Below are 140269 nucleotides of genomic sequence, written 5' to 3' on the forward strand. Positions count from 1 at the left end.
GGTTTGTAGTAAAGATAATGAGCTCAAAGTAAATGCAAACCAGAGAGCAGCGCAATTTAGAGTGGTTCGGTCAATCTTGACCTACATCCACTTCTGGCTTCCTCCACCGATGAGGTTGCCGACGTCCACTGGAGGCCTTTCTTCAATAGGCGAAGGCCAACCACCTTTTTACAGATTCACTCCTTTTGACGGGCTTAGGAGACAACCCTTACAAACTTTTCTCTCCTCTCTTAAAAGATCTGAACTTGGAAGAAGAGAAGGAGAAGAACTTTTAACTCATACAACACTTTTGAGCTCTAAAAATCATAGAGTAAGATTAGGATTTCGGTGGTTTTCATTGCTCTTTCATTGCTGAAAGAGTGGGGTTTATATAGGCCCCAAACCAGTTTGAAATTGGAGCTCAAAACTGTCAATTCCCGAAATTCCGGGGTATGGCGATTGCACCGCCTGACTGGGGCAGTTGCACCGCCTGGCAGAGCTCGGAGACCGAGCTCAGGCGGTGCCACCGCCCAGCCAGAACTCGGAGACCGAGCCTTGGGCGGTGCCACCGGCGACCCAGGCGGTGCCACCTCTGGCCAAGTCATCTGGGTCCGAATGGACTGATCCATTCGGCCCCAATTGGGTCTTTCAAGGGCCCAATTGCCCCAAGATTAAGTTAGTGGGATCACCTCCCATTTCTAACTTAATCAACGTGCTAACTACGACAATTCGAAGGACAGCTTACTCCGGTGCGTCAATCGTTTCTTCCAGCGAGCTTCCGGTGAACTTACGTCGATCATCCGATGAACCCTCGGTGATGCTCCTGCGTACTTCCGGCAAACTCCTGGACTTGCGACGATCCACTTGGCGAGATCGGACGAGCTTCTTTTGGCAAGCTCCTGGAGTTCTCAGATATGTTCCCGTAGAACCTCCGACGACCGTCCGAACTTCCGTCGAGCTCTCGAACTCCCAACGTGATCATAGTCCTGACTCCGGCGCAACTCCTGTTGCATGTCTTACTTCCATCATAGTTAATCCTGCACACTTAAACAAAACTTCGATCGAGACAATTAATCCTAAGCAATTAACCAAGTTGTCCGGCATGTCATTGGTCCCTCGACGCTTCGTCCGATTCTTCGGCGCATCGTCCTCTTCTACGGCCTATTGTCCAATCGGCCAGTTGACTCCGCAACTCTGATATCCTTGGCACAATACCCGCTCTTCTTGGCCCGATGCCCGAGTCCATGGCTTGAAGCCTTCGGTCGATACGTCGACCGATCCACCAACCCGACGTCCAATCTTCAGACATGTTCCTTCGGCACAACATGATTTTTCCTGCTTTAATTATCTCATCCTGATCGAAGTATCCTGCATTACTCAAAACACAGATTAAAACATAAACACATATCAAGTGGTTTCATCATCAAAATATGAGATTCAACAAACAGCACCACCGTCCACAACTTCTCCATCTACCACTCCATTAACTCACTTTATAATGCCAATCACCTATGTGTTTGATCCTCAACCCCTATAACGCTTAAAGACAATTTGAGATAATCGCTTTATTAGTGGATCTGTTATATTATCTCCAAATGAAACTCTTTTCATTGCTACATCTCCTCGAGTCACGATCTCTCTAGTCCGGTGGAACCTCCTCAGAATGTGCTTAGATTTCTGATGAGACCTGGATTCCTTTGTTTAAGCAATCACCTTATTATTGTCATAATATAAGGGAATCAACTCCTCGCTGCCTCTACTACCTCTGCTGCAGCAATGTACTCCGTCTTTATGGTCGAGTCAGTAGTAGTATCTTGCTTGGAACTCTTCCAGCATACTGCTTCTCTATTCAAAGTATACATATACCCCGAATTTGACTTATTATCATCGACATCGAACTAAAAACTTGAGTCTTTATAGCCTTCAACCCTAAGGCTACTATTTTCATATACCAGTAAAAGATCCTTAGTCCTTCACAAGTACTTAAAGATATACTTTACTATTTTCCAATACTCTAAGCCTGGATCTGCCTAATACTTGCTTGTGACACTCGGAGCATGCATTATATCAGGCTTGTTACATAGCATGACATACATGATAGACCCTATCGCCGAGGTATAGAGTATCATTTCTATGTTTACCCTTTTTCAAGAGTATTTGGGGATATACTCTTAAAAAGTGATATTTTAGATCTCATAAATATGAGATCTCTCTTGAAATTTTTTATGCTAAACCTTTTGACAATAGTGTGTATATACCTAGATTGGAACAAGCCAAGCATCCTCTTAGATATATCTGTATAGATCTGAATCCTCATAATATAAGATACTTCCTCTAAGTCATTCATAGAGGAGTGTCTAGATAACTAAGATTTACTGTGGATAACATTCCTACATCATTCCCAATGATCAGGATATCATCCACATATAACAATAAGAAGGTGATAGTGCTCCCACTTACCTTCCTGTACACACAAGGCTCATTTTCGTCTTAACGAAATTATAAGATTTGATCGTCTTATCAAATCTTATGTTTTAATTTTAAAAAGTTTACTTCAGTTCAGAAATGGACCTAAGGAACCTACACACCCTATCTAGATAATCCTTAGACACGTATCCCTCGAGCTATATCATATATACCTTCTCTTCGATGTTGCTATTGAGGAACGTAATATTCACATTCATCTGTCAGATCTCAAAATCACAGTATGCGACAATAGCTAATAGAATTTGGATGGATTTTAGCATGGCTATGAGTGAGAAAGTTTCGTCATAGTCAATATATTATCTTTGACGATACCCCTTATCCACTAGGCTTGCTTTATATGTCTCTACCTTTCTATATAATCCAATTTTTTTCTTGAAGATCCACTTGCAATCGATGGGTACAATATCTTTGAGTGCATCAATTAGGTTCTAAATCTTGTTGGAGTACATGGATCCAACCCAATTGGGTATTTGATCTCCATCTAACTACCCAAGTATTTTAGATTAGTGGATCTTTATCTAATAATCTCTTATGGGCTCTTATTGGATCTCATTCATAAGATCTAATAATTTAGGGGCATATTGGATATCCAATAAGATAGGGGGCTCCGATAGATATCTAATATCCGAACCTCTACTCATCGCAACACCTACCATATATGTATGACCCTCTAGGCCCAATATCGAGCTAGTCGTGAGTCATACATGTCAAAACTCTTTTTGGCTCAATGAATTATTATCTCCATAATAATTCACTCAACTCATCGACTATGGACCTATTGGGCCACTACGTTGTAATCCCCAGACGATACAGGGGAATCCAATCCATTGGACTTGTTTGTCTTTAGTTACCGTATACCTAGAGTCTCTCATCTATCTAATATCCAAGAGATCGTATACCGGGCATGATGCTATCATACCCATATGGTTTCTACTCGAGTCTCGCTCTAATCGGATTCTCCCAGAAAACTCTTTCTCTCTCAATTCGAATGACCCTAGCTAGGGATTTATTTGAGCAAGGATATATGAGACATTTCTCTTATGACACCGAGAGTAGATGATCCTCTATCGATACTAAATAGCCCTCGTAAGGTTGACTATCACTCCCAATGATCGGCTATGCTAGATCTAGGACATCTAAACTAAGTTCAGTATCAAAGAGTGGAGCACTCATGCAGGATATTCTTGGTGTCTCAAGTCTAAGGACTAGATATACCACTAGAATTACAGAATTGATGTTTGACAATAAGGCATCATCAACCATTCAGCATTTCGTAAGCGGATCAATAAGTAAACCCATTCCCCATTGAGCACTTGTATTGTATCCCTAATGTCTCCACATGAGCAACTATGAGACTAATTGCATCCATCATATAGATGGGTATACAACACACCAGTATATCCAATTATCTCGATGTCTTTCTTGAGTAACATATGATCGAAATTATTTAGAATCTATGTTTAAAGGTGAATCAGTCTCATTATCGTGATCTCATCATGATATGATTCTCATTACACATATCCAAATACATCACTATATATATATATATATATATATATATATATATATATATATATATATATATATATATATATATATATATATATATATATATATATATATATATATATATATATATATATATATATATATATGCAACAAGCAATATAAAGTGATAAAAGCTAAAATATAATAAGCAAAAAGACTGTGTCAAGTCACACATGTCATCACTCACGTGATTGACTTGCATGGTACCTATGACTACCAATAAGCACTACCGGTATCCAATACCCATGTGTCTGATAAATAAAAACTAATCGTGAATGTACTTAAAGTTTCTCAAAACTTCTGTTTCGCCCTCTCTACAATGTACTCTTTGTAGTTTCTTTTCTAGTGTCGATCTTTGCCATAATGGAAGCACTGGCCTTTATCCTTTGTCGGGTCTTTTTAAGCAACCTTTGCTATACCTGGTCTGCCCTTGCCCTTCTTAAGGGACTTTTCTACTTTCCATTTCTTTTTGGTCTCACCAGTATTAAAAACCAACTTCTCTTTCTTAACAGTGATCTCTACCTTACTCAACATATTGATGAGCTCAAGGAGAGTCACCTTAAGTTTGTTCATATTAAAATTTATTATTAATTATAAAAAGGAATCTGATATGGACTGAAGTATAAGATCTATACATAAGTTATCCACTATGACCATTTATAGACCTGTGAGTTTTTTTATTCATTCAATCATCTTTATGACACTGTTCTGAAACGGTGTCCTCTTAGTCATCATAGCATGGAAGAGACTCTTGAATATCTCATATCATTGAGTCTTTCTATATTTCTCAAATAGTTTATTGACATGTAGGAGAATGAATCTAACATCCATCTTTCATGTTGTCTTTGTAACTTAGGAGTCATGTAGCCTAATATGTAACACTGAGCAAGAGTAGAGTTATCTATGTACTTCACATAGCGAGTGATCTCATCCTCGCTTGCCGCTTTCTCGGGCACATGCATTACTGTATCAAGGACGTACGCGATTTTCTCCACCGTGAGAATAATTCTCAAGTTGCAGAGTCAATCCGTATAATTCGGACTAATGAGGCAGTTGACATCAATTATGTCATGTAAGGGATTTGAAAGTGATATATTCTAAAAATAAAGATGTAACAGAAATAAATAACATACAAATTTCATAGAAAAATAAATAAGATATGAACTTGTATCTTAATATACTCCCACTATCTTTCTAGCAAGTCACGCGATACCCTCAGCATATGAAACGAAAGTCTCTAGCAAACTTCTAATGGAGATCGTAACCTCGAGGAACTCGACCAATCACACTAAACCCAAAAGGTAGGCAACTCTTACCGATTATAACTCTTTATGATTCTCGTTCTTTTCGACCTACGAACCACCATGGTCTCAAGGGACTCGACCAATCATGATGTTTGATTAAGTCAACACCATTGTTACAAGATGAGTTTGATTCAATGATATACCCTTGAGGGACTCAACCAATAATATCATGTCCTCAAGTCACCGGTGACATCTTTATATCATTGGCAAGATAGTTATTCATGATATAGATGAGCTTCGAGAGACTCGACCAACTCAATCTACGTTGAGAATCGATCCCTACCTATAACGATGGGAGGTCATATGGGTCAATCTAATTGCCTCACATTTACCGACTTAATATTATCGAAAGAGGGGATTTTAATTTGGTCTTCTAATATGATATATCACACACATATATATTTAATATATATCTACACCTCATATAAATATATATACATATCTAATAGGTGTATAAGCAATTACACATCACATAAGCAATCACACCATATGATCATAGACCACAGCCTAATGTGATGAAGCCCAAGCCAGTGGGCCTAATCACTCACATCAAGATCTATATGTGCAACGACGCATCTCTATGCCTTATGATCGTTCATCTCGTCCTCGTTAGTTCTGTTGGCATCTAGACGCATTTTCATGTGTCGTGATCGTTCGTCTCGGTCTCGTGGGTCTCGCTATCGCTTCCACGCTCCCGTTGCATCTCCTCGTATGATTACAACTTCATCATAAGCACGTAAGCCCGAGAGAAGTAAAATGGTGGCTCGCATGCCTCAATAATAATAATAATCACATCACATGGTTCATAATCATTCGTCTGTTAGGATCAAGAGCACTAAGAGGGGGGGGGGGTGAATTAGTGTAGCGGAAAAGTTTCTGCGATTAAAATCGAAAGCTACGTTCGAACGACAAAAACGATTTTGATGTAAAATCCGATTCTAAGACTACTTTAGCTTAAGATTAAGCGAGATGAAGTTAAAGTAGATCTACAGAGGCAGTTTGCAGTTTATGATAAAAATCAGAATGCAAGCGCAAACTGAAATCCGATGTTCGTACGATAGAACCGGTTTACGTCTAAACGTCAACTTTGAAGATACTGAACTTTGAGATATGTTTTGTAAATGCACAGAAGGCAGTTTGCAATTATAATTAGAGTCAAAACGTAAACGTAAACTGAAATGTAATGATCGTATGAAAACATCGATTTACATCTAAACGCAGATTCGGAAAGTTCTGAACTTAGAAACTCGTTCGTAAAAGCGCAGAAGACAGTAGCTATTTAGGAGGTTTGCAGTAAAGATAAAATGCTCAAAAGTAAATGCAAACCGAGATTTAGAGTGGTTCGGTCAATCTTGACCTACTCCACTTTTGGCTTCCTCCACCGACGAGGTCACCGACGTCAACTAGAGGCCTTCCTTCAATAGGCGAAGGCCAACTGCCCTTTTACAGTTTCACTCTTTTATACGGGCTCAGGAGACAACCCTTACAGGACTTTTCTCTCCTCTCTTTACAACTCAAAACTTGAAGAACAGAAAGAGGAGAACTTTTGGCCTTTACAACAATTTTGAGCTCTAAGAATCACAGAAAAGATCAAGATTTCGGTGTGTGTCTCTTTACTTTCTGTGCTGAATGGGTGGGGTATTTATAGGCCCCAACCCAGTTCAAATTTGGAGCTCAAAACCATCAAATCCCAGAATTCCGGGATCAAGCGGTTGCACCTCCTGACTGGAGCGGTTGCACCGCCTGGCAGAGCTCGAAGACTGAGCCCAGGCGGTTGCACCTCTCTGTCATGGGAGGTTGCACCGCCTCAGTCTGGCTCAGAGACTGAGCCCAGGCGGTTGCACCTCTTGACTGAGGCGGTTGCACCGCTTGCCAGAGCTCGAAGACCGAGCTCAGGCGGTGCTACCTCTCTGTCAGTGGAGGTTGCACCGCCCAGTCTCGCTCTGAGACTGAGCCCAAGCGGTGCCACCTCCTGGCTGGGGCGGTTGCACCGCCCAGTCTCCCTGGGAGACTTAGCCCAGGCGGTGCTACCTCCTGGCTTGGGCGGTTGCACCGCCCAGTGCAATCAGGGTCCGAATGGGTAGATCCATTCGGCCCAACTTGGGTTTTTCAGGGGCCCAATTGCCCCAAGACTAAGTTAATGGGATCACCTCCCATTTCCAACTTAATCAATGTGCTAACTATGATTAATCCTAAGATAATCTCTGTAGCTTGCTCTGGTAAGTCAATCGCTTCTTCCGGCGAGTTTCCGTCGATCATCCGATGAACCCTCGGTGATACTCCTGCGGACTTCCAGCATACTCTTGGACTTGCGATGATCCACTTAGCAAGTTCCGACGAGCTTCTTTTGGCAAGCTCCTGGACTTCTCGGATTTGTTCCCGCAAAACCTCCGACGACTGTCCGAACTTCCGTCGAACTCTCGAACTCCCAACGTGATCATTGTCTTGACTCCGGCGCAACTCCTGCTGCATGTCTAACTTCCATCGTAGTTAATCCTGCACACTTAAAACAAAACTTCGATCGAGACAATTAATCCTAAGTAATTAACCAAGTTGTCCGGCATGTCATTGGTCCCTCGACGCTTCATCCGATTCTTTGGCACATCGTCCTCTCCTGCAGCCTATTGCCCAATCGGCCAGTTGACTCCGCAACTCCGATATCCTTGGCACAATACCCGCTCTTCTTGGCCCGATGCCTGAGTCCTCGGCCCGAAGCCTTCTGTCGTTACGTCGATCGATCCACCGGCCCGACGTCCAATCTTCTGACATGTTCCTTCGGCACAACATGATTTTCCTCCTTTAATTGTCTCATCCTGACCGAAGCATCCTGCGTCACTCAAAACGCAGATTAAATCATAAACATATATCAAGTAGTTTCATCATCAAAATACGAGATTCAACAATCTCCCCCTTTTTGATGATGACAACCACTTGACGACGGAGTTAAACTTAACTCCCGGAGTTTAAACAAACTCCCCCTATCAATATGCCATATTGATAGAATCTTGAATTTAAACTGAATTCAAGTCATTGCAATATTAATCATGAATACTTGCAACACGTCATCATGAACTTATGCATTAACTTATGCATAACATGTCATGTCATCAACATACTTCTCCCCCTTTGTCATCAACAAAAAGGAGAAGTACCGCAATCAAGTGTTTGTGATATTGGTTCAACTCATTGCATGAAAAACATAATATCAAGTTTTATCATCATGCAAGTTTGCTATTATCAAATGTCAACATGAAAAATTGTGACGTAAGCTTTTGATATCATAACGCAAACATTTCAAGTGTTTATCAATTATAGCATTTCATCACATGGTAAGATATCAATGCGTAAAATTACGATGCAAGTTCTTGATATCTTAACGTATGATGCAAACATGGCATAATGCAAGTTTGGCACTATCTCTTAATGATGCAAGCATTGCAAATATGGCAATCATATCAATTCATATATCTCTTGATGATGCAAGCATAGCATCAATGTTCATAGCATCAATTCATATATTTCTCCCCCTTTGTTATCAACAAAACAGAGAACGATATAAGCAAATTTTAAGCATAAGTGCTTGTTATTATTCATGTCATAAATAGGTTCATGTCATTTTCCAACGGTGAGTGATAGGATATCGATTATACAAACATCTCAAGGAAAGCATGACATGGAGATAGCTTTGAAAACTTCTTCCTTTTTTATCTATTATTATCTTTTTGCATGAAGGAGGAAGACTATTTGTGATACATGCTATTTGTGAGTTTACTTCGAGTGAAGTTAGAATCGATGAGAGATTAAATCATGCTTCATTTTTACAAGGACCAAGATATGTTTGTGAAACAAATCCTTGCAAGTAAAAACACTTTCATCCATATTCATCAAATCTATTTCTCAAAAAATAATTTTCACATGATATGTGTATGAGAGATGTATTTGCTAGTTGATTACATATGTCAAAAATCAATGATATGAACTAAACTTGATATGGCATATGCTTGTTAAGTTTGGAAGAGAGTAAACTTGATATGTTAGGATCAAGAGAATCCGAAAATGAAATTTGACTCTTTCTTGCATTCGGACAAGGTTTTGCTATAGATATTCAATTACAATCATGAAGGTAAAGCATGCTTGTTATCATGGAAGTTTTGTATTCAAGCACATAATTTTCCAACGTGTATTTGTGTAAATCATTATGCCAATCAAGTGATTTGATCATTCAATCAAGAAAGTCCGAAAATTAATTTTAACAAGTTCAATCATTCGGACATATTTGTGCCATAGTTTTTCAAATACAATTATGAAGATAAGACATGCTCATCATCATGATAGTACGATAGCAAGTTTACAATATACAAGCTAGCAAAAATTTTTAACATTTTAAGACACGAAAGCTAGCAATTTTCTTTTTGAGATATGCACATTAGCAACTCTTTCTCCCCCTATGTCATTGGGAAAGAGAAGGGAAGACCCTTTACATTAATTTCTAAATCATGATAAGGGAAGGTTTCAATCTTATTTGTGCATCATTATATTTTCAAATTCGAACATGCACAATTTCAAAAACCTTATATTTCATTCATGCATGATACTGAATAAATCAATCAATATTATGAGCATATCATACATGATACTTAAATTTTTAACTATTTATCAACATTTTAATCATGATACCAAACATTCATCATTTAGAGTATTCATGACATTAAATCAACATACATCATTTTAGTAACAACTCATAGAATTTTAAATCATGATTTACATCATATACAATACATCACATCATAATTAAATAGCTCAAGTATTGCATGCATCATTGCAAATCATAAATGCTTCATATCATGATGGTATCAATTTTGTCAAATTATATCTTACCATGCATGATCATAACTTTTCATTTGTATACATCAAAACAAATTAATGAATATCTCATGTATTCATATCATCACATAAGGAATATCAAGAAGAGTTGGTAATGAGATTTACGAATCATGTAGACAAATTATGAATATTAAGAGACATATTATGATTCTTTTTAGATAACTCAAATAGCAAAAAGAAAGAATCACAGTAAGTTATTTTGATTTATAAAAAGAATTCTCAAGTTATAATTCCAAGAAATCACAATTCATTTCAATAAATTTCAATAAGAGCACATCATCAAAATCTCAACATTACTTTCAAGAGATTCAAAATGGCATAGATAATTTTATTGATCTCTTAGTGAAAAAGTCAATACGGTAGAGAAAAATAAATTTTTAAGAAACATACTTTTCTCTTTTTAGTTGTTTTAGTTCATATGATTTTATTTCATCTATGCCAAACATGTAGCATGTTTTAAAATTGAAAGTGCAAGTTTTATTACGACAAAGATCAATAAGGCACTTTCATTACCGTGAAAATCGAAAATCGCAAGATTCATCATCCATAATTATAAAACCAATAAACATGATTTTTTAAAATCTTATGCATAGAATAAAATCATGGGTATCAAAACATCATTATATCATCAAGCATGATTTCATATTTTCAATCAAAATCATTTTGTTTGTTTATCATAAAATATGTATTTTTCATGATTATTTTCAAAATTACTAGCATGATCATAAAATTTTCATTTTCATCATATATATATATATATTATTTTTTTTAACATGTAATTTTTAAGAAAATTAATTCTATATTAAAAAGAAAATGTATTATGAAGAGTATCATGTAATTTCGAAATAATTCAAGAGAGTTGAGTTACTTACCTTGTAGTCGAAGCCCGTCAAAGCCCAATTCGCCATTTCATCTTTGGAAGTTCTTGATTCATCCTTGGTTGTCTTCCTCTTCTTTGGCCTCTTCCTTCGTTCAAGTTCATTGTCTATTTTAGATTTTTGTTTAATAAACTATTAAGATTTAGTGTTCGAAGTTCAAGTTCATCATTGTCCTCATCACTTGAGTCATCGCTCAAGTGGCATTCATTTGTCTGGAGTTCCAAATCCTTCCTGTTCTTTGTAAGATGATTGTGTTCAACATGTTCATCATGTGCATCGTGCACTATTTCATATGTCATCAACGAACCAATTAGTTCTTCAAGTGGTAAGTTGTTTAGGTTTTTAGCTTCTTGTATTGCAGTTACTTTTGAATCCCACTTCTTATAAAGAGAACGCAAAATTTTGTTTACGAGTTCAAAATCCGAATAACATTTTCCAAGAGCTCTTAAACTATTGACGACATCCGTGAAACGGGTGTACATGTCGCCTATAGTCTCGCTTGGTTGCATTCGAAAAAGCTCAAAATCATGCAATAAAAAGTGAACTTTCGAGTCTTTGACTCTACTAGTTCCCTCGTGCGTGATTTCAAGTGTTCGCCAAATGTCAAAAGCCGTTTCGCACGTAGAAATCCGATTGAACTCATTTTTGTCCAAAGCGCAAAATAAGGCATTCATAGCCTTTGCGTTTAAAGAAAAATACTTCTTCTCCAAATCCGACCATTCGTTCATCGGTTTAGAGGGAAGTTGAAAACCGTTTTCAATGATATTCCATAAATCTAAATTCGTAGAAATCAAGAAAACTCTCATTCGAGTTTTCCAATAAGTGTAGTCCAATCCGTTAAACAACGGTGGACGAAAGACCGAAAAGCCCTCTTGAAGGCCATGAAGAGCCATTTCTCTCGGGTGTAAATCCGAAATGAGAAAAACCGGGCTCTGATACCAATTGTTAGGATCAAGAGCACTAAGAGGGGGGGGTGAATTAGTGCAGCGGAAAAGTTTCTACGATTAAAATCGAAAGCTGCGTTCGAACGACAAAAACGATTTTGATGTAAAATCCGATTCTAAGACTACTTTAGCTTAAGATTAAGCGAGATGAAGTTAAAGTAGATCTACAGAGGCAATTTGCAGTTTATGATAAAAATCAGAATGCAAGCGCAAACTGAAATCCGATGTTCGTACGATAAAACCGGTTTACGTCTAAACGTCAACTTTGAAGATACTGAACTTTGAGATATGTTTTGTAAATGCACAGAAGGCAGTTTGCAGTTATAATTGGAGTCAAAACGTAAACGTAAACTGAAATGTAATGATCGTATGAAAACGTCGATTTACATCTAAACGCAGATTCGGAAAGTTCTGAACTTAGAAACTCGTTCGTAAAAGCGCAGAAGGCAGTAGCTATTTACGAGGTTTGCAGTAAAGATAAAATGCTCAAAAGTAAATGCAAACCGAGATTTAGAGTGGTTCGGTCAATCTTGACCTACTCCACTTTTGGCTTCCTCCACCGACGAGGTCACCGACGTCAACTAGAGGTCTTCCTTCAATAGGCGAAGGCCAACTGCCCTTTTACAATTTCACTCTTTTTGACGGGCTCAGGAGACAACCCTTACAGGAGTTTTCTCTCCTCTCTTTACAACTCAAAACTTGAAGAACAGAAAGAGGAGAACTTTTGGCATTTACAACAATTTTGAGCTCTAAGAATCACATAAAAGATCAAGATTTCGGTGTGTGTCTCTTTACTTTCTGTGATGAATGGGTGGGGTATTTATAGGCCCCAACCCAGTTCAAATTTGGAGCTCAAAACCATCAAATCCCGGAATTTCGGGATCAGGCGGTTGCACCTCCTGACTGGAGCGGTTGCACCGCCTGGCAGAGCTCGAAGATTAAGCCCAGGCGGTTGCACCTCTCTGTCAGGGGCGGTTGCACTGCCTCAGTCTGGCTCGGAGACTGAGCCCAGGCGGTTGCACCTCCTGACTGAGGTGGTTGCACCGCCTGCCAGAGCTCGAAGACCGAGCTCAGGCGGTGCTACCTCTCTGTCAGTGGAGGTTGCACCGCCCAGTCTCGCTCGGAGACTGAGCCCAGGCGGTGCCACCTCCTGGCTGGGGCGGTTGCACCGCCCAGTCTCCCTGGGAGACTTAGCCCAGGCGGTGCTACCTCCTGGCTTGGGCGGTTGCACCGCCCAGTGCAATCAGGGTCCGAATGGGTAGATCCATTCGGCCCAACTTGGGTTTTTCAGGGGCCCAATTGCCCCAAGACTAAGTTAATGGGATCACCTCCCATTTCCAACTTAATCAATGTGCTAACTACGATTAATCCTAAGACAATCTCTGCAGCTTGCTCCGGTGTGTCAATCGCTTCTTCCGACGAGTTTCCGGCGAACTTTCGTCGATCATCCGATGAACCCTCGGTGATACTCCTGCGGACTTCCAGCATACTCCTGGACTTACGACGATCCACTTGGCGAGTTCCGACGAGCTTCTTTTGGCAAGCTCCTGGACTTCTCGGATTCGTTCCCGCAGAACCTCCGACGATTGTCCAAACTTCCGTCGAACTCTCGAACTCCCAACGTGATCATTGTCTTGACTCCGGCGCAACTCCTGCTGCATGTCTAACTTCCATCGTAGTTAATCCTACACACTTAAAACAAAACTTCGATCGAGACAATTAATCCTAAGCAATTAACCAAGTTGTCCGGCATGTCATTGGTCCCTCGACGCTTCGTCCGATTCTTCGACGCATCGTCCTCTCCTACAGCCTATTGCCCAATCGGCCAGTTGACTCCGCAACTCCGATATCCTTGGCACAATACCCGCTCTTCTTGGCTCGATGCCCGAGTCCTCGGCCCGAAGCCTTCTGTCGATACGTCGACCGATCCACCGGCCCGACGTCAAATCTTCTGACATGTTCCTTTGGCACAACATGATTTTCCTGCTTTAATTGTCTCATCCTGACCGAAGCATCCTGCGTCACTCAAAACGCAGATTAAATCATAAATATATATCAAGTAGTTTCATCATCAAAATACGAGATTCAACATCGTCTACATCATATATCACATGTACACATTATCAGTACGTAGAACTACTAGATAATAATAATAATAATAATAATAATAATAATAATAATAATAATAATAGTTAATGAAACTATTTATTTAATTAATTTTTTTTAAAAAATTAAGGATATATAGAAAATTTTCTAAATTATAAGGGGTATTTTTATAATTTGAATAAAAGGACAAAACATGAGATTTCTCATATTCCGACGGGTAAAATTATTCTTTTACCCAAAATGCTCTAACCCCATCCCTACTGCTGCGTTGTGGCCACCACCACCTTACCGATAGTGGCCACAACGCCAAGGGAGGGGGCGCCCTTATAGGTGGGCGCCCCCGCGGACGGGCGGCTTTGCTCGCATGGACAGTGCTCGCAAGCATCATTGCCCCCGCGGCTTTATGCCTGCGGCTCGCATACTACTGGCTACAAGTGGCCAGGCCTCGGCCAAGGCTGCAAGCAGCCATTGGTCAACCTACGAGAGCAACAACAATTGTTGCCCTCTCTTACCTTTTGTGTCAACGATTTTGATGATAAAAGTCTTCATAAAACACAATATATATAGTTCAAAACCAATCTTTCATATGAACAACCTGGCTCTGATACCACTGTAGGAAAATCTAGGGGCAACATCACATGCGCAGCGGAAAAACAGAAAACAAAAAACAAAAATCCCTAAATTTCCTATAAATTGTGTTTATCGTCATGCGAAGATTAGTGTGCAAATTCTTCAAAACCGAAAATTACATATATGAAAGATTATGTTTTACCCTAGGGAGATCATATATCCCTAAATCCCTGTGTATCTGTAGGAGAGGGTAAAGGAGGTTAAGCGTCATCCTCTCTAGTGGTAATTCACTTAGCAGGGCTACGATGATACTCCTCAAATCTTCATACCTGTTATCTTAGAAGGAGAAGGGGAGAGGAGAATAGGATGTGGCAACCAACAGAAGCTCTAGCCCATAAACCTTTAGTCCCCTTATATATATATATATATATATATATATATATATATATATATATATATATATATATATATATATATATATATATATATATATATATATAATACCTATTAGAACTCCTAGCACAATAAATTATTATCTTCATTATAATTCACTCGACTCATCGATTGCGGACGTACTAGGCCACTACTCCGCAGTCCTCATGCTATATAGGAGAATCCAATCTAATAGATATATTTATCCTTAAATACCGTGTATTTATAGTTCCTTATCTATCTGATACCCCAGAGACCATATACCGCGCATGGTACTGTCATGCCCATATAGTTTCTATTCGAGTCTCGCTCTAATTGGATTCTCTCGAAGAACCCTTTCTCTCTCTCAATCCGAACAACCATGGTTAGGGATTTGTTTGAGTAAGAAAACATATGATATTTTTCTTTTGACATCGAGAGTGGATGATTCTCTATCGACACTCAATAGCCCTAATAAGGTTGGCTACCACTCTTGATAACCGGTTGTGCTAGATCTGAAACTTTCAAGCCTGTAAGTCCGGTATCAAAGAGTGGAGTATTCATACAAGACATCCTTTGTGGCTTAAGTCTAATGACCAGATACACAACTGATACAACGAAATCGTTGTCTAACAATAAGGTTATCATTAACCATCTATAATTCTGTGAACGGAACAATCAGTAAACGCATTCTCCAATTGAGAGGAACAATCAGTGAACTCATCCTCCAATAAGCACATGCACTATAGTCCTATTATCCCCACACGAGCAGTTACATGACCAAATGCATCCATTATATGTATAGATGTATAGTACACCAATCTATCCGATTATCTTGATGTCTCTCCCGAGTAACTTATGACCAAGATTATTTAGGATCTATGACATCAGTATATATATATATATATATATATATATATATATATATATATATATATATATATATAAAGTGATAAAATACCAAATAATATAATGAGCAAAAATAATACGTATAATATCACACGTGATATCACTCATATGATTGACTAGAATTATGGAGATAATAATTAACTTGTAGGGCATTTGTAACTAGTATTATGTAGATAATAATTAACTAAGCTAGAAGGTGTTCTAATAAGTATAACTCACGGTTAGCTCGATATTAGGCCTAGAGGGTCACACGCATATGGTATATGTTACAACGAGTAGAGATTCGGATATGAGATATCCGTTGGAGCTCATATCTTATTGGATATCTAGTAAACCCATGAGTTATTGGATTTTATGGATAATATCCAATAAAAGCTAACGAGAGATTATTGAGTAGAGATCCACTAATCCAAGTGACTTAGGTAATTGGATATAGATCAAGTACACAATAGGACAGAATCTATTATGGTTAAGTTGACAATGAACCTATATAAATAGGAAAGAACCAAAAGGGCCATAGGCTAGACCCCTTTTGGCTGCCATCTCATCTCCTATACTCCTCTCCTCTCCTCAGCTAGCAGCCCCTAGTTGGGGTGTGTAGATAACAAGAAGGGCTAGCCCCTTCTTGATCCCGTGGTGCGTGTAGAAAGGAAGATCATGTGGTGATTTAAGGAGCGTCTTCGTAGTTCCTACCATGTGGATCACCACTAAAGAGGAGGATAATTAACCTTCTTCATCCTCTCCCACAGATCTGTAGGATTCTAGGAATATATGATTTCCCTAGGTGACATATATCTCTTCACACGTGTAGTTTTTCGGTTTTGTGGGCTTTTAGACACCAATCTTCGCACGACGACAAGAAACTATTTTTTTGTGAAAATATAATATTTTTGTTTTCTGTCTTTTCGTTGTACATATGATGCTACCCCAGATTTCCCAACACCGCCTACCTATGCTCCAACATGATATTTCACTCTCACATGAAACATATTATCAACTTTTATTTTGTTAGAGATGAAGATATAAGATGTAAACTACGTGTTTCTTATGTCTATATTTCTGACTAATTAACTAACTCGCTCTTATAGTTTCTTGCATCGTTAATAGAATTTCAATCTTACCATAGCATGATAAAAGATCATGATATAGATAAATATGAAATATCAATTTTATATTCCTCATATATTTTAATCCTTAATCAATTTATAAATTAAAAGATCAATCACTATAAAATATATGAAAAGATCTCTTTCCTAAAATTTATATAAATATATATTATCTCAAATGATATCATCATCTTTTTCACGGCTAATAGTTGGAAACGAGAAAGCAACGGAAAGCACTGTTTAGGAGAACGTTAGCCGGCATTACCGACATCATGACATAATGTGGGCCAATCCCTAACCAACGTGGCTACACCTTATCGATACATTAATACCGAATAACGAATCTACAGCGAGTTCATGCAAAACAAGTGATCATATCGGCCTCAAATATAGACAGCACAAAAATAATGCGGTCTTAACATGTATTGAAGTATGCTTACCGACGAAATAGTTCTGCTGTTCTAATTTGTGACGCACATGCGCAAAGTGACAAGCTGTTCATTCACTGTGGCATTACGTCGAACAGGCATGATCGGTGTGCCTTGTCTTTTCCTCTAGTCAATGGTGTGATTGGTGTGGAGAACGAACTCTTTTTTCCCCGGTCTCTCTTTTTGTGCCTTCCATACGACGCAATTCCTCTTCCTCTTGAGAAGAAAAGATGATGGGAAGTTAGGCTTCGATCACTTGCCCTTCCATCCATGAGAGTAACATGAAGCTCTGAAACGTGGCATAGTAAGGAATCAAGTGCAACCTTGAGCTGCTTGGTACCAACTTGCATGGTGAACATTACTTGGCAAGTCTTGGATCCAGACAAAGCCTACAGGGCATGGAGAAAACGAGGAGTGGGATGAGGCAACCTCGCTCCAAATGTCAAAGCGACCGAACTTGGAAGAAGCAAGAGAAGTCAAAGTTCAACAAAAGGAACATGAGAAGCATAAGGGTTTCCTTCACTTCGCACAGTACCCCCATCACCATCAGTTTCTCTCACAGTGTTGCATGCCGATAGCCAAGAATCGTGAAACGAGAGAGGAACCGGTGGAATGGTCCTTCGAATGCTTCATGGCTCTCGTCTCTCCACGTGAACGGCCTCCTGCCTTCTTTCTGACCTACGGAAGCACCAGAGCCATGTCTCCTTCCTCATAATCCCACCTGCAAAAGAGGAGCATTTGGAGTTACAAGCAGCAGCTGTAATAATAACAGTGACCCATTTCTCTCTCTCTCTCTCTCTCTCTCTCTCTCTCATGTAGACGTCACTACTGCTTTCGTCTCTCTTATATAGCCATCACTACTGCTTTCATCTCTTTCACTCCACACTTCCCTGAGTCCAAAACAAACCACAGAGAAGAAAGTTGGGAGAAACGGCAGAGGCCGGAGGCTTACTTCTACTTCTGAGTGACCTCTTCTTTATCCTCTCTTTCTCTCTCTAGAAGTCAGTTGATGAGAAGAGGATGAACTGGTCCAGCTCCGGTGAGGCCTACGTCCTTTCCACGTCGTCCTTTGCTGGGCTGGAAGGCAGCAGCCGAAAGCGTCATCTTTGGGACTGCGAGGCCAGCTCCCACCACCATGACACCAACCACACCTTCTTCCCCAACACTCCCATTCCGGATTGCCCACCTCCTCTCCTCCCCATGAACAACCTCCTCTTCTGTTGGCCACCACCCACCGTGCCGAAGAACGCGGTGGAACCGGTCCCCGGAGGCCAAATCGGACTAAATCTGTGGGGCCACAGGACCTACTTTCCTCCCGGCTACGGCCTCGAGACAGCCCACCTCTTCGCATTAAGGTCGGTAGGTGCGCACTCGCCGAGCCACACGCCGCCTCGCTGCCAGGCTGACGGGTGCAGTGCCAACCTCTCCGGTGCAAAGTACTACCACCGCCGCCACAAGGTGTGCGAGTTCCACTTCAAGGCCGCCGCCGTCGTCGCCCATGGATTGCACCAGAGGTTCTGCCAGCAATGCAGCAGGTAATATCCGCTTGGTTGCTCTTGTCGGAACAAGAAATCCCACATGACAGCTCGGCATTTATTCCATTCATTGTTTTCCGTCCAAAAGATCTCATCTTTCTTCATCTTCTGTTCCCTTTTATTATTTTGTGTTGCTCTATCTTCTTCTGCTTTCCTTCCTTGTGAATCATAGGAATGTAAGCTAGTAAATCACATTTCTTTTCTGGAGTAAGTGCTGCTCTCTCTCTCTCTCTCTCTTTCTTCTTTGTTGATTGCATTTGATGCTTCTTTTCCTCATGTTAGAGAGAGAGAGAGAGAGAGAGAGAGAGAGAGAGAGAGAGAGCGAGAGAGAGAGACCGTAGATGGAAACTGAGTTCAAGTTTTGGTCGTTTGCTGCTCGATCTTATCCAAAATGGTGGACAGGTTTCATGTGCTAGCTGAGTTTGACGAGGCCAAAAGAAGCTGCAGGAAGAAGCTGGCCGACCACAACCGCAGGAGGAGGAGGAGGAAGTCTCAACTCCCAACAACAATACCCAAAAGTTCCACAGTCAACTCCATCGAAGAGCTTAGTCATCATGCAGACGTCTAAAGAATCTTGCTCGCTTGCTTTGCGCACGATATCCTCTTCTCGTGCTTCGAATCACCTCCATTAACAGCGACGCCGCGGCTACGTCCCAGTTGAAGGTTGGACAAGCTTTATCTCTTCCAGCAGCTGTCTCTTACTCTGTGTACCGAAGTCAAGAACACTTTGGTGCAGCATCGGAGGAGAAGCCGTGACAGCAGCAACAGACCATCTTCTCCCAACAGAACCTTATTCCACCTTCTCTCACTACTCTCTCTCTCTCTCTCTGTGACTTTTGGCGAAAGGTGACCGATGGTGTTAATGATTTCTTCCATTCTTGATTTCGAGTTTCACGAACGACGTTGTAAGGATCCTTCACAGCATGATTTGTTGACCATCACGTAGCTGATATAATGGACTCACATGCATCACCTCTTCGAAAGCCTCAATCCATGGCACTACTTGTGTATTTTGAAACATATTGAATCCATGAAAACAAAATTCCAAATGACATTTCTTGTCTTCTGAATAAAAGCATAAATTATCATTAAGTAGATTCGATTAAAACAAAAAGATAATCGAAATGTAGCGTGAATATCCTTTTCTCCATGAGTTACACCTTTTTGATTGAGCCATGCAAAGTGCAGAAGACATTAAGTCGACATATATATATATATATATAGTATTCCCGAGAGGAGCTTCTGCTCCTACGTGCCTCTCGTTGGCGGGGGAGGCTGCGCAGCAGCTCTATTAAGGTGGAATCCCTCTCTGTCTCACTCATTTCGATCTCATTGCCTTGTCCTGCTTCTTTGGTTGGGTTTGGAATGCTTTCGTGCCGAATCGCGTTGGTCAACTCGTCAACTCAGTGAAAATGAGATTCGAATTTATTCTTGTTGAAAAGAATAAAAGAAAATTTTTTATCGAAGAAACTTTATTGAAGTAGCTTTAGCTTAAATATAGTAAAATATACATCTCCTATTTATACAGATTATGAGGGAGGATTAAAGATTTCCTTATATAGTTGGAGAAATCTTGCCCGTAAGATGGTACTCCTGTCAAGGATAACAATCTTGGTTTGATGAAAAGCAAACAATTTACGAGTTAGAGACTTTGTGAGTAGGGCAAGAGTAGATCGCTACTGTTGTTATTGCTGCGGCTGCGACGACAACGGCTGCAGCAGAGGAGAAAGCTACATCAATGGGAAAAACTATAGCAATGCTGTAACAGAGGAAGAATCTATAGTAGAGGAGGAAGTTACAGTGATGTTATAGCAGAGGAGGAAGTTACAGTGATGCTATAGCAGAAAAGGAAGCTACGGCAAAGGTACAACAGAGGAGAAAGTTGCAAAGGTGCAGCAGAGGAAATCTTATCTGCTATCGGTTCTAAGTTAATCTGATGTCATCTTAGAAAGCTTGGTAGGTTGAGTTAGAGTAGATAACGTAATACATCGGGTTATCATCGTAGTAGATATATATATAAATAAATAAATAAATAAATATATATATATATATATATATATATATATATATATATATTGATGATTTCCCTAGAAAATATCTACATTTTGAATATTTTTCAATCGATATCCTCATTATATTTTTTTAATTTTAAAAATATTTAAATTGACCTTCAAATTTTGTTTGTTTGTTTATTATAGTGTTTTAGTCTCCTACAATATTTTGGTCACTATAATAAAAATATCATAAAGTTTACTTGAAATCATTGTAAATGATTTAAATAGAGTCATAATCTTAATCAAACTAACTGTAAACCTAAAAATATGACATTATAATAGTCTTTGAGTAATAATAGTCACACGATATTATATCATTTATTATATTTTTCAATAATATTTTTAGTATATTAATAATATATTTTAAATGTTATTGAAAAATATTATAAATGAGCCAAATGAAAATATGAAAAATGGTAAAATAATGAGTAGAAAATTTTGGCAAGGCTTTTGGGAGGTACTATAACACCTTACTCCTAGTTCACTCATATTTTATATGCTTGACTAAAATAGGATGTCACGTTTCAATTGTCATTACTATTATCGATAGATAGAAGTGCAACAAAAAATAGATAATCTTAAAATTAAAACATTCAAATATATTAGATAAAATGATAGAGTTTCTCCCATGAATATTGTTTTTGATACTTTTACATGATTATAACGTCTAATCAAAGAAAAACACTAATATAACATGTCTAAAATTTATATATACAAAATGCCTACATGTCATCGTTCATATCTACGTTGTCATGGGCTTATACATGCTCACTTTCCTATCTAATCACTTGGGTGGAGTACTAGTATCCTTACTTGCAAAAATATGATTTATAGTGAGTAATCACTTAGTAAAAACCTTTTTTATAGTTTTATTTAGTTAAGCATACATCAAGTTATGTATATAATATTTCAAAATCATTTGCATAAGATATTAATTGTAAACCACTCATCCTATAATTTCTTTAGCAAGCACAACCCTACAACATAATATATGCAAAATAAAGAGGTAAAATTCTATATAGAAAAATTCAAAATGCTTATATATATATACGTAAGATGCATAGCAAATTCATGAATTTTATGTCTCATATTATAATCTATACGTGCACTCTTACATAGTATGTTATAAATACATATGTACAGTCTCACACCGTACGTTATAATCATATAATGTGTATTATATGTTATAACATATTTGTGTACTCTCACACTATATGTTATCATATATGCACGCATACAAGATATTTTTATTATAATTCATATATTTTTATACTTACAAAATATATACATTTACATTCAACTATTGTCTAACTAATGATATTCATATTATTCGAAGTATACTTTTAAAAATTTATTATGGATACGATAATGTATACGATCACTATTTTATAGTGAATTAGACTTATACTTACATGATTTAACTCAAAATAAAGATGCTAGTGAAAGATCATATTTCTTAATTATCGAGTGTGCTAGAGGGTAATATACCTATCAAATTGGGAGTATAGAGTCATGAGATATCTTAATTAAGAATCATATATCTTAAATTATTATTTTTAATAATTCATGATGATAATTATAGAAAAAATTCGATAAAATTTCTCATAAAATAAACTATACTTAACCTAAAAATTTATCTAGATTTCACCATAAATATTTTAATAATTCATATTATAATCAAACAAACTAGTTAGTATCAATTAAACCATCATATAATTATGCAAAGAATTTTATTTTCTTATTCTAGCTAACTAAAAAATTTTGAATTATCATGTAACTTCATAAAATTATGAGACATATAAAACTAAATACACACCAAATTTTATCTTAGAACAAAATTATTTGGAGGTTAAACTATTCTCCTAATTCAACTATCAACACCTATTCTAATTCTAAATCTCACTAAACTTTGAAAATCTTTTAAAATATATCAAAAGAACATAGCTTAATTATATCCCTAGGGCCCAATTTAGTTTAAATAGAACCCCTTCTCAAAAAATAAAAAAAATTAAGTACCTTAGATTAGGATAGGAATAACTTTATGTACTAATCTCATATTAAAGTAGGATTTAGAATCATAAAAAATTCATATAAAGCATATCCAAAAAACAAAAATAAATTCAAAATTTAGGTTAATCAAAAGTTACTAAAAACAATCAGCCAATAATGTATAAAACTAAAACTCAAGTTATAGCAAGAGAAGAATTGATTTTTTTTTACCTCAATCTTTCTTTGAGCTTAGGTTTCCTTACTCCATGAGAAAACCTAATAAAATAACTAAAAATAAAGTTGGTAAAGAGAATGATTTTAAAATAAAATATAGGTGTTCAAGAGGTTAAATGTTCAATCTCATGAGGCCTAATTTTAAGTTTTCTTTTTCTTTTAAATTTTTTTCTTCTTTTAATAATATAATTTTAATATTATGAGTTTAATTAAATTTAACAAAAACAATATTTTTAGTCCCATATATCTTAATGTTTAGTATAACACTTTTTTTAATTTATATTTTAATTAGGTTTTTTATTACACCATCCATGCCTAGTTAGTTTATGATCCTTCACATATATAATATTTAAAATTCATAGTTTCTTATGTTAATCATGGATTCACTTATGGTTAATTAAAATTTAAACTGTCATTTACAGTTAGTATATATATACTTATTACCATAACTAAAGTTGATATATAATCTACTTTAGTTTGTTATGTTGAAGAACCATGTTATTTATGTATGCTCAACCAACATTTTATAAAACACTAATAATGGTTTTTTTTGAAAAGTACATTTTTTAATCTTAAAAGCTAAAAATATAAGTATATAATTTATCATATTTATGATGCATAGATATCATAAATCATATCAAGTGAGGATAACATATACATATTATTTGTGTTTCTAGTTTCGACATACTAGTTATAGTTTAAAGTATTTGAGAGTATTTTATAAATTAGAGATATTGTTTAGAGAAAGAAAAAAAAAAAGATGTCTTTTCAAAAATAACTAAAATGTAAATAAGAAAATTATCTTAAAAAAATTACTGAGATGTCATGTCATGCTTTTTGAACCATATATCCAAAATGTTAGTGTGGAGAGATGATTATTTTGAGATAGATGGTGACCACTAAAGGAAAATTTAGTATAACATTCACATTGATTGATGTATAAGAGGTAAGTTTGAGAACATCACAAGGAAAAATCCAGACATTTAATCTCAATCCAATAGTGAGAGAAGAAAAGTCAATTCAGAAGAAGATTCATCGGAAGAACAAAAACAAGTAATCATACATAGGATTTGATGAAATCAATCCTTATAATATGATTCTTATAGCTAATCCATGCCATGTTTGTTTGTGTACTCATGTCATGTCACAAGATAGATCATAGTGACTTCCGTGGCCACATTCTGACTCACCACTCTATGGTTTGAGACATTATTATCACAAGCGCACAGCATTTACATAAAATAAGAAATAATTTTTAGGAAAAATTATATTTCATTTAAGAATCAAATTAAAGTAATTATCAAAAGACGAAGAGGAAGAAGAGAGAGAGAGAGAGAGAGAGAGGAGAGCGGAAGTGTTCTATTTTTTCTGTTCGCTTCCCTTTTTTTTCCTTTTGCTTTGCCTCCGCCGCGATCGAAAGGAGTCATTCGAACAATCCAATTCTACACCGTCGCGCGAGAGAAGGGAGACAAATTCGTCAAGAGCCAACGGAGCGAAGAAGAAGAAGAAGAAGAAGAAGAAAGACGAGGATTTCAGGGGAAGACAAAAGGAAGAGGAGGAGGAGGAGGGAGAATTCGAGCACGCTTTGCGCTCGGAATCGCCACGCTCTCTTTCGCAGCTTGGAGGTCCCGAAGACCGGCTTCGGCGCCTGCCCTTCCTCGCATTCGCGCCCCCAAGGTTCGGTCTTTTCTTCGTCCCTCTGCTTCCCTCTCCCCCGTCCAGCCCGCCGGCTGCAACCCGTGATCCGCCGCGCATGCGTTGGCCCTCAGATCGCAGAGCACGGCGTCAATCTTCGGAGTATCTATAGCGAGCAATTCGTATGCAAAAAAATGTGATCTTTCTTGAGCTTCCGGCCGCGGAATTGGTTGTTCCTCTGGTTGGGTTCAGTTCTTCTAGGGTTTTACTCCAGTATGATCGCGAGTCTCTTCCGGTGCGAACCCTTTTGAGTTGGTTCGAGCTTGGGATCTTTGCTCGCGAAGTGGATGTTTGTCGTCCATCCTCGCTCTAGGGTTTTGTGCTCCAGAATTGAGAATTTCGTTTGATCGTTCGAAGATGAGGAGGAGGAGATTGGTTATATCTCTCGCAATCCGCTGGAAGTGGATCAAGATTTAGGTTCTTTTTGGTTGAGAGAAGAGAGTGAAGAAACGAACGGGAACAGTAATTTTATATTGGTCTGGTGAATTATATGGCTACGGTGCACTGAGAATGCCGACGCCACAGCCTCCCCGGATCAACCTCGGTGACCTGAAGTTGCAGATAGATAAAAAGCTCGGCCCCGAACGGTCCCAGCGATATTTTGCTTATTTGACTCTGTTATTGTCACAGAGGCTGAGCAAACCAGATTTCAACAGGTACTGCCTACCGATCCTCGGGCACGAGAACATCCATTTGCACAACCAGCTTATTCGCTCGATCCTCAAGAATGCCTTTCAGGCAAAAACTCCACCTCCACTTGGCCCTGAGAAGGCTACTTTCAAGCCCATTGAAGCTGTTGGAAAGAAATCGTCTCAAGATGAAAGCATGGTTAATCATTTGGCAGCACCGACACCGATGCACAGTGTATGGTCCAATGGGAGTATCTTGTCACCATCTTCTCACAAGGTCAGATCGTGCATTCAAGACCGGAGGATCAAAGACCGGCCTATTCCTCTTGGACAGAATGGAACAGAGGATGCGACTTACCATGAATCCTCGGTGCCCTTGGACAAGAATGTTGCCACAGAGAATGGCACTCTTGGTCCTCGGAATCGCAAGAGACCGATGCAGCATCATCAAGGTGTTACTTCAGAACAGCCTGCAAAGCGACCACGAGCAGGAGATTTGACACCTCATGCTCAAGCTTTTCTAGAGAGCAAGGATTTGGTTGAGGTTGAAGCCATGAAAGATGCGGAAGAGTTGCGACAAGCTGTTGATTTGTACTCCGGGAGAGGTCCTCTTGAGGCTCCACTTGGCGTTCCTTTCTGTCCTGCAAGTTTGGGTGGGGCACAAAGATCTTTGCCTTTAGGAACTACTTCTAGTAGTGGTAGTCTTACAAGTAACTATTACCATGGAGAATTATGTCATAGTGAGATATTGAAGAAAAGGATGGAGAAAATAGCAGAAGCACATGGCTTGGAGGGAGTCGCATTGGACTGCTCTAACCTATTAAATAATGGCCTAGATGCTTATTTGAAGCGTCTAATTAGGTCATGTGTTGAGTTATTAGGATCAAAGTCAGGTCATGATCATATGAAGCATCCATTCTTCCAGCAGCAAGCTCAGATGACACCAATTAACGGAGTTTGGCCTGGAAATCACATGCATGCACAGAATAGTTCTGGATCTTTAAACCACATGCAATGGCTGAAAACACACCCAGTATCTGTTCAGGATTTTAGGATTGCAATGGAGCTGAACCCACAGCAACTCGGTGAAGATTGGCCATTGCTACTCGAGAAAATATGCCTCCATTCATATGAAGATTAAGATAGGACAATTTTGGGGTTTTTTGATCCGTCAAATTCTTGTGTGGTGAATCTTTAAGTACCTCAAGGGTTGGTTTTATTTTCCCTTCTTGGCTTCATTCATGGAGCATTATCATGGACCAAGGCAAAATTATTTTTCTAATATTCCTGATGTGTTCAAGTGAACCAAATGTCAGTGCTGGAAGGAAGTTTAGTTTTTCCCTCTCTGGCTCATTGCTGTATGCTTTTAATAAGAAAGGGGTTGTTCCACCAGAACCAGAGAGGTCAAGCTTTTCTATGGTTTTCAGCATGCTCAGAGAAAATCAATTTTGCAAAATACTGATGTGTAACTTTTGATATAGGTATATGTAGGTTCTTAGAGGGATTGCTGTGTATGTAACATTACTTTCAGAAGTTGCTTGGGTAGTTGTAGTTAGTGGCAGCCTCTTACTGTTTCATGATTGTTCGGAAGAAAACTTTGTGCCATCCAAATATGATACACATCTAAGAAATCGAGTATCTGGAGACGTCCTATATGTTTTTTCTTACAGAGTTTAATCTAGATATGTTCGAAGCATTACGAGGGATTGCAGAGTTGGTCATTTCCCACTCGGTGATGCTCTTTATGTTAAGGTGATCTGGAGGGTTGACGCTTGGTTGAATTTCAAGGAATAAGGTACATCCTCCTAGCGGTCTTCTGGGTCTTACTAAAATTCTGTTCCCTAAATTTTCTTTTGCTGTCTTATGAAAATTCTCTTTTCTAAATTTGCTTTGGCTAAGATGTTAGCACCAACTCCTGTAGTATTGGCATCGAGTTGGCATCTTCTTGTCTCGAAGATTTTGTTGCACAATATAACCATTTTAATGGGGAAGGATTTCAACGATTAATGGTAGCATTACTGACCTTGCCATCACTGGAGCTATTAATTTGTATAAAGCAAGAGATCTTTTTTGAAGATTGTGTAAATCTACCAGGCTTATAGATTGAGAATTCAAAATTTCATTCACCATGGTGAACCTCATGTTTTGTTAGAACTGTGATTAAATGATACATGCTGCAGACTGTTTAGGAAGAATCACTGGTGATTCTTTTTTAGTTCAAGATTGAGCTTATATCGTAGAACCACTAAGACCAGGAAGGAAAGTTGCAGACTCTGCTGGTCAGCACAACTTATACGCCAAAATAAATTTATATGCGTATAGCAAGATTTTATGTTGATTGAGCATGACATCTTGTTATAACAATTTATATCTTCTATAACAGACCTCTTCTTATCTAAGAAGCAGGGAGATATTTTCTGATCAATTCAATAGATTATGCTGCAGCATCACATCGTGACACTCATGCAGTCCAAGGTACCAAAAAGTGTAAGGATTTTGCTACTTGAACCCCAACAGTAGTCACAATTTTGATTGGATTAGCTCTGTACCTTAATGCTTCATAACACCAAAAATCATGTACGAAATGTTGCAATTGTTGATATGCTACACTTCTAGAGTTCAGTATTTAATTCAGTTAAATGTGCCTTTTTTTATGATCTTTATTCAGTATCTGATGCTAAGTTTGAGTTTAATCTGGAACTACACATGATAGTACTTTCTTATCTAAATACAAAATAAAAATTAACAGAAATTTTCTTCTAAATAATAATTAATGCCAGTGCAGCATTTGCAAGAAATAACACACTAAATTACTTTGTGAAATAAATATTGTTTCTGAATAAGAAAATTACCTCTGTATGTTTCATTTTTTATCAAAAAAAGAAAAAAAAAAACTCTGTGTTCATTCTATCTTTTTTACTACCAAATAAGATGCCAACAATTCTACCTTACAATTCTCCTGCAATTCTGATAACTGCAGAAAGCATCAAATATGCAACACTCTGAAATGTCTTTATCTTCCCTGGCAAAGATGCATTGAAATTGCTAAACCATACGGCTTAAGTTTTGGTCTTTGTGCTCATGTGTTTTTACATTGAAAATATGTTGCCATTAAATTTCAATTTTTTGTTTCTGTGACAAAGCTAGTCCTCAGACAATTACATAGAGGACAAGGCTTAGGAAAATTGGAAAATTGCTGGCTGACATATTTCACATCTGAAATCTCCATACTTTGATCTTCCTTAGATTCCACATTAGCAGATGCCTCATGCATTGACCCGTTCCTTTTCAGCTATGCTACTAGATAAATCTACTGTTATGAATGGATTCAGAGAACTTTCTGAGGAAATTATAAACTTTTCTCCAAGAAGCTTTACTAGTCTTTAATTTTAGGAATATCTCCACTTTTATCTGCAATTGTTTCCTCCCTCTTCCTCTTCTTCCTTTTTTTGTTATATCCCTGAATGCCAAGTGTTTTATTAGCAAATGCTATATCCGAAAGTAGAAAATCCTTCATAGAATTTTCTTTTCTGATTGTCATTGATTTATAGAGGAAGCATAGTCGATGTGTATGAGCTTTCGTTGATTTATATTGTGGCTATAACAACTTAGAAATATGAAGAGAGGCCTAAAATAAGTAATAATTACTACCTGATGAAATATTGGTGTGGAGGATGTGGAGAATCCGTATCCTCTTTCGCACTAGAGGTTGTTGCTTGTGAGGGATCTACATCCGTCAAAATCATGGATGATTGAGATTGGCATGTGGTCTCAATGGGCTCTGTTGAGATTCATGCAACAACCTAATGAGTGGCTTGATTGCTCCTTCTGCCTACGCTTTACGAGTGAATCTGAACTAATAGTTAGAAGGTTGAAGAAACAAATGGAGGACAAGTGATATTTTTTTTATCACTCTTTTCAGTAACATTTCTGAATCTTTGTTGATCATCAAGGCAGCTGCTTTTATATTGTATTATGTACATTTCACACTGCTTGGTGAATGATTGTAAGAAATACTTATACACCCTGTCTGTCTATGTATTGTTCCTCCACAGTGCCTCACTGTTCTGATTGACTTTAAGCTGCGATTTTTTTTCTCTTTTTTCCTGCTATGAACTAACAAGCAACAATAGATAAGATGCTCCATATTTCTACCTGAAATGAGTTATCACCTTGAAAAGGATGCAATTATGTGTACTGAATTTTGATATTATGCATAACACTGAATGCAGCTTTTAATTGGGACTTGACTTTTTAACATTATGCATGACACAGAATTCATAACATGATATTTTAGTGACCGACTTGAGTGTAGGGATGTTTTTTTCTATCCATGTGTTTTCCTCTTTTCTCTTTTTCTTTGGTGGCTAGGATTTGTGAGGTATGTACTGCATTGGCATTTTTGGGTGTTTTTTGTGTTTGGAATAACTTTCTACTTTACTTTTTCTCTCATTGGCTTTTGGTTGGTGGGATTTGAGTTTATTCATTTGAATTGTAGAATCTGGCAGATGTGGCCAACAGATAACTACACCTAATTTCACTGGCCAAATATCAAGGTATTTGTCAATATTTTATTGTCGGTAGGACAGGATATTATTATATGGGACTTCGAAGTCATGTAAGTACTTGATTATATTCTTAGTCATGGGTCAGAAAAACTCAAGGTTTAAGCAAAAGGCAAGGCCATAAATCATGCTGTAACATAGTTTAAAAGTTGTTGCATATATTGTAGAATATTTTGGTGATGCTCATCATAATTAGTCCCACAGGGTTATGTATATTCACTGTCTAGGAGTGATGCCATCAGATAGTTTGTGCCTGTAGAGATGTAGAGCTTTTTATGCAGGAGTTTCCAAAAGGAGGAAATTGGCATAGTCCCAGAAAGCTCTAGGCTTGTGAATTAGACCTCAGAAGTGATGAGGATGAGGATGTATCAATTTTGGTCACTGAATGGAAGTGGAAGAGTGTCACTGTCTGTGCAGTGGGCTCAAATAGATAATGGATGTAAGATGGTGACTTGACCAATGTTAGTGCTCTGATGCATTTAGACAATGGCATCTTTTTTGGCTCAAATCCTAAACAAATACATAGTGCATACAATGTTTATGTAGATTATAGCATGAGCATCATTGTGTCAAATCATCAGAACCAAGTGGATCTGATGATGGTTGCAGTGGCAAAGCATGGCTCCAAGGCATTGTATTTTTTCTTTTTTTAATCTTTTTGTGACTGGAATTGATTTGGTTAGCTAATGTTTGTTATTTCTGTCCAAGTCAAGTAGGATCCAGTTGGAATCCTAACATGCATAGATTCAAAACCTAAAGTTGACTCAGTGGTTCCTTTGTAGGTCTAAATCTAATAATGTCAATTAAGAACTGACAATAAAGCTATCAAGCTTCGGTACTGGATCTACTTGAGATCCATTTTTTCCATGGTGCTGGTTTAGATTAGTATATCCTCTTTTATGAGCATGAAGGAAGCAGAGTTTAGTTGTGATGTAACAGTTAATAAGATAGATGAGGAATAACAAAGGCTTGAAGAGATACAATTGACAACAGCTTAAAACCCTTCTTCCACCTCAGTTGATGGAGAGGTTTGTGATAGATATCATATGTACAGGTACACCTGAGTCTTGCAAGACTCTACAGTAATCTCTACTTGTTATGATCTCATGACATAGCCAAGCTTTGTTTACCTTTCTCATCTACTGTTTCACTGATAGGTTTCCATTGCATCAGGGAGAATCTTGTTCTTCTGCAGCAGGATGACAGTCGCCATATCGATCCCTTCCTCTGCTTCAGCCTCTTTGGTGTCTCCATCTCAGGTTTGGTCAGAATCTCCCACATAACCTGCACATCTTGGTAGCCACACATTTGCACATCATCATAGAGCTTAAGAATCCCTTTCCCTGTGCAAGAGTAAGAACACGGTCACCATCTGTCCATTTGTAGGGATACATGGTTTTTACATGATGAATCTGCTGTGTTCATGTTTTACATAGCTTGAGAGAATCGGGAGAAAGAGTTCATAATCTCATTCACTCGTTGTGTCTTCTCTTTGCTTTGGTGGTAATTACAGAAGCAGAGAGAGAGAGAGAGGGAGAGAGAGAGAGGAGATGAGCTTATGGTTACCGTGCTTCCGAGTCTCCACGCGGGAGGAGACGGCGAGCCAAGCTCGCTTGACGGGGAAGACCACCCCCCTCCGCCACCAGGACACCACGGTCTTCGCCTTCATCCTCTGCCGCCGGTTCGCGCAGTCCGACGCCCGCCTCCTTGCTCCCGCCAGTCCTCCTTCCCCGGTGTACCGTTCCGACGAAGAGCACCACCCCCTCCTTCTACGTCCGGTGACGCAAACGGTTGTCGGTGCACAGTTTCTCGTGTCTGCATCCCTCTCTGTTCTGGTCCTCCTCTTTATTCTCTTCTTTTTCCTTCTTGGCTTCCGCGGTTGATATTGTCACCCTCTGATCCATGAGAAGTTGCCTTACAAAGAGGGCTTGTTTGTTCTACATTAAATTATTCGGGATTAAATCCCGACCCTTCGAGGGGTGAAAATATCAAACTGACGACGTGAACGCATCCAACCATCTCCGCACCCACTCTTCCAACTCTGCTTCGACACGTGTCGGACACACCCTCTCGTCCCGCGTGACGGACAAAAGCAGCCAAAGGTAATTTTACACGTCATCATAGTATGCTGTGCGCTGCTCTGGATCCTGCAGCAAAGCGGTAATAAAAAGTGGAACAGTTTCAGCGCCGCAGGGAGACGCTGGTCGGGTGCTGATTAGCTAACGTGTCGACTTCCAATTGGATGATTCGTTGGAAGTGTAGAAGGCCAGTGGAACGTCACGAGATACACTACCACCCACACGTGCCTGTCGTATTCTCTCCAGAAATTAGATACACGCGTGGAAAACTTACTCCTAGGTGGCGAGCTCCTATTGGACCGAGGGATCGTGAACCATCACACCGCTATATATATTGAGGCAGAAGCCGCGGAAGAACCCTAATCTCCGGTCGCCTCTTCCATGGCTGCGGCGCTTTCTCTCTCTCTCTCTCCCTCTCCCTCTCCGTCTCTAAGATCTCTCCGGTGAGGTTTTCGTGTTTCTCTCTCACTCTCTCTGTTGCTTTTTCGCTTACCAAACTTTAGACCTGCTTTATCTGAAGAAGGATTCGGCTCTTGACAAAGAGTCAAACAGCAGGCGCCTTGTGATCCATGGCGATATACCTGTCTGCCGCATGGAGCCGATATTACGTCGCCGGACGAAGATTGCTTGGATTTCTTATTCCTTCAATCCAACGCCACAATACCCGGCCACATATCCACACCAAAAACTTAGATCCTCTTCTCCCCCTTTGTGTTCTTTACTCGTTTTTCATGTAGCTTATAGTTCTTCTAATGCTAGTTTTATATTGCATGTTACTGATTTTGATCGATGGATGAATGGCATTTAATTCAGACAACGGGTGCTTTGTTCTCAGATAACAAGCCACCTTTTGCACGGTGCCTACAGAGAGATCAAACACCGTGAGGCTGCCACACGATTGTGGGGTGTGCTTACTCTTGTTAGCCCCCTGCAAATTTAAAGCTGCCACATTTCTCTATCTCAAATATCATCCTTGTTTCTCTTTAACTCCGGTTTTAGATTAATTTTCAGCATCATTGTTATTGTTGTTTCGATCTTCATCATCATCCTCATAGAGTTCGATCATCGTTTCTAAAAATCTTGTTATCAGGATTTCACAGTTAGGAATTGAATTGTGCAAACCAGAACTGGTGGTCTTAATGGTCTTATTGATTAAAGAATACTAGTGGACATTCGAACAGAGTTTTGGACACAACAAATTATGGAATATTGGTGAAGATGTTTAAAATTGCTGGCTTTGAGTATATTTATGAATGATTTATTTTTGATCTTCCATCTCAAATCTTTTTTTAAGATAATTCAATTGCATCTCTTTTATTTATAAAGATATCTTAAAAAGTTTGATTTAATCTTTTTTTAATTTTTTTGACTCATCAACTTTACCTTTTTTTAAGATGTTCAATTGTAAAATAAATTCAATACATGTCTTTTACCATGTGACTCTCCTATTTGAATATTTGAAATATTCATCTTGCATATAAATATTTTTATGAGTTCTGTGCTAAGGAGAAAAATAGGCACATAAAATGTCACAGGGAAATCATCAATCTCTTTAAACGAGTCCAAATGTCTCCACCATTCATGCTAGTGGAGATCAACAATGCTTAGTTATTGCTACAGTATGGTCATTTTTTTGGATTTATAGTTTTGAGGAAGCAACAATTAAAGCAGCAGCAAAATGGCAGAGAAGGCTGGAGATTCTCATTCAGGTGGAATTTGATGTTGTCATCCTGTCTCAATGAAACCTCCTCTTTGATACATTTTTAGTGTACTGAGAGACAAAAAGATTGTTTAATTGGTATGTTAATTTTGTGATTAAAGGGGCTTATTTCTGAGGAAAAAAATGGCTTTTGTTATGCAGATTGCAAGTATATTGCCTGTTGTTAGAACAATTAAGCTAAGCTGATGAACTCGTGAAATCAGAACATTATTATTATGATCAGGTAAATTTTTAGTAGCATCATTAACAGAAATAGCAAGTGTAAAGCATCATTAACGTAAATGTTAAATTTAACAAAATATTTCATTTTCATATTCGATCATCCTACTGTTTGACCCGTTTGAACATTCTTTGACTCATTCCCGAGTTGACTCGGTCAATTGGCTCCCTCGTTCCCACCCTTCCTCCCTTCCTCCGTCGGTTGCTGGGTTGATTGAGCAGCTCTGCCGCGGCCCCTACTGACGCTCCTCACCGTCATCGCCGCCTGCTCCTGTGAACTCAGTTCCGGCATCTGCAACGAGATGACGGACTCGAAGGCCCCCGCGAGTGCCAACACCTTGTTCCGCCGCGCCGCCAGCTTGGTGGCCTTCTCCTCTATCACAGCATTGTAAGCCGGCAGCGGCTGGTTCCTCCCGTTCGCTGGCCCCTTTGGCGCCACCCCTTCTTCCTCACCCTTTTCCTTCTCTTGTGCCACTGTCTTGTCTCCTCCCACCTCGCTCTCCGGCTGCAGTTCCATCTTTCCTTCCGTCTCGTGTGAGACCTCGTCGTCGTCCGTCTTGGCTGCTTTTGGCTCTTCGCTCTCTACCTTGGCCTTGCTCTCGTGTGGCTGTTCTACCTCCACTCGTGTGCCCTTTGCCTGGTCTTGTGTTTGGGTTTCATCGTCGACACGTATCACCTTGTCGTCCTCCGATTTGGCCGCAGTGGTGGAGGTCGTGGCAGCGACGTTGGCCTTCCTGACCGGAACTGCTTTCCCGCTTGTTGGAGTCTTGAATGCCTTCCCCAAGCTTGGTTTCGGAGAGATCGCAGCCATGGAAGATCTCCCATCAGTTCTTCTGGTTCTCTCTTTTAAGCTGATTGCTGTCGTCACTGGAGATTTCTCGATTCCTGTCGTTCTCTTCTTTGAGCTGATTGCTGCTGTCATTGGAGACTTGCCAGCTCTGGTCCTTGCTCTCTCTTTGGATCTGATCGATGCAGGAGTTCTTTCGGGCACAGAGGACAGCAAGCGAGCTTTGTTGATGGAGCTTCCAGGCTTGGCAGAGGAGGTAGCCATGGAAGAGGCCTCGGAAGCTTGTTTCTGGCTCCTGGGATACCTGCAGCTGCCGACATGGCAGGAGCTTATGGTGGGCTTCAGATAGTTCGCTATCGTCTTCCCCGGCAGCTTTGAAACGTCCCCTTGGTGGGAGGCTCTGATGCCATTTCCTCCATTGTTGTCCCTCTCTTTCTGATGCACTCCTCTCTTGGCCATCGCCATGAGCTACTCGATACCTGCACGGAAACCACAGACGGTGGAAGAATGATGAAACAGTTCAAGCTGATCTCGATCAATCAACATCAGACAACAAGTTTCAAGTTAGTGTTACCCGTGCCGGAAGGGGATCAAAGAATTGCTCTCAGGAGATCCACCGAGAGAGAGATGAAGGCTTCTCTTGCTTGCGAGGAAACAGTGGGGAAATAATAGAGAGGGATGAATTGGGTGGTTGGACCGAGTGGCAGTTCGTGGGATAGTTATTGGTCGGTTAACACAGCTACCATGTTCTAATACTGGGGTTGACCGGGTCAAAATCCGGTGTCTGCTTGCTGGAACATGCCATGACAAGCCCAATTTTGGGAAAGAATTAACAGCCAACTTATATGTATATGATATGATTAATTAAAAATACAGGGTTGAAATCTCGGCTTAGCGCGTGCACGCACGAACGCACACACGCACACACATATATATATATTCTATTTATTATATTAATATATAGTGAATATTCCCTGCCGATCGATTATCTAAAAATAAATATTTTGGAAAGATTTATTAATTGGAAGAATATTAATCGGAACTTGTGAAGCCTCTTCGATGATGGGCCTAAAAATCCGAAGCCCAAACTTGGTCCGATTTTGTTAATGGACATCGGTTTAAAACTACGTCACGGCCCAACCCAAAAATAAATAAATAAATATATATATATATAGAGAGAGAGAGAAAGAGGAGAGATGGGGATCGAACGGCTGTCGATCTCCCCTGCAAACCCTAACGCCGAGACCGAACTCCCCACCGACCCTATCGATAAAGCTCGCAACCGTCACGCTTTCGTCTCCTCGCTCCCCGAATCCATCGTGAGAGATCCCAAGGAAAGCCCTCTGATGCCAGTGGTGGTTTACTGGATGATTTCGGTCTAGGGTTTAGGGAGCGATTGACGTTTGGTTTGATCTGTGTTCTTGGCAGGGGAGGGAGATGGCGGCGGAGGGGCCGAAGGCGGTGGTCCCGGAGTCCGTGCTGAAGAAGAGGAAGAGGGAAGAGCAGTGGGCGCTGGCGAAGAAGCAGGAGCTCGACGCCAAGAAGAAGAAGGCGCGCGAGAACCGGAAGTTAATCTTCGGCAGAGCCCAGCAGTACGCCAAGGAGTACGGATCGCAGGTGGTTACCGCTAGTATGATTCTTGGTGTTAAAAATTTGATTTTTATCTCATTATTGTATCTGGCTCTAATGGTAGGAGAAGGAGTTGATCCGTTTGAAGAGAGAGGCCAGGTTGAAGGGCGGATTCTATGTCAGCCCAGAAGCCAAGCTTCTGTTCATCATCCGCATACGAGGGTACGCCTGCTTTCTCTACTCATCTAAATGTATAGTCTATATGTAATGGATGGGTTTGCTTTGATATTTTAGATGACTATTGCGTCTTATATTCCTTCTTTGCTATTGATTGTGGTAGTATAAATGCCATGCACCCGAAAACCCGAAAGATCTTGCAGCTCCTACGTCTGCGTCAGGTACAGATGTTAAAATTCATCATCACATGTGTAAATTATTGTAGTGTTTCTTTGTGTTATATTAAAGAAACACAAATTATTGTAGTGTAAATTACATGATGTTAAAATTCATCATCACATGTCTCCTTGCAAACTGCTGTAGATATTCAATGGCGTGTTTCTGAAGGTGAACAAGGCTACGATGAACATGTTGCAGCGTGTTGAGCCATACGTGACATATGGGTACCCAGTGATGTCATTTTTAGACTATTATTGGAGTCTTTGCTAAGGCTTGTTGAGAGTCTGGTGTGGTTGTTATGCTAATTCTGAATTTGATGGCTTAGGTATCCTAATCTCAAGAGTGTTAGGGAGTTAATTTACAAGCGAGGGTATGGGAAGTTGAACAAGCAGAGAATTCCTTTTACCGACAACTCGATCATCGAGCAGGTATGTATTACGATGCAGGGCCGGTGTGTGTTTCGTGTTCTTCCAACCTTTTATTCTTAAGTTTACATGGGGTTGTTCTTTGGTTGCAGGGCTTGGGGAAACATGGTATCATCTGCATTGAAGATCTTGTTCACGAGGTTATGACCGTTGGACCACACTTTAAGGAGGCAAATAACTTTTTGTGGCCTTTCAAGTTGAAGGCACCATTGGGTGGCCTGAAGAAAAAGAGGAATCACTATGTCGAGGGAGGTGATGCTGGAAACCGTGAGGATTACATCAATGAGCTTATCAGAAGGATGAATTAGTTATCTGAGGTTCACTTTTATCTCTTTTATTATGAGAGGAAAAAAGCAGTTGAACTTAGCTTTTTATTTTAGTGGGAATCAAGAGAATTAAAATTGTGCAATTTTGTTGTTTCAAGTCTAGTTTTGGTGTGTTTAGTTCTCCTTGATGATGGTAGTATTCATATTTGTTCTAGTATTTTCGTTACTTCAAATATGATGTCTATGCCTCGTGTGGTGAATTCTGATGTTTGTCTTTCTCAAATGCTTACAAGTTTGTGGTTTCATTGTATTATTGCATTGATAACAAAGTTGAGCGAACATCTTACAACGTATTCATATTGTTGCGCGTAGAATATCTTGTTTTCTGGTTAATTTCTTTTTATGATCCTTCAACTCTGACATTTTCAGACGTGAGCACATTTTATATATCCATGCTTATTTAGTCACACGGTAAACTTTCTCTACAATGAGACTATGATTAGTGATGAATGATGAATGATGATACACAACTTGTGAAGGATAGATAGCCTGCACTTGTGGACATTGCTACAATTAAATTGATGTGAATTTGTTCCTAAGACCCGCCATACTTTTTGCGTGTGGCTCTTAGTGGTCTAACGCAATCTTTCACTCTGGGCTTTGGATCGACATTAACAATGTAAAATTTCTTGTAGCTGAGTCCAAATAGTGTTTGAGTTGTCGTCGTTGAATTTTTATCGGCTATTGATATTGGAATGCAGACCTCCCTGTACCTCAAGCAATTGTGGACTGTTGCATAAATATGGTTAATTTCGGTCCTATTCAGGACAGGATGATTGCAGGACAAGTTAATACAGATTCTGATACCTTCTACCTTGTTTCAGTCAGCCCGATCCTTCAGCTGGCTAATGGATCAGGTGGGACTTGTTGCTTTCTCCATGACTAGCTAGCAAGCATCTGTGAGTGCTGTTTCTGATCGGTGCTGGTGGTATATCTTCTGCCTTTCTTGATGTGGTTTTTAGTTTATATCTGATGGGGCTATGTTGCCTCTGAAACGTAATGTATTGTGTGTTTTGTGCTAGTTTGACTCATCTTCTTGTATTATACATTTAATATTGTGTAGCGATATTTGATGCTAAATGATCCATCAAAAACATTATGCTTGCTTGCTTGTTCGGTTTGCATCGGAGTGATTTATGAAGCTATGATGCACATTTATTAGGAAGATAAATCAGAAAGACATTACAGTTTTAAAATATTACAACAGAATAATTTAAGGGTTAGGAATTAAACGATGAAGGCATTAATTTGATCGTGGTATATCAGACTTGGTGCATCGTAAATGATTTTGATGATATAAACTAAATTTGGATTATTGATGGCAAAGTCCTAACATCAAATATTTTGTCTTCATCGTTTTAACTTCAAAAAAAAAAAAATCTATCAATCTTGTAAATTATCACAAACACCATCATGCAAAATATCCATCATCGTTTTAACTTCAAAAAAACAATCTATCGATCTTGTAAATTATCACAAACATTATCATGCAAAATATTCATCATAATTCCAAGCTCATCATGTAGTTGTTACATGATGGTCGAAGTCGAACACCACATCAACATCTCTACCCCCAAAAACCTAGAAAGGTAAGTGGAGACACAACATCGGGAACTTACTGCATCTCGAGATTTGGATCAAGTCGGGTTGATCAACTCCCATGAAGACGACCACTGACGTTTGGGCCACAACGAGTACAACCGACGAAAGAAAGCTTAAACAGCCAATACGAACGCCAGTTATTCTTCTGCACAAAGAATCGTTCATACACATTCAACTGGAACAAAGTTGCAGTCGTTTGAAAATAAACCCTAGATGCCAGAAAGACTACGTTCTAAATTCTAAAACTATAGTACATGCACGTCGGATAAACAGCATCACACGTTATCGGAAAAGCCATGCGGGAGCGAGTCTCCCTGTTAGATCACTCGATCTCTTGCACTCCGTGCTTATGGAATAAGCACAGCACTTCTCATGATGTATCATGGCCATTAACACCCACTGCAATCGGCTGTGATCCGACTGCTTCCGCAGAGTTGTCCTAGAGAAAATGGAATAGTGTGTACGTCAATGGGGGAATCAAAGTTAATTCTAATGTAAATGTAAATTCCATGATTCCACAAAAGAAATGCCAACAACAAGCTTACCCCTTCTTTTGGTTCTGACAAGGCATTCGGAGTAGTCGGAGCTGGATTTTTCGAAAGATCCCTCATTGTTCCCTGCAGATCCGGCAACATGAATCAACATTAATCAAAAAGAGAAGTCGAGTTTATTTCACATGTATAAATAAGCAGAAAAACAATATGAATTTGAACTTTTTTTCTTATCTATTTAACTCTTTTTTTTCAATGTCTGTAGAAAATGGCCAAACAAACCATCATGTTACCTTTATTGGAAAGAAATAGGGCTTATTAGTCATCCTAATATCTTGCAAAGGTATACTGATCTGTTATGTAATTACATACTCGACAAAACCAGCAAAATAAGGAATGCCATATAAAAAGAGGATGGTGCACTTGATATTTTATCATATGTAACTCAATATGTATTGAACATGCATACTAGACAGAACATAAGAATTGACTAGGTTGGGATCAATCTTTTCAAAAGTTCAGTACAGTGATCTAAATTAAGGAATAGGTCAGAATGAATTAGATTTGAAATTAAAAAGAATATAAAATAATCATGAAATCATCTAAATCACTTTTCCAGCCAAGGACCCCCCTGCAATATTCTTGAGAAACAAACAGCACTAGTTCATACTATTAAGACAATTAAAGTATCTACCTTGTTTGCCCACACAAGTCCACATGCATTACATAAGGTCCTTGGTCCATCAGGCCCACGGCGCATCATCGGTGTAGACTTTGCACTGATGCCACAGTGATGGCACCTGTTCAAATTCAAAAGACATCTACATCAGGTCTTGAAGCTTCAGAAAATTTCCAATATTGCATGCATCATATATTGTATATAAATGGACTAATTGAGAAACACTGACAATTCATGATGACTGCTGATTACCATTTTCTCTGATGCTAATCATCAAATAGATATTACAAAGGCACCAAATTAAAGATATTCAACTGATAATTTGACATAATTAACATTTAATGTACAGAAATACACCTAGCCTGTCGCCTGAACCAAACATATCCAGCTGATGTTTGTATTAAGAACGAGTAATTGCTGATTGGAGTTCTCGAAAAGTGATTTGTATTAGCATCTGGGTTTTCGTGTTAAGTAATTTTCTTCACTTTCAAATTCGACCAACATTTGGACATTTTGACTCTTCTAATTTAAAAATTGGATTCAAAGTACTAAAAACAATTATCTAATTAGAAAATTTCCAGCATATTCTTCTCTCTCTATAACAAAGCTTTTCTTTTAAATAAACTAATTCCACAACTAGCTACCTCCTATATTGTCTCAACTACCAAAATTTCAAACTTGTGAAAAATTCAAGAAAATTGAAATCACTTAAAATAACAAAACAAAATCAATTTGAACTATGAGTATTTAACTAAATGATGTTATAGTGAAACTGCTAGTTGAGTCCAAAACTTACGCAGATGCTCCCGGGGTCTTGTTCTCTGGTGAACCCCAATTTTGGTTTGCATCAGTAGTGGTAGCACCACCAGTGGAATCTTCAGCTTTCGATTTAGATGATGTAAATTGACCCCTGTTTCTTTGCATCCTGTAAGACGTTCAAAGAGAAATTAAAAATCATGGCAAAACTAACAGCAAGGAACAGAGAGAGAGATACAATTGTCTATAATTGTAAACCACAATCTTGGCAAAACTAATAAGTCACAACAACTGGTACACATCAGTGGTATATGATTGCAACCTACACTACTAGGCAAATAGCTTAACATGCAACACTTGTATATGTCACATTCTTACAGTTATATGCAGCCATTACATACATGTAACAATGGTCATGCACCCAATATGTTTCCCCTTACCTATTGCAGGAAGCCAAAGAGCACGTGGCAGCAAAACCTGACTATCATTCAACCTGGTACTTTTAAACAATATTTGTCTTACACCAAAATAAAAACTACTGTATCCAAAATAATTCATCAAGATTCACTGTGTATATCAACCATTCTCAGATCCTTTAGGCTTTATCACCAGTAGTCTCATGCGCTGCCACCCTTTCTTTTCTCTGAAGTTTAAAATAATTGAATAAATAAATTACCATATCTGACTTTGTTGTCACTTCTGTTTACTTTTTCCAACTGAAAACGGCTGATTTAGATACAATACTTTATAGTCTGGTGTAAGTCAATTAATGTCTAAAAGTTCTAGGTTGAACGACACAAGCAGGTTTGTTCCTTCACCATGCCCAAAGGCTTCAGGCAATAGGCAGGGGGGCATACTAGAGGGTACCTTTAAGTTTCTGAGCTACCTACTTCAAAATTCTTTTTCTATTTTAATAATATGGTTGAAGACATAGTCTATTTTGTTTAACACACAGACCAACACAATAACATTGGTGCATTTGAGTTAACTAGATTAACATCAACAAACCTATATATTTCACTTTACTAAAAGTACAGGGCAAGTTTGGTACTGTTAAACTTTTTTTTTTCCATTTATGAGAATAAAAAAACAATATTTATATTTTGCCTGTCATTTTGTTTAATTTTAAAAAAGTTTTTTCTATGATCATCAGTAGATAGTTAGTTACTTTTACAATAACAATCAAAAGATATGTTTCTATCAAAAACAAAGTCAAATCTTTTAGTATTATTAACAGAAAAGTGAAAAAACATATCAACTCTTCTAAATACTATAAAAAACAACGTCACCTCTGTTATTATTATTATCAGAAAATTAAAAGCATATCCACTCTCATTATCATTTTTATATTGGGTAGTGAGTAACATAATACATTTGTATAAGAGGGATTTTTATGGTATCCTGTTGATAATTCAAACAAAAAGTTCACAAACAACCGTCATCTCTCTTGGACAGGACACCACAAACTAATGGAATCCAATTATCATCCTTTATATCCAAGACATAAACAGGGACTTAGATCAAACTTCCTGATTTTTCGTCAGCTCCATTAATTACTTCCCTGACCGGGAAGGTTAGATGGAACTGTTCTTTGCTTCATTAGGTATCAAATTAAAAGCAAAACCATCCATAGTAAGTACATAATCAGCAAACCTTTGCAAAATCTACTTTCATGTTACTCATGGTTGATTTTTCTGCAAATGAAATTTTCAACAAAGAGTACACTGGCAAAACATGTGAACTTGCCTCAGGCTATTAAGAGACACTTGTAAAACAAAAGCAGTAATGATTTAAGATAATGCAACCTCCTACCTCAGTGCGACCTCCTTCCGAACAGTGTACCGTATTTTCTTTTCAAAATTTCTCTCTTTCCGCTTCTCCCGAAAGCGCATCAAGGATGCAACTCTATGGGGAATATTCACACGCTGTCATGTCGCAAAGCAACTCAACTATTAGACACTAAAAATGCCCGCGTCATGAACTAATTGACATGCTGGGAGTCGTAAAAGATACCCTGTTTTGTACAGAAGTTGACGGAAAAGGATTCAGGCCAGTATGCATCTCACGGCCTCCAAGCAACAAGAGCACGGCTTGAACCTACGAAGTTAAACAGACAAGAAACAAAGAGAAACACGAATTTATTCAGCAAGATTCTATCTTTGAGACTGAAGGTAGTCAATCACATACGAGGTAGAAAAAACGTCACCTTTTCTGGGGAGACGGAATCGAAAACATAAACATCGCCTTGGAACGACAGCGTGAGCTGATTCCCGCCCACTTGCGGCGAGATCAGGGTTTGGGCATCACCCAAATGGTTCGGATCAGACGGCCCTTCCGTCTCCATCCCCTCGTGATCCATGGCCCCAACCCCGTCCTCCTCCATACCGTGGCCGACGCTGCCACTGCTGTGATCCGCATCGTGGTACTGCTGCAAGGCCTGCGCGTCGGCGGCAGCGATCAACTCTCCGTTACGGCCACTGGCACCATCGATGTGGGCCGTGAGGGCCGCGGACGGCAGGGCCTGGTGGTCGGCCGCCGTTATATGGATGTGGTGGCCCGGGTGCTCGCTCATCCCTGGATCTCTCTCGCGGGCTCGAATCCTCCCCAGCCTTCCAAATTTTGGTGAAAGAGATCAAGAAGACAACCAAAGGACAAGATTTACTGACAACAAAACCACGGATCCCTCAGTAGATTTGGGATCGATCGACCAGTTGGAGCATCGGGCCAGCAACCCACTACCTCCGGAAATGCCAACCATTCAAAAGCTTTCGGAAGGATAAAGGAAGAATCGATCGAAGAAGAACCCTAACTTGCTTCAACCAATCTGAGACCGAGGAAGCCCTAGAACGAGAGGGAGACGACAAAGTTATGTGCGCATACTAACATAGAATCATATGCGGACGGCAGATCCGACGACTCCAGTCCTTCAATAAATCACACTCGTCCGTTAAGCTGAGGCATCTTGATTCCACCATCCCACAGAATTTGTATGCGGACAATAAATCCGTCCGTTCATCTCTAAAAATATCAGTTTCAGATCATTATGGACGGTCAATAGCACCCGCGTAGAGATTTATTTGTACCAGCTTGCATACGTCAGTCCGCACGCTAAGGAAATCGACGCCGCTCGTACCATACTCCTAGCGTACGTGGCGAACCCCACCGCGGAGATTCCTGTGCGGCGCGAGTTACGTGGACGGAGGGGATGCTTTCGAGGCGAGAACCAACGGTAGATCGAAGCTTTTTATGAGGCTATTTATGCGGAATTGTGACGTCCGTAATACGTCAGTGCCAGCGAGTTGATCTAGTCTGAGATAGCGGCCACGTCATGCATTATGATTACCGCGGTAAACTTAAGTCGTTGGATTGCTGATCGAGGAGGATCCGGTTATTCAATAAATATTTTAGGGGTAATTCTGTCAAAACGAGGGATCAGATCTGCTGTTTGGATCCGATCCAAAGGATTGTTGGTTCTGGTTTCCCTCTTGCCCTTTGACTTCTTTTCTGCAAATCATTCGTCGGCAAGTCTCCTATTGGCAGAGAGTGCTGGTCCCACTGACATGGGCCACAGTCTGCTCCAACGGTAAGGAAGGTGGGTGTGCGGGTGTTCATAAGATTTGCCCTTAGACGGCCGCCCACGCTGTGTGCAGTCCAACGCCGCTCCCGCGATTTCTTCTGGGGAAGGACGAGAAGGGTTAGGGTTAGGTCTGCGATGGTGGAGGGAGAAAGGTCGGCGGTGACCGACGAGGCGTCAGCGGCAGAGGGGAGGGTGGAGGTGGGGCGGCCCGCGGTGTTGCTCGTGTGCGGGAGCCTGGTGTACTACCACTGCGCGTTCCGCGGGTCGAGTCTTCTATCCCTCGTCTCCGACGTCCTCATCGTTCTCCTCTGCTCCCTCGCCATCCTCGGCATGCTGTTACGCCAGATGAACATCTCGTAATGCGCCGTCCCCCTCCATCTTTATATCATTTAGTAATTTATAGTCAGTTTATGATCGAAGTTGATTCCATCGATGAAGATTTAGTTTCTCCAAACGTAAAGTTACCAAAAATTAGTTTTTGCGATATACACAGTTAAATTTGAGATTTTATTGGAAACAATTGCAAATAGGAGTTATTGCATATTTGTGCTGGTAAGTAATGATTATGTTAGAGCTTCTTGTTTAGCATCTTCCACTGATTTTTTCAATGAAGAATGATTGGTGGAGCAACTCATAACTGTCTAAATCATTTTCTAAGACGGGAAGGAGTTTCCTTATAATCTTAAATTAGAGTTCTGCTATGATCAAAAGGTGGAGAATTGAAGAAAATTTAATCCTCAGTTGTGTTTTTTATTGGTAGTGTGACTTTGGCATGGATGCCAATGTATTGTTCCTGGGCGTTGAAAACCCTTGCAGTTGATAGACTTGTGATTTAAAAAGGGACATTTCGAGGTTTCTTAATAATTCTCAAATATGTTTATTGAAAAGAATAATGGCTCTAAGTGTCACACTGATACTTTCTTGCTTGAGTTTTGTCTTCTGATACTGAATGGTTATATCTTATTTCTGAACTTTATGATAAGAGGTTTTTCTTTGCTAATGCATCCATATCTTTCATGAATCTTCTTAGGGTACCTGTGGATCCTCTTGAATGGCAGATATCACAGGACATGGCCAACACCATTGTTGCTTGCTTGGCCAATACAGTTGGAGCAGCAGAGTCTGTGTTAAGGGTTGCCGCAACAGGGCATGACAAGAGGCTGTTCCTTAAGGTAATTATCTCAGAACTGCATGACATTGTGTTGTGGCAATTACTTGTGATTTCTTTATTTTATCATCATGCTAATTTGATGGACGCTACTATTTGGTTATTGAAATTCTTTGACCAGTTTTTTCCTCTAAAATATTAGCACATTTTTTCTGGTCAGGATTTAAAGATAGGCTGCCTTTTATTCCTCTTAAATGAAGATTCTGTCATTGTTTGAAGATGTTAAATATGTTTTCCATACTTCTCCTTCAGCATGTAATTTTGAAGGTAGATTTTTCACACCATATGTGCATGACTAAAGTAGGATGCTACTTTTTAGTTTAGTTATTGCTATCAATAGGAGTGTAGCGAAAAAGTAGATAATCTTAAAAATACAATTTACTAAACAAAATAATAAGGTTTCTCTTATACATAGTGATTTTGACGTCTATACATAATTATAATATCTAACCAAAAGAATAACACACACGCATAAAATGTCCAAAATTTATACATATAAAATTGTCGACAAGTCATAGTCTATATGTGCACTAGCATGGGCTCGCACATTCTCACTTCCCTGTCCAATCGCTTGGTTGGAGTACTAGTATCCTTATCTGCAAAATAAGAACTATAGTGAGTAATCACTCAGTGATTATATGTCTTTATAGCTTTATTTAGGTGAGCATGTATTCTATCATGTATACAACATTTTAAAATCATAGGCATAAGATATTTAATAGTAAACACATCATCCTATGGCTTCTTTAGCAAGCATAACCATACAACATAGTATATGCACAATGAAAAGATAAAATTTTACATCGAAATAACTCAAAATGCTTATATGCACATGTAAGAATCATGGCACATTCATGGACTCCTACACCCCATATCATAACCTATACGTGCATTCTCACACTACACATCATCATAATATATACGTGCAATCTCATACCACATATCATCGTAATATATACGTGCACTCTCATATCACACATCATAATACATATGTGCACTCTCACATTGCATGTCATAGCATATATATGCATCAGACATCATAACACATTCGTGTATTTTCACATTGCACGTTATAGAAAATATGTGCACTCCCACACCACACATCATCATATATATACATTCATACAATAAATTTTCATCGTAATTCATATATTTCTATACTTACATAATTTGTATATTAACATTGAGCTCATGCCTAGCTCATGACAATCATATTATTCAAAACATGCTTTCCAAAATGCATTATGAATATAATAATTTATACGATCTCTATTTTACAGTGAATTAAACTTATACTTACCTGATTTAACCCCAAATGAAGATGACAGTGAAAGACCACATTCCTTAATGACCACGTGTACTAAGAAGCGGTACACCTATCAAATTAGGAGCATTGGGTCATGAGATACCTTAATTAAAAACCCTACATCTTGAATTGTTGATTTGGAATAATCCATAGCAATAACTCAAATTTTTTTTGATAAAATCCCTTCTTAAATATACTATACTCAACTTGAAGATTTATCTAAATTTGACCATTAATTTTTCAACAATTCACTCTATAATAAATTGAACTAGTTAGTATCAATTAAATCATCGCATAATTCTGTGAAGTTATTTTACTTCACTATTCTAACTGACCAAGTGATCTTAATTTCCATAAAATTTTGCAGAAAACTCATATAAAACAAAATACACATCAAATTTCAGCTTAAAACATAATTATTTGGAGGCTAAACTATTCTCCCAATTCAACTATCAATACTTATTTTGTTATGCTAAAATTGGGTTGGGATTATTTGAACTTATATCTTGGTGCACAGAGATGGTATTCATTAAATTCCAAACCCACATAACCCTAAGGGAATCTTTTAAAACATATCAAAAGAATAAAGCCTAATCATATCCCTAAGGGGGTTCATTCAGCTCAAAAAGGACCCCTTCTCAATAAACAAGAGATTCTGAATGTCTCAGATTGAGACACTCATAAGTCTATGCACTAATCTTAGATTAAAGTTATACCAGAGACCTTAGAACCATAAGAGATTTATACAAAACATATCAAAAAATCAAAGATTAATTTGAAGCCTAGGTTACTCAAAAGCAACTGAAAAGATCAGTTTATAATTTGTAAAATTAAAATCCTAGGTATAGCAAGGGAAGAATTGAGATTTTTTTACCTCGGTCTTCCTTAGAGTTGGAGTTTCTTTTCCTCCATTAAAACATAGTGAAAGCTGAGAGAATGGCTAAAGAAAGAGAGAAATGATCATAGGTTATTAGGTGGGTAAGAAGGATGAGGCCAAAATAGGGTAAAGGTGTTTAAGAGGCTACCTTGAGGTCTAGGGTTCAATCTTATTAAATCTCATTTCAAGTTTTCTTTTTTCTTTTCTTCTTTTGATAATATAATTTTAATATTGCAGCAATTTCAATTGAGTCTTATTTGGTTTGACGAGAATGACATGTTTCGATCTAAATTCATCCTTCAATTACACTTATGGATCTCAACATTTTTAGTGTCACACATTTTTAATTTTCATTTTCATTTAATTTTTCATTACTCCATCCATGCCTAAGTAACCTATTATTCTCTACATATATGATGTTTAAAACTCAAAACTTTTTATTTTAATTATGGTCAAATTCATCCAAGCCTTAAGATTCAATTAAGGTCGATTATAATTCAATAACCACTTCTAATCACTATATGCATGTTTATTATCATAACTTAACCTCATACTTAAGTCCACTAGCATACTTAGGCTTGTTGCGCCGAACGACCGTGCCTTTTTGCTACAAAATATTCTTAAAGTAGACATTTATGCTTATACATGCTTAACCAACATTTTGTAGAATACTGTGAATAATATTGTTGGAAAGTATGTACTTCAATCTTAAAAGTTAAAAACATGAGCATATCATTTATCATATTTATAAAATATAAACATCATAAATCATATTACCAAGTGAGGATAACATATACATATTATTTGTGCTTCTATTAGCATACTAATTATAATTCAGTATGTATAAGACTCGGGCACTACAGTTTTTTTTATTTCAATTGGTCTCCAATATGTAAAATATTCTACTATTTTTTGCCTCTTAATATCACTCAGCCTTCTCTAGTTTGTACCATTTCAGTTTTGGGCATCTAAAAACTATTTCTGTGCGGCAAATGGTATATCATATCATATCCGTGATTGCCTTGCTGAAAGGTTATTATACTGGTCTGGCTCAGTGATGATTTGGAGTCATGAATTAACTCCGACTTTGTATGTTCTTAAGCCAGACAATGAAAGTTCTACTCATCAAGCCAATTACTGAAATTTTAACTAAAGACTCTTAATCCAATTGCATATTTCACTTGGTTTTTTTTATTTTAATGGAATGCAATACTGGCCATCCAATATGATCTGAGTTAACCTACCATGAGATAAGCACTATAACCGTTTTTTTCAAGCTAATTTGTTCTTCTCCTCTCCAAAAGCCTTTGGTTGAATGAGCTAGAAGGATGGCTGCATGGGACTTCATCATACAGAGGTTTTCTTTAAATGGATCCGGTTCACTTCCCACCGATTGGATTCCTTTTTGTTGGTCCCTCGTTTGGAACCTTTACAGGATGCTAGATCATAAAGAAACCTCCTTTTGACTATTGATAGATTATTTTCACTTTCTTTTTCCTTGATTAAATTATGTGAAACCTAATAATTGAACTTAGTATGCTAGCTTTACACCTTTGAGCAGCTACATGTCTTGATTGCACAACCTTGTTTTCAATTTGGAAATATTAAGATTCTTTATACCTTCCAAGCATTGACTTGGTAGCCCCTCACTTTGCACTTAAGATTTTGATTTTTAGCAGAAACTGATCCAAACCATTAGCACGCAGAAGGAAGATAGTTTTCGTGTGTCTTGGGTGCCTGGTACACCTCTGCATCAAAAGGCGCCGTAATATGATTATTCATCTTACTTGCATTTCAATTTTTTATTTTTTGAACTTCTACTGAGCTCTCATCTGAATGAAATTAAGGCAGAACACATGCAACCAACTTTTCTGCATTACCTTGCAGTCTCTTTATTTTGCAGGTGGTTCTCACTCTCTACCTCTTGTCAACTTTGGGACGAGCAGCTTCAGGTGTTACAATTGCTTATGCTGGTAAAGTTCGGATGATGTTGCTCTTTACTCTTCAATTTTGTTAACTTACCGTCTTAACTTCACGTGAGGGTTATGGTTTCTATGTGAAATTCAAATTAGCCCTCATAATGACATTGCGAATCATCTATGAGTTGTAACTTTGCTTTCATTATCTTCGACTACGGTAAGCTGATAACCGTACAGATGAACTGATCATTTATCCTTGTGCAACAGGATTGTGCTTGTTATGTCTCTACTTCTTTGCGCGAAGTTTGGAGCTCATATCCAGGTGCACTTCTCAGTTCTCCAAGAGAAGCGACTCTGCAGCCGGAGATCAGGATGTCATGTAACATTAACATTTACACATTTACCTTCAAGACTCTTTCTTCAAAGGTTGATTCCAATTTCTATGGACTGCTTCCAAAAACTCTGGTTAATTCCATTTGGTTCACTGCAATGTGACTGTGTATACACATTTACAATATGAAAGATGACTCCAGAAAATAAATACCATCTCTTATTTTTTTCATGTATTCCACCTTACAGCTCTTAATTGAGGCTATGGTCATGAGTCATTTCTAGTGAGTGGGTTTTCTCAGCTCAAAGTTAGATTTTCTCCATCAAGTGAATCTGATAACATCAACTCTTGCATCATTTTAGTGGATAGGTGTAGTGTGCTCAATGTCATACTATAAGAATCTAATATTGCTTGAATGGAAGGAGTAAATTAATTAGAAAATAAATATCAACTACAGCATTTGAGCAGAACATGTGGTTCCACACATCCAATTGATCAATCAAGTCAAGAAAGGAAGATAACTTTTTCTTTCTTATGACTACTTTCACATCATTAATGATCAGGCAATTTAAAGGATAAGTGGATGAACAATTTCAGTCAAGAAATAAAACATTTTTTCTTGTGGTTCCACACATCCAATTGATCAATCAAGTCAAGAAAGGAAGATAACTTTTTCTTTCTTATGACTACCTCCACATCATTACTGATCAGGCAATTTAAAGGATAAGTGGATGAACAATTTCAGTCAATAAATAAAACATACAAGGAACAAATTATTGGGACTATCAACACATACAAGGATCAAGAATGTCATCACTCCTAAATAAAAGCAAAATATTACACTTACCTTGCTCCACTACCTCTTCTTTTCATATTGTTCTGCATTTCCTTCTTCAGAATCATAGAAAAAATGTGCATAAGAATCATAGAGAAACAGTCATAACTTTCACAACAAAGCATCCATTTACTTGGTTAGCATAAAAGAGAAACTATCAGTTTGACATGCTAATGCACTGTCTTCCGAAAACAAACTGGTAAAAGAGAATGATTTTTTTCACATTGGAACAATGGAGTCAAGCAATAAACTTATACATAGCAGTCCCTGAGGAACAAGTGGAAGAAGTAACAAAGTTTAAATATGGTGAAATATGTGTCCTGTTGTAGTGGTTTTGCGATACCCTACATTGTATGGAACATTCAATATGACATATACAGCTCAAATGAATACTTGTACATAACATGAACCAACTTAAAGTAGGCTGGATCGAATGTGTCTTGATGGCATCGTTGGTGCAGGGAATAAACACAAAGCAATTCCTCAGACACTTTAGTACAAGCCTTGACTAATCCCGGTGATGGATAGGCATCAGTGAAGGACATCATGCAGCATAGACAACAGATCAAGTGGGTAACTTCAGGCTGGAATTAGAGATCTTGCACGTATTATTTTGTATGTGCTATGGAAAACAACCCACTTCTGACTCTTAATGATGGTGCAGAACTTGTGATCTGCTGTCAGAAAAGGTTAACTACCAAGAAGAAATATCTAGAACGGTTTTGGCACACTTGTAAAATGTATCTATTGAGCAGAAATCAAATGCTTCCTGCATCACCCTTTAAGATTTCAATCCATCATATCATGTGTAAGATCTGGTAGGAGCACCTTCCAAATGCAACCTGCACTCACAATTCAACCAACATGCAGAAGCATTTTCTTTAACTTTTTGAAGATTCACAATCAAGGAACTCAGTAAATGACATAATTTAAGCAAAGTCTTCTCCAGGAAACACAAAAAAAATTCATAGGTATTAAAGCAGGGACTAAGGAATCACTCCTTATGGTCACTATAAAAAGCAAGTCTCCATAAAACACGACAAAGTGTTCTTCTTTTTTAACTTCTAATAATCCTATCTTTACTACTAGACATCCTAGCAAGACTAAAACTTAGTGTCATGTAAATTACAGATTTTGGTTTTTCAAGTAAATTCTGCATCTACCTTTTGCCTCCGCTAAATCAGACATTTGATAGGCATCAAGAAATTATTCAAGTTTGTACTAATGCAATGTTGCAGGTCACAACTAGACATATGTCAGCGGACAAAACTGAAATGCTTGGCCCATTTGAAAAATGAAACTATTGACTAGAAATCGATCAAATCTAAGATACTAAAACAAAAGAACCCATATAATTTTTGTTGACAATTTTAGGCATGATGTATTTACTTACTGGTAAACATATGTACTGCCAATATGAAAGTACTTCTGTTTTTGGTACTCTGAAATTAGTAGAATCCCTTGGAAAGAAAATTGATAGAAATATGGTCACAGATTTTGCAATTGGAACATCAGAGGGAGGCAAAAGTTGGTGGTCATCGTTATTGTAAAGACTTTCAAGGCCAATTGTCTTGCAGGGGCCTAAGGATAGTCATGGAGCTGTAGAGAGTAGAAAATTCATTTTAGAAGACAATCCAAATAGTAATGATCAAACATGTTTTTCACGTAGGTTTTAGGTATATCTTTTCAAGAATAAAAGGTAGAAATAATGCCACACACATGTTATTTCCACATTTTCTCATTCTTCTTCAGTTTAAGCAGCAGTTTTTGCTAAACAAATCATATATGATCTTACCCAACTAAAAAGTGAGAACAATATGGCTGCAACTAATGCCGCTTCATTTCTTGGAAAATATTAGACACATTTGGGGACAGCCTCGGAAGGAACCTGAATAGCTGCACAGTGGACAAGACAGTCAGTATGGAGAGTAAATATTGATCCTTAAAGGTCAAGTTGAGACCAAAGAAATAAAAACTGGTATTTAAAATCAATTAAATAATATTATGTCCCAGAGTCTGGAACAGTGAGTTATTGAAGTGAAACACTTCTTATGCATATTGGGAATTACAATGGTACTCCATATGATGGCATCAAAAGTGACAAAGTCTCAGCATTCCTAGTATTAATAACTAATAGACATGCACTCATTCGTGTCAACATTCATATGACACAAAAATTCCAGAAAATTATCCAGTTACCGACAGAATATTTACCAGAAGTACACATTTCAATAGGTGTCTGGTTAGTACATATATTTACATGTATCAATGCAGTGATAGCATGCATTTTATTCTGTTGAAAGAGAGTCTGCAAAAGCTACTTAAAGGACCTACCCAAAGCTTCACACAGGCATCAATCACAACTGGAACTGAGCAAATGAAAATGGTTATTGCAGCTTTATCAATTTCAAGCCCATAATGCTCAAGAATAATCTCTATCAAAGCCTGCCAACCAGACTCAGAATGATACCTGCATTTGGGTGTTTTTTCAGTTATTAACTAAATAAAAATGTAATTCTTATTGTAACAAGCATGATCTACATATGAAAGTGTGAATATACAACACATTATAGAATTGTTCATCAATGCAATTCAAGAATTAAGAATAAAGTGATAATTGGTTACAAGGAAAATCTAGTGCACTGTTTGTTGTTTAATTCACCCAAACAAAAAGATGACCTTAAAAAATCATCTTTAGTAGGAAAGAAAGCTTAAAAAGGAATCAAGAAGTTTGGATTAGGACTTAAGTTTCATGTCAGGAATAATATACATGTTTGGTGCTGGTAACCATTGTTGTGTATTTTGATAAGCTTCACAATGTTTCAGCTGATCAACTGAACCTCACAAGGTTGTATATATGAAGCAGATATGTTCTTATTCAACATGATATTTATGCAGAAATTGACAGAACTGAAAAAATAAAAATTTTAAAAATGGGACTGATGGTAAAACTTTGCACTTTGCAGAAAAGATTGAAAAATGCTACCTTACAGAATCAAGCTTCAGCTGCTCAATTACTTTGATGAGTAACATAAAAAGCAAGGAGACCACTCTATAGTAGCACAAGGTTTGATAAGCACACAAGGAACTGGTGGTATTCAAATTAATGAAATAGAAGTATCATGAACAAGCATCACAACATTATCACTTTACAAATTTGTAAGGACTCAAAGATGATATAGCATTAGCAACCCAAGCAATCATTAGTACCCATAATAAAAATATATGAAAAAATAATTGACAACTAATTGGTAAAGGATAACCTTATAAAAATTTAAAAATAGAGAAAATAAAAAATGGTAACTTTTATCAATGTGGACGTTCAATAAACTTTTGTTGTTCCTGGATATAATTATGATAGATGGGATCAGGATCCATTGTGACAAGAACGTCAAGACATGTTTATTATTTAAAGTAAACCAACCAAATATGCTTATACAGATTGTGTTGCATCAACAAAGGGTCTTCATGGTGAAGATCCATGACACATATGGCTTTATTTGACACCATGATGTTTGGTCATATCAGTTCAAATAAACAGTCTTTAGCTTTCAATTGTGAAGGAATTGGAGCAAATAAGCGCATAAATTCAAATACCTTACCCCAAAAAAATATCTGTGATTAAAATAATAAGGAATGCTTTCCCTGTGTCTGAAATGTTATTTAGTAGCTTATATCCTGTAAACTTTAGCAAAGCAACCTGAAGAAGCAAACGCAATTAATATGAGAAATCTGTAGACAATTTCCACAGTAACATACACAGTGAAGCACACAAACAAAAAGGAGAATGCAACCTAAGGAAATATAGCATGCAAGCATTACCATCCCATCTTCTATAATCAATTGACAACAAAAATACCACAATAGAGCAAACACCAAATTACGACTAAAACAAAATAAATTTGTCAAGTAAATTTGAGTATCATGTGAACTAAACCTTCAAAACTGTACCATGTGATATTAAAAAAGTCAAAAAATTTATGTCCGAACTAATAACTACATCCAGAGGGCAATTATCCTCACCTAGACTTCTGCCCATGGTCAACTGCTTGACACTTCAACTGTGTTACCATTTGATAAAGCCTAATGGTAGAGAGCACTCAGCAGTACATGTATATTTAAGATCTTGTTATTGATGTTCCTCGACATCAATTGGTTATTAACTAGACATTGCACCAAATTGATTTAAGGTATGCAATTTATACTAGATCCAGTAGATCCTGTGCCTCATCCCTCCTTCATGGTTGTTAAAGCCACTTAAATCATGTCAAGAAATACTTACACAAATCAATGGCTTAATTTTACCATATAAATACAATTGCAGATATAAACCCTTGAACCCAAATAAAAAATGTGTATAGACTATAGATACCCTATAAAGATTAATGTGAATTCTCTGAGGCAAGTAGACTTATTGGGTCATGTACTAAGTAGCATACTCACTTTGCTCTTATTGAAGTAGATAAGAATGAATAATGTGATGCTATACACCATGTCTGACCAAATGTTTGCAAATGCTTTTCGGTTCTCTAATCTCCATTCATCTCTTAGATCTATCCTGATAAAACAACAGAAACAAAATCATAGATATCATAACATATTCAAAAAGGATCTAATGTAATAGATAAAGTTCCAACTATCCAATATAGAAGTAATATTTTCCAGCCAGTGGATAATTATGTACAATTATTACAATGTATAAAGTGGAAAACAAACAAGAAAAGCAACCGTAAAAGAGATATATAGAGAGAGAAAACCATAATGAAATATATCTATAAAAAGGATGCTTTATTAGACTACACAGGACAATTGGCTTAATCTAAATAAATAATATATCAGTAAATTAGCACATGTTATGGGCCCTCAACAAAGTATCCCCAATGAGTTGATAAATCTTGACTGCAAAAAAGATAACTTGAGCCTTGGTGCAATGATAGAATAATTGGAAGTTCACTTGTCTCCCCAATATGTATTCCAGTCACCATTGCTCTAACATGCTGCATGCACAGCCTTCTTACTGATTACTTCTAAATGGAACATTATAACAACACTAACAACAACATGATATAATGTCTTAACAACAACAAACTATAATGTCCAATTATTTGCGAGTGGCTATATGGATCTTTTCAGCCTTAAGTTTGGTTTATGACAATTCCATTAATCAATCTAAGAGCAATCAATTTTTTTATTATTCATAATAAAGCTTATTAGGTTTCTCTCTCTCTCTCTCTCTTTGCATCACTAATCTTAAAGGGCTCAACTAGTCTAATCGGTGCATCTATAGGTCTTCTTTAGACATGCACATATAATCTTGAAATAGTTTTATCTCATCCTATCATATGTCAGAATAACAATATGTAATTGTTCATGAATATAAACATACTATGCTAATGTTTATTTTAACCTCACACATATGAATCAATATCTTCATCTCAGAAGTTTACATATTGTTTCCTAACTGCCAAACATGTTAGGCAATAAAGCATAACAGCCTTACTTTCTTGTTGTTTCCGCTTAATCTAAGGGGTACACAACAATCATATAAAACTGTCAATGTCACTCTCTACACTAATCATTCTGCCTAAATCTATGAATGATATTAAATTCCCCTTTCTACTGAATAATATGACCAAGATCTTAAAAACTTCTACTTCAAGGAGCTGTTTCATATTGAACTCTCAACTCTTTTCTTGGCATTATTAGGGTTACACTTCAGATATTCAATTTTGGACCTTAGTCCAAATGGTGGAATGGAAAACAAAAATGTGCAAGTCATGATATATATAACTTCTAAAAAAAATAAACCACTCACTTCCAATGTTATATGTAACTCTATACATTTACAAAAATATGCAAGCCAGTGCACCTGAATATACTCCTTGGTAAAAGAGATCCAGATGGTTCAGAAATTAGTGGACTTATCCTCAGGTCATCCTGTCACTTTAATGTTCTATTGCCTTCAGAGATGCTTTTTTTTTTGGTGCATAATACCTATCTTGTTTTGTACTAGTAAAATAACTATAAGCAATCATTGGAAACACAATAAATAAGCTAACTGAAACCAACAAAATTAGATCAGAATGATAAAGATAAACATGGGTATATACTATCTTTACCTGAGAAAAAAGGACTTATGGCTAGAAAAAAATTGATGTAATAGACCCTAAAAACAGTTGGGACATTATGGCTTGTTATTATTGTTGTTGTAGAGGGATTTGAAAAGGAAAATGGAACATAGGTACTGGAAACATTACAAACATGGGTATTCACACACTTAGAGGCCCATGAACAATCCTCATGAACATTATACACAATTACATGTTACCAAAAAAGTATCAGAATTGTTCTACAACTAGTTAAATAGAAGATGCACTAGATTATATCAATCTTACGCTTTGTGCCGCAACTCCACCCAGACATCTTCATCTGAAAGAGGAGGAGATTTACCAATCTCTACCTCTAAGCGCAATCTTGCTCTCTCAAGCTTTAAAGTCTTTATCATCTCAAGTTTTTGTTGTCTCCTAACATCAAGCATCTCAGCAGCAAGTGGTACGGTCTTCACATACCTATTATACACAAAAAGGGAATTCAAACATGTTCTCAGTTGATTAAATTTACAGATTTAATGGAAGGAAACCCATACCAAGGAGACTTTCCTTGTTGGTTTAGGCACAAAACTCACAAACAAGCATGAAAGTCATGCTGGATTGCGAAAGGGATACAAGCATTAGTCAAGGGCAAGTCCAAGACCCATGGTTGTGCAAATATAGACACAGGACTGGCCCCAGCCTATATTTGTATGTTTTCCATGTTTGCTAGAGTGGAGCAATAAGTACTCTAATGCCATACCTACCTGGAATAAATGACTCTGAAATTGTAGAACTAAGGTATGATCATGCAAAGAAAAAATTTACAGACAATGAGGCATTTTAAGATTTATTGAACATGTATATGAAATAAAACCACAGGTAACTAGCTTATCATCATGCTCCTCTTAGCTGATGGCTAAATATGTTCTAAGTTCATGAAAATAGACAAAGCCACTTATTTGTATCTTGTTTGTTCTCCATAATATTTTTGCTGCTTCTCAATATTAAATAAGGTTTTAACACAAATAATAGTATAAGAGCAACAACAAAATTACAATATAAAAAACACCAAATTTGATATACAATAAATTTACAGAAATTACCTGTCTAAGAATGGCATCAGGGCAAAGTCATGAACCACAAAGTCCAATGCCCATGGAACGAGAATCAATAAAGCAACAAATTTTGCCTGGAAGAAGTCTATTGCATCAGTAATGGTTGTCACAAAAGACAAATAATATTACGACATGACCTCAACCACAAGTCTAGTAACAATTTACCATAAGCAAAAAGCTAACAAGATCTGAGAGGCTAATTAACCAGAAATATTAAATATGCTATGTAGATTATGCTTTAAGAAATGATGAAATTCTAAAGAGAATGTAGCATGCATATTTATGTTTCTGCCCTTTTCCTAGAAGTGTAGAACAGTGTAGGTTCAATGTACGAAAACTGTGACAATCTTGCTTTGTATAAATTAGTTAATAACAAGTAAATATATAAGCATTACAATATGAGATGCACAAATTCTCTGCAGAAATAACTCATAAAACAGTAATTTGCATAGGTCTGTAGGCATGTGATTTTGTGCTGAGGATGACATATAATAAACATGAGTGTACATGAAGATAATCATTAGATGGAGATGATATGTGGACCCATCATCAAATAGAGTACATGATGCTACGTAAACAAGTGTTAGGCAACCAGAAAATAATCGAAGATAGAATATTGGTTAAAGAACATAAAGTAGCCTATAAATCCAATTTTTTTGCTTCATAGAAACAACAATCCACTTAATATGATCATGCATTACTGAGATTTTTTTTTCTAGAGAAACACATCTTTACTATGAAACAAGCTTCTTCTTTGGAATGATTATGCTAAATAATCTTGGATGATTATGCTAATCTTTTCAACTTCATCTAAATCCCCACCCAGTGGCTAGAACCTAGTTTTGAGACAAAAGACAGATTCCTGAAAACTCAACCTGTACTGAGTTCAAATTCTATAGTATGCAAAATTGTACATGCCAACCTACGATTAGTTGGTTCCTCTACATACCGAACTAGTCGAAGCATACCGGAAAACTCTATCCTCGAACGACAGTTCTTCATCATTCTCAGCAATCGCATCCTTAATTGCTTCTACAAGACCCTTCTCCCGCGTTATCTCCTCTGGGTCATCGGCCACCTCGCTCGGAGGTCCCGCCGCTTCACCGCCCCAATCCTGATCCGAAGACGAAGAACCCCCGCCAGCAAGTTCATCTCCTCCAAGCCAATCTTCCCACGCTCGGCCCTCCGCATTTCTCGCATTCTCTTGTGCTTCACGGAGCTCAATGATCGCCTCAGCCCTGCTCTTCCAAGCCTCAAATCTCTCATCCTCCGGCCCGTCCTTCTCTCCGTAATCATCGCCTACCCCGTCGACGCCGAGCACATCCTCAGCACTCCAGCCGAACCAGCTCTCGTCGTCTCCGTCCGAGAAGAACTTCTGCCACCAAGATCTCTTCTTGGGGTACCCCTTATTCTTACAATTTCCAATCATTCGGGAGGCGCTCCGCCGCCGCCGACTCCGCTGAATAACAAAAGCAAGCATGTGGTTCGGCGCGCTACCGCGGCCGGGACGTGCATCGCCGAGAAAGAAAACGAGATTCCCGCGGCAAGCACTAGTCGAAGCGCTCATCAAGGGCATGAACGAGGCGCCGCATGTTTCGCGCTCATGCTACTCGTGCCGGCAACACGATCACACCTGTTCCGGCGGATTCGAGAAACCACAAGACGAAGGAGAAGAAGCGGGGACGCAGGACATCGGAGATGAGGTCGAGCGACGAGAATGGGGGAAGAGCTACGACATGAAATCGTTGGCGTCGCCGATGGAGAGCTAATGGCACAATGGATAACGTAATATATAATAATATATATATATTTTAAAATCATGACTTCCTAAATTGTTGTCCGAAAATTCATTTTTATTATAGACATTCATACAAAAAAACACACACACACATATATATATATATATATATATATATATATATATATATATATATATATATATATATATATATATATATATATATATATATATATATATATATATTGTTATGGTAAATAACTTTTTTAACCGCGGTCTCGGGGTCGACGCGGCTCATTCAGGAGTCCGAATGACGAGAATCTTGAGCGACGTGCCTCGAGTCCCTCTGGTGGTCGACCGCGGTGATATGGACGTCCCGTCAGGGGGAGAGCTCTGCTGCTCCGCCGGGGAAGAGGCAACCTCGTCTCGCACCTACACACTGGTCGGGTCGGAGGCTCGGCCCACCCCCTCCGACGATCAAGTTAGCGACGTGAAGAGGATCGTCCCCGAGGGAGTGCTCCTGTCTCCCCCCTTATTCGTTGAGAACTCTGGAATATTTGTAGTTGGGTTTGATGTTACCTGATGTGTCTGCCTGCAGGGGCAGGGTCGTACCTCTGATGGCGTTTGACATTACCGTCGGAGTAGCATAGAGAACCGAACTACCGCAGGGTATGAGTGACCCTCGGTCGACGTCTTTCTCTGCTTCGACTGAGTGTGCGAGGTCAGACGGTGGAGTCGTTGACCGAGAGCGGGAGACGTTGGCGCATGTCAAATCGGCGTTAATGGCCGCTTCCTTGAGCAGTGAGTCGTCTAAGTACGACTGATGTCGTGTCGTATTGCGTCAAATCTGTTTTTACTCTTATCATATATATATATATATATATATATATATATATATAGTATTTTATATATATATTATTTCAGAGGGAGAGAGAGAGTCATCCAATTCCCAAACGTGAGCTCGAGAAATCGTCTGCTTGTTGGAGAAATTATCATCCAAATCTCTGGTCGCTTTGCGCATGGATGATTCTTCCGATCAAGAAAAGGACGTCAATTCCTCGTCGTATCATCAAGAATGGGTTGAGTATGCATCTGTTTCTCGAGTCGCACTCCATAGTTTGTTTTCTGCCCTTCTTTTTCGTTGTGGATGATCCATGTCGATTTCAGAGGGACGATCTTTTGGCACGCAGAGCGCAGGAATCGCTTAAGAAAAAACTGGTTCTTGAAGATGATTTCGCGTGGGGAGTGCCCTCGCAAGGTTTGGCATCCGGGGATGGGTCAACGAGGGAGAAGCTCAAGTACATCGGAGGAGTTGATATAAGCTTCTTAAAGAAGGATCCTTCGGTGTCGTGCGGTGCTCTTGTGGTGCTGGATGCTGATACTATGGACGTTGTGCACGAAGAGTTTGAGGTTACCCGTCTGCAGGTTCCGTATGTTCCTGGCTTTCTTGCATTCAGAGAGGTATGCGCTTCTTCGGTGCTGTATTCTCATCAGTGATGCGTCATTTGTGTCTAATGTATTCTCTTGGCGTGCTTATTATGCAATTGAGGGGCTGTTCGCTGAGTGTCAGATTACAATGTAGTGAAGTACATGTTGCGAGTTCAAAGACTGCAGAATTATATGATTGTGAGGCTATCAGTTTATAGCGTGAATGCACTGTTTTACTTGCTATAAACCTTTCTTTGATAGCCTTGAAACATATGGAGAATCGCGCAAGAATAATAGCTTCAACATTGTTTGCCATATATTATTTCATCAAAAGGGCATGCAATGATCAATAAATCTCTTTAATTCGTTCTTGGACCTCTTTAATTTGCGAAATACACATTTTCTTAATATGGTTGTCCCTGAAGAAGTGGTCTGCTGACCTCTTTGCCCGACTTCTTCTCAGTTGGTTGTTTCCGAATTAGTATGACAGATGCTAACTATGACTGCTATGTTAGTTTCCGAATTAGTGGTCTGCTGACATAGTGAGCCAGATGCTAACTATGCCAAATATCTTTGTCTTGGTCGTTTCTTAATTCTTTCTTTCCATGACTGCTATGTTGTTGGCCCCTACTTGGACTTCTAGTCTGGACCATTCACTGTAAAGGCATTAATGCTTTATGAGAAAAATTGTTTACCCAGTCCTTGCTGGTGGCTTGTTGCATCTGAGATAGTAACTCTAGTTGCAACTGTACAAAACATCTCCACCTCTCTTTTAACTGTGGTTGTGCAATTCGAGTCTGATTTGTTCTAATCCCTTTGATACTGGGTAAAGAAAGAGAAAAGAATGGCATGAAAATATTGTCAGTTGAAAACCCTACTACTTTTCTTACATAAATTGTTTAATTTAAGCTAAGTTGGCTAAAAACAATTTCAGTTTGATGATTTTGCAACTGTGGTGTATACAATGTTTCCGACGTTGCAAATATCATATATGGGATGTGTCTATCTCTCTGTCATATATGTTGAAATTTACAAATCATTTTTTTGTGGTATTGCAGGCTCCAATGCTTCTGGGGCTTCTGAACAAAATGAAAGCAAATGCTCATCCTTTCTATCCTCAGGTAAACTCTCCAAGCACTGGCTTAGCCAAAAAAGTGATGAAACAATTAGTTGTCTGGATGTTACTGGTAAATAAGTTTGCCAGTTAAGAATTTTATAATGCAGTCTTAATCATGGCAATATGGCAAATAATTTATTATATATTCTTGAAACACCACATTTGAAAGTTGGGTATAATCAAATCATAAAGACCAGGAATACGTATTTATTATAACTGCAAAGATCATATTGGACATTAAATGGGTTTGATAGGTAACCGTGTCATATCTATTGGACTGGAGAAATTTGATGGCTTGTCTCTTGGGAGGTATGGAGTGATAGCTGCAAGAATTACATGTTTTCTGACCCATCCTCCAACCAATGAATGCATGAACAGATAATAGCTTGTATGCAACTTTGATTTAACCAACATTTCGTTTTGGATTAATGATCGATGTATCAAGTGTCAACAACTAAAATCATGCCCTGCCCATCAATTTAATATATTATATGGTGTCCAGAATTCTTTTTTCAAACTAGAATCTTGCAGTTGCATTTCAGATGAGTATGATATCACCTTTTACTCTAGGATTAACTGTTGCATCTGTTGTAAATTAGAATGAAGGTATCTTATGCTTTTTTGTAAAAGAACCTTTTGAAGCTGATAAGAAAGCATATAGGTAATGAAATCCTTAATGGCCATAATTCCATTGATTCTGATTTTGTCTAGAAGCTTATATCTCTGTAGTAATAACAGCACAACTGTTTCATGTGTTTACTATTGCCACTATCTGATTTGTCACCGCAACTGAAACTTTCAAACTATAAGATTCTTGATTCTGTATTGATTTTTGCAGTTACTGATGGTTGATGGCAATGGATTGCTTCATCCTCGAGGTAAGTTTCATTATGCATTACCTTGTCATGCGCTTCACTGCAACTACGATATACACTTAAAAACTCAGTAGTTAAAGGTAGTTCATTTGACGTATGCCAGTATCTCATTCAAATAATTAGCAATCTTGCAGCAACTCTGGCTGTATAAACTAATTCTTATGTGAATATATTCATTCAGCTGCAACTTATGTTATTCTCTGTATTCCTTTTTGTAACTGTCTTTTGTTATAAAAGGTCACATGGGATGCGGAGCTAGAGCTCACAAAGAATGAACTATAATACCCTGATTTGTTTTTTCTTGCTTTAATAAATGGTGCCATGGCACATTAACTTTTTTCCCTTTTGTTTTGGGTGACTGAGTGATTTTGCAGCTTCATTAACTGATTTTGCATATAATAATCCATTACGCATTCTATATACTCTGCACGGAATCCTAAGTTTAGAACACTACTCAGGTCTTGGTCTAGCTTGTCATCTTGGGATCCTGGCTAATCTTCCAACTATTGGAATCGGGAAAAATGTAAGTAAAAAGAGCTCCTTTCTTAAAACTCCCTTCTTCTTAAAATTTTCCAGAGCATAACTATAATTGCAGGTGATAATAAGAGTTTAAGACTTTTTCAGTCATTCACAAAGAGTAATCTATTAGTCATCCATCTTTTAAACATGCAAAGAGATCATAAATGTTATTCCTCATAGTGTTGTTAGGCTGGTTAGAGCATAAGTCATGGTTGAACTTTGGTTCATGGTTTAAGTTTACTTACTAAACTACTCGGTCAACCTATTGATTGGTTGATCCATATCCTGTACCAAATAAATGTCCATGGAAAAAGGTGCAAGATGTTTATTCTATACCATTGTTTGTAATGGCATCAAAACATTTTTAAACGAATGGATCTGCTGTTGGCTGGTATTGTACACTTTGATCAGAGCTATCTTCTGCTTACTCATGCTAGTTCCAGACCTTTCTACTAAGGCTGTTGATCACAAAAAATATGCAATTGTTCATGTAAATCATGTGTTTTTTGTTATTTTAATGAGTGTGTCTCTTATAGTTGCATCATGTTGACGGACTAACTCAGTCTGCGGTGCGACAAAGTTTAGAAGCAAGAGAAAACTATGACAAGGATCTGATCTTCTTAACTGGAAAGTCTGGGAAAACTTGGGGAGTGGTAAGAACATTGAGATCATTACAAAACACTAAATGTACTCCAATTGTTTTTCTCTCTGTTTATCTTTATCTCCTCTAGGTTAGATACCTTAAGTAAACATGCATTTACTGCTTACTAAAGGATTCTTTTGCAGTTTCAGTATTTTGAAAAAGATAAAATTCATAACTGCAAATTTTCCTACTTTAATTAACACTATGACAAATTATGGAAGCTGACCACGTTAGGTTACCAACCAAATGTTTTGGTGGGATGTCGGTACACCACTTCTTTCCTACATGCTTCATTGAAATGTAGGACCACTAAGTACGCACTGCAATTTGATCCCTTGGATTAAGGGTGGGACTGGATGAGAAACAGAATGGTTAGCTATATTTGTATCTGTGGCACAAAACTCTCCGAAGTCATGATGTCCATTTTCAGATTTTTTTTCTTCAATTTATCACTTTGAATTCATATTAGCATCATGGTATTGATTGCATACCACATGCCTGCATCTTTTGAACACAAACGAGTTATTATAGATGATTAGCATATGAATCAAAATTAATACTTATAATCCATTTGGCATTGCAAAAGAAAAAGGGTAAAAGAAGAGAAATGGGAGGGAAAAACAGAGGAACTGGAAAGACACATACTTGGTAGTGTGCCCTTCGCACCTTACCAGATTTTGCTGGTCCATCACTGCATTTGCTTAAGCTTCTAATATTAGGTTATAATAAACCTATTCGCAATAATAAAATATGTAACAACACACAAAAGAAGTGGTAGGTTTTAGTGACAACAATATTTACTAGTGTTTGATTTCTGTACCAGTTTGGGATCTAACCAGTAAGTACTGCTAGGTATAGTACCAGGCAGTATTCAGCAAGTAATTTTAGGTACCATCAGGACCAGGCAGAATTTAAATCATTGTTTCAATCTTTTGTCTGTTGTTTATGTAATCTATCAAGCAATTTTTTTCTGATCAAGTAAACTTTAATGGTCTTTATAACATTTCTATTCTTGTTTTGTTATCCCAGTGTGCTATCCAGTAAATTAGTTCGGAAGACATGTTTCTACCATATATGATTTAAACAAGAAGCAGTTTTACCATGCATCTTGTTTTTACAAAGTAAATCCTGATAAAGTTCTTAATACTGGGGTGCCATGGGAAATGTTTGGTTCTAGGCTTCATAAACAAGATATATATTCTGTTGATGCAATGTCCTGCAATCATAAAAGTTCGGTGCCTAGATCTTTGAGAATTTGCTAGTCTCCTCAATGGACCACTTTTATTTTTTTAGGCAATGCGATCCATTCTTGGGTCATCAAAACCTATTTATGTGTCAATTGGTCATCGGATATCACTTGATTCTGCCATTAGCATCGTCAAAACATGCTGCAAATATCGCATTCCTGAGCCAATTCGACAGGTAAACTTCTGATTTTTGAAATAATGAACATGGTTCCTTACTTTCTTCATTGATCTTCTTCTACACTGTTTAGTTTCAGGATTTGCTGAAGTTGGAATAACTTGATTCATGATCCCAATTGTATCATTCTGAGTGCAGTTTTGTTGTTATAATAATCTTTTACCATGTAGGTGTTATACAAAAATGATTTCCATGACTAGATAGAGGTATTTGTCAGGGTGATAAGACAGCCTTCTAATTGGTCTAGATTATTGTAATCTTGGACTGTCAGATTCTGTACAATCGTTTTTCTCTTTTTGATATTTCATAGATCGGTCTGATCTTAGCATGGGCAATATGTCGACTTGTAATTTTGTAGGCTGATATAAGATCCAAGATGTTCCTTCAGAAGTTCAAAGGACTGTAGACCTTGGTATGATGATCTTCTCTTCTATTTTGTTTTTTCTTTGTTTTCCTTTTCTGAGATTTTCAGATGTGGAAAATAATAAAATTAACACATTTGTGGGGCTTTTATAGATCACCTGTTGTTTAGTTCTGCTCTTTAAAGTTGCTAGCTAGTTTAAACTTCCAAACTGTGATATGCATATTATGTTATATCTTCATCCTTCTGTGTTAGTGGTCATCTGTTGATCTTTCTTATTTGTTATTTCATTATGATTAACCAATATCTGTATTGTTCGGTGTTAATTATTACCTTACGACACGCACCACTAAATCAGCCATAAGATAGAGAACTTATTTATGATACACACATATCTGTTCCTGTAACTAAAATAGATAGAATGTCTCTATTCTTGGACTTTTTGAGTGGTTCTCTTTGGGTTTATGATGTAATTAGTATCAACTATCTAGATTCTATAATTCTCCAGCTTGTTACCACTAAATAGGGAAAAGTCTGCTTTTTCTTCTTTGTATGTCCTTACCAGTTTATCAGATTATGCATAGATGTATAAGAAATGTAATTTTACTGATTAAACATGATAATTTGCTTCACCTTTGTAAATCGAATAAACAAATGATGAGTCGAACCTGCAAAAGGTGCTTGGAACCCGTCGAGAGGATACTTATCGCAAATTTATGGATGAATTATCGGATTTAACAGAATAGAACATGTGCAACAGTGCAAGTACATTCTAGATTCTCAACCTTATGCAAATCTTCAGGCTCCTCTCTTATTACTAAGTCTATTGTACATGATTGACCATAGTAAAAACAGATGCTGCTCCTCCTCGGATTCTTGGTCAGTCTTTATTTATTTAATCTTTTAGATTTAGTATCTCATCTGATACCCTCCAGCACAAGCATGCTATTTTTATTCTTCTATTGCAGGTCATAAGTTGGACACCAAGGCCATCTATCTATCAGAGGCATCAAGAGGGCATGAAGACCTACCTACGCTTAGAAAGAACTCTTTCCAACATGAAGGCTTAGCTCAATTGGACCTTTTCTTGTTCGACAACGACGATGCGATGATTTTTTTTATGTGAAGGCATAGCTCAAAGGTAACTTTTAAGATGAATTTTCAGTTTGGAGGATAAGCTCAAATGAAAATACATGGCAATCAAGGGAAACTCCCATCAATCAAAGCTGAGTCAGTTGCTGCTGTTCATGATCATATTAGCAGGTTGTCAATGTTCTTTTTTAGCACTGTGAGCAGTCATTTTTGTTGTTATTATTAGTATCACCATAAATGCAAAGATGAGGATGAAAAAGAGACATCTTTGGTTCAAACAATTAAATATATTTTCAACAACATTTTTCTCAAGGGGCAAAATTTACACTGCAGAATGGGGCAAAGATTATATATTTGTTATGAAAGGAAGGCAGGCAGGCAGGCAACGTAAACAACTTTTCTTTATTCATACATGTGTATATAAACAATATTATGTAGTTTGAATTATTTATGCTTCGAATATTATTCTATCTATTGATATGATAGATAAGCATACCAAATTCACTCACCAAATGTTGAAGATTCAAGACCTTGTCAATTGGATCTCCTTCTAAATTGTATCAAAACATCAACATAAAATCTTAGTATCAAAACTCCAAAAAAAAAGAAAAAAATAACTGAACTAACGAGATGATGAATATGTGCTAAAGTTGACATTGGTGGAAACATCAACATGCACCGTTGACCATATTCCAACTAGAAAGATTGGACAAGCTGCATATAATCAGCTTCAGGTTTCACTGTTTCACGCAAACACAGATAGCATGACGACAGAGCAAGCATGCTGGGAATCTGAGCTATTATAATGGCAGATGGGCAAAAAACACAATTCACTACCAACCATAAGGTTTCTCCAGAGCTGATCCAGCAATGTTTCGTCAATAAAATGATCAGATGCAGCATCTTAAAAAGCTAGCTTATTGAAAAAAGTTAAAAAGGGTCTCATAAAGGCAGTTCCCCACTGTCGGCAATCACGACTTCGCTTTTAGGTGATCCATTCTGCTTCCCTTCTGCTTCAATCTTGTACACCACATCCATGCCCGATAGAACTTTCCCAAAAACAACGTGTTTACCATCCAACCTGCAGAAGAAAAAAGGCCACAAATCAGTAAATACTTACCTATTATAGTCGTTGAATGCGACTGCACTGCATGACAATTACCAGCTAGTTGTCACAGTTGTGATGAAAAACTGAGATCCGTTGGTATCACGGCCAGCATTTGCCATTGACAGGAATCCTACAACAATAAATAAATAAAGCAGTGTCATTTTCTTTCTTTTGGCAATGCACACAAGAATAGGAGCCTAGCAAATGCATTTTTTTAAGTGGATAGATGATATGTTATTCGTGCTACCTGGCCCGGTGTGTTTGAGCTTGAAGTTTTCGTCAGCAAATGTCATGCCATAAATAGATTCTCCACCCCTTCCATCTCCATGTGTGAAGTCACCTCCTTGGATCATAAAGCTGGGTATTATTCTGTGAAAAGTACTCCCCTTGAAGTGAAGAGCTTTCCCGCTCTTGCCAACACCTTTCTCACCTGTGAATAAAAGCATATAAGCGGCATGAGTTGCCATAGACGGAGTATTTTGACGTACAATACGCTTTAAACTATGAATTTAAAGTTCTTCAATCAGTACAGATGGCTATTCCAGAATCAATGTTTATCTAGTCTCAAAGGTGCCAAGCATGACTCAGACATCACTTGGTGTATCGGAGAACCTAAATTTTGCTTTATACCATGATAATGGATGTGTAATATCTCTTTTTTCAGAAAGAGATAATTTTTGTTTTGAGACCCAAAAAAGATGTTCGATATTTTCATAAGAGATACAATCTGCTCTCATGGTCATTAATTATCATACATATTGGTTAAATCATTTCATGCATTTTAGAAGTGACTGTATTTGGACAAAGAGGAAAACGTCTCTCTGTTCTGTTTCTTCTCACATCCTTTTCATCACTTAGCATTTATAGCAACATCTTTACTATCTTAAAAAGGAAAAAAACACAGTTTTAATTGTTTGCAATGATCGGTTATATTCACATACTTTCATTTGATCATTTTGCCAGTGTGGTTGTAGAAAACAGCTTGTTACAGCCTCTATGTTTTTGATAGCATATACTGAGACCAGTTTTCATTATTTTCGGCAAATAAATACCAGAAGAAAGAAAGAATATCACTGTTACTGAAAGAAAACAGTTTCTTTAACAAATCAAACCACAAGCTAGCAGTTAAATCAACTGAGACAAGCTTAAGCATTGTAAAGAAAATACAAGCATACCTGTGCATAGAGCTCGGAAGTTTTCTGTAGGAGCAACAAACCAAAGAAAAAAGAAAAAGAGAAGAGGAACAAAGTTAGATGTTCTTTTTTACATATTAAAATAACATATCAGAAAGTAAAAAGTAAAAAGTAAAAAAGAAAAAACTTAATAGGAAGACACATAATGAACATGAAAAACTATAAATCCAACAAGATCAGCATTTATTTAAAAGACAGTACCTGCTGTCTTAGGCACAGTTTTTCCGAAAAGACCCATAACTATGCGACCTGGTAGAATTAGACATCCATTCAATTAACATTAATGACAACACACTATCACTTCATAGTCAAATCTCAGCAGCAACATAACAATAAAAATGGTATAATGCATATTGTTCATTCAAATACTAATGAAAGAGTATTAGTACAAGAACAAAAAATCATTGATAGAACACCAACACTGAACCTCAGATCTTGCATCCTATCAATCATATGGAGTTAAGTATGCTCATGAGCAAAGCAACACCATAAAACAACAGTAGGATAAAAGTCATCATCCAAGCAGATCATTTAAGACGACATTCAGATAAACATAGCAATGCCATCAATATAGTTGCAAAGTGGACAACATAGTCATCAGGAAAGCACTTATATTCATTCTGACAATAAAAATCAAAGCTTTCAACAAAAGACATTAGCTCAACTTCAAAAGTCACCTATTTTTGCTTCAATCAATGTTAAGAATAATCTACAGCTAAGATCATTACCAGCAGGCTTTCCACCGATCTCAACATCAAAGTAGACCTTGTGTGATACTTCCTTTGAACTTCCCTTAGATTCTTTAGCCTGAAATAATGTTCAAAACAAAAAAGAAAAGAAAATTAAGAAAAGATAACCAACATGGAACTGAGAATCGTCTTCTATAGCAAATAGCACATCTTAAACACAGTAGTAAGAGGACGCAGGCAGGACTTCAATAGACCAACAACTCGTCATCGATTCCTGAGTCGTCACAAGGGACTTGTTCGATTCGAACACTGCGGGCGATGATCCAACAACTAATTCAAGAACGAATGACGGGACGAATGAATGAACGCATATAAGAACCTGGACGAGGACGAGGACGATCGCAACGATGAGTAGTAGGAAGCACCGCATCGACGCCGCCGCGGCCGCTGCCATCTCTGTGGTCTTCTCTCTCTCTAGCTTGTGATCCGAGATCTGTGCGTCGAGCCCACCGAACGGCCTTTCACTCGTCAGAACCCTAAGTCACGTGGATAGCACCTGAAGAAACCACGTGGCGTCGGCCAATGGGAATGCAGTCCGCTAGTTGGGATGGGCACGTGTCACAACATCTGACGTCGCTGTTTCGGACTGTGCATAAGAATTGGATTAGATTATAATGTTGGGATTAAAGGAGTTGTTAAGGTGAATTAATAGGTCATTAGGGCTGGTAATGAGTTCGGCTTAAATGGGACCCATTAAGGGAGCCAATGATGGGCCGAGCTCGCCGAGCCTCACAAAACCCTCGACGCTGTTCTTCATCCCTGAGCCGTCGACCTCCTCCCCCTGGTCGACACCGCCGCCGCCAGACCTCCCCTTCCTTGTCCTTGATGCCACCGCCGCTTGCTGCTTCTCCACGAGATCGACGCATCCTGCGGCGGTGGATTTCCCTGCTCCCTATTTGAGATCAACGCTTCTTGAAGCCGCCGAGACCGCCGGAGCCTCCTTCTTCTCCTCATATGCTGCCCGAAGTTGCTGATTCCCAATCCGATTCGTCCACATTGATAGGTACTCCTCCACCTCTTCTTCCCCTTCCACTATTCGCTCTCCTTTCCTTCTTAAAAATGTTAGATGATCTGTCGATCACCTGTTGGTGATCTGCTTAATATGAGCTTTTGCTGGTCATCGCGTCGTTTTGTCCTTGGAATTTTTGGTGTTTTTATGATTCGAACTTGGTTTAAGGGATGGGGAGATAACCAAGGGAGGTAGAGGATTTGGTTGTGGCGGGGGATGGGGCGAGAGAAGGGCGAGGAGGAAGAAGATGAGGGGAGGAGAGGAGGTAACGAACGTGGGTGTGGTGGTGATGCTGGTGGGCACCAGTTCTTGGATCGAAGCAAAGTTAGGATTCTGCTCTGTGATAATGATCCCAAGAGTTCGCAAGAGGTTCTTCAGCTCCTCTACAAGTGCTCCTACCAAGGTATGGCTCTCTGGTCTCTTCCTTTGCACATACGGCACACACAAGCAGCTTTGTTGCATCCATGTTTTTCCATTAAAGCCTTTGTTTGGTAGCAATTAAGAATACAAAAAGATAGCTCTTTCTGCAATTGAATCCGTTGTTCAGAAGGAAAAAAAATGTTTTTGTTAGAAATTTGTCTATTTTTTGGGATAGCTATTTCTGCAATTGAATCTGTTGTTCATAAGGAAAAAGATGTGTTTGCTAGAAATTCTGTTTATGTTTTTTCTTCAATTGTTGATCTTTACTCTTCTATTCGACCAATCACGAGGGAATCATTATCATTGCCAACTCACAATCATTCTTTCAAAAAAAATGTGGTCTATGTAGTTACCTGTTATTTGTTTTGTTATTCTGTTTATGTGCTAAGATTTTTTTAAAATCTTTTCTTCAACTTAATGGTTGAGTACTCAAGTCATTATTGGACTCACTTTTGATATGGTAATGTTTCTGATAGTTTGTCTCTTTTTCTTTCATATGGTAATGTTTCTGATAGATTGTCTCTTTTTCTTTCATATGGTAATGTTTCTGATAGAATAGATGGTACCACTTTTTTTCTTTCGCAAGCTCTAGTGAACAACATCTAGCTGATTGAACTTGTCATGCTCCAGTAACTTCTGTGAAATCTGCCAAGCGGGTGATTGATGTGCTTAATGCCCAAGGGTCAGAAATCGACATCATTCTTGCAGAAGTTGAGCTTCCGATGGCCAAAGGTTTGAAGATGATGAAGTATATAGCAAGGAATAAGGAGTTGAGGCACATTCCTATAATAAGTGAGCTTATTGAGATTTAGCTATTGCTTTTGCTCCTTTTGTAGGACATCATTAGATTCTTATTCTTCCTTCTCATTTCTTTTCTAGTGATGTCTGCTCAAGATGAGGTTTCGATTGTTGTGAAGTGTTTGCAACTTGGAGCAGCTGATTATCTTGTGAAACCATTGCGCATGAATGAATTGTTGAATCTTTGGACCCACATGTGGAGAAGAAGGCGCATGGTAGTGCTCGACATGAGCTTCCTTGATTTTTACTACTTAAGACGTGTATGTAATTGTATTTTGTTTTACCAGCTTGGTTTGACAGAGAAGGATGTCTTCAGCCATGATTTAGAAATATCATTGTCAGATCCTAGCGATGTCAACACAAGTAGTACAATTCTTATCTCGGATAACACTGATGACCAACTCGATGTGGTTGCGAATCCAGAATTAAACTTGTCAAATCATCCAGAATGTGAGGTAAGATCATTGAGGAGCTTGTTGTTGGTAAGAAACTAGCCTGCAGGCTCTTTTGACATTCTTTGTCTTCATTTCATCAGTGTCACATTCTGTTACAGTGCATCAGGGTTATTTCATTTGCATGATTCTAGATGCTTGCAAAAATACCATGATTTGTCATATTTTTTATTCTATGGATCAAAACAATATAAGTAATGTGGACTAACATTGATCTTTCTTGTATTTTCTAGTCTAATGTCTCTCCTGTAGGGCCTGCCTGCAATATTGATTTGGATGATGCACAATATATTCCAAGGAATAATGATCGTGCAGGTTGCTACTCCTGTGTTTTTACAGTTCTATATCATTTTCTTTCTACACTGCACTCCTGTAGGTATCTTCTCTGATTTTTCTCAAGAAACTATTTTCTTTTGCTAGTAATTGCAAGTGGAATAGTCTCATTACCAAAGAAGATTGAGTTCAAGGTTGGCAGATCTTCTGCGTTTTTGACATATGTTAACTCAAATGCACCAAGCAAAATCCCACATCTTGCTATCGACACAAATTCTGCTCCATCAAAATCCTTGAATTATGAAGGAAGCCCTCTTGCAGGAGGCAATATGGAGGGATACAACAACAAATTGGTGCAGGAAAACTACACTAGTGGAAATGTCTCTGTGACCAGAGAGAATATATGCAATACGAAGGACTTCGAAACACTACCAGAGTGTCCTGTACCATATCCATCTTCTTCCACTGAGCAGAATGAGGGTACTGATGTTTCTGGTGTTCCACCTGTCTTCTCTTTTCCATTTTATTACCCAGGGGTGATGAATCAGAATATAATGTCTTCACCTGGGCAGACGTTTCAAGGTAGCTTGAATGATGTGCAAGCACACCCTGCACCAGCAATGGTACCTCAGTATGCTGTTGTTCCATACATGCCTCTGATGCCATCATTCCCATGCCAGCCATTGGGCACAAATCCGCAATCAAGTCATATGGCTGCACCAAGTATGTGGTCTTCGATGACCAGCTCATCCACACCTGAAGTGAAATCTGGTCGAACAGAAAGAAGGGCGGCGGCACTAGTCAAGTTCAGGCAGAAAAGAAAGGAAAGATGTTTTGATAAGAAAATTAGGTATGCAAAACGGAAGCGACTTGCAGAGAAAAGGCCAAGAGTTCGAGGGCAGTTTGTGAAGCAAGTGGACAATGTAGATCTGAGTCACGATATTTCTAGTGGTGATGGTGATTCTGAGGACGATGAAGCTGATGAACCCACATCCAGGGAACTTGAACTTATTTCTTCTCCAGAACAGAATGCTTCCTATTGATAGAGTGAAGCTAGCAATCGTACCATGGACTGATGGTGCTTATGATATAGGGTAACAGTCTGCATTCAGGCTGCACATTGATCATAGACTGCTGGTGCTTACGATATACTATAGGGTAACAGTCTGCATTCGGACGCCACATTGATCATGAACCGTGTGCTGCTGCGGCAAATATGTTCAAAAAATTTATCACAGAAGAAATTTGTGATGTTGATAACTCGAGGCATCAAAGGCATTGAGGCAGTGTTGTTGATTAATCTTTTTGCATAGAAACAAGAAATCATTGGTTGGAAATTATGTTTGATAGAAGTAGGTGTTTCTCATATTACAATCCACCATGTTCAAAAGCTGTAATACTAATATATATGAAAGTTTATTGTGCATTCTTGAACACCATGATGCATTTATATATATTTAATTCCTTAAACTGTGTGTACATTTAATTCTCAGCAAAGAGTTTTTAGGAGGCAATTCATGCGTCCCAATTTTAACAGAGTATTACTCTTTGTTCCAAAGTCGATCCTATGTGACAGTACACTCATTCACATGGTAATCACATTGAAGCAAAAATGTTCATCAAAATATATTGGAGAACATTTTTTATAGTATTATTTTTCCATACAAAGAGGAACAAATTTAGCATGGACCAATTTGATAGAGAACATTAATGCAACATTTATTTGGTCCTATGAAATTAATTGAAAAAGCCCCCTATTAGTCCAAGAAATCATTCTAAATTTTTGAACTTACACCTATAAATTGATTTCGGATGACAGCCAGTAGGCGTACAAATTGCTAATGGAAAATTCTGCCAGAGCGCAAGAAACCTTTGGATCTGTTAATGTCTAAAACAATGATCATAAGATTATTATATACACGACAATAGAGGATGCCAATGATACAGACTATCATCTGATTCTGAAGCAACACTACTAGTTGCCAATGTTACAACACAGCAAGGGATAAGGCTTTCAGTCTGTGAAACCAAAAAAGCCTAATTCAAGCCAGACTAGTACTGCACACGAAACTGCATCCGGGTACCAGGTTGAGACAATCGGTAAGCCATAAATCTGGTTCTTCAGCTACGGCAAACTTGGCGAATGAATGTTAACCTTGATATTGAATTGCTCATTGATTTGGACTATAGCGAAGATGTTGCTCATAGAAGCTGATCAGCTGTCACATTAAAAAGCTCAATTGAAATATTTGCCTAACGACAGCAAATGTAAACCGAAGAGGTAAGTAGACTGCATCATACCAACAATGGGTTATTAGCTTTTAGTTCCTTGTCATCCACAAGCACTTCTTTTCCATCAGACCTATACATCAACATAGAGCAAGGGTTAGAAAGTTTGCATATGGCACCATAAGTGTTATCGCTATCATTTGACATTTCCACCTGTACATAATACTATTGCTCAATGAAACCAAGTTTCCTAATTCCTTCAAGAAAACAGACCAAATAGTAACATTAAAATTTGTTTGTGTTGACCTAATGAGCCTGTAAAATGACAACTAAAGCATAAAAGAATATAAGAATTTCAATGTAGTGCAGACCCAAATTACCACCAACCTGGATCAGATTGATTATATCTTCTGGGACTAATTCTTTTACTTCGTTCGTACTTCCATGTACAGAGAATATGAGTGATGATACAAACACCAAAAGACACACATGGCAAACTCTTTTGCATGTCAGGAAACATAATACGATTGAAAATCAAACAGGCCAGTCTAGAAGAATTTATCTGCATATTTAATGTTGGTTCAACCAAAAGAGCAAGTTTCTGGGTAGATCAAAACTGGCACCACTATTTCTTTCACATTGTCCACATTAACTTCTAAAAGAATTCAGAAAATATGATATGACGACATGGGAACAAGAAGATAGATGCAGAAAAATTGTATGCATGTCAATATTAATATTACAGTGTGGATAATAGTGTCTATTAAAGATAGATCACAGGGGAAATTTTGTTAAACATATCGACCAGTGTGGATAACCACACTGCAGAACCTTGCAGCAGCTCATTTACTATTAAATGGACACAATAATTGTTGGTATCCCTGCACAGATTGTCACATGGAATATTGCATCCTTCCAACATAACCTTTTTTGCTTCACATGCGATGGTGACTGTTTCTTGGGATCTTAATAGAACCCATGTTAGACCAAAAGCTACATTGCAACTTGCACTAGGATGCAACATCATCGACCAGTGTAGATAACAATACTGCAGTACCTTGCAGCAGCTCATTTACTATTAAATGGACACAATAATTGTTGGTATCCCCACACATATTTTCACATGGAGTATTGCATCCTTCCAACATAACCTCTTTTGCTTCACAGGAGATGGTGACTGTTTCTTGGGATCTTAATAGAACCCATGTTAGACCAAAAGCTATATTGCAACTTGCACTAGGATGCAACATTATTGACCAGTGTAGATAACAATACTGCAGTACCTTGCAGCGGCTCATTTACTATTAAATGGACACAATAACTGTTGGTATCCCCACACATATTTTCACATGGAGTATTGCATCCTTCCAACATAACCTTTTTTGCTTCACATGAGATGGTGACTGTTTCTTGGGATCTTAATAGAACCCATGCTAGACCAAAAGCTATATTGCAACTTGCACTAGGATGCAACATCAGGGATGATGAGCTTAAGCCAATTTAATCAAAAGAAAACCATTTAAGCCTGACCAACAGACAAGTACAATGGTGTGTTTGTTGGTCTTGGATACCAACCATAGTATGCAAGAGCAAGCTAGAGCTTTTATGACCTCACCCTGCCCAAATATGCACTTATTTGTTTTCACAATATCAACTAGGTGTAGCAGTTAAAAACCCTACCTAGTGCATCAAACAGGGGTGATGCCATGCAAGGGCCCAATGGGAACATGGGCCCCCTGGTCCACATAGTTTTCCATATATGGTTTTTTGTGTCAAACTTTTCTTCAAAAATGTTCTTACCCTTTGTGGATTTTTAAGATTACGTTAACCCCCACTGGTGGGACATGTGAGAGAGCCATACAGAACTAGTTGAGCCGTTGGAAGGCCTTTTCTACTTTTACCAGAATTGTTCCACATTCTTAAATACTCCACCCATGAACTATTCCAAAAACATGACACCTACTTCTAGTTTCAGTTATGAGGTCTTTTCACTTGACAAAGTAACAAAATTGCAATATCAACTAAATTAGTTATCACTAAAAGTAAAAATAATATAAGAGACAAATGAAACCTATTGAATATGTCACTGTTCTTTTAAGTGTAAACATGATTTGCTAGGACTTCTTTTATTAGGAAAAGATTGCTGCCTAACGGATCACTTTTAGGGCTTGAATCAGACATATTTTGCAACATGAAAAATACACAAACATTTCTAAGAACAGAAGATACATCTCTGAAGAACATTAACTAAACTCAAATCAAACTTAAATTAAGACCCAGACAGATTTGCTCCTGGATGAAACTCATCTGTGCTGCAATGATTATGCTTCCATTGCATGAAACTCATCTGTGCTGCAATGATTTACACCAAAATCATTCAATTTGTTGGAACTGCAAACAACTGATAAAACATCAAAGCTTGATGATGAAGCCTTAAATTGGGATTCTTCTCCATGGAAAATTTTTAAATCATTTGATCTTTCCTTGTTTTAACTGCTCATTAGAACCTTCAATTCACCTTTAGTTGAATCTTGGAAAGGTCAGAAGAAAGAATCTTGAAATCTGAACTTTTGCTTCAAACTTATCTGACCATTAGGAAATGAAAATGTCAAGAGTCTCCATGTTCTGTGAATCTTCATTCATGATCAAACTTTGGATGTCATCTCCCTTGTCTCCTTTGGATGTTCAAGAATTATTTGTGATATCACAAGAGGTGGTTTTCAAGTAACAAGCTTGTAGCATAGGCTACATGATCTTGTCTTCCCAGTGCTTTTTTTAATTCATCTCATTAATGATCTTGATCGTGCAATGTACAATTATTCAAGCATTGTCCTCCTACAATTAAATCATTCAACTGACAGTTCCAATGTTCCTGTCTTTTGCATCATAATGTAGCATGAACATAAGTAGAATCCAAGATAGTTGATGCGTATCATGCCAACACAGTATTAAGTTGAATAAGAGCCTATGCATATCCATGAGCATAAGCATGATACATGCCAACACACTATGAGATGCCTCCAGTGCCACAAAGCTTTGGTCGGGAAAACATTCCTCTGATCACTGTGGCTGTATCAAATACAACAGATATTTTTTTGGTGACCTGACTTTGGGATCAAACTCGTATCACTTCAAGGTCAGGCCAAAAGTCATTCTGAACTCAACATGTTGTAGGTAAAGAGACGTGAAACAATGAAGGGTGCATCTATTGCTACGAGAAAATAGCAGCAAGAGAAAATGAACAGGTTGATGGTTGATCAGACTTAAACCACCATGGCAAGGGGCTCCTAATCAGCTTGAATATGATACCAACTTGAAAAACAAAAAGAACCAACACCAAAGAATATGGTTATAGAATCAGATTTGACAGGAGGAAAGAAGTTATCATTGTGCAAGATAACTACAGGAATAATGGAAGAAAATCAATCCAGAGGAAATAAATGCTATAGCTAATAAGGATTGTCGTGCTTCTAGGTATGAGTCTGTTGAATCTTGGATTTTGATGATAAAACCAATTGATAGAGTTTATGATCTAATCTGCGTTTTGAGTGACGCAAGACTAGCTTCGATCATGAAGAGGCAATTAAAGCAGAAAGAATCAATGTTGGGCCGGAATGGAACATGTTAGAAGATTGGATGTCGAGTCGGAGGATCGGTTGACGTGTCGGCAGAAGGCTTCGTGCCATGAGTTTAGGCATTGGGCCTAGAAGAGCGGACATTGCGCCAAGGAGATCAGAGTTGCGGAGGTCAACATACCGATTGGACAAAAGGCCACAAAAGAGGACGATGCGCCGAAGGATTGAACGAAGCGCCGATGAACCAATGACATGCCGGACAACATGTGATTAATGCTTTGTAATAATTGTTTAGATCGAAGTAGTTTTAGTTGTAATTGGGTTGGTTTAGAATGTAACCATGCTAACTCAATTAAAGGCCAACTGGGCTCGAATTGGAGTTGTTTTGGGCCAAGAGAAAGGCCCATTCAGTGACCCAAAAGTTGGGTCAGGCGGTGGCACCGCCAAAGGCTCAATTTCCAAGACACGGTCTCCAAAACTGTGTCAAGCGGTAGTACTGCCACACTAGCGATGGTACCGCCTAGTGTCAAGAGGTGGTACTACCAGACTAGGTGATGGTACCGCCCAGTGTCAGTGCTGCAGGCGGTAGTACCACCAGCACAAGTGGTGGTACTGCCAGGACCCGGGATGAGACCTTTTTTGGCTCCATTTTTGAAGCCATTTGGGATCTATAAATACCCCAGCTATTCCTGCATGGAAGAGCACGAATTTGAGCAAAAGAGGGGGAAAGAATACTTGAGTAAAAATTGTAATCTCTCTAAGTTTAGTGAGTCTCTTCCTCCTAGAGTTAGAAGGTTTCTAAGGGAGGAGTGAGGTCTAAAAAGAAAAAGAGGTGTAAAAGTTCTCTCTTGAACTTGTGAAAAGGAAAAAGGGGTGTAAAATGGTAGTTGATCTTTATCCATTGAAAGAAGATCGGGCAGTGGAAGCCGATTGATTGAGTCACTTACCTCGTCGTCGAAAGCCACCAAAGCGTAGTTCGCAACCTTGTCTTCGGATGCACTCGTTTCATCCTCCACTATCGCCTTGATTGCATTCTTCTTCTTCTGTGCAAGCACCTTCTTCTTTAGTTGCGGACATTCGCTTTTAAAGTGCCCTGGTTGATTGCATTCATGACAAGTTGTTTTATCCTTTTTAAGTTCGTTTTTATTCTTTAATTGTTATTTTATAAACTTTTTAAATTTTATAGTGAGAAGTTCAAAGTCATCATCATCATCACTTGAGTTATCACTCAAGTGGTATTCTATTGTTTGAAGTGTCAAATCCTTCCTGTTCTTTGGAAGGCAGTTCTCATGTTCATCATATTTAATACGAGTTATTTCATAGGTCATCAAAGACCAATAAGTTCTTCGAGCGAAAAATTATTCAGGTCCTTCGGTTCTTGTATTGCGGTTACTTTTGGATCCCAAATTTTTGGAAGAGAACATAAAATTTTATTAATAAGTTCAAGATTCGAAAAACTTTTACCAAGTGCTTTTAAACCATTGATGACATCCGTAAAATGGGTGTACATGTCTCCAATGGTTTTGCTTAGTTTCATATGAAACAACTCAAAATCATGTATAAAAAGATTTATCTTAGAATCTTTAACTCTACTAGTGCTTTCGTGTGTGATTTCAATAGTGTGCAAAATGTCATGCGTAGTTTCACAAATAGAAACCGACAATTGCATGTTCTATGATAAATGAACAAAATGTTAGATTTAAATCTAATGCTTGTAAACCTAATAAGATTAATTATATGTATGTTTTAAGAAGCAATAATGTGTATCTTGATGATTTCTATATTGCTTTTTGATTTTAAATAATGATGCATGACTTTTGTATAGAAGACTTGAGTATGAAATATCTCATAAAATTTGGAACTAAAAGAACTTTAGCTACTGTTAATCTTATAGGAATCAATCAATGCTACTTTCAATAAATTTCCCGAATGAAAGAAATTTGATTTTGATGATGATTTTGGATTTGACAATTTGTTTTCATATTTATCCAAACACTTGATTTATTCGTGTTTATGACATGAGATGTATTTTATATGAATCATTTTGTTCTCGTATAATTTTATCGTCTAAGAGAAGATTTATCCAAATGAATCTTGATTCTTGACATTAATGATTTGAGATTTATTTTATGTGAATCAAGATATCTTATTTGATCTCCTATGATTTTATTCGTCATTTACTAAAAAGGAAATTTGTCAAGATGAATCATTTACGAATTGATCTTTCAAATTAATATATTTCATGTCATGATTTTAATATTACTCCTTTGTAATTATGATTTGTATATTTCATGATATAATTAAATCATTGATGAAAAAAAAAGGGAGATTAATGAACCTATTTATATTTTTTTTATGAACCTCTTCAAAATGATTTTGATGATTGGACGATTTGAATTTAAATGAATCTTATCTATAACATGATCTTGAATTCTCAGAATTATAACTTGAGATTTTTATACATGAATCAAGATCAGGGCCTGGCCTACCTCGGCATCCAACTCAGCCGGCAGAAAACTCCCGACATCGACCCGTGGATCGAGCTGTGCTGACTCACCAGCCACGGCACATTTGTTCACCAACAGACGACAAACGGGTCCAACCCCAATTCTAGGTCCGGGTACCTTGCTCGAAAGCGAGCATAGGCCACCCGATACTCGAACTCATATGTGACCCGCCCCGACCTCACCAGGCCGCGCTCGAACCCGGCGGATGCCTTGTACTCGGCGATCGCCCCCTAGATCTTCTGGGGTAGCGCCAGTCGCTCCTCCTTCAGGACCTCTTCAGCGGCCCAAGCCAAAAAGACCTGACGGACTCGACATCGTGGAAGAGGGTTAGCAGCTCATCATCCAGCGTCCGCATTCGATGAGTCAGTCCAACTTTCCCTCATAAGCAACCAATGCCTCCCCAGCGTTCGGACCCAGGCATGCCTCTCATCCCCTCAGGGACCCCATGGCACGCCTTGATGGGGGGGGGGTGGTGGTGGTGGGGGGGAGGGAGAAGTGATAAGGTCTATTTTGGGTCCAAGACACGTCACGACCGATGCCACGCTGCGCTACAACCAGGTCAGCAAGGGGAGCATCCCCACACGCTAAGTCAGAGTCAGTACCGAGGCACTGTTTGGCATGTCCCATCCCGGAAGCTTGGGGCAGTGTCGTCTGACACTGTCCTATGCGTCCCGGGACAGCGGCCGCACAGTACCATCTCGTCCCCCGAGGATAAGCCACCACGTCGAGCCCGCGTGCGACCGACCCTCGTACAATAATATAAAAGCCCTTAGTCGGCATCCGACTAAAGGGGGGGAGAACACAAAAGAGAAGAGAAAAACAACTACTGGCTTGCTCGTCGGAAGGGCCAAAGTCGGGAGTCACCCGACGAAGGCCATTTTTGCAAGCAAGCAGCCACCCCCGAGCCACGAGCGTCTCGACCTGGGAATCGCCATCCAGCGAACGAAGGCAAGCTGCCAACCAGCCCGGGAACGAAGAGATGCTGCTCAACACAAACGACGCTCGGACCGAGAAACGCTGACCAACACCCCGTCACTTCTCCCCCTTTGTCATCAACAAAAAGAAGTACAACTAGCAAGTTTTTGAGATATAATTTCGAATCATTGCATTATAAACATAATTTCAAGTTTTTGAAACATCATTGCATATATCATCATACAAGCTAGCAAGTTTTTTAGATATGAAAGTTAACAAAACTTTTACATCTTTTAAGATGTGCAAGATAACATGTTTCTTTTCTTTGCGATGTTCAAGCTAGCAAATTTTTTGAAAAAGAATGTAAGATTTACATCATTTTAGAACATGCAAGCTAGCAAGTTTGTTTTTCTTTGCGATGTGCAAGCTAACGTGATTTGCTTCTTCTTGAATTGTGAAAGCTAGTAAATTTTGGTTCTCTTTTGAGATGTGCACACTAGCAATTCTTTCTCCCCTTTTGTCATTAGCAAAAAGAGGGGAATAACACATATGTGCATTTCATTTCCCTTTATATCAATTCTCTAAGCATCACATAAGGTATGCAACCATAAATACAAAAGAATTATACACTTACATTCAAGTTTTCCAATACGTGTAGTCTGTCCCATTGAACATAGGAGGACGAATGATAGAATGACCTCTTGAAAGTCGAAAAAATTCAATTTTCTTGAGTGTTAAACCAAATGAGAAAAACATGACTCTAATACCAACTGTTAGGATCAATACGACACTAAGAGAGGGGGGTGAATTAGTGCTTAAGATAAAAATGTCGGTTTTAAAATTCTCATTTGATGAAAATCGATATCGGAAAAGAGTGCTTGACTAAGAGTAAGTGAACTAAGTAATTAACTTACAAAGTAATAGCAATGATAATAAAAAGCATAATAGAAATTGCACATCGAGTTTATAGTGGTTCGGTCGTCGTGACCCACATCCACTCCCAATTCCTCTTCAATGATATGAAATGATACATGAAAACTCATAGTATTATGATCAAGCATACAATTAGAAGTTATGATGATCATACATGGTAGGATGTAATATACTTTAATATTTTGATACCATGATGATTTGAAATATTTATGATGATGCATGCAATACTTATGATAATGATGCATGCAATGCAATGATATGTATATAATGTGTTGCATATGATCATGATTATAATTGCTTTGACTTGAATTCAAGGTCCTATCAATAAAGCTTATTGATAGGTGGAGTTTGGTTTAAATTTTGTTATCAATTGGTTGTCATTATCAAAAAGGGGGAGATTGTTAAATCTCGGATTTTAATGATAAACCAACTGATAGAGTTTATGATCTAATATGCGTTTTGAGTGACGCAGGACTAGCTTCGATCATGAAGAGACAATTAAAGCAAAAAGAATCAATGTTGAGCCGGAGTGGAACATGTCAGAAGATTAGACATTGAGCCAGAGGATCGGTCAACGTATCAGCAAAAGACTTTGTGCCATGAGTTCGGGCATCAGGCCTAGAAGAGCGGACATTACACCAAGGAGATCGGAGTTACAGAGGTCAACATACCGATTGAGCAAAAGACAGCAAAAGAGGACGATGCGCCGAAGGATTAGACGAAGCGTCGATGAACCAATGACATGCCGGACAACATGTGATTAATGCTTTGTAATAATTATCTAGATCGAAGTAGCTTTAGTTATAATTGAGTTGGTTTAGAATGTAACCATGCCAACTCAATTATGGGCCAATTGGGCCCAAATTAGGACTGTTTTGGGCCAAGAAAAAGGCCCATTCAGTGACCCAAAAGTTGGGTTAGGCGGTGGCATCGCTAGAGGCTCAGTCTCTAAGACATAGTCTCCGAGACTATGTCAGGCAGTAGTACTGTCAGACTGGGTGATCGTACCGTCCAATGTTAAGCGATAGTATTGGCAGACTGGGTGATCTTACCGCCCAATGTCAAGTGGTGGTACCGCCAGGACTCGGGATGAGACCTTTTTTGGCTCTATTTTTAAAGCAATTTGGGTCTATAAATACCCCAGCTATTCCTGTATGTAAGAGCATAAATTTGAGCAAAAGAGGGGGAAAGAATACTTGAGTAAAAATTGTAATCTTTCTAAGTTTAGCGAGTCTCATCCTCCTAGAGTTAGAAGGTTTCTAAGGGATGAGCGATGTCTAAAAAAAAAAAGAGGTGTAAAGGTTCTCTCTTGAGCTTGTGAAAAGGAAAAAAAAGTGTAAAAGGGTGATTGATTTTCGTCTATTGAAAGAAGATCGGGTAGTGGAAACCAGTGGTCTCGAGTGAAGAGGAATCAGGACTGGACGTAGGTCATGATGACCGAACCACTACAAACTCGTTGTGCAATTTCTATTCTACTTTTCATTATCATTGTTATTACTTTATGAGTTAATTACTTAGTTCGTTTACTCTTAGTCAATCACTCTTTTCCGATATCAGTTTTTATCGAACGAGAATTTTAAAACCGACGCTTTTATCGTAAGTACTAATTCACCAATATATGACTATGTTGCTTTAGGCTTGTGCTGAACAACAAAGGGCCATTCCATGACAGGTATAGGCTCACTCATGCCACCCAAATGACAAGCTTTGCAAGGTAAGATTTAAAGAGAAACAAAGAGTAATAAATGAAGAAAGGAATGCAAGTTATACCTAAAAGCCAGCTACAAAAAATTTTCAATCATGCATTAACATTATCACCATAAATGAGGTTATAGTTTTCAAGTAAATCAAAAAAATTCAAAAGCAATTAAAAGGAAAAGGCAACCATTTATTTGCAAACCATGACAGCCTAAACACAGCCTTGTTTCCCACAAGTTGTTGTGATTCCTAATATCAGTTCTATATTTCCAACAAAATACAAGATAAGTTATAAAGATAGAAAATACAACTCAAAATCAATCATAAACTTAACTATAACATTAGGACTCGACCCTTAGCACAACCTTAGTGCCATGGCATTGTTACTTTTTCAGACCCAATCGACCAGAGTTCACCTCACAAAACTAGCCTCTTTGCTTGACCCTCCCCAGTCCCTGTATTAGGGAGAGTTCTATGCTGGTCCTGAGTGATCGTTGTTACATAAACAATTTAAACACTGCTAATATTGATGCTAATCTACAGCACATTGTAAACTTCAAATCGGTGTGTTTCAGCTCAACCTTTCAGAAAGTGAAGAGACAGATTCGTGTGGTTCAAATCTCTTTAAAGGATTTCAGCACAAACCCAGCATTAACCAGTGAAACTAGATTAACGACTTTAAAAGAAGTAAAGTAGCCACTTCTACAAATTCTCACCTCAGAGCCTTGAATGTTATGGACACTTGCTGCACATTGTTTGTCACGGAAGCATAGAAGCGAACTGGCTTCAGTAGCTTTGTGATTGAAGGCAGTTCTCCGGTATCATCCAACTTATTCTTGTCCTCTAATTCAGAATTAACATTTTTATTTCCTGACTTCTCACCCTTGCCGCAAGATCCAGTTTGCCTTCTCATAGATGTATTCTGCTGCTCATCCTGATGACCCATAGCAGAACCCTGCTGGAACCTTCTCACACACCCAGATTTCCTTCTCTTCGCACCTGTGACGACATTGCCCTGCGAAGCCCGAGTGCTTTCGACCTTAGAGAACCCATCCGTGGAGCCATCCTCCTCCCGTGCCTCAGGGGGATTCACAGAGACATGTCCATTGGTTCCTATCTGCTCTGCAGAATTAAGAACCTCCAAGTTCTGGTCATCACCCATTCTATCTAGCGAAGTGGTCAAGTTCACCTCCTCTGCCCTGCTCTTCTTCAAGTCTCCTATCTCTTCCTCCACTACCAGTTTCTTTCCAACTAGCCCCATGCTTTTATCGCCATCTGCACCAGCCACCGCCGTGCCCGTGGCGTCATTCTGATTCAACGAGGTTGGATTCGGTGCCGTCTTTGATTCCTCGGTCTGGAGAGATCGCTTCTTGTGGGCCGCGATGCCGTACGGACCGCCATGCTTCCGCTTTCGTCTCCGTGCCCGCGGTGACCTCGATCTGCCCACACATCGGAAGAGCTCAAAATCGACAAAAGAAAAAGAAGACAAAAAGGAGGAGAAACCCTCCCCAGCAAAGAACTGACATTTAGAGTAGCGAAGAGAACAGGCTGACCTCTCTTCGAATGCTTCGATGATATCAGCACAGGACTGGATATTCTCGAAGGGTTCCCAGGTGTTGGCCGTCTCCGGCCATCCTCGCCTTGGGTCCAACAAGAACAAAGCTTAAGAAATCGGCGGAAAAGGAATCCCTAAAGCGAAATGCAACAAGCGGAATTGAATTAGGAGGAGGAGGAGATCTACCACTTGATTAGGTATTGGATTTGACCCTTGCGGACTCGCTTCTTCCTGATGTCTTCGATCTCGTAGAAACCGTCCTCTAATCTCGGGACCTCGCCTGCTTCCGCCTCCCCGACCTCCTCCCCTTCTTCCTCTTCTTCTTCTTCTTCATCTTCTTCATCTTCCTTCTCCTCCTCTTCTCCGGCATCGCCGCTGCCATCCTCAACTCTACCGTCTTCCCCCGCAGCCTCCGCCGCCGCCACCGCCGCCTCGGGTTTCTTCTTTCCGACCTTCATAGTGTCTCCCTCTCTCTCTCTCTCTCTCTCTCTCTCTGTCCGCGCAGGCGCCGGTCAGCTGTCCACTGTCGATTTCGATGTCAGGCGTTGGCGATCGCAAGCGTTTTTAATATTTGTAAAAAAAAATTAAATTTCCAACTCAATTATTATGATATTATTACAAGATTGATTTCTTATGAACAACTTTGGCTTTTGAACCATATTCTCCCTATCACACTTATGAACAACTCAATTATTAGGATTATTTTTGCATTGTTCAAAATAAGGAATTCTGACTTATCATTTATTTTTACTTAATCTCATATATATGTATTTTTTTTTATTATCTTAGGATAAAGTTGGACACTTTTCCATGAATAATTTCAAATTTCTGAGCTTTTATATTTTTGTTTGTAAAGAACTCGCTTCTAAGATGTTTAAAATGCTCTTGTTGTAATAACTAAATAAATAAATAAACAAATGATTACTGATAGGAGAAATATTCATACTTTTTTGTATGGTGAATATTTCTTTAATAGCTTTTGGCTAAGAAGTGAACAAAATCAACATTCTAATATATATATTGAACTTATTATTTTATTACTATTTTTCTATGGTATCCATAAATAAATAAATAAATAAATAAAAAAATATATATATAATTTCTAAGAGTACTTCAAAATTTTAATTTTAATTAATATATGACCTCATTTGAGTAATTTTTAAGCTTTATCCTTTCTGCTAAGTGGGAAGCCACGTGTTACGTTCTCATTCGTAACACCGCACTTTGATCGGGCGATGGAGGGTTTGATTTCGTGTTGGAGGTTCGGGTGTGCTCTGCTCCCATCTGCCACTGCCGACGTAGCCGCCGCGGGTTGACGGTCGCCGCTGCCTCTGATTCGCTTGGTTCCGCCGGATCCCTTCTCGCGCGAAATGAATAGGAAGCGGAGAGCGAGGTTCTCGACCTTCCGCCGCCCTGTCTGCTCGATGTCCTTTGAACCGACGAATCTAGTTTTGGAGCGTTTAGAGTTCGTCTTTCTGTCTCTCCTCTTGTTTTCCAACATCAGATCAGATTATCTTCCGATCAGCAGCATAGTGGTTTAGTTCATTCAGTTAATCGATATATTGTCTCCAAGTGCTTCTTTGAATTCTGTTTGTTGCTGAAAATGTTACCGCAATTCCTTCTCTGTTAGCTAACCTACATCAAGCTTTCTTAAATATTTGCAAGTCTTTTCTTTTTGTTCTAAAAGATCTGAATGTTCACTACCATTTGGGTTTGGGGATATTGTTCGTATAAAGATTTTATCCGAAGATTAGGGAAGATTTTATGCTCAGAATGATATTTTGCAAACTCTAAAAATCAGATGTGTAGGTGTGAGACTCAAATATCAATTTTGTGTTACTATATTCAAGGTAAGCAACACAATATATGATTACCTAATAAATAAAACGATTTATATAGGAAATTTGGTAATTTATTGAACAGTGAGTTGGAACTCATAAGTTCAAATTGGAAGTCTAAGATTCCGCTCATGTATCATTGCCCCGACTTGCCTCCACTGTTGCAGAAATGGGCAGCCGAGCCTCACCAGGTGAGCGTGAAAGATTTTGAAGCACCCTGCTTGCAAAGCCACCAAATTGGAACCCAGGCATCGCCATACCCTTGCGAAGCCTGGACTAATTGATTTTATCAAATAACAGAGCAGAATAGAGGAGAAAAAAAGGAAGGACCCAACAGGAATTGAATTCCAGTGATGGAAATCAAAGCAAGGCAAAAAGGAAAGGCAATATGATTTTTGTTTGGGTTCTTACAGATGCTTCTTTTGGGGACAAGGTGTCTTGTTTTCCTGGCAAAGAGAACAAAAAAGATGATATGAGTGCTGCACAGGTGAGCTAGGCTTTGCTACCTAAAATGTCTTTTATGAGATGATTTGTGTGCAAATGAGCTGGAAGGAAATAATTTTCTGGTCTATGGCATCTGAGACTGACATAATGATTCAGCCAAACTGGGCACCTTCCATTTTAATGTATTCAGCATCTCTAGTTCAATTTTGAGGATAATGTGGTGCTAATGTTGAAGAAGTCCATGTTTTCTGCGACAATCTGAGGTGTTAATAAGAATGATGAAGATACCATTACTAAGAAATGCAATATAAAATCAGCAGAGATGAGGCATGGCAAGAGTGCTTACAGCAGCAAGGTTGGGTTTTTAAATAAGTGAAGTCTAAACTAGAAATGAGGAATGAATAATTTCAAAAGTAGTAGAGGATAAATACAAATTTTGCTAGCACTTGTGATTTTATTCCTGTTAAGTACTGACCTTGATTGTGCTAAAATGTTGAACCAGTTGCCGGAAATAGGCCAAATTGATCGATTGCAGCAGAATCCTGCTGGTGAACACTTCAGGGAAATGAGGAAACGAGGAGAGGAAGAAAAAAAAAGATGAGAGTAGGTGAAAAAGAGGAACATATATCTTTTTATTTGGGAAAGAGGCCATTTCCATGCTTGCAGCTGTTGCCACTCATAGGATGTCTAACTAGAGAGAGAGAACTTAGTGGAGAAGTGACTCATGTGAGTCTTTCCTCCTTAAATTTGTGCTATATTTGAAGTCAGTCTTCCTATTATTTTCTTGATTATATGTTTCTTTATTTTTTTGGTTCAGATTGCTTTTAATTGTTCCCAATATGTGAATCCACCCTCGGTCCTAATTCCAAACGCCAAGACCATTCCTCATCGGAACTGTGCATTCTTTGTTAGTCTTTCTCCCACTTGTTGCTAATCTGCCTTTATTGTGTTTTGCATGTTTGAGTTATGTGTATGTATGAATACACAGTTCTTGGAAGCCACATTCTTTGTATGAATTCAGTGCTTATTATAGTGAAGTTGGTTCTTCATTTAACTGAGGGCTTCTTTTGTGGTCTTTGTTTTTCCTCTCGATTACATTCCTTTGTAGTTTCTCTTGCTTAATATTCACCCTTCTCACAATTAGCTGTTGAACTTTGCATGAGACAAAGCCATAAAGTTTGGAACTGCTTCATGTTCTTTTTCACCATATTACCATTTTAGTAGAGTTTTATTTCCATCTATTACTTTGATATTGCCCAGTTATGCCTGAACCAAGCATTAAGGCTTTCTCAACAGCAAACAAAGTGGTGCCATTGATCATAATTGTTTCATCAACAACAGTGACACTCCTTTCTTCATTTCCTGTCTTTTAAGTTATACATTTTTTGAATGTCATATTAAATGAAAGGTCATTTCATGAAAAATTAGCAACTAATCAGTAACTTAGGAAAGTTGCTAGAAAATGACTCTGGCTTTTATTGGAGTTTCTTGAAGAATAGCTTCTGCCTTCAGTATCTCATTCTGGTTCTCATTTGTGCAGACCCAGTTCATATTGCCAATTAGTTTTGCTTGAAAGATGAGATCAAACAAATGGGACCATACATAGAGGTCAACAGCTGAATCATTTTTTGGGAGAGGGACCAAATTGATTTCTTATTGCCTTGCTGACCACAGTTCCAATTCGCCTGGATCAAGCTTAAACATGACTTTATGACAAAGCAGCCAGGTAAGGCCAATAATGGTGCAACACATACCTATGTTTAATTTGACTTATTATTCCTCTATTCTATATTCAATGTCAACTATGTATCTCAGGAAATGGAAAACTTGGATCTAATAGGTCAGATGCATATCATTTATTAAATTTAATCTCATTTTAATCAGGATTAAAATACCTGTTATCACTGCTTCGACTAATTTTCTTCTAAGCTTGGCACTGAAGAGCAGAAGAATGGACTTTTTTGGCAGTCTCAAGTCATCTTCTAATTGTTGACAGGTAATTAAAACATTGTTCTTAACTTAAAATTGTTTGCACAGGCACCAGAGTTGCCGTGTTGTTTTAATCGATTGTTTTCTGGTACAGGGAAATCAGGAGGTGAAGAAGATACCAAGCAATCTAAGAATCCAATATCAAAAAAAGTATCGATCACATGGATTCCTGTATCCATCTGCCGACTCCGCCGACATCCGTAGCGATCGGTCAACATGACAGGCAACGCGGTCTCCGCCTAACGGTCTAAGCTTGCTTCCCTCCCTGCTTTCTTAACGGTAAAGTCATCTTCCGCCTATATAACTCCTTCCCGCTCCCCCCGTCTTGTTCCCAGGTTAAATAAAGATGGCCAATGGCGAGATCATCGTCGTCCCCTTCCACGACTCCAGCCACATCTTCCCGACCACCGAGCTTGCCAGCCGGCTCGCCTCCCGTGGTTACCGTGTCACCCTCCTCCTGCCGTCGGCTTCGTCCTCCTCCAGCTCCCTCCACCCTCTGATCCGAATCATGGAGTACTCCATGCCCCGACCTTCTGGTCCTCCTCCTCTTTTGCCATCGTCGTCATTGTCCTTGTCTTGCGCTTCCCCGAGGCCACACTCCCGGAATGACTGCTCTGCCTTCCGTGATCTTCTTGCCGAGCGATTTAATGGCGGCGGCGACGATATGTCTCCCCCGGTGTGCGTCATCGTTGACGTGATGATGAGCCAGCTGCTGGATGTCTGTGGGGAATTCGGGGTCCTCGCGGTTCTTTTATTCACTTCCAGTGCGTGCTCGACCGCCATGGATCACGCCGCGTCAAAGCTATCGACGGCGGACCTCGGCCCGGGTGGAATGGTGAGTGTTCCCGGCTTGCCAGAGGAGATGGTTCTGACGGCCGCCGATCTGATGAGTCAGGGCCCGCCACCGCTGCCTTTTGGATCGGGGGATCTTGCTTTCGAAGAGGTTGCCACTGGGGCGGATGATGCTGGGCCACCGCCTCCACTGGTTTGGCCGTCGCCACCGTTGCCCGGCCTCCATGGACGTCCGCCACCGCCACCACCGGATTTTGGACTTCAGTATGTGCCGCTGCTTCCGCGTGGATGGGGGCACCAAGATGGTCCTCCACCGCCACCACCGTTCCTACCGGGGCATCAAGCTCGCCTTCCGCCGACCCAAAGCCGAGGGGTTCCAGTTGTCCCGCCACCGCCACCGCCACCGTTTCTGCCAGGAGGCGGTTTTGCCTCACCAAAGCTTCCATTCGGTGGAGGCTCTCCGCCTCAAGCTAAGCCAGCAACCCCGAGTGGCCCGCCGCTGTTCCGGCTACGAGAAGGCGGCGGTCCAACCCCACCACCAGGGCCATGGCGTGGAGGAGGCCCGCAACATGACCTCGCAGAAACCAAGGCAGTCGCGCTTCTGTTCAACACCTGTGATGCTCTGGAGCGGCCGTTCCTGGACTACGTCGCCGACGAAGCCAAGAAGCCGGTCTGGGGCATCGGCCCTCTCCTCCCTTCCCAATATTGGTCCGCCACCGGCTCCGTCATCCACGACAATGCCATCAGGCCCAAGGGCCGCGGAGACGGAGACGCCGCCATCGCCTCCGAGACCGACGTCCTCGAGTTCCTCGACTCCAAGCCCCGTGGCTCGGTGATTTACATCTCCTTCGGGTCCCTGGTCGTCCCCAGCGACGCGGAGCTTGCAGCACTGGCGTCAGCCCTGGAGGAGTCGAGTCGGCCGTTTATCTGGGCCATCCAACCACGGGCCATGAGGCACGACGCGGATGGGCGGCCTGTGGAGGTAGGCGGCGGGGTGGGTTACTTCCCGGAAGGGTTGGCGGAGCGGGCGGCGGGGAGGGGGCTGGTGATCCACGGGTGGGCGCCGCAGCTCCTGATACTAAGCCACCCAGCCACCGGGGGGTTCGTGACGCACTGCGGGTGGAACTCGACGGTGGAGGTGCTCGGCCGCGGGGTCCCCGTGCTGACCTGGCCGGTGCACGGGGACCAGGTCTGGAACGCTAAGCTCGTGGCGAGGAGGCTGAGGACGGGGCTGGCGATCAAGGACGAGCGCGGGGCGGTGACGAAGGCGAAGGTGGCAGAGGCGATCGAGCGGTTGATGTCGGACGTAGGGACGAGGGAGCGGGCAGCGGCGCTGGCGGGGGGGCTGTTCGCGGGAGGCTTCCCTGCGAGCTCCGAGGCCGCTTTGGATGCTCTGCTGGATTTCGTGGCGGCGAAGTGTCAGAGAAAATGAACCAGGATGACCGTTGAGATCTCCATGACGGCATGATCACAGCCGTCGATTATACTTACGCTGTAAAATGATCACGGCCTGTAAAATGATTACTATAGCAATCTATATTATGCGGGTGTCTATAACTATATTTATTGTTAGTTACTTCTCTACCAAGCATTCGATCAATATCAATCAGCCGAGCAATTCAAGATAAAGCCAAACGATCCTTACGCTGTTATCTCTATCAGACTCAGCAAACGATCAACTCTCTGAATGTTATCTCGTAGACAAATGAATCTGATTCCATAACAACCTAACCTCATCCAGGCAAATGGGGAATCTTGAGACCAAATCAACGGTGGAAGATGAGGAGGAGGATCATCGCCGATCGGCTTCTCTACCTGCTCGAGCACGCGACGGAGCCACGGAGGGAAGAGAGGAACGTCCGCATACGAATACTCGTGCGGGCCTCCGTCTGCCGTCCATGCGATTTCCCACGAACGGCGACGATTCGTCCCGTTCGGGCCACGCGATTCCCTCTTTTGGGCCGTCTCTTAGTGGGCCGGAAAGAACGCGTTTCGGCTGCATCAAAAGCCACTCAATGGACTCAACCACCGCGGACTCGACAACTCTCTCTCTCTCTCTCCCTACCCCCACCCCCTCGTTGTCTCCGAGATCTCGCCATGGCCATGAGGAATCGGACGCCCATCTACAGGAAGTACCGCGATGCCCTACGCAACGTTCGGGTCCCTTCCCCCTCCTCCCACTCAGGACCGTCGACCTCCTCCTCCTACTCCGGCAGCGGGGGCGGGCCGGTGATCGAGCTTGTGAACGCCTCGCTTCTCCGCCCCGATCGGTCCTACGCTCCTCTCAGCACGGAAGACCCGGGTGGCTCGAGGTCCGATCTACGTTTTCCTCTCTTTGTTAGGTTTTCACGTATCTTCGATTAAAACTCTTCTCTCTTTCTGTCGAAACCCTATAGCTGATATCGTCAATTTTTTTAGGGTTAATTGGACTCAGACTGCACCCAGAATTCCTTCGGGGATCACATTTTAGGGATGATACCCCCTTTTATTTTGGGAATTTGGAGTAGTTATCATTGAGGATGAGAAATGATGTGTGCGAAATTGGTGGTGGATCGTTTCAATTGTTGTAATTGACATTATTGTTCTATCAAAAAGTGAGTATGAAGTCAATTCGTAGGTCACTTGGGTGGGACTAAAACCCAAGAGCTAATGCTAAATTACATGCTAGAAATGGATCTGAAAGTGATAAGAGAGTTTCTGTTTTGAAAGTTGACAATTTTGATGGAGAAGACCCATCTGATTGCTGTGAATCTGTAAGAGATAGTAGTCCTGAATACACTTTGCTTATTTATCAAACCTTTAAGTGTTAATCGTACCTTGCCTATGTAATTTTGAAAATATTGCTTATAAGGAAGATTATGATGTAGGATTTTCTTGTCCAGTCACCCAAAAGAGGAATGTGGGAAGAAAAGACATTTCTAGACTTCTAGTGATGACAGCAGATTTTAGGCATTACGAAATGGACTGAAACATTGTATGCTAATAACAATGTAAGGAGGTACTGATTTGACTTTCGTGTTACAGGAACAAGCCATTTGCTTCTTTCTAAAAACAAAGAGCAGTGGAGTTTTTACTAGATTTGCATGTTCAGTTTGGTAAAAGCGGAACTGTACAAAGCACATTAAATCTAGTTATACTTTATAGTTCATATCATAAATTATTAATTTATATAATTTATAATCTCTCTTACGAGCACACAGGACTGTGCTATGATTGGTAAATTAACAGTTCCCTTCTGTTTCTATTTGTTCCAATGATTTTATAGAACAAAATTGGATTATGTAAGCAATTGTGGTTTTATAATTGTTTCTGTATGCCTTTATTTTCTTGTGCTACATATGTTGTATGTAAAGCTTGAAATGGCCGTTATGGTAAATCTGAATAAAGGGGTAAAGACACATGCATTAGTAAATACTCATCCCGCTTTACTTCCAACTGACTGTCACGGACAAATTTCGAAACAGAATGTTTGATGTAATGCTTATGTATGTTCGTATCTTTTTGTATGTCCATGTTTTGCACAGCATGTAGTGGGACGACCGAAGGCTTAATTGTCCCATTTTAGTTGGGTTTGGTGGCCGCTTTAGGCTTGTAATTAAAGGTTGTGTCATGTGGACACTTGTGAGATAATTTCGGTCTGTAATGGACCATTTTGACCTTTTGTTGTGCAACTGTTCAGAGCTTATAAAGTCTGTTTGTAATTTGCATTGTCTATGAAGTGTTTTCGGAGATGTTTGCTTGTGGATCCCTAGTGAGGCGTTCTCTCTAACCCGTTCTTTCTTTTGTTGGTCCTAAGGGACCATGGGAGGCTTCGCGGAGGCTGACATTTGCGGATGGACACGCAAGGGTGCCGTACGACTCAGGCAAAACCAGCTAAGTCCGTGACGGATGGTATCAGAGCGGGACAAGCACTCATAGAAACACTTGGCATGCAAACGTGGGGGACCTAGCGGGGCTACGTTGAGGGCAGTCAGCACACGCGCAACCGTTTGGGGGAAAACGAGCATGGAGATGTAGGGAAAAGGAGTTGCTCGGAGGAGCGAGCATCTGAGATTGGCATTCAGAGGAATGGCCAACCCTTCGCGATCGTTTGGGGGAAAACGGGCATAGAGATGTAGGGAAAAGGAGTCGCTCGGAGGAGCGAGCATCTGAGATTGGCATTCAGAAGAATGGCTAACCCTTCGCGCAAGAGGCACCACGAGAATAGGCAAGCTTGGAAGAATGCAGAGCGCACAAAGGTTGGGATGACCGAGTTTGAGCTACGACTCAACGTTGACAACTATACTTGATGGTGCTCAAGGCAAGCGAGGCGCTTGGTAAAGGATGAGACCATGTAAGGTGGAATGAGTTGCTCAGCGACCGAAAGAGTTGTGCAAAGCTCACAGAGGTGAGTGGAATTGTTAACTCAAATAATTCGGTACTCATACATGGGCTTGTATACAAATGATAAAATGTTCGCGGTAATCCCAAGGCGACCGAAACTCGGTGCCATGGAGCATTGAAACTTTCTCTTCGGCATGTGAAGGATACGTCCGTAGGAGGCTGAAGTATGCAACAAGTTCAGCATGTTGCTAGGCCTTAAGTGGTGCAGCGGGGGCTGTATTGACGTGGAGTCACAATCTAGCAAGTGCGTTTGTAGGAGGCAGAACAATGCATAGTTTGTTTAGCAAATCAGAGTAGTCCAAGGGGATGGTGGTCTCCGAAATGAAGAGAGATGTTGTTCCAACGGTACAGTTATTCGGGAGGGATAAGTCCCGGCTCTCCAAAGGGAGAATCATGTAGGACGAACCTCACATGTTGAGGAGGAGTACCTCAACAAACAACAACTCCACAAAGCTCAATGGACTGAGCAAGCGGCGAGGAGTTGTCGCATGATCTCGCTCGACAGAATGCATTGGTGGATGCATTGCGAGATCAAGTGGGGGAGCGACCCAAAGCAACACAAATGAAGGCATACTTGGAGTCGATATGGAGATTGGACTCAAGGGAGGGTTGACCCGTGGAATGGTGGGCGCGAGGGCCACCATCAACTCAATGTAAAATGAGGAGCGAAGCAACTTGGGTGTAATTTGGTGAAGTACCCAAGCCACATGAAGGGAGCCAGCATAGAAGATGAAACATGGAGCGGAGGCACAGTGCTTTCCTTGGACAGAGGCACAGGATCTAGACAATGGTGCACTAATTGTAGTGAAGTCGGGGGACTTCGGGAGCTACTAGGCGACGGACTGTCCTAGAGCGGTGCTTCATATAGGTGTGACCCATGAGTGGGTGGATAAAAGTCGATTGCCAAAGGAGCGAACAAAATCGAAGGTGGAAGAAACCCTGCGATGTATTGGCAGAGGCCACACATAGAGGGATCACAATTCGAGTTCATCCCACAAGGATCATAATGCAATGGAGATGTCGCTAGGAGGCGATATGGTGCAGCGGATTGTGGTGGAACAGTTCGTGGCAATGCGATACACATGAATGAGTCCCGTGAGGGACTAGATCATACGGAGGTATAATCGGGAGCTACTGGAAGCTCCACTTCGGTGAACAACATGATGGCAAGAAGGGCTATGGATTCAAGAAGTGAAGGCCATGGTACCGCAAATGCGGGTCTTCCGTGTGTGCATCGAATTTTGTATCGGATGAAAGCCTTGGTCATCAGCATATGGGGGCTGTGTTCCACCAAGGGAAAAGTTCGAATGCAAGTACCAGTGAGTCCCAGGGAAGGGACTTGATCATGCAGAGGTATGATCAAAGCGGTTGGAGAGTTAGACTGCTCCAGAACCCATATTCGCTTAAGGGAGCCCGGCAAGTCAGAGGACAAGGTCGAGTAAGTGAACATTGCTACCAAGGAAGCTAAGGAGAACAGAATCGGTGCAAACCCTACAATGTGATGGCATAGGCCATGCATGGGAGTTGCAATCTGTCTTTCCGTCGACCAAAGGGAGCTGCTTAGAGAACACAGAGGTGTTGAAGTAGAGGGTCGAAAGAGGCGAGGAAGTGACGATGAGTCCAGAAGGACTTAGCTACCCAAAATTAAGCATCAACTAGAATGGAGGTGGACTCGAAGGAGTGCCACGGAGACATATCTATTGATCGTGAAGAAAAGGGATACATATGCGAGGTGACGAATAGTAGGGCCATGGGCATGGCAGCGTCATGGTACCACAGAGGCGGAACTTCCGTGAAAGTCATTAATCCCTTGCTCTCATGGAGGGAGAGCGTTTGGTCGTGAAAGGGGTCTAGGAGGTGGAGCATACAGAGGCAAACTCCAAATACGGAGACAAGGCTGAAGGGCAGAGGCCAAGGAACTTCGTAAGACCGGTGTCAACGAGCTTCTCATCAAGATAGCCGAAAGTGAAGGACTTCAGGTCAAGCAAGAGTGCACGACCAAGGAACGAAGCAGGCAGTACGTGGTGTTGTACCTTTGCTACTCAATGGAGTAGGCGGTACGATTGATGGAGAAGACAGTACAAGCCCAGAGGCGACCAAATCTATTAGAGAATTACTCTAAGTTGGGGTGAAAACTTCCTGCATTCTAGAAGTTCGATGGCATTGAGAAGGTGAATCACAGTAACTAACTCAACGCAAGGAGCGCAAACACTTCAAGTGCTTCAGAAGTGTGAGCAAAGAGCAGGCGAAGGCCAGTAATCAGCTCAATGCATGGAGTACAACCTCGAGGAGGCGGGCGAAGTCAAGTAACCTTTACCTTCTCAACCCTTAAGAGAATGGGCGAAATCGAGTACCCCAATTCTCTTATCTATCCAACAGAGGAGCTCTGCATAGGTTCAAAGACCCTTCGAAGATAATGGAAGACAATAGTTGTCAAATCCTCACCAACGGTGATCAGTGCTACTAAGAGTAGATTGTTCGCTTCATTTCCTAACGAAATGCCAATCGAAAGCGGAAGTGACGCGAACCTACTTGGAAGTGACAACTAAGTGAAAGAAGAGTTAATGGGTAAATTTTGTAGAGGAAGGATCCAAAACTTCAGAAGTTTGCGAGATGATGCTCGTTAAAGCTCCAACAAGCATCCACCGAGTTCAAGCAGCATGAGGCATTTGAGAGACTGGCGCAGTAAGGATGGTCTTTTCCTTCATTTGGAGGATCCGCAGGAATCAACAAGGATCAACACAACTCAGCCAACCCCACACCAAAGTTAGAGTCATTGGTGAGTTGAAGCAGCATTGCGGATCAAAGGTTCGATTACTCAAAAACAGCAGCGGAGAGCAGCTAGGAGCCAAGAGGCGCATTGCAGCTGGAGCATAAGATTGAAGACTCAGCAAAGGTGAGAGGTTGCAGTGTTCACTAGGGCTTCGACGAGGATGTCGAAGGAATAAGTGGGAGAGAATGTCACGGACAAACTTCGAAACAGAATGTTTGATGTAATGCTTATGTATGTCCGTGTCTTTTGGTATGTTCATGCTTTGCACAGCATGTAAAGGGACGACCGAAGGCTTAATAGTCCCATTTTAGTTGGGTTTGGTGGCCGTTTTAGACTTGTAAATAAAGGTTGTGTCATGTGGATACTTGTGAGAGATTTTCGGTCTGTAATGGATCATTTTGACCCTTTGTTGTGCAACTGTTCAGAGCTTGTAAAGTCTGTTTGTAATTTGTATTGTCTATGAAGTGTTTTCGGAGATGTTTGCTTGTGGATCCCGAGTGAGGCGTTCTCTTTAATCCGTTCTCTCTTTTGTTGGTCCTAAAGGACCATGGGAGGTTTCGGGAAGGCTGACCTTTGCGGATGGACACGCAAGAGTGCCGTACGATTTAGGCAAAACCAGCTATGTCCGTGACATGACGGTATGTCATTCCCCTATAAATGTGTTTTTTGAAAATTATCACATTTATGCTTTATATATTGCTTTCCAATATGGGTCCTTTCAAGGTTTAAGCTAATATATTTTTTAATCTATTTGGAGTCTTTTGAGCATTAAACTAATGCAGTTGCATGCCATTCCTTTTCATTACTTTGCATTTCTTGTGCTTTTTATCTTGACAAACTTGTTGTAGAATTGTTTCTTAAAAGCTGGAATTGAAGCAGTGATATTTGGCAATATTCACTCAACACTTCTGGTGATACTCAAAATGCCATAAAACCAATTAAAAGTGTTGTTAGCCTATTGCAGTACAGGTGCAGCTGTGGTTGGTTTACCTCCAGCTTGGGTGGATGTTTCTGAGGAAATAGCTGCAGACATGCAGCGTGCTCGGACAAAAATGTCAGAGTTGGTCAAGGCCCATGCAAAAGCCTTAATGCCTTCGTTTGGAGATGACAAGGAGGATCAACATGCCATTAAGCTTCTTACATATGAAATAACAGATGTATTGAAGAGGTCTGAAAAGAGACTGCAGAAGCTATCTTCCAGTGATCCTTCTGAAGATTCAAATGTTCGGAAGAATGTTCAGGTGTAGTATAGCTTGACTTTTAGTTTCTTTTTATGATTATTGCCAACCATCACCGGTCTTCCTCATTTGCATGTGATGGTAGGAACAAAATTCTTATGTTAAGTGCTAGTCTGTTTACACAATCACCATCTCTTGGTCAAGAAACCATGTAGATGGATTTGGGTGGATGAGACTTCAATGTCAAATCATACTGAAGCACTTCATTGACTCCATTCTTACTGTATTTATTGTCCTCTTGCTGCCCACTTTTTGGATATTTATTATTTTGGGTGTTGATTGTGCAGCGGTCTCTTGCAACTGACCTTCAAAATCTTTCGATGGAGTTCCGGAAGAAACAGTCTTCTTATTTAAAGCGCCTTCAGCAGCAACAAGAAGTCTGTTGATCTCTGATCATGCTTATGCATGTCATTAATTGGGCTTCTTATGTGTGAAGAAGTTTTGAATGCTATCTTTGATGTCTTTAGGGGCAAGATGGTGTTGATTTGGAAATGAATCACAATGGGATCAGACATGAGATAGAAGAAGATGACTTTCGTGATGTGGTACTTTTTTCTCTTTTTCATATTTCATTTGACAGTCCTAACAGGATATGGTAATGAATGTTTATTGTGGGATTGTGAACCCTTTTTTAGATCAAATCTTCATATGATTTTTAGAGAATATCTTACAGCATACATGAAAAGAAAATTTCTTTGTCTGCGACTGAGCATGAAACTATTTTAGCTAATCTATCAACATCCAGTCATTTCTAATTATTTACCCATTTTTCCTGGTCTTTACTCCTTTTATTCATGACAGGGTTTTAATGATATTCAGATGTCTGCGCTAAAGAGAAGTGAGGTATTCACAAGAGAGAGGGAGAGGGAAATTGTACAGGTAACACTTGTAATTTTTAGTTTGTCTATGCCCATAATGTTTGTGTGCTCTATTTATGGCTTCGTCTTGTGAAATCTGTAACAATATGAAGTTTCATGTATGTTTTTCATGACTTGTAAAAAATTCTTGTTCTTAGGTTGTAGAATCAGTTAATGAACTTGCTCAGATCATGAAGGATCTCTCAGTCCTTGTGATAGATCAGGTGCTCTTTTAACCTTAAGAGAATTCTTGATTTCCTATTTTCCTGCTGCTGCTAAGTGGCTATTTTCTGATGCATGTGATGCAAGCAGGGAACGATAGTTGACAGGATAGATTACAATGTACAAAATGTTGCAAGTTCAGTAGAAGAGGGCTATAAACAGTTAGAGAAGGTGCCGCTCTTCTCCCTTTTTTTTTTTCTGCTTGTATTTGTTCAACTAGGCTCTTTAGTTATTTAGAATGTGCAAGTTGATCATGCTGAAACTACCTGTCATTTGCTAGTTGTAAAATGTTAAACTAATTAGGCAATTTTTTGGATGTAAGGCCAATAGCCAGATGGAGACGAATACATTATGTTTTTCACTAGTGCAGGTAGCTGCAGTCTCATGGATAACCAACTTATGCAACATTTAGTTGTTGCAGACTTGGTATAACTGTGATATTTCAATGTTCATGGTATTTACTTGGCTAATTTGAACTTCAGCCAATGGTAGTTAGGTTAGCTTGTGACATGGTCAAAAATTTCATTGGCACTGTGAGCATGTTCTTTTAGCTGGGCCCAAATAGTTGGAATTTGAAGCACTCCCTTTGTCAGGGGCACTTGGCTCTCTGGTCATTTCTGTTGGTCTTTCTGATTGGCTCTCTTTTGATTCTTGACCTGATAAATACCTAACAGTTTGGTTCAACACTTGTGGAACACCCTTTTTTTTCTTGCAATAGAAAAAGATTATGTTATCTCTGAAGTAATATTATGAAGAACCATTTATCGTAATCTTTTCTATACTTTGAAACCTTCTCCATTGTGACACCATGTTTAAGACATTGCTGGTTAGGGATCTTAATTATAACATGTGATATATCTTGATAATTCTGTGGGATATGTTTATATCTTTTTCTTGAGGTCTATGTTTCGGCTCGCTAACGATAGATATCGTTGTTGGAACTTGCCATACATGCTCAGTTAAGCAAGGATGTTTGAATTCCACTTCTCTATTTGTATTGCTTTAAACTTGATGAAATCTTACTGCAAACTAATACATATTTGAATGTGGCAAGGGTGTCTTGCCCTACTGTATTGGATTTCACTGGAACTCCATATGAATGCTGACGTCTTATCTGGTTGTACATTTGCAGGCAGAGCGAACACAGAGGAAAGGGGGCATGGTCATGTGTGCCACTGTGCTTGTGATATTAATTTTCATCATGCTTGTCCTCCTGATATTGAAGACCATATTATTCTAGTTCTGATTAACCAACACATGAAGTCACATGATCTCTTGTGAAGCTTGAGCCACATGGCTTCACCTGTTTGAACATTTCCATGGCTCTTGTCCACAGGATCTTATCATAGGTTCTCATTCAACCAGTTTGCACGTAAATTAATTGAGCTGAATCTTGCTTCATGATATAGGATTGGCCATGGTTTGAGAGCACAATCGTCTGACGAGTATTTCTTCTGATAATCAAAGGCCCAGGTTGGTGCGTCGTGTTAGCTGGTTGTTCCAATTGTTTGAGATCTTGTATAAGAAAACTCTGTAAAGATTCAAGTAATGTTTGAAACACAATATTTTTTCCCCGCAGGGACACAAAGTTTTGCCCAAAAGTTCATAGTATGTTAATCAAGCTCTTTTCTCAAGTAGATTTATTGTGAAAGCTGGAACATGTTGTATGGTTATTTCTGCATGAAAGAGATATCCTGCCTATGTGGAGCTGTTGTTGAGGACAGCATTTTATCCTCTTATTTGGAGATAACTCCTTGGATGGTATCCTCTCCAGGTCAGAATGAATATTTCTCCAAATGTTCATGGTATGTTGTTGGGCTATATTATCTCAAATATATTTTTTGTGAAACCTGAAGCATGTTACATGGTCATATCTGGAGATAATTCCTTAGATGATATCCTCTCCTTGTGAGAATCAAGTCCACACATGAGTGGTTACAGATGCAATCACTGTGATGCTACTACTACACTAGTTGGTTGGTTGCTAAATGTTTATGTGGATGATCATCCTGGCTCTTGTGAGTGGATTGTGCCCTTCATCACTCTCCCAGACATCCACCAGAGTAGGACATCAGTAACAGTAAATTTGATTGGGGATCCAATGCTGCAAACTCTCCATTAAACCAATACAACTTGTAGCAGATGATTGTTGCCAAGAAGAAAGTACCAAGGACCACATCTAAGGCTCTCTTGATCATATACCTTCATCCCTCAATTCTTAGCTTTCTAATCTTATCTCTATACATTTATATTATTTGAATTCTGATTTTTCATTATATTAAAAAAAAATCTTTCATTCAAACATTTTATGCTATTAGATGTTTACAATTGGAACTCATATCCACTTAACTGTGCATGTTAAGTCTTAATCACTAAGATTAAGATATAGATAAAAGAAAAAGGAACAAGCAAACATGGACAAAGGGATGGGGCCTAAACATCTTGCTGGCTAAGTTATGGTTTGCGGAATGATTGCCATTGTTGTCACCATGGATCCCACCCCAAAAGATGCGAATGGGGAGAGCTATTCCTCTCCCAACACTGTAGCTACTACAGTAGCTAAGGATAGAAAGGAAAGGAAAGGAAGGAAGAGAAAAGTCACCAACTTACCTTGAGGTGGAGGTAGTGGTGCTCAAGCAAAAGAGATGTGGGACGACTAAAGTGATAAATCACCCACTTGCTACCCAAACAAGGGTGCCTTAGTTATTTGAGACAAAGTTGGCACCCACTTGGTTTGAACTTTAGGGTTCCTTATTCCATTTCCCTATGGATGGATCATTGGTCTCCCACCCTCTATCATGGAATTGAAGTTTGATTGCACTTTGCATTAGTTCCCAAGAAGTATGTACATATAATATAGTGGATCGTCTAATATTTTTCTTTCAAAACAATTTATTTTATTTACTTTGGAAAAATATAATTTTTAGGTGATTACACTTCAGTGAAAAAAGTATCTTACCAAACATAGAATTCAAACTCATGTAACTTTAGGTGTTTTTGCTATTGCTGGATTCAAGGAGTTAAATAAATGCACAAATATTGAACCCACAAATAAAAAAATTATTATGTGATGTTCACAGATGAATTTGAGCCAACTTTTTTACTGCAGACTATAGGATTGATGTGAAGCAAAATGGAGTCTTTTACCCTCATTTACTACAATCACTGGATTGTTGCATGGTTTATAAGCAAGAAATAAAGAGTTGGGTTGCAGTGAGTAGTTCTCTTTCCTTTCCTGCTCATAAACAGATACTGTCTCCCTTCCCAACACACACTGAGAAATCCAAAGTTCCAGATAGAGACACAGTCCACCCCCACCCCTTCCCTCATCCCAATGCTTTTATCCCACCTACACTTCCTTTTTCCTCTCCACTTCCCCTTCTTCTAGTTGTAGAACCCCCCCCCACTTCCCCTTCCTCCTTCCCTTCTCCTTCTCTATAAGACTTGACCTCAGTCTCTTCCGTTGATCCCCATCCTCGCTCTCTTTCGTCCTTTCTCCTACGCCCATTTTGTTTCGTTCACAAAAAATGGCGAAACTTTGTGCTTCTCGCTCGCAGGCGGAGGACTCGACCGCCCGCCTTGCCTTCGTCTATGACTGAGCTCAAAGGTGCCTCCTTTACTCTACTGCTGCTGCTTGTTTGTTCTTATCGGCGTCGCCTCGCTTTCGGCTCCTCGGGGGACGGATGAACAGCACCACGGCGGCGGCGGGGATGGGGATGGGGGGCCGGGCGCCGTTCACGGCGGCGCAGTGGCAGGAGCTGGAGCACCAGGCATTGATCTATAAGTACCTGATGGCGGGGGTGCCCGTGCCGCCGGAGCTCGTGATTCCCATCCAGAGGAGCTTTGAGGCCTTGGCTGGGCGATACTACCACCACCCTGCGCGTACGTAGTTCCTACCTCTTCTTTTCTTCCATCGCTGGCTTGGTCGTCTCCCTCTTCTGGGCTATTGTTTCAGTGATGGTGTTGATGTCAAGATCGGTTTTTCCTTTTTTTTTTTTTGTTGGGTTTTAGAGCTGAAACCGGTTAGCTTTTGGGTCCCTGCTGTGATATGCTGCATCTATTTGTGTGTTCTTAGTGTCATCTTCACTTGTTTCTGTAATGTGATCGAAAGATGCGGACTTTTTACATGTTCGTCCGTTTCTTCTTTTTTGTTTGATGGATTTAAAGCTTAGATTTGGTAGTTTCTCCGGAGCTAACGCCTCGCTATCTTATCGGGATGCCGGAAGTTGGGAACTTTATACTATCATGATGTTCTTTATAGGCGCTCTGAGTTGTACTTTTTCTTTTCTTTTGTTTGAATGCCAAGGACATGAATACATAAACTTTTCTCCTTTACTTGATTTGATTCTAAGTTTTTCCCATTTATGTATCAAAATATTCAATCTTTTCTTCTTTTTTTTCCCATTTCTTTTGGTAACAGAGTGTATCTGCAAGCATTGCTTATCAGCTTTATTACTGTTTTAAGGTTTCTTTTGGTTTCCACAATCATATAATTTCGGTTTTGCTGCTGCCCCACGCTAATTTTTACTATCGTTTGATGGATGCAACAGAAGAAGACTTCTGAAATATTGGTTTATGTTTTCTGTGCTTGTTTTCATTGTCGTGGCCTATATTGTAAACCCTTTGGATGATATAAGCTGTTTTAATGGGGAAATGGTGGTTCTTCTCGAAGATTCCACCTGGTCTTTGGGAAGCAACTTGGTCTTCTGAGTAAGTGTAGCCATCCATCATTCAAAGAAATCTAATATGTTTGGATGTTCTTTGAGTTCAGTAGCTTACTGTTCCTACTATGGAAAGAAGCTAGACCCTGAACCAGGGCGATGCCGCCGAACCGATGGGAAGAAGTGGCGGTGCTCCAAGGATGCGCACCCCGACTCCAAGTATTGCGAGCGCCACATGCATCGTGGCCGCAACCGTTCAAGAAAGCCTGTGGAATCACAATCCGCCTCCCAAATGCAGTCATCCTCATCTACTGTGACCTCCATCTCTCCCGCCGGTAGTGGTGGCGGTGGTAATGGTGGGGGAAGCTTCCAGAGCATTCCCCAGCTCTCGGTTGCAGGTCATAGCAATACACAACAAAGCTTATGCCTGGGGACCTCCAGCTCCTCTCAGCTGCCATTGGGCCCTGGTCCTTTTGGCAACAGGTATCTTTTCTTCCCTCACTGTGAAATGGCAGTACAATTATCATCATTAGGATTTTGTCTATGTGATCATCCATTATTGAGATGGTTATTCCGGACTAAAGTTGGATGTTTGGATAATAAATAGGCCCAGCTGCTCAGATTTACATTATTTGGAAACGTTCATTTGTGTTGATTTATGGATTAAATATAATAGTCTGGTACTCTGCCAGCACGGTAGCCACCTTTGGAGAAATCTATTATCTTGTCACCCATTTGGAGCAGTCTGGATCGGAGTCGTGAGTGCACAGTATAATGGCTGAAACAGGAAGTCTTTAGTTGTTAATTTTTGGAGAAGTGCTAAATTTTCTGTGAACTTCCTCTTTTCTGAATATAGATGATAGCAAGAGGTTTTCAGCTTGTTAGACTCTTGTTTCTAGCTTTTCTTGAAACAGTTTTAGCAATCTGGTCTCTCACAGGCTGTAGAGAAATTTATGCTGTTCTAAAGCAGGCTTTGGATGCAAAACCTGAGGCTATTGATTCAATTCTGTGCTGTCATTTGTCATGTGACAGTGACAACCAGGTATTGGGCATACCGTCATGCTCATCTCCATTTTCCCCGGTCATTTTTACCTTCATAGGCTGTGGAGGAAGCTGGATGCAACGTGATCACCATGTCACAGCTACAAATTTCTCCATCTTTGCACTATGGTGACAGGATGTCACTTATTGAATATCTTCGATAAAAGACAAGACCTGTCCTTCCAGCTGTAACTTATGACTTCTAAGCAGTATTAACATAGCAAACCGGTAGTTGTTTGCATCGCATGGTTCCTGTGCCAGTTCATCAGTTGACCGTCTCATTTTTACATGTTCTCTAGAGACCCTTTTAGAAACTTGTCCTCAACTCCTCATGAAACAAAGTTGTGCTGCTTGTGCCTTTTTTCTATTAGGTGATGCAGTTATCACTGTCATAGTTGTCCCCACAGAGCTATATTTGAGATTTTTTATATTTATTGGAAGGAAAAGGCCATCCGCAATCAGACAATTCTAACTTAGGAAATGGACCTTGTTATCTTCATTTTATATTAAAAAACTAATGGTCCACTCTGGAAACATTCCATGTTATTGGACACTCAAAGAAACCATCAAATATATTAGTTCTTGGGTATTCTTATAGTGATCAGTGAAAATGGTTGTGTCATTTTGGGAAATTTAGTCCCTTTTTTCTTGCTTAGCAATAATGGCTTATGAGTTAGTGAATGCAACATCTTTGTAGGAATAAAAGTCACATGCAATAAGGACGTCATTATTGGATTTAGCCAAATAAGGCAAATGATTGACTCAAGTTGATGGATGAATGACTATGTCCTAGGTAGATGAAGTGCAGAAAAATGTGATCCATATTTCAAGTTCTTCATGTTGGCATCAAGGGCTTGCAAAAGCATCCTTGATCTTGTGCACTTTTTGGTTCTTATATCCTAGTTCTGACTATATAACCTAGATACCCGAAGAATGAATAGGAGTGGGTACATGTAGGAAGCGAAGCAGCAGCTGCGCGGTGGATTTCGTAATGAGTTTCAATAGTTTCTGGAGCGAGTTCAGTAGGTTGAAGTTTTTGCTTTCTATGTTCAAAAATAAAATGGCTCTCCGTGTTATCAGCATAAATTCATTCATCTGCATATTGCAGGTACTTCTGTGGTGTTAAACCTGGGGCGGACGAGCACAATTTCTTCTCAGAAACTTCTAGAAGTACAAGGCATCTTGGAATGGATTCAATTGACGGCTCATGGCGCTTGATGCCATCCCAAGTGTCTTCATTTCCACCATCAGAAGCTCGAGGTCCTTCTCTTCTGCAGAGTGCTTGCCCTCCACCTCAGTCAGTTCAAGATCTTGGGCAGGTCTCATTCAGCTCAATATCAAAACAACAGCAGCAGCATTCCTTTGTCGGGAGCAAGTTTGGTTCACCACAGCCCGCGAAGCATGAAAGCCAATTCCTCCGGCCTTTCTTCGACGAGTGGCCTAAGACGAGAGACTCTTGGTCTGATCTAGAAGAAGATCGATCCAACCGAGCATCATATTCCACAACCCAGCTCTCGATTTCCTTTCCCATGGCCTCCTCGGACTTCTCTACCTCCTCTTCCAGGTCACCCAAACGTAAGTTCATTGACTTCTTCCGATATATAATTTATCTATTCCTTATTATAAATTTGCAGCTCTTTCTTGTTGTAACGAGTTCTCTCGCCGATCCTTGTCTCTGCAGATGATTGAAAGAAAAGCACTTCGATCGTTGGGTGCCGACTCCAAATGGCATTCAATGTTCTTGCTTCTTAGTGCATTTTTAGGAGATTGTCTCAAGTTTGCCATCATCTCTCTTCCTTGATGTGGTAGAACCTTTTCAATTCCCTGATGTTGCTGATTTCTTGTATTGAAACTGTATGTGGAAGATGTATGCAAAAGTTGTCATCATTTTGGTCATCTACCACATATCTTGATGCTTGATGTCATCTTTTAATCGTTCCAAATAAATCTTGTGGATACTTTTGTGGCTCAAAACTTTATGGTAGATAATCAAAATTTATCATCTAAAAAGCTCATTTTTCATGGTATTAGTTTATAATGAGAACAATCCATGGTTTAGTTCTTAATGAGTAGATTTGTTCACTGTTTAATCAACAACTTCAAGAACACTTTTTTGTCTCTCACACAAAATGTGAGAGCTGGCAATTTGTTGTTGTTGTGTAATTATCACTGTTTCTTAAGCCTTATTTTGTGGTGGTATTGACATGAAAACAGAACAAGATGGCTTTTTTCTTGAGCAAAAATTTAGGCAATTTGCTAAATTTGACAAACTTAATCCAAATCCAAATCATGTCTTGGACTTCATTTTTCTTGGTAGTCCAAAAGTAATGCAAATGATCTTATTAGTAGTTTTACCTTAAATAAGTTTTCATGAAATGTTTAAAGTATTTATGATAAAATTAGAATATAAAATCTTAAAGTAGTGTATAGTAAATTAGCATATGAGTGAAATATAAATATCGATGATATGAATTTCAAATTAATACAAAAATAAGGACCCTATGACGAGAATAAATATTAGTTGTATAAGTACGAGATAAAAAAAAAAGAAATATAAAATATGATGTAATATTTATATTTTTAAAAAACAAAAAAAAATCATTACAACAATACGTTAACCAATCAAAACGTATATCGAAGACTAATAATAATACCCTATATTTGTTTTAATAAAGTAATACAAATAAAGTTTGTTAAATAAATATATCAATAATGTGACCTCAATATCAGAATATTAAAGGACTAAATAAATAAAAAGGTCAACAATTGTGGCTTGACATTTATGATTGCATGACGAGTACAGATATCTGTCCTCTCATTTTTCATGACCTCAATCCAATCATCAATTCCAAAATTTTTCTTTTAAGGAATTGAAAATATTAATGCATAAAATTGGTTGTATTTCTCCATCTTTGATGCTTACACAGTCAATCATGTGTACATCTTAAAGCAATAACAATATTTTCCTTATATATAACGTGGAAAGATATATATATATATATATATATATATAGTGCATTTTGTAAAGCCAAAGTCAATATGCGATCGACGGCACAGATTCATCCTTGGAAATAGGACGGACGGCTCACAACCAACTGGACTTGAAGCAACCGGCAATGACGGGTACATGACCGGGTTGGTGAGTAGCCTAACCGGTTGGATTTCCGATATTGGAGGTGGAGAAGGGGCGAGGGAAGGGAAGCGTGCTCTCGCCTTGTGCCTTCCACACGATTCTTCGGCCTCGAGTTCTCCGTCGTTCCCAAGGGAAGGTGAGATTTTGCGGTGTGATTCTTCTTGGATCTTCCTCCGTCGGTGTATCCCACTGTTATCCCCCAATTTTTGGCGATTGAACTTGATTGATCGCACTTCTTTTTTGCCCTTTTCACCTTTGGTTCTGATCTGCGCCGTGAATTTGTCAGCATCGCCGAACCTTTTCTGAGTTTTTTTGAGGAATATTTGTTGCTTAATGTTTCTTCTTCTTTTTCTCGAGATCTGATGGTTGGGGTGGATTGGGATCTAAAGGAAAGGGTGGACCTTTTGCTAGGTTTAGGAATTCAAAGTATTGGTGCAGAGGGCAGCTGAAAACCTCTGATCCATTGGATCGTGTTCTTGTTGATGCATATTTGTGGCTTTGCTATTTGTTTGAAATTTTTTTGTGTTGAATCTGTCGGAAAGTGTTTATGCGGAATTCTATAGAGGTGATGTCTTTTGGTTTTAGTTGATTGACTGAAAGTTATTGTGATGTGGATTTTGGTTGAGTTGTTTCAAGTCTTTTGCGTGGGAGGAGATCGAGAAGTAATGTTAGATCCAACTCTTTGTCTCTTATCTTGGGCTGATCATAGGACAACTGGTTAAAGTTCTTCACTTCTAGCCTAGAAGTGTTGTGGGAGGACTTAATATTGCCTAGTTGAAATCAATTGAACTGTGGAAATCGTAATCTGGATTAGATTAAATGTCTAGATTTTTAGCATATTTGTATCATGTTACTATGATGAATGTTCTCACATCAAAAGGAATTCTAACAACAAAGTGCAATTTCGAGAAATGAGTGGGTAATTTGGTGTTGGTCTGACTACTATTTTGCTTTTATATATGCAGATTGTCATTTTTGTCTCCTTTTGGTTCTGATGATTGTTTTGATCTCAAGTTTTAGTTTGCAGTTATGCAAACACACAACTTGCTGAAATGGGCATGTATAATAACTTTGTCAAGGATTGTAACATCAAGAAATCCTTTTAAGTACATCACAGTGAGTATAATTTGTGTGTCACAATAATGTGCTGTTATGCTTTAACAACTCTTTCAGATGAAACAATCTGAAAAAGGATATTGATCATGCTGATTAAATGTTTTGCTGAATGTTTAAGCTGTGCTATTATAAAAACGGAGCATTGTGCCACAACTTCTACTTGTTTCATGATTTTTTGTCTCATTGACGGTTGAGTTTTTCTCGAATATTATTGTTCTTGCCTATATGGATGTACATATGCCACATGACTTAATTCCCTGTGCAATTCTAACTTTATGGAAATAAACTTCAATCTGATTTTATTTACGGTTCAATACTTAAAATAGTATATAACATTTTGCATTTTTATAAAAAATAGGTCCACTGTAAGATGGAGTTTATGATGCAGTCATGGCATGCTTAAAAGAAATCAGGTTATTGATTGAACTGGATATTGATCATTGTTTACTGTGGGATTGATGGATCAGATTGGGGAGATTTTCCCTTTTAGGATTTTGATTGACCTCAGCCCACTCTGTTTGCAGCCATGTCATGGGCCTTGATGCTTGTATACTTGGTTTTATATAGGTGGCAGACACCTCCGTCCTTATATATGCTAAATCATCACTCTGATTCTAGATTGACTTGATGTGGTCCTCAGTTCTTCACTTCTCCAACTTAAACATTGAATTAAATTGGGTAGAACTATGTGTTCCTTTAGCTATGGCGGACTGTGCCTGATTCCTTTTTTTTATACTCGTGGTATACGATCTCCATGATTCATATGCTTTTATACAGGAGGTAATTCTGGAGAGGATGTTGGTTGACATTTTCTATAAGTTTCACAATTTTGTCTACTCATAAACAGTTGAATTATAGTCGAGGGGACAATTTTTTGATGCAGTATGCTTTTTTCGCATGTAGCTTACAAGAACATGTCATGAGGGCCAGTTTGCACATAAGTTGATATCTAGCATCAACTTTTGTGCCAAGCGTTTTATGTATAACAGATTTTATTCTTTCTAAGCACACGGATGTCTAAATATTAGTGTTAATTGTTAGTTATAACTATGATTCACCACTTGCTCTGCCCTAAACCAAATATATCACATATATCATAGTGCAGCAAGATCTCTTTTCATCTTATTTTTGTCTGAACATGTAGTATCTATAGATGTTCAAAGCTGATGCCATCTGGTGGTTTATTATTATTATTTTCGTTTGTCCAAGATCATTGGTTTATTATTATTATTTTTGTCTGTCCAAGATCATTGATAGTACAGAATCTGTAACCAAATGGTTGTTTTGGTCTCACGACAGTGTTGAATATGGAGTTCTTCACTGGCTTTCTGTGCGAATCAACACCGTCTGAGAACCTGTTTTCTCATCCGGACGCTCAGAGGTGTCCATTTTTGAGGAACATCAATGAACCAACAAACTTTTCCTTCTCATCATCTCTCGGTTCTCCTTTCCCAGTAAGTCAACACTATGTCTTTCTCATGCTTCAATATAGACTACATGGATGAATTGTCCCTTTTACCCTACTGTGCCCGTTACTGTTGTCTTTTAGTTAAGAGGAGCGAAGGGTCCAATCTTCGAAGATGGACCAAGTTTTGATATGGCATTCAAGATTTTCCATGGGCGCAACGGAGTCGTCCCACTTTCAGGGAAATCCTATATATGTGAGGACAATGTGGAACCTGAGCCTGCAATGCAGTTTAACCCTTTGGCAGGCAAAGCAGCCTCTATCAGCCTCTCAGCTTTTGGGCCAGGAGGACCTTTCAGTTTTGATTTCTTCTCAAAAAAGTGGAAAAGGGAGAAATCCTCCAAGAAAGATCACTCTCGACAGGTCAGGTCTCCTGTAACATTCATACCTCATCTCAAATTTTTATTGTGTTTCTAGTTCATTAGTTACGTTGGTTATTCGACACTCCAAAAACTTGATTATGTACACATGATCATTGGAACTGTTGAATTCATAAATTGGTGCATTAAATATCACTGATGAAAGAAACAAGAACAGTGGTTTTTCCCATCTAGCTTTGAACCTTAAAAGAAGAAGAATTATTGTGATTTGCATTATTATCATTAACATCCGATATCATATATTGTCTTATGTCCAAATTCTTGCTTGTATTTGTTTGTTTCAGAATGGAAATGGTGCATCACATGAAGCATCAAGCAACGAGTGGCTCAAAACAGGGCAGTGTCCAATTGCAAAGTCTTATAGGGCAGTGAGCGGTGTCCTGCCTCTCGTAGCAAAGATCCTACAGCCACCACCAGGCATGAAACTGAAGTGCCCCCCCGCTGTGGTGGCTGCTCGAGCAGCACTAGCCCGCACTGCCCTTGTGAAGACCCTCCGTCCCCAGCCGCTGCCTGCAAAAATGTTAGCAATAGCTTTGCTAGGCATGGCTGCGAACGTTCCCCTTGGGGTTTGGCGAGAACATACTGAAAAGTTCTCTCCTCAGTGGTTTGCCGCAGTCCATGCTGCTGTGCCATTCATTGGCATGCTCAGGAAGTCTGTGGTCATGCCCAAGACAGCTATGGCACTAACCATAGCAGCCTCAATTTTAGGTCAGACTATTGGTTCGAGGGCTGAGCGGCTCCGGCTCAAGGCAGAAGCAGCAGCAGGGAGCTCAAGCAACTCGATAAACCAGGCAGCTATAGCTGTCAAATCAAGCGGACACTGCAGTGAGGGTGAGGGTAGAGTCTGGGAGCCTCTTCCACTGAAGGTGGCTGGTCGAGGTTCATCGCCAACCGCAAGTGTGTGTTTCTGAAAATTATTGCACTTATGTTGCAGCATCTATCAAACCTCTAAAACCCATTTTATGCTTTAAAAGACTATTATCTCGTGTGCCAAGACCAGTAACATTGCACTATATGCAGAAGCTGTAAGATGAATAAAGAGCTTTTAAGCTTGTTTTATTCCGTTGCTGATATTATATGCTGTATATACCCAGGGTTTCTGGGTAATCTTCTTCAAACTTAGGTACTATGTTGGAATGTAACAAAAGCATTATTCATGTGGATTAAGCATAAATGAGAACTACCAATGTGCTTTGGTTGGACAAATCTGTGCTGGTGGTTGAATGATATTGTAGCAGGTATGACTTAAGGTTATTGGTGGGTCTTCTGTCTTCTAATTTTCCCTTACCTTTCTTTTGATATTAGCTACCATAGAAATCTGTCTATTTTTGATAAATAATTAAATGATTAAGAAATTAAATTGGAATCTATCAATCATATCTATTGTATGTTTTTAAAGAGTGAGAAATAAACTAAAACAAACCAAAGAATATTTTTAGATTCCAACTTAAAATTTGTTAGATTTTATGAACATGAATCTTAATGTAAATTTTCATGATATTATTTTATAGAATTTATGCTTAATAAACAAACATAACTAAAACTATGTGTCGCGGAAGGTGTCAATTTATTAGACGTCTATTTGGTATATTCGTTCTACATCGTCAAGTCAATCCAACGACCATTATTAGTCTACCGGGAAAAGGTTGAAAATTTACCTTCCCGCCGTCCCCTCGCGCCTTCACTTGGATTTCTTCGGTTCATCCCGCCAAGAGAGTGGCGCCAATCATTCCCGCCATCTCCCCTTCCTGCCTTTATAAGACGCTTAGGCTCTCCTTATCATGCATCTCTCTCTCTCTCTCTCTCTCTCTCTCTCTCTCTCGCGCTGTAAATGGTGGTGGCGTTGGGTCCGGGGAGGTTCTACGGGAGTAGCCTCCCGCGGCCTCGCTTCTACGCTGATGTGAAGTTCAACGACGAGCGGGTGGACCCACCGGTGCCCGTCATGGACCCCTTCCTCTCCTGGGCGAAGGAGGCGCACTGGTCCATGGGCGGCCTCAATTTCAACCGCCACCGCCTCCAGGGCCGCATCGAGGGCTCCATCAAGAAGCTCCGCGCGCAGCAAGAGAAGATGCAACGAGGAACGCCGGTGCTCTCCGTCAGACCCAAGTCGATGATTTCGAAGCCCAGAGTCGCCGGCCGGAAGCCTCTCCATCTTGCGTCCCCCGATTCGGTCTCGTCTGGTGGCGATGATGATGAGGAGGTGGTAGCGTCGGAGCAAGGGAAGAGTGAGTTTAAGGTTTCTTTCTCTCCAAGTAGATCTGGTGATGGCAAGAGGAAAAGGGTGAGGAGGCTCGGGGAGGAATTCGATAGAATCGCGGCGGAGCAGCTGAAGGGGCCGAGGGAGGATGCTGGTGGCGTGGCATCAAGGACCCGGCGGCGGAGATCAGTTACAGAGGAAGTCGAGGTTGATGAAGGGGACGCTACTTCTGCTTCTCCTAACAGGAAACGCAGCAACCAGGTCGAGGGAAAGAAGATGAAGGAGGTCGATGGTGCGGTGCCGAGGAGGACTTCGCCTAGGAAGAAGCAATCAAGTTGATTCCCATGTTCGTCGATCACATGCATGTGTGCTACCAACTGGAGTCCTTAAGTTGTATGCAACATGTTTGTGATATTGACTGTGATGAGGAACAAAAGAAAAGCTTGGCATTGTGCAGTTCTGGCTTTCCAGTGTAGTTCTTTGTGGCATAAAAATATGTGTTAACATAATATTTATGATTTCGTCTAAATAGTTTTAATAATTTTTAATGATTATAATTTGTTTTATGTAAAATAATCATAATGATAATTTGAAAAGATAATTAATCTATTAACATGAAGGGTGTGAAGCAATAAATAAATAACTCGCTTACCTGCCTGTAAGCCCTGCGAAGGAACGAGGTCGAAAGGCAATGCCCAAGCCATGAGCTTCGTAGTAGTTGGCGCAGCACGCAGGTGTGACGTCTCCCTATAATCAATCCTTCCCTGCACACATCCTCCGCCATCAGCCAAGCAAGAAGGCTTACGGTACCCAAAGGAACGATCTTTCGTCCATGACGACTCACCTTCTCCCCATCACTCTGCTCTCCCTGCTCGCCGCGGCCTCGTCCCACCACCCGATTGCAGCTTCGCCGCACGGCAGGGACGTCGTAGTGGCGGTCCGGGAGATGCAGCGCGCCAGCTACTTCTCCTTCGCCATGCTCATCCAGATGGTGCAGGACAAGGTCCCCGACAACTCCACCTTCCTGATGCCCAGCGACAGGATGCTGTCCAAGATCCTCATCCCGGAGAACGAGGTGGTGGCGTTCCTGGGCAGGCATTCGATCCCCTCCCTGCTGCTGTTCGACGACCTGCGGCGTCTCCCCTCGGGGACTCTGGTTCCCACGTACGAACCTGATTCCATGATCACAGTGAACAACAGCGGGAGGAGGAACCTGTACCTCAACGGCGCGCTGCTGGTGCGCCCTAATGTTTGCACCGCCGGCCCGTCGTTCAGGTGTCACGGAATCTACGGAGAGATGACAGCGGTCGCCGTGAACAGAGCTGCGCCACCCAACTGCGCCGGAGCAGCCCCGCTGCCACCAGCGGCGGCAGTCCCTCTCCTGGCACCGCCACCTCAGCCGACTTCGGTCGCTCCCCCCAGTGTGAACGCCGCCGTCAGTCCTTCCCCTGCAGGATTTGACAACAGTGCGAGGAGGTCGGATTCTCCCGCGATCAGTTTTAGCATGGTCTGCTCTGCCGCCATAGTACAGTTCCTAATATTATCAATGGTGAACAATCCAAGTTAGATCACTACCACTCAGGTTTCATATAGATCTTTATTCTGCTTAAAAGAAAGCCAATGATGTCAATTCAAGAGAAAGCAATTGTTCCAAACTACAAAAAAAAAGAAAAAAGCATAGTTTTAGTAAATCAAAGAAAATTGTAATGAAATTGCAAGGCAACAAATCTGGTGGTCTCAGTAGAATAACATTCTTCTGTTGATTCTAAATTTACATGACAAATTTAGTTCAACAAGGAGCGATAAAAATATCTGTGGCTTTCTTGATGAACACCTGTGGACATGTGAGGAGGAGAAACCCTAAACCATTAATATAATGTACATCAATATGAATCAACATCTATTGGTGTATACAATTAGATGATTACATATCAAAATCAAGCTTCCTTTTAAAACAATTAGCACTCACCAATCAAATATCACCAAAAGCCGAATGATGGAGAACCTATTCACAGGGGCTGTTACCTCATCTGATCTCTTCTTAGTATTTCACCTTCATAAAAATAATGCTTGAGAGAAGAAATACTGTATTTGATTTTTGCCCAAAATAAGCACATGACTAACTCTCAAGTCAAAGAAGTATGTCATTAGAAAACTTGAAATGTCATCATACTCTTCTACTGTTTCCAACAATAATAAATATGTCATTTCCAATGAAATAATAGTTTGGTGCAAGCTCCATATCTTATATGAGAAACATACAAGCTCCATAGTTTATGAAATCGTCTTCTTTTAGGAGAAAGAAAGCCATGAACGAGATGTATAAAACTTACAGTGTCAACAATGTTTCTTTGGGCATCATAAGATCAATAGTTAGCAAGTCATGATGGAGGATGACTTGCTAATAATTACGATCAATAATCTGCAGATATGTATATACATGGAGAAAGAAGACAATATGCAGCATCAACCTCCATTACTTACTCGAAAACGAAATCAAGTTGCCTCAACTAGAACATAAAGTGGCAATTCTACAAGTGCACAGACCAAAAGAAGTACTCTGAGATTTGTTGGTGTGGCAGCATAAGTTGAATGCAGAGAACGAATAAGGACTTGGGCATCACTTGTATTTGATTTCACCATCCTCAACTCTAGGTTTCCTGAAATTGAAAACAAAAGAAACAAGACATATTGGTAGTTTTTCATCAAACACAACAACAATGCCACAGAAAAAAATCTGAAAAAATGCATTAGCAATAAAGAAGTTCACAAGCACTTAGCTTCATAAGAAACATCTATGTTTCGAAAGGAAAATTGGTGGATCAGCTGAACTGATGTGATAATCATAGAGGTCTCATTAACAGATGGCGCAGAGGCACCAGTAAGATGCTTCATTGAGTATAATGAACAACGAAACTGTGTAATAATAGAGTCTGAGACACATAATAGAGCAATAAGCCATATGTTATGACGACTATTTGGGGTTGGCTACATGGTCTTTTCGCATCGCTGAGCCCAATTGAGGGCAATCTCACAGATCAAATTGAAATCCATCAAAGCCTTTCTATTGTTTCTAATTAGGCCTTCTTTAATTGACGCCACTACTTTTCTTATTAGAATAACATCAGTTGTGGACCTTCGAAGAAGCACTTATTTATAGCAAATTTAAGCGTTCTCAGAATGTATTCTAGGCAAGCCCTAGGTTCCATTAACATCAAGCCAAATGAAGAACGATCAATCTCTCCAACAATTTAGCAAGACAAATGAGAGAAAAAAATCTTTCTAGCCAAACTCATTCATCCAACAAATTTGGCAAATCCTCACTCGTTCATACAAAACCTAAGCCAACAAATACCCCAAATCCTAAGTTATTTCGTGCGCCTATACACAGACGGATACAGATTCTCCTTACTCTTTTGGCATCACCATGTCTCGCCATCTCCGCAAAGAGGGCGTGCGCGACGGCCAAAATCGAAGCTTTTCTAAAGCTGGTGCAACAACAACGAACAGCAACCAGAGAAGTTCAATCATAGCTAGAGATCACATCGAGAAATGAAGATCCAAACAGAAAAGCCGGACGACATGCGAAGATCAAATCCCAAACTTCAAAGAGAAATACAAAGATGAAAGAGAAGGGAGGATACGGAGAGACGAACCCGAGACGAGAGAGCCGATCGAGACGGCCACGCCTTCGCTCTCTGTTCCAGTTGCGCGGTCGACCGGGAAGGAAAACAAAGTGGTTTTTCAGCTTATAGCGGGGGTCAGAGGAAATGCGCTTTCTTTCTCTGCCGGAAGTACCTGCTTGCTGGTTGGGTATTAAAGTGGGACCCACCATAATATGTGGCGTCTAAAACATCAGGTGCTGAAAAACTGTGTTCTTTTATTTTTTGAAAGAAAACTCGATGCCACGTGTGGTGCGTGTGACCGAAAGGCGAGTTACTCGAACTTGGATGCATTTGGTTGATTAGATATATATATATATATATATATATGTATATGTATATATATATAAAAGATTGCGATGTCTTTTGGAAGAGAACTTAAAAGAGACATATTTTTGCTCGCAGGTCTCCTCGTAGAGCAATGCAGAAACCAAAAGTTGGAAGGGGAGCAAAGAGAGTTTCATGGCAAACACACGTGATTAAGGTTCAAGTCAGGAAAATAAAATCTCGATTTATAAAGATAAGAATTAACAAGATTCCACATTCGTAATAATCTTACGCACTTAGCCACATTTTCATTTCATGTTTCTCGGTTCATATGTGTTTAGTCAGTTTTTTCTTTTATTCAATTAGGGCATAACATATCAAATTCCCTAATTTAAACATAATTATTTTAATTTTTATTAATAAAATATAAAAATAAATATTTAATATTCTAAGTTGGATGATATTATTTTTATCAATAAATTAAAAAAAATAAGATTAAATAAATTTAATAACTAAAAAATATTATGAGACGAACATGGTGTTGCATCCTATTGAAGAGTGATAGATTCTTTTGTATTTTCTTAAAAATAAATAATTTTTTTCTATTCCTTCAAGTGTTTAAAATTTTATTTTATATTAAAGCATGTTGTAATTATTCATGCTATGTACAGTTTTCTAAAATTTTTATCTTTCATGCATGATACTAGTTGTAATATTTTATTTTTATTATATTTTACATAATATATGATTGAAAATATTATTTCCTCTATTATATAATTTTATCTTTTAATCTATCTTTTTTATTATATTTAATGACTTAATACTAATGATTAGATATTTTAATTATAATTTCATAATATTATAATTAAAAATTAAGAAAATTAATTAGTATTCGATTTGAAATCAACTAGCGGGCAAGACCTAGCTCATAGACTATACCATAACTCATAGATTAAGCCCAACTAATATGTCAAGTCTCCTTGCAGGTATGGTGCATGTATATGTTGTACATGACCAATGTTTATGTTGACGCAGCCTAATCTAATGCTATGCAATGTTAGGACTTAAATATTGATTGAACTAAATCAGTTGATTAATATGGATCAACTTAGGGTGATTTCGAACTAGTTTGAATTATTCAAGTTCACTTAACTTAAATTGGATCAAATCTAATCTAAATAATCCTAGTTTAGGTAGTTTCAGATCAATTAAATAAGGATTAGAGATGCTTCAATTAGGTTATAATTAAATCAATCTTAGTTGGACCGATTGGGTTAGGATTTAAATTAATTGAGAGCTAATTAATATTATTTGATATTAATAATATTTTAAAAAATAAATTAAGATGTTTCAATATATTATTTTATCCCGATATAGACATGACTAATATGAGATGATTCTATTTTTCAATTGAGAGTAAGTATAGTGATTTCCTTTGAGGATTAGCGGATTCTCAAACATGACGGTTGGACAGTTCCTCCATTCGCTGTTGGAAGGAATGTGCACTCTCTTTGACGAGTGAAGGTTATCACTCCATCCGTTTTTGGGAGTGTGATATGGGTTTGTCTATTTCTCATTGTTGGGAGAATACTGATATATGCCAATAGGATAATTGATTTTTTGGATATGTATTTGTTTTACAATTGACTTATAGAATTCCTACTCAGCTTTATTAAAATTTCTTTGTTTTACTTTTTATTTTCTTAGCAGTCTCTTAGTAGCATTAGACTAGATTTCAATGGAGAGCATAACTTTCTCTATAACTAGATAGAACTAATTAGATTTTATTTTTAAGTTAATATCACTATATTTCTCATTAAGGCCCATGATTTCTTTTGAATTTTATTTTGATGAATAAACATATTATAATAAATATTAATAATTTATATATATTAATAAAAATAATATTTATTTATTTGGTTCTTGATAGAGTATGGTCATTATTTCACTAAGTTGGCCTAGTTCTCTCCGTATATTCCATGAATATTAAAGAACGCATCACTTTGTCAATTAAAAAAATTTATTGTTATATTGATTATACTAATATATGCTAAAGCTCCAATGAAATTCTAATTATAAAAAATTAGATAATGAATTGCAAAAGTCAAAGGATTGAAAGTGACTTTTAAGTGCTGCAACATCTCCGTATTGTTGAATCTCATGATGATGAAACTACTTGATATGTGTTTATGTTTTAATCTGTATTTTGAGTGACGTAGGATGCTTCGATCAAGATGAAACAATTATAGTAGGAAAATAATGTTGTGCCAAAGGAACATGTCGGAAGATTGGACGTCGGGCCGGTGGATCCGTCGACGTATCGACAGAAGGCTTCGGGCCATAAATTCTGGCATCAGGCCAAGAAGAGCGAGTATTGCGCCAAGGATATCGGAGTTGCGGAGTCAACTGGCCGATTGGGCAATAGGCCGCAAGAGAGGACGATGCACCGAAGAATCGGACGAAGCATCGAGGGACTAATGATATGCCGGACAACTTGATTAATTGCTTAGGATTAATTATCTCGATCGAAGTTTGTTTTTACATGTGCAAGATTAATTACGATAGCTTGAAGATATAAAGCAAGTCTACCGGAGTTAAGTTCGATGGGTATTCGAGAGTCCGAAGATTCGTCGGAGATGCTATCGGAATTAATCGAGAGGAAATCGGGGACTTGTCGGAGTTTTCAGAAGTTCGCCGAAGAGATTGTCAGAGGTTCGTGGAGATCATAGAGAAGACTCAGCTATTCGCTGAAATCGCCACAAGATCGGGAGCTTGCTAGGAGTTCACCGGAAGAAATCCGAGGGTGTATAGGAAGTCCACCGGAAGATCGCCGGAAAGCTCGCCGGAAGGAAATTCGACATTGCCGATTATAAGATCTGCTTAGGACTATGTCTTAACTTCGTTGTTTGAATACAATTAGGGAAAGGATTAAGAAATAATCCTATATCCTGGTTATGGGCCAAATGAGCCCGAATATGACTTGGTTTGGGCCAGATCTGAAGCCTAACCAGTGACCCATAAGGTCGAGCGATAGAACCGTCGAACTGGGCGGTGCCACTGCCCAAAACCCGAAGGACTAGGCGATGGTACTGTTGGACTAAGCAGCGGCACCGCCCAGAACCCGAAGGATCAAGCGGTGGTACCGCCAGACTGGGCGGTGGCACCGCTAGTACATTGTCAGTGTTAGACACTAACAGGCGGTGGCACCGCTAGTACATTGTCAGTGTCAGACACTAACAGGCGGTGGCACCGCCACTAACAAGCAGTGGCACCACCAGCACCGGGAAACCCAAAAGTAATTCAAATTTGGAGCCCAAATTTGAATCCTCTTGGGGCCTATAAATACCCCTTAATTCTCAACAAGTCTTGTTTTCAATAGCTTAAGTGTTCACCTCCCTCTTTCTCTTTCAAAATTTGTAAGAGTGTGAACCACTTGTAAAAGGTTGTAAGAGGGGTATTTGTCCTTCCCCTTCAAAGTGATTTGCTAGTGGAAGTTGGAAGCCTCATTGAAGAAGGCTTCGCAAGTGGATGTAGGTCATTTTGATCGAACTATTTTAAATTGGTATATTCCTTGAATGTATGAGTGTTTACCTTTCTTAAACCGTTATTTACATAGCAGCAAGCTTTCTGTTTTTATCTTCTCACTTTACTCGAGCTATTTTCACTAGGTCATTCATTGTCGAATCAAAATCTCTATGCATTTACGAAATTATTTTCAAACTTACGAGTTTTAATCCACTGCACTAATTCACTCCCCCCCCCCCTCCCTCTTAGTGCCGCTCCGATCCTAACAATTGGTATTAGAGCCACGATTGTCTACTTTGGTTTAACACCCAAATAGAAAGTTCTTTTCGGCCTTCAAGAGGGTTCCTCTCTCATTCGTCCTCCTTTTTTCAATGGGATGGACTACACTTATTGGAAAACTCGAATGAGAGTTTTCTTACTTTCTTTGGATTTGAATTTATGGCACATAGTCGAAAATGGATTTGAAATGTCTTCTCTTCCAATGAACCATTGGAATGATTTGGAGAAGAAGATGTTTTCTCTAAATGCAAAGGCTATGAATGTCTTATATTGTTCACTTTATAAAAATGAATTTAATCGTGTTTCGAATTGTGATTCGGCTTTTGATATTTGGATAACTCTTGAGGTCACTTATGAAGGCACTAGCCGAGTGAAAGAGTCCAAAATCAACATTTTTGTGCATTCTTATGAACTTTTCCGAATGAAACCAAGTGAGTCCATCGGAGACATGTACACCCGTTTCACGGATGTCATCAATGGACTCAAAGCTCTTGGTAAAAAATTTTCTAACTTTGAATTAGTAACTAAAATTCTAAGATCCCTTCTAAAGAGTTGGGATCCAAAAGTTACGGTCATTCAAGAGACTAAGAATCTTAAATCATTTCCACTCGAAGAACTAATTGGGTCTCTAATGACTTACGAAATGAACAATGTGACAAAAAGGGAACTCGAGAACAACTTTCCAAAGGACAACAAGGATTTGAGACATAGAACACATGAAGACCACTCGAGCATATGCTCAAGTGATGGTGAACTTAAACTACAAACGAAACAAAAATTAAAAAACAAAAAGAACAGAACTACTTGCTTTGAACGCAAGAAGAACAAAAATTGGGATGAGTTGAGTTCCTCCGAAGACGAGGAGAAAATCAAGAAAGGCAAGGTGGCAAACTACGCCTTAACGACTTTCAACAATGAGGTAATTGAAACCCCCTTAATTTATTTTGAAATTACTTGATGTTTAATGAGTTTTCTTTCGAAATGATGCATAATGATTTTTATGATTTATGGATTATCGATTTTCACGATATTAAAAGTGGCTTTTTTGGTTTAAAAAAAAAATTGATGTATGTTTTGATTTGACATAAATGAAATAGACATGCTTATATAAAATAGTATAAATGTCATGCTTGACGATTGTATGCTTAATAATGCTTCATGTTGTAATGAAAATATTGAAGTTTTGATACCATGATTGATAACTTTATACATGAGATTTTAAAGTAATACATAATGATTTTTGTAATTTATTGGTCTTGATGGTTTTATGACGAAATTTATTTTTTTATCCTAAATGTTGATGCATGTTTGAAAAGCATGTTAACATGAAATCAATCACTTAAAATGAAACACTTAAAAAAAAAGGGAGGGAAAATCTATTATCAATGAAATCATGAATCTACTTATGTTATGAATTTTGTAAACCATAAAAATAATTTTGATAATTTTAATTTTAATTGAGTTTTATCAAAATCACGATCTTGGTTTTTTGGAATAATATAAGATTTCCTTTAACGATCATTTTGATTATTTAAAGAAGATTTATCGAAATGATTCATTGAATTTTGAATTCATGACTTGATCCTTCATTTGTTTATGAGATGGTTGAAATCTTTGTACCTTTGAATTCTTCCCTTCTCCTTTCAATTTTTAAATTCATTAATGTTATATGTTGAAGATTTGAAATCATGTTTTGATATCATGCATACCTAGGAAATGTTGATTTGACAAATTGAATGATTTGAAAATGAATGATGATTTTTCTCTTGAATGTAACTTGTGATATTCTTTATGAATCATCATCTTGATTTCTTGATATTCGATACATGAAATTTTATTGTGAATCAAGATCTTGTTCTTTGAACTCCCATGTTTCTTTTTATTATTTACTAAAGAATAAAATTTCCGAAATGAATCATGATTTTTTTGAATTATAATTTTTATGATTTATAAAGAATTGAGAGATTAAAAAATCTATCTATGTTTTTCTTTTTATGAATCTCTTGAAAATGATTTTGATTTGATGATTTAAATTTGAATAAGACTTATCCTGATTTTTCAAAATTTATAACTTAAGACTTCTTATGGAAGAATCAAGGTACTATAACATTTGATCTCCTACATTTCTTTTTGACATTTATAAAAATAAAGTAGATCTATTGAAATAAATCATGTCTTTCGGTATTTAAAAAGTCTTATCTTTGATGATATGATTTCTTTGTATCTATGATATAAATGCCTTGATATGATTGAATCATTGTTATAAAAGAAAAAGGAAATTGTTAGCTTGCTAATTGCAAAAATATATGCTAGTTTGAATGATAAAACATGAGATTGTCTATAGTGCAAATTTATTGTTATCATGATATATAGATTGAAATAATGATTAGAATATTGATGTAATTATAAATGATGATTTGGTATTATGCATAAAATACTCTTGATATTATTTTGATGCATACAAATGAAAAGTTATGAATATGCATGGTAGGATATAATTTGATAAAATTGATACCATCATGATATGAAACATTTATGATTTGCAATGAGCATGCAATACTTGTGCTTTTTAATTATGATGTGATGTATTACATATGATGTGAATCATGATTTAAAATGCTATAAATTGTTGCTAAAATGATGTATCATAAATGTTGATTTAATGTTTTGTATCATGAATGCTCTATATAATGAATGTTTGATATCATGATCAAAATATTGATAAATAGTTAAAAATTTTAGTATCATTTATGATATGCTCATAATGTTGATTGATTTATTCAATATCATGCATGAATGAAATATAAGGTTTTTGAAAGTGCATGTTTTAATTTAAAAATATAATAATGAACAAATAAGATTGATACTTACCTTTATCATAATTGATATAAAAGGTCTTTATTTCTTTTTGACAATGACAAAGGGGGAGATAGTTAGCTTGCACAAGACAAGAGAAGGAAAAAATTGTAAACGTTCACATCGCAAAATGGGGCAAAACTTATTAGCTTACTCATCTCAAAAGCAAGAAATGCTATCTTGTAATCTCAAGCAAATATGCTATCTTGCCTATCTCAAGAAGCAAAACTTGCAACTTGCATATTACAATAGGAAGCAAGAATCATGAGCTTACATAAGAAAGCTATCTTGCATTTGCTTTTGAAATTTTTAGTAGCTTGTATGTAGTAAAACTTACATATCGTAAAAATTGCTATCTTGTAGTCTAAAGAGAACACTATCAGTCTCAGAAACTGACAGGCGGTGGCACTGCCACTAATAGACGGTGGCACCGCCAGTACCGGGAAACCCAAAAGTAATTCAAATTTGGAGCTCAAATTTGAATCCTCTTGGGGCCTATAAATACCCCTCAATTCTCAGCAAAGAACACAACCTTTGAGAAGTGAGAGATTGAGATAAAGCCTTAGCAAAGTCTTTAGCAAGTCTTGTTTTCAATAGCTTAAGTATTCGCCTCCCTCTTTCTTTTTGAAAATATGTAAGAGTTTGAATCACTTGTAAAAGGTTGTAAGAGAGGTATTTGTCCTTCCCCTTCAAAGTGATTTGCTAGTAGAAGTTAGGAGCCTCATTGAAAAAGGCTTCGCAAGTGGATGTAAGTCATTTTGATTGAACCACTTTAAATTAGTGTGTTCCTTGAATGTGTGAGTGTTTACCTTTCTTAAACCGTTATTTACATAGTAGCAAGCTTTCGGTTTTTATCTTATCATTTTATTCGAGCTACTTTTACAAGTCATTCATTGTCGAATCGAAATCTCTACGCATTTACGAAATCATTTTCAAATTTACGAGTTTTAATCCGCTGCACTAATTCACCCCCTCCCCCCCCCCAATGCCGCTCCGATCCTAACACGTATGAGGGATTATATTTTGGACTTTTAAAGAAGGTAAGAGCAGACAATCTGAACATTAACAAACAAAAGCTTTTAGTAACCAAGTTGTTATAAGATGTTATTTTTATGGAAAGATTGATATACTTGCACCTCATTCCCATATAACAGTCTTTTGTTTGCAATTGAGGCACATGTCAAAGGATTACTTATGGAAACAATATTAATGTCGAACTATATAGTAAATAGCTAGACAATAGCAACTAAGACCTAGAGGAAAGAGGTCAAGCGAGGTTTATGCACTCACCCATCGAGATGTTGAAGCCTTTGGATCTATCGTTCAAGTTATAATCACATTCTATGATGTGTATGCTATTGTGCTTATAGATTTTGGTTTTATCTTTTTTTTATATCATATTATTTTACTATGAGACTATATATGAATCCTGAGATAATGAATATTGTATTAATAGTAGTAACACTAGTTGAAAACTCCTTGATAGTTGATCAAATATTTAGAAATTGAGTTATTACTATTGAAAGCCATGAATTACTAGTAGACCTTATTCTACTAGAGTTTTGGGACTTCGATACTATCTTAAGCATAGGCTAGCTTTCAATGTACCATGCAAGTGTTGACTGTTTTTAGAAGACTATTACTTTCTCACCCTACAATCAACAACCCTTTCAGTTTATTAGGATTCAAGGAGGCTTCATCTTATTTTTTTAGTCTTGAGTGCTACTCAACTATTATTGAAAGGATGTTAACGATATTTGATCTTTATTTATGGAGAAGAACATAAGATGCTAATATTAAAAGATATTCCTATTATATGAGATTTTTTAAATATTTTTTCCTAAAGATGTACTTGGATTATCACCTGACATATAGATTGAATTTATAATTGATCTTCTACTTGACATTATACTTATTTTTAAATCTTCTTATAGAATAATACCAATTAAGTTAAATGAGTTAAAGAAACATATTTATGATTTTTCGGATAAGGGCTTCATTTGACACAATTTATTATTAGTTTGGCAAGTCTCACATAGTCCCACATCGGGAAAATCAAGCTTGTTATCTCCTATTGCAACTATAAATAAGGGCTTGAGCTTTGAAATTTAGTAGTTTCAGGTATTTTATAGCCTAGGAATATTTTCCTAAGGCATTTATAATTATCCCTTTTATAGTAAAGATTTGCTCATCCTCCATCCGTGAATGTAGGTCAATTGACCGAACTATGTAAATTTATTCTTTGGTAAATTTTTCAGGGCCAACTCTAACAAACATTTGTTAAAGCTGACGGTAATTTGGCAACCCAATAAAGATAATAAAATAGAAAAATAAAAAAAAGATAAGGACACCAGATTTATGTGGTTCAGTTAATTGACCTAGACGGAAGAGGAGCAAAACTTTACTATAAAAGGGATAATTACAAATGCCTTAGGAAAATATTCCTAGGCCATAGAACACCTTAAACTACTAAATAAGAAAAGCTCATGAAAAGCTCATGCCCTTATTTATAGTTGCAATAGGAGATAACAAGCTTAATTTTCCCAATGTAAGACTATGTGAGATTTGCCAAACTAACAAATTTTCACCTTGGCATGTCCCAACATTGACAATTAAGAAAACTTGCTTCACCTTCTTCACAAAAGCCCCAATGAGAAATCACTAACAATTAACACCAACCAAGTCTAAGCACTGCTTGAACTTATAAACCGGAAGAGGTTTCGTAAGCATATCAGCTGTATTATCCTTTGTATAAATTTTCTGAACAAGGGCCTTTCCCTCAGTAGTGGTATCCTGAATAAAATAAAAGTTCACATCGATGTGTTTCGTCCTCTCATGATACATCTGGTCTTTAGTCAAATAAATAGCACTTTGACTATCATAGTAAATTATAGTAACACCTTGATGCAGACATAATTCGCCAAACAAATCTCTTAACCATAAAACTTCTTTGATCGCCTCTGTCACTATCATATATTCTGCCTCTGTAGTAGATAAAGCCATGACAGGTTGTAAGGAAGCTTTTCAACTAACTGTACAACCGTCAACACAAAAAACATAGCCTATCAAATATCTTCGTTTATCAAGATCCACAACATAATCAGAGTCGACGAAACCAACCAAAGTGTCATGATTTTTCCCAAACTCCAAACAAGTATATGAAGTCCCTTGCAAGTATCTAAGAATCCACTTTATAGCCTGTCAATGTGTTTTACTCGGGCGAGACATATATTTGCTAAACATACTAACTGCTTGTGAAATATCTGGATGAGTATAAACCATTGTATACATAATACTACCGATGGCACTGGAATATGAAACTTGCACCATATATTCTTCCTCTTCAACTAACTATGGTGACTGAGCAACAAATAGCCGAAAATGGCTAGCAAGAGGAGTACTCACTAGCTTAGCGTTTTTCATACCAAACCTCTCCAAGACTTTCTCGAGGTAATTTTTCTAGGTCAGAAATAATTTTACAACTCCTCGTTCTCTTTTGATCTCCATGCCAAGAATTTTCTTAGCTGCTCCCAAATCTTTCATTTCAAATTCACTACTTAGCTGCATTTTCAAAGTGTGAATTTTTGATAAATTCCTAACTGCAATAAGCATGTCATCAACTTAAAGCAATAAATACAAAAAAGAGCCATCAGTTAACTTACGGAAGTAGACATAGTTATTATACATGCTCCTCGTGTGACCATGACCCAACATAAAAGAATCAAGCCTCTTATACTACTATCTTAGAGACTGCTTCAATCCGAACAAGGATTTCTTTAACAAGAAAACATGGTCTTCCTTACCATCAACTTCAAATCCATGAGATTGTTCCATGTAAATTTGTTCTTCAAGTTTACCATGTAAAAAAGCTGTCTTGACATCAAGTTGCTCCAATTCCAAATCATACAATGCAACCAAAGCAAGCAAAACACGAATAGAGCTATATTTAACAAGTGAAAATATGTCATTAAAATCAACACCATATACCTGACTATGGCCCTTTGCAACCAATCGTTCTTTGTACTTTGCATCTTTAACCCCTGGAATACCTTCCTTCTTTTTGAAGACACATTTTTATCCAACAATTTTCTTACCTGAAGGTGGCTTCACAAGATCCCAAGTTCTATTCTGATGGAGAGATTCAATTTCTTCATTCATCACAATCAACCACCTAGTGGAATTATCACAAGAAACTGCATGTAGTAGGTTCACCAACTTCACTTGTTTCTTTTACAACAAACAAAGCATATGCAACCAAATTTGCATATCTTTGTGATGGTTGAATATCTCTTCATGGTCTATCCTTGGCTATGAAATATTGCTCTTCCTCTGGATCATCTTCGTCAGTAGACTCGGGACTATCTACTGGCATTCTTTGAGTAGAAGAGTTCGTCTGAAAAGAATCAAAACTACCAATCTCAAGCTCCACCTACTTCTACACACTATCATTTGTACAACTTGTAGATTCCTCTTTAAAAGATAACATAGACAATTTATCAAAAGTAATATCTTTACTGATTATAAATTTTAGGGATTTGGGATCAGAACATCATAATTTGTATCCTTTGACCCCAAAAGCATACCCAAGGAAAATGCACTTTTTAACTCGAGGCTCTAATTTTTCTTCATTTACATGCATGTATGCTGGATATCCAAAAAATTTTAAATCATAGTAATCAAGAGTACCTGACCAAACTTCTTTCGAAGTTTTAAAATTAAGTGTTGTAGAAGGAACGCGGTTGATAATGTAATAGGCCATATTAATCGCCTCTGCCCAAAAGTCTTTTGTCAACCCTGTATTTGAGATCATGTACCTTGCTCTCTCCAAGAGTGTTCTGTTCATACATTCGGCCACACCATTTTGCTAAGGCGTCATCCTAATAGTGCGATGTTGAACAATTCCTTCATTTTTACAGAATTCATCAAAGTCACCTTCATAAAATTTCATGCCATTATCTGTTCGAAGCCGCTTAATCTGTTTACCTGTTTGCTTCTCAATCAAAGTCTTACATTGTTTAAAGGTTAGAAAACCTCATTTTTATATTTTTAGAAAATAAACTCAAACTTTCCTGGAATAATCGTCAATGAAAATCAACATATACTTGGCACCACCCTTAGACTGAATACGAACTGGACCCCAAAGGTCTGAATAAATATAGTTAAGAGTACCTTTCATTTTGTGAACTATCAGAGAATTGAAGTTGACTCTTTTCTGCTTTCCAAAAATACAGTGTTCATAGAAATCTAGTGGCCCAGTACTCTGTCTGCAAAGAAGACCCCTTTTACTCAATATGCTCAAACATTTTTCGCTCATATGACCTAAACGCATATGTCATAATTTGATGATGTCAGAATCAGATAATGATAATGACGAGACTACAACCGAGCCTGTAACAATAGTTCCCTACAAAATATACAAGCTATTAGACCTACAAGCTTTTATAATAACAAGGGCACTTCTAGAAGCTTTTATAACTCTACCTTCAGCTGCGTATTTACACCCAAGAGCCTCTACGGTGCCTAAAGAGATGAGATTCTTTTTTAAATCAAGAACATGTCTAACATTAGTGAGCGTCCTCACAATACCATCATGCATTTTAATTTGAATTATGTCTTTACCAACAACATCACACGCGACATTATTGCCCATTAAAATAATTCCATCATTACAAGATTTATATATGGAAAACAAATCTCTATTGGGACACATGTGATAAGAACAACCCAAATCTAAAATTCATTTATTTTTAGACCTCGTCCTATCATCAGTAGCAAAGAAAATATTTCCAACATTCTTATCAGTTGCTACACTAGCTTCAACGGACTTAGTAGTTTTCTCAATTATTTTTTCCTTTTGCTTTAATTTATTTTTCAATTTAAAGCAATTAGCATTAATGTGCCTCATTTTTTGACAATATCTGTACTCCAAATTTCTATGTCTAGATTTAGATCTACTATTATCAAATTTCTTTTTATCCGTTCTACCCTTGACAACCAGAACCTCAGCTTGATTCCCTCTATTTTCCCCAATGATATCTCTGTTTACGTGCTCCTTAGATTTTAGTACAGATTTAAATTTCTAATACAAAATTATTTCTTTTTCATAAATCATAGTATCATAGAAATACTTAAAGGATTGGGGAAGAGAACACAAAAATAACAGGGCCTTATCCTCGTTATCAATTTTCGTATCTATATTCTCCAAATTCATAACTAAGGAATCAAATTTATCAAGATGTGAGAGTATAGATGTACATTCAGTCATCCGAAGCATATACAAACTCTGCTTCAAGTAGAGACGATTCTCCACTATCTTCTTCATATACAAGGCTTTAAGTTTGTCCCACATGCTCTTAGTCATAGTCTCCGTAACTACCTCCCGTAAAACCTCATCAGAGAGATTTAGAATAATGTTTGATCAGGCCTTCTTATCCATACTCGCAAGATCTTCCTTTGACGTATCATCTGGAATGTTCTCAGCTCCCTTTAGTATCAAATCAACTCTGTCTTGAACTAGAATGGTCTCCATCTTGAGCTGTCACATGCCGAAGTTGACATTTCTATTGAATTTCTCGACAACGATCTTTGTTATTATCATCGTTGCCAAAAGATCCCAAAACTAGACTTTGATACAAGTTTGTTAAAGCTGGCCCTAAGAAATTTACTAAAGGGTAATTTGGCAACCCAATAAAGATAATAAAGTAAAAAAATAAAAGAGATAAGGACATCAGATTTACGTGGTTCGGTCAATTGACCTACGTCTATGGACGGAGGAGGAGCAAAACTCTACTATAAAAGGAATAATTATAAATGCTTTAAGAAAATGTTTCTAGGCCATAAAACACCTTAAACTACTAAACAAGAAAAGCCTAAACTATAAGCCCAAACTATTTTAACTAAGTGTAAACTATTTTAACATGTATCACCTTAGGGTACCCCTATTTGAAGAATACTGATATATCTATACAGCTATGCACCGATTATACATCTCTTTCCCTGAATAGATGACCTATCTAATCAAGTATGTTGGAAGATTGATTGGTGGTTTATATATCATCAATTAAAGATAAGGGAATGAGACATGTAGAAAATTACTTTCAAAATAAGATATGATCATTATGAATTCTTAATAATACCTTTCGGACTCACAAATATACTAATTGCTTTCATGGTTCTCATGAATAGAGTATTCCATCATTATCTTAAAAAATTTATAATCATATTTATTGATAACATCTTGATATACTCCAAAAGCAGGGCAGAATATGAACACTATCTCATAATAGTTTTATAAGTCCTAAGACAAGAATATATATATATATATATATATATATATATATATATATATATATATATATATAATTAAGCAAGTATGATTTTTGTCTCAATGAAGTTATGTTTCTCGATCATATAATTTTATGATGCTAGTATATTTTTTGACCCCCAAAAGATTGAAGATGTGATGAATCTGAAGTGGTGTTCTAATGTTTCATAGATCAAAAGCTTCTTAGGTTTGATTAGATATTATAGAATATTTATAGAAGGTTTTTCAAAAATAGTAACACCCTTGACCAAGCTGATAGAAAATAATGTAAAGTTATTTTATGACAAAAGCATCAATGAAGTTTTCAAGAACTAAAGGAGAAATTAACTAGTACTCCGATATTAGCGATTCTTTCTAGAGATGAAGGTTTTATGGTGTACAATGCTGCCTCATTTCAAGAACTTGGTTATGTTCTAATGTAAAATGAGAGGATAGTTTATTATGCATCTAGAGAGTTAAAAGCTTTATGAGAAGAACTATCTTACTCATAACTTAGAGTTAGTAACTATCATTTTTGGATTAAAAATTTGAAGATATTCTATAATTGATTTTATATTTTCAAAAGTTATCCAATAAAGATATAACTCGTAGATTAAAATTTAATATCCATCTTAAGGCTATTAAGATATATCAAGATCTATATCAAAGTTATTAGTGGTGTGGTATGAAGAGAGATATAATATAGTTTGTCTATAAATATCTGGTTTATTGGCAGGTGAAGATAGAACATCAAGTATATACGAGAATACTACAAAATATTTTAGTTCCTGAATGAAAGTGAGAGTAGGTCATTATAGATTTTATGATAGAACTATCCAAGACTATAAAAGAAAATAATGAAATTTGGATAGTAAATGATAGATTCACTAAATCTGCTCACTTCCTCATTGTTAACCAGAAATATTTCTTAGATAAACTAGTAGGTTTATATATATAAAAGATCATTCGATATCATGAGATGTCGGTTAGTATTATCTTTGATAAAAAATCTAAAGTTCACCTCCATATAAAAATCTTTGAACATATAATTAAAGTTTAATACAACTTTCACCTGAAACATATAGTCAATATGATAAAATAACACAAACTCTTGAAGTCCTCTTAAGAGCTTATGCCTTGGACCTTAGTAGAAGCTGGGATATATATTTGTATATAATTAAGTTTGCTTGCAATAATAGCAACCACTCTAACATACATACGACCCTATTTATAGCTCTTTATACAAGAAAGTATAGGTCACCTGTGTACTAGGATGAGATAAGAGAATAGAAACTTTTAAGGTCCCAATTGATAATATTTGAATTAGACAATAGAGATTATTAGCAACCCAAAATCACTAGATAAGTTATGCATATCAAAGGCGAAAAGATTAGGAGTTTAAAATTGATGATCACATCTTCTCAAAAGTGTTGCCAACTATGAGATTTGACCAAAGGGGAAAATTAGTCTTTAGATTTATTGGTCATTTAAGATCTTATAAAAGGTTGCACATATGGAGGGATTCCTCTCTCTGGTTCCTCACCAAACCAAGCCTAATAATAGGAGATCCTGCTAAGGAGAGATAGGTTCTTATGCCTTCATCTGTTTAAAATTTTATTTTAAATTAAAATATAATATAATTATTCATGATATATATATATATATATATATATATATATATATATATATATATATATATATAAAACCTTAATGCTAGTTGTAATGCTTAATTTCTATTTAGATTTACATGGTAGTTGATTAAAAAATTTATTTCCTCTTTTATACAATTTTATCTTTTTAATGTAGCATTATTCATTATGTTTTAATGACTTAATATTACTGATTAGATGTTTTAATTATAATTTAATGATGATATAATTTAAAATTTAAAAAAAAATTGATAGATTAGGCATAGCTAACAAGCTAAGCTCACCCAACAAGTTAACCCTTAGCTCGTAGGCTAGCTCGACTCAGCCTAAAATGAGTAGTTATATACAATGCACATAACCAGGGGTTGTGGACTAGCCCAACTTGGTATAGTGTATGTATAGTCATGTATAGTGTACATGTCTAGAACATGAGCTAGCCTAACCTATCCAATGCTATGAAATCTAACCCATTGCCTTTACTTTATTTGATTTAGATCCAAACATTAATTGAATTAAATCAAATTTGATTAGTTTAGATCGATTAAGGATGATTCTGAACCGATTTGACTTATATAAGTTTGTATAACCTAAATTGGATCCCATATAAGCTAAATTATATCGATTTAGAATAATTCTAGATTAATTAAATGAGAATTAGATATAAGTTCAGTTAGATTCTAGTTAAGCCAAGATCAATTGGATTGATTGAGCTAGGATTTAAGTCAACTAAGGGTTAATTGATATTATATGATATTAATAATATTTAAAAGATAAATTGAGATATTTTAATGTATTATTTCATTCCAACATGGACATGATAGCATAACATAATTTTGTTTCCCACTTGAAAGCATGTCGTGTAATTTCCCTCGAGAATTAGCGGGCCATTGAACGAGATGATTAGATGGTTTCTCTATTTATTATTGAGAGGACCATGTCCCCACTTTGGCAGGTGAGGGACACTACTCTATCTGCTATTGAGAATGCGACATAAGCTTATCTTCTAGTTAAGCCAAGCTCAATTGGATTGATTGAGCTAGGGTTCAAGTCAATTACAAGCTAATTGATATTATATGATATTAATGATATTTAAAAGATAAATTGAGATGTTTTAATTACTAGTTATAGGTACCCTACAAGTCAATCATGTAAGTGATGACACGTGTGACTTAACACATAGTCTTTTTACTTATTATTATTATTTGACATTTTATCACAATGGGAATCAGATTGTGATGAGAACACAATAATGTGACCGATTCGCCTTTAAAAACAAATCCTAAATAATCTTAGTCATAGATTACTTGAGAGTGACTAGTGTACTGTATACCCATACATATGATGGAGACGGTTTGTCTCATAGCTACTCATGTGGGGACATTAGAGATATAGTGTATGTGCTCATTGAAGAATGAGTTTATTAATTGATCTACTCATAGAACGCTTGATGGTTAATTATACCTCATTGTCAGATAGCGATTTCGTTGTCCCAATGGTGTACCTAGTTCTTAGACTTAAGATACCAAGGATGTCCTGTATGAGTACTTCATTCTTTGGTACCGGGCTTATAGGTTTGGAAGTTCTAGATCTAGCACAACCAGTCATCGAGAGTGGTAACCAACCTTACGATGACTATTGAGTGTCGATAGAGGATGATCATCAAATCTCGGTGTCATTAGAGGAATATCTCATGTGTTCTTGCTTAAACAAATCCTTGACTATTGTCATTCAGATTGAGAGAAAAAGAGTTCTCCAAGAGAATCCGATTAGAGCGAGACTCGAGTAGAAACTGTATGGGTCTAACAGCACCATGTCCGGTATACGATCTCTGGGATATTAGATAGATGAGGGACTATAGGTACATAGTAATTGAGGATAGATAGGTCCAATAGATTGGATTCCCTTGTATCGTCTAGGGACTATGGCATAGTGGCATAGTGCGTTTATAGTCGATGAGTCGAGTGAATTGTTATGAAGATAATAATTCACTGAGTCAGAAATAGTTCTAACGGGTATGACTCACGACCAGCTCGATATTAGGCCTAAAGGGTCACACACATATGGTAGATATTACGACGAGTAAATGTTCAAATATGAGATATCCGCTAGAGCCCCTATCTTATTGGATATCTAATAAGCCCCTAAATTATTGGATCCTATGGATGAGATCCAATAAAAGCTAATGAGAGATTATTGAATATAAATCCATTAATTTAAGATACTTTGGTAGTTGGATGGAAATCTAGTACCCAATAAGGTAGGATCTATTAGGGTTAAGTTGACAAAGGGCCTCTATAAATAGGAGGGAACTAAAGGTTTATAGCTAGAGCTTCTCTTGGTTGTCATCTTCTATTCTCCTCTCTCCTTCTCCTCCTTAGATAGCGAGCTTAGAGATTTGAGGAGCGTCATCGTAGCCCTACTGTGTGGATCACCACTTGAGAGGAGGAGGCTTGACTTCCTTCATCCTCTCCTATAGATATATAGGGATTCAAGGATATACGATCTCCCTAGGTAAAATATAATCTTTCATATATATAGTTTTTAGTTTTACGAATTTTGTGCACTAATCTTTGCATGACGATGAATACATTATTGAAATTTTTGAGAATCTATGTTTTCTATTCTTTCGTTGTGCATGTGATGTCGCCCATAGATTTCCCAACATTAATGTATTATTTCATTCCAAAATGAACATGCGATGATTTTGTTTTCCACTTGAGAGCATGTCATGTACCCTTAGGGGATTAGCAAGACATTAAATAAGTCGATTAGATAGTTCTTCTATTTGTTATTGGAAGGAACATGTCCCCACTTTAGCGAGTGAGGGACACTACACCATCTGCTATTGAGAGTGCTACATGAACTTATCTTTTAATTAAGTCGAGCTCAATTGGATTGATTGAGCTAGGGTTTAAGTGAATTAAGGGATAATTGATCTTATATGATTTTAATAATATTTAAAAGATAAATTGAAATGTTTTAATATATTATTTCATTCCTAGATAGACATGACCAGTATGAGATAATTTTGTTTCCTACTTGAAAGCATATCATGTAATTCTCCTCGTGGATAAGCAGGCCATCAAATGAGATAATTAGATGGTTCCTCCATTTGTTATTGGGAGGGATGTGTTTTTACTTTGGCGGGTAAGAGACACCACACCATCTGCTATTGATAGTGCTAAGCTTATCTTCTAGTTAAGCTAAGCTCAATTGGATTGATTGAGCTAGGGTTTAAGTCAATTAAAAGCTAATTGATATTATATGATATTAATGATATTTAAAAGATAAATTGAGATATTTTAATATATTATTTTATTCCGACATAGACATGACCTTGATGAGATAATTTTATTTCCCACTTAAGAGCATGTCATATAATTCCCCTCGGCGATTAGCGGGCCATTAAATGAGATGATTAAATGGTTCCTCCATTTGTTATTAGAAGGAACATATCCCCACTTTGGTGGGTGAGGGATACCACTCTATCTCCTATTTAGAGTGTGATATGAGCTTGTCTTAGTCTGCTATTGGAAAAATATATATTCATCCCCAAGGATAAAGTCTCTTCATCCGTTATTGAAAAAGTGTTTCTTCATGTATTTGATATATACGGGTGGGATAATTGACTTTTGGATATATATTCATTTAACAATTGGTTTACAGGGTTCTTATTTAGCATTGTCCAAATTTTTTATTTTCAGAATAGTCTTCCAATAATACTAGATTGGAAGTATAAACATTCCTCTATTATTAGGTAGAGTTAGTTGTTTTTAGTTAAGACCACTATGTTTTTTAATAAATTCTATGATTATTTTTTATTTTAAATTTGATAAATAAATAAATAAATTATAATAAATATTTATAATTTATACATATGAATAAAGTAATATTTATTTATTTTGTTTTATACCTATCCTATAAAATAAATAAATTCAACACCACATTCTCAACATGACAACCCACTTCTTAGTTTTCGATGATTCTAGCTTGTGCATTGTGTCACATTCAAAAGATAGTTTTTTTCTACAATGTATATTTGTCATTTGCTTTCCTTTTAGTCTTACCTATGAGAATAAAGAAACATATAATAAAGAGCATAATTGTATTTTGATGACATTATGAAATGTGTATTTGATGATCATGTGATAGTCTTGAATTCAACATCCGTGGTCATGGGACTTCGTTTACTTGATATTTGTTTATACTGTCTACAACTTTCTTATTCTCCAGGGTCATTTACCACCTTCGAAGACCATTTTTCATTGTAAATGAGTCCTTTATGTCATAAGCTGTACCTGTGAAATTAGCACGGTAAACATATGTTCGACGAGGCCATTTCAACACTCATGTGAGTTTAAGGTTTTATGTAAATAAAGATCGAAAATAAAAATCCAAATCCCAAATCATAATTTTGAGAGGCTCCTATTTATAGAGTGGTCAAATGAATGTTTCTTACTTGTAAAGAAAAGTTTAGAAACTCTACACTAACTTTTCTTTCTTAAAACAATGTTTTAAATGATAATTGATCAAAGTTGGTGTGCCAAAAATTTATGTTGCACATGTAATCAGTGATCCAATAGATTACTGCACTACTATATAGAGGCAGAAATATTTCTCTGTAGAGAACATACAGTGAGTGACATGTTAGAAAATATAGCAGCAGATATGACTGCTACTTTTATAGTGACATTGAGAAGGTCAAGCTCAGGAAGTTCAACCAGGTTGATTTCTCCATTTTCTAGTGCTTAATATTCTTCTGCATCAAAGTTGATTTTGTTGTTTATCATAATACTCGATCAGTATCCCACCATAAATTTCGGTCACAACTCTATGAAAACACTTTTACCAAGTTAAAGATGTTACAGATTTTTTTTTTTTAATCTGATGTACATTTCAAAGTTTAACTATTTGTCGTCATAGGTACGAGCATTTTGGCCCGTGAAGAATTGATCATTCTAGGATAAGTCCTACAGCGGAGAGACCTCTTGGGCCTTACGATATGTGCTATATGATAAGTCGTCATTTGTTTTTATCGATATGAGTACATAGACCTATATAAATTTA

The 140269-nt window shown here is 38.4% G+C and overlaps 16 protein-coding genes and 1 long non-coding RNA gene across 38 annotated transcripts; 10 read left to right on the plus strand and 7 right to left on the minus strand.

Moving 5' to 3' along the window:
- The first annotated feature begins 18574 nt into the window (after window positions 1–18574).
- Window positions 18575–19657, plus strand: LOC104000200 (squamosa promoter-binding-like protein 10). The gene is made up of 2 exons (XM_009422188.3): window positions 18575–19089; window positions 19492–19657. The coding sequence occupies exons 1-2, from the start codon at window positions 18575–18577 to the stop codon at window positions 19655–19657; spliced, it is 681 nt and encodes a 226-aa protein (XP_009420463.3).
- A 5029-nt stretch (window positions 19658–24686) lies between these two features.
- On the plus strand, window positions 24687–33109 carry LOC135582058 (uncharacterized). Of its 2 annotated transcripts, XM_065128098.1 has the most exons (4): window positions 24687–27485; window positions 31429–31514; window positions 31769–32776; window positions 32876–33109. In XM_065128098.1, the coding sequence occupies exon 1, from the start codon at window positions 25572–25574 to the stop codon at window positions 26829–26831; it is 1260 nt and encodes a 419-aa protein (XP_064984170.1). In that variant the 5' UTR covers window positions 24687–25571; the 3' UTR covers window positions 26832–27485; window positions 31429–31514; window positions 31769–32776; window positions 32876–33109. The 2 variants fall into 2 exon arrangements, with proteins under 2 accessions (XP_064984170.1, XP_064984169.1); XM_065128097.1 differs by having other exon boundaries at window positions 31769–33109.
- On the minus strand, window positions 31239–31959 carry LOC135624468 (uncharacterized). The gene is made up of 2 exons (XR_010491697.1): window positions 31822–31959; window positions 31239–31598 (listed from the first exon to the last, which is right to left on the minus strand). It is a non-coding gene; the product is annotated as an uncharacterized LOC135624468 (long non-coding RNA).
- A 1320-nt stretch (window positions 33110–34429) lies between the features above and the next one.
- On the minus strand, window positions 34430–35604 carry LOC104000201 (uncharacterized). The gene has a single exon (XM_009422189.3). It carries the CDS (start codon window positions 35522–35524, stop codon window positions 34430–34432), a length of 1095 nt encoding a protein of 364 aa, XP_009420464.3. The 5' UTR covers window positions 35525–35604.
- A 651-nt stretch (window positions 35605–36255) lies between these two features.
- On the plus strand, window positions 36256–38878 carry LOC135624469 (large ribosomal subunit protein uL30y-like). Of its 3 annotated transcripts, none has more exons than XM_065128100.1 (8): window positions 36256–36391; window positions 36486–36676; window positions 36753–36850; window positions 36969–37026; window positions 37169–37248; window positions 37350–37452; window positions 37542–37766; window positions 38600–38878. In XM_065128100.1, the coding sequence occupies exons 1-7, from the start codon at window positions 36256–36258 to the stop codon at window positions 37755–37757; spliced, it is 882 nt and encodes a 293-aa protein (XP_064984172.1). In that variant the 3' UTR covers window positions 37758–37766; window positions 38600–38878. The 3 variants fall into 3 exon arrangements, with proteins under 3 accessions (XP_064984172.1, XP_064984173.1, XP_064984171.1); XM_065128101.1 differs by lacking the exon at window positions 38600–38878 and adding an exon at window positions 38477–38494; XM_065128099.1 differs by lacking the exon at window positions 38600–38878 and having other exon boundaries at window positions 37542–37975.
- A 612-nt stretch (window positions 38879–39490) lies between these two features.
- Window positions 39491–44139, minus strand: LOC104000159 (GATA transcription factor 20). Its single transcript, XM_009422132.3, has 7 exons — window positions 43510–44139; window positions 43317–43400; window positions 43116–43228; window positions 41344–41472; window positions 40563–40668; window positions 39923–39994; window positions 39491–39816 (listed from the first exon to the last, which is right to left on the minus strand). The coding sequence occupies exons 1-7, from the start codon at window positions 43873–43875 to the stop codon at window positions 39748–39750; spliced, it is 939 nt and encodes a 312-aa protein (XP_009420407.2). The 5' UTR covers window positions 43876–44139; the 3' UTR covers window positions 39491–39747.
- Window positions 44140–44910: 771 nt separating this feature from the next.
- On the plus strand, window positions 44911–50712 carry LOC135624471 (reticulon-like protein B23). The gene is made up of 4 exons (XM_065128104.1): window positions 44911–45236; window positions 45911–46052; window positions 50135–50204; window positions 50418–50712. The coding sequence occupies exons 1-4, from the start codon at window positions 45016–45018 to the stop codon at window positions 50531–50533; spliced, it is 549 nt and encodes a 182-aa protein (XP_064984176.1). The 5' UTR covers window positions 44911–45015; the 3' UTR covers window positions 50534–50712.
- Window positions 50713–51513: 801 nt separating this feature from the next.
- Window positions 51514–60285, minus strand: LOC135624470 (protein DAY-LENGTH-DEPENDENT DELAYED-GREENING 1, chloroplastic-like). Of its 3 annotated transcripts, XR_010491699.1 has the most exons (9): window positions 59473–60285; window positions 58512–58597; window positions 57712–57885; window positions 55760–55874; window positions 54919–55016; window positions 53651–53786; window positions 53112–53212; window positions 52710–52915; window positions 51514–52158 (listed from the first exon to the last, which is right to left on the minus strand). XR_010491699.1 is itself a non-coding variant. In XM_065128102.1 (8 exons), exons 1-7 carry the CDS (start codon window positions 60097–60099, stop codon window positions 53144–53146), a joined length of 1305 nt encoding a protein of 434 aa, XP_064984174.1. In that variant the 5' UTR covers window positions 60100–60285; the 3' UTR covers window positions 51514–52158; window positions 53112–53143. The 3 variants fall into 3 exon arrangements, 2 of the variants coding, with proteins under 2 accessions (XP_064984174.1, XP_064984175.1); XM_065128102.1 differs by lacking the exon at window positions 52710–52915; XM_065128103.1 differs by lacking the exons at window positions 51514–52158; window positions 52710–52915; window positions 53112–53212 and having other exon boundaries at window positions 54914–55016.
- An 889-nt stretch (window positions 60286–61174) lies between these two features.
- On the plus strand, window positions 61175–68030 carry LOC135582072 (uncharacterized). 9 transcript variants are annotated; one of them, XR_010491700.1, is made up of 9 exons: window positions 61177–61340; window positions 61429–61722; window positions 62748–62810; window positions 63645–63684; window positions 64140–64204; window positions 64737–64853; window positions 66137–66265; window positions 66624–67505; window positions 67595–68030. XR_010491700.1 is itself a non-coding variant. In XM_065128107.1 (9 exons), exons 1-8 carry the CDS (start codon window positions 61281–61283, stop codon window positions 66669–66671), a joined length of 816 nt encoding a protein of 271 aa, XP_064984179.1. In that variant the 5' UTR covers window positions 61177–61280; the 3' UTR covers window positions 66672–66677; window positions 67304–68030. The 9 variants fall into 9 exon arrangements, 8 of the variants coding, with proteins under 8 accessions (XP_018675379.2, XP_064984182.1, XP_064984179.1 ...); XM_065128107.1 differs by having other exon boundaries at window positions 66624–66677; window positions 67304–68030; XM_065128106.1 differs by having other exon boundaries at window positions 66624–66677.
- Window positions 68031–68500: 470 nt separating this feature from the next.
- Window positions 68501–71229, minus strand: LOC104000163 (peptidyl-prolyl cis-trans isomerase CYP20-1). Its single transcript, XM_009422141.3, has 7 exons — window positions 71088–71229; window positions 70748–70826; window positions 70221–70268; window positions 70002–70025; window positions 69074–69256; window positions 68881–68956; window positions 68501–68799 (listed from the first exon to the last, which is right to left on the minus strand). The coding sequence occupies exons 1-7, from the start codon at window positions 71160–71162 to the stop codon at window positions 68661–68663; spliced, it is 624 nt and encodes a 207-aa protein (XP_009420416.2). The 5' UTR covers window positions 71163–71229; the 3' UTR covers window positions 68501–68660.
- Window positions 71230–71482: 253 nt separating this feature from the next.
- On the plus strand, window positions 71483–75156 carry LOC135624473 (two-component response regulator-like PRR1). Its single transcript, XM_065128112.1, has 7 exons — window positions 71483–71771; window positions 71946–72180; window positions 72828–72989; window positions 73077–73210; window positions 73283–73450; window positions 73681–73762; window positions 73868–75156. Exons 2-7 carry the CDS (start codon window positions 71994–71996, stop codon window positions 74761–74763), a joined length of 1629 nt encoding a protein of 542 aa, XP_064984184.1. The 5' UTR covers window positions 71483–71771; window positions 71946–71993; the 3' UTR covers window positions 74764–75156.
- Window positions 75157–75605: 449 nt separating this feature from the next.
- On the minus strand, window positions 75606–87668 carry LOC135624474 (probable chromo domain-containing protein LHP1). Its single transcript, XM_065128113.1, has 5 exons — window positions 87319–87668; window positions 87131–87217; window positions 86294–87016; window positions 76022–76082; window positions 75606–75939 (listed from the first exon to the last, which is right to left on the minus strand). Exons 1-5 carry the CDS (start codon window positions 87588–87590, stop codon window positions 75892–75894), a joined length of 1191 nt encoding a protein of 396 aa, XP_064984185.1. The 5' UTR covers window positions 87591–87668; the 3' UTR covers window positions 75606–75891.
- A 707-nt stretch (window positions 87669–88375) lies between these two features.
- Window positions 88376–93755, plus strand: LOC104000166 (uncharacterized). Of its 6 annotated transcripts, XM_065128116.1 has the most exons (6): window positions 88376–88597; window positions 89138–89457; window positions 90955–91140; window positions 91299–91410; window positions 91498–91648; window positions 91739–93755. In XM_065128116.1, exon 6 carries the CDS (start codon window positions 91750–91752, stop codon window positions 93625–93627), a length of 1878 nt encoding a protein of 625 aa, XP_064984188.1. In that variant the 5' UTR covers window positions 88376–88597; window positions 89138–89457; window positions 90955–91140; window positions 91299–91410; window positions 91498–91648; window positions 91739–91749; the 3' UTR covers window positions 93628–93755. The 6 variants fall into 6 exon arrangements, with proteins under 6 accessions (XP_064984188.1, XP_009420421.2, XP_009420420.2 ...); XM_009422146.3 differs by lacking the exons at window positions 89138–89457; window positions 91299–91410 and adding an exon at window positions 91230–91254; XM_009422145.3 differs by lacking the exon at window positions 89138–89457.
- A 270-nt stretch (window positions 93756–94025) lies between these two features.
- LOC104000168 (syntaxin-43) lies at window positions 94026–103289 on the plus strand. 3 transcript variants are annotated; one of them, XR_672838.3, is made up of 9 exons: window positions 94038–94507; window positions 100316–100592; window positions 100877–100966; window positions 101057–101134; window positions 101391–101468; window positions 101605–101670; window positions 101759–101839; window positions 102801–103141; window positions 103248–103289. XR_672838.3 is itself a non-coding variant. In XM_065128118.1 (8 exons), the coding sequence occupies exons 1-8, from the start codon at window positions 94293–94295 to the stop codon at window positions 102906–102908; spliced, it is 975 nt and encodes a 324-aa protein (XP_064984190.1). In that variant the 5' UTR covers window positions 94026–94292; the 3' UTR covers window positions 102909–103289. The 3 variants fall into 3 exon arrangements, 2 of the variants coding, with proteins under 2 accessions (XP_064984190.1, XP_009420424.2); XM_065128118.1 differs by having other exon boundaries at window positions 94026–94507; window positions 101409–101468; window positions 102801–103289; XM_009422149.3 differs by having other exon boundaries at window positions 102801–103289.
- A 247-nt stretch (window positions 103290–103536) lies between these two features.
- Window positions 103537–109392, plus strand: LOC135624475 (growth-regulating factor 5-like). Of its 2 annotated transcripts, XM_065128119.1 has the most exons (5): window positions 103537–104881; window positions 105226–105550; window positions 106440–106812; window positions 108479–108945; window positions 109052–109392. In XM_065128119.1, exons 2-5 carry the CDS (start codon window positions 105352–105354, stop codon window positions 109057–109059), a joined length of 1047 nt encoding a protein of 348 aa, XP_064984191.1. In that variant the 5' UTR covers window positions 103537–104881; window positions 105226–105351; the 3' UTR covers window positions 109060–109392. The 2 variants fall into 2 exon arrangements, with proteins under 2 accessions (XP_064984191.1, XP_064984192.1); XM_065128120.1 differs by lacking the exon at window positions 103537–104881 and having other exon boundaries at window positions 104908–105550.
- Window positions 109393–110481: 1089 nt separating this feature from the next.
- On the plus strand, window positions 110482–114523 carry LOC135624476 (uncharacterized). The gene is made up of 4 exons (XM_065128122.1): window positions 110482–110639; window positions 112919–113073; window positions 113169–113447; window positions 113749–114523. The coding sequence occupies exons 1-4, from the start codon at window positions 110498–110500 to the stop codon at window positions 114373–114375; spliced, it is 1203 nt and encodes a 400-aa protein (XP_064984194.1). The 5' UTR covers window positions 110482–110497; the 3' UTR covers window positions 114376–114523.
- A 477-nt stretch (window positions 114524–115000) lies between these two features.
- Window positions 115001–117708, minus strand: LOC135624477 (uncharacterized). Its single transcript, XM_065128123.1, has 4 exons — window positions 117631–117708; window positions 116506–117109; window positions 116314–116425; window positions 115001–115977 (listed from the first exon to the last, which is right to left on the minus strand). Exons 2-4 carry the CDS (start codon window positions 116758–116760, stop codon window positions 115355–115357), a joined length of 990 nt encoding a protein of 329 aa, XP_064984195.1. The 5' UTR covers window positions 116761–117109; window positions 117631–117708; the 3' UTR covers window positions 115001–115354.
- Window positions 117709–140269: the final 22561 nt, after the last annotated feature.

Source organism: Musa acuminata, chromosome BXJ2-10 (genome assembly GCF_036884655.1).
Source record: "Musa acuminata AAA Group cultivar baxijiao chromosome BXJ2-10, Cavendish_Baxijiao_AAA, whole genome shotgun sequence".
Taxonomy (NCBI): Eukaryota; Viridiplantae; Streptophyta; class Magnoliopsida; order Zingiberales; family Musaceae; genus Musa; species Musa acuminata.

Bases quoted from the DNA above. Each gene is read 5' to 3' on its own strand.
- LOC104000200 (XM_009422188.3), top strand. From the start codon at position 18,575: ATGAACTGGTCCAGCTCCGGTGAGGCCTACGTCCTTTCCACGTCGTCC. The intron at 19,090-19,491 runs GTAATATCCGCT...AATGGTGGACAG, and splicing joins TTCTGCCAGCAATGCAGCAG to GTTTCATGTGCTAGCTGAGT.
- LOC135582058 (XM_065128097.1), top strand. From the start codon at position 25,572: ATGCCGACGCCACAGCCTCCCCGGATCAACCTCGGTGACCTGAAGTTG.
- LOC104000201 (XM_009422189.3), bottom strand. From the start codon at position 35,524: ATGGCGATGGCCAAGAGAGGAGTGCATCAGAAAGAGAGGGACAACAAT.
- LOC135624469 (XM_065128100.1), top strand. From the start codon at position 36,256: ATGGGGATCGAACGGCTGTCGATCTCCCCTGCAAACCCTAACGCCGAG. The intron at 36,851-36,968 runs GTACGCCTGCTT...TGATTGTGGTAG, and splicing joins TTCATCATCCGCATACGAGG to TATAAATGCCATGCACCCGA. The intron at 37,027-37,168 runs GTACAGATGTTA...AAACTGCTGTAG, and splicing joins AGCTCCTACGTCTGCGTCAG to ATATTCAATGGCGTGTTTCT.
- LOC104000159 (XM_009422132.3), bottom strand. From the start codon at position 43,875: ATGAGCGAGCACCCGGGCCACCACATCCATATAACGGCGGCCGACCAC. The intron at 43,401-43,509 runs GTGACGTTTTTT...TTAACTTCGTAG, and splicing joins ATTCCGTCTCCCCAGAAAAG to GTTCAAGCCGTGCTCTTGTT. The intron at 39,995-40,562 runs GTAGATACTTTA...CCGGATCTGCAG, and splicing joins GACTTGTGTGGGCAAACAAG to GGAACAATGAGGGATCTTTC.
- LOC135624471 (XM_065128104.1), top strand. From the start codon at position 45,016: ATGGTGGAGGGAGAAAGGTCGGCGGTGACCGACGAGGCGTCAGCGGCA. The intron at 46,053-50,134 runs GTAATTATCTCA...TTTATTTTGCAG, and splicing joins ACAAGAGGCTGTTCCTTAAG to GTGGTTCTCACTCTCTACCT. The intron at 50,205-50,417 runs GTAAAGTTCGGA...CTTGTGCAACAG, and splicing joins TGTTACAATTGCTTATGCTG to GATTGTGCTTGTTATGTCTC.
- LOC135624470 (XM_065128102.1), bottom strand. From the start codon at position 60,099: ATGCCCTTGATGAGCGCTTCGACTAGTGCTTGCCGCGGGAATCTCGTT. The intron at 57,886-58,511 runs GTAATTTCTGTA...TGTGTATAATAG, and splicing joins CTGATGCCATTCTTAGACAG to GTATGTGAAGACCGTACCAC. The intron at 53,787-54,918 runs GTAAGGTATTTG...ACCCAAATGCAG, and splicing joins ATCACAGATATTTTTTTGGG to GTATCATTCTGAGTCTGGTT.
- LOC135582072 (XM_018819832.2), top strand. From the start codon at position 61,281: ATGGATGATTCTTCCGATCAAGAAAAGGACGTCAATTCCTCGTCGTAT. The intron at 63,685-64,139 runs GTAAGTTTCATT...AACACTACTCAG, and splicing joins TGGATTGCTTCATCCTCGAG to GTCTTGGTCTAGCTTGTCAT. The intron at 66,266-67,594 runs GTAAACTTCTGA...CTTCTATTGCAG, and splicing joins TTCCTGAGCCAATTCGACAG to GTCATAAGTTGGACACCAAG.
- LOC104000163 (XM_009422141.3), bottom strand. From the start codon at position 71,162: ATGGCAGCGGCCGCGGCGGCGTCGATGCGGTGCTTCCTACTACTCATC. The intron at 68,957-69,073 runs GTAGCACGAATA...TTATTGTTGTAG, and splicing joins GCTCAAACACACCGGGCCAG to GATTCCTGTCAATGGCAAAT. The intron at 68,800-68,880 runs GTAATTGTCATG...TTTCTTCTGCAG, and splicing joins ACAACTGTGACAACTAGCTG to GTTGGATGGTAAACACGTTG.
- LOC135624473 (XM_065128112.1), top strand. From the start codon at position 71,994: ATGGGGCGAGAGAAGGGCGAGGAGGAAGAAGATGAGGGGAGGAGAGGA. The intron at 73,451-73,680 runs GTAAGATCATTG...TGTATTTTCTAG, and splicing joins CAAATCATCCAGAATGTGAG to TCTAATGTCTCTCCTGTAGG. The intron at 73,763-73,867 runs GTTGCTACTCCT...TTCTTTTGCTAG, and splicing joins AAGGAATAATGATCGTGCAG to TAATTGCAAGTGGAATAGTC.
- LOC135624474 (XM_065128113.1), bottom strand. From the start codon at position 87,590: ATGAAGGTCGGAAAGAAGAAACCCGAGGCGGCGGTGGCGGCGGCGGAG. The intron at 87,017-87,130 runs GTCAGCCTGTTC...ATGTGTGGGCAG, and splicing joins ATCGAAGCATTCGAAGAGAG to ATCGAGGTCACCGCGGGCAC. The intron at 75,940-76,021 runs GTATGATGCAGT...TTAATGTGACAG, and splicing joins AAGCTAATAACCCATTGTTG to CTGATCAGCTTCTATGAGCA.
- LOC104000166 (XM_065128116.1), top strand. From the start codon at position 91,750: ATGGCCAATGGCGAGATCATCGTCGTCCCCTTCCACGACTCCAGCCAC.
- LOC104000168 (XM_009422149.3), top strand. From the start codon at position 94,293: ATGGCCATGAGGAATCGGACGCCCATCTACAGGAAGTACCGCGATGCC. The intron at 101,469-101,604 runs GTAACACTTGTA...TCTTGTTCTTAG, and splicing joins GGGAGAGGGAAATTGTACAG to GTTGTAGAATCAGTTAATGA. The intron at 101,840-102,800 runs GTGCCGCTCTTC...GTACATTTGCAG, and splicing joins GCTATAAACAGTTAGAGAAG to GCAGAGCGAACACAGAGGAA.
- LOC135624475 (XM_065128119.1), top strand. From the start codon at position 105,352: ATGAACAGCACCACGGCGGCGGCGGGGATGGGGATGGGGGGCCGGGCG. The intron at 105,551-106,439 runs GTACGTAGTTCC...CTTTGAGTTCAG, and splicing joins ATACTACCACCACCCTGCGC to TAGCTTACTGTTCCTACTAT. The intron at 106,813-108,478 runs GTATCTTTTCTT...TGCATATTGCAG, and splicing joins CCTGGTCCTTTTGGCAACAG to GTACTTCTGTGGTGTTAAAC.
- LOC135624476 (XM_065128122.1), top strand. From the start codon at position 110,498: ATGACCGGGTTGGTGAGTAGCCTAACCGGTTGGATTTCCGATATTGGA. The intron at 110,640-112,918 runs GTGAGATTTTGC...GTCTCACGACAG, and splicing joins TCCGTCGTTCCCAAGGGAAG to TGTTGAATATGGAGTTCTTC. The intron at 113,074-113,168 runs GTAAGTCAACAC...GTTGTCTTTTAG, and splicing joins CTCTCGGTTCTCCTTTCCCA to TTAAGAGGAGCGAAGGGTCC.
- LOC135624477 (XM_065128123.1), bottom strand. From the start codon at position 116,760: ATGCCTGCCCAGGAACGCCACCACCTCGTTCTCCGGGATGAGGATCTT. The intron at 116,426-116,505 runs GTGAGTCGTCAT...GGATGTGTGCAG, and splicing joins AGCAGAGTGATGGGGAGAAG to GGAAGGATTGATTATAGGGA. The intron at 115,978-116,313 runs GTAAGCGAGTTA...GCTTCTTCCTAG, and splicing joins TTCGCAGGGCTTACAGGCAG to GCGAAGTCCTCCTCGGCACC.